General features: G+C 43.0%; 3 protein-coding genes across 6 annotated transcripts; all 3 read left to right on the top strand.

Moving 5' to 3' along the window:
• The first annotated feature begins 27,064 nt into the window (after nt 1-27,064).
• PRPS1 (phosphoribosyl pyrophosphate synthetase 1) lies at nt 27,065-76,733 on the top strand. Its single transcript, XM_056539802.1, has 7 exons — nt 27,065-27,306; nt 50,723-50,906; nt 51,221-51,319; nt 62,955-63,079; nt 67,024-67,197; nt 69,247-69,406; nt 75,147-76,733. The coding sequence occupies exons 1-7, from the start codon at nt 27,185-27,187 to the stop codon at nt 75,237-75,239; spliced, it is 957 nt and encodes a 318-aa protein (XP_056395777.1). The 5' UTR covers nt 27,065-27,184; the 3' UTR covers nt 75,240-76,733.
• Nucleotides 76,734-87,168: 10,435 nt separating this feature from the next.
• On the top strand, nt 87,169-110,338 carry SLC25A53 (solute carrier family 25 member 53). 4 transcript variants are annotated; one of them, XM_056538291.1, is made up of 3 exons: nt 87,169-87,308; nt 87,519-87,585; nt 108,770-110,338. In XM_056538291.1, the coding sequence occupies exon 3, from the start codon at nt 108,878-108,880 to the stop codon at nt 109,727-109,729; it is 852 nt and encodes a 283-aa protein (XP_056394266.1). In that variant the 5' UTR covers nt 87,169-87,308; nt 87,519-87,585; nt 108,770-108,877; the 3' UTR covers nt 109,730-110,338. The 4 variants fall into 4 exon arrangements, with proteins under 4 accessions (XP_056394266.1, XP_056394267.1, XP_056394264.1 ...); XM_056538289.1 differs by having other exon boundaries at nt 87,182-87,321; XM_056538292.1 differs by lacking the exon at nt 87,519-87,585 and having other exon boundaries at nt 87,173-87,308.
• Nucleotides 110,339-112,333: 1,995 nt separating this feature from the next.
• Nucleotides 112,334-136,454, top strand: RAB9B (RAB9B, member RAS oncogene family). Its single transcript, XM_056538293.1, has 3 exons — nt 112,334-112,920; nt 131,463-131,711; nt 134,719-136,454. The coding sequence occupies exon 3, from the start codon at nt 134,795-134,797 to the stop codon at nt 135,398-135,400; it is 606 nt and encodes a 201-aa protein (XP_056394268.1). The 5' UTR covers nt 112,334-112,920; nt 131,463-131,711; nt 134,719-134,794; the 3' UTR covers nt 135,401-136,454.
• The last annotated feature ends 7,725 nt before the right edge of the window (nt 136,455-144,179 follow it).

The raw sequence follows: 144,179 nt of genomic DNA, 5'->3' as shown, positions 1-144,179 counted from the left end.
AGAGGGCTCAGAAGGGAAGGAGCGACAAGGGGATTTTGGAGAGAACATTTTTCTGAAATGGTTTTTGGGAGGCATGTCACCTTTAGGAAGCCCCTAGGGTGCCAAAACAGCAAAAAAAAAAAAAAAATAAAAACACATGGCATACCATTTTGGAAACTAGACCCCTCGGGGAATGTAACAAGGAATTAAGTGAGCCTTAATACCCCACAGGTGTTTCATGACTTTTGCATATGTAAAAAAAAAAATTTTTTTTACATAAAATGCTTGTTTTCCCAAAAATGTTCACACTTTTAGAAAGGGTAATAGCAGAAAATACCCCCCAAAATTTGTAGCCCAATTTCTCCTGATTCAGAAAACACCCCATATGGTGGTGAAAAGTGCTCTACTGGCGCACTAAAGGTCTCACAAGAGGAGTAGAGGCTTTTTGGAAGCAAATTTTGCTCTGGGGGCATGCCGCATTTAGGAAGCCCCTATGGTGCCTGGACAGCAAAAAAAAAAAAAAAACACGTGGCATTCTATTTTGGAAACTAGACCCCTTGGGGAACGTAACAAGGGATAAAGTGAACCTTAATACCTCACAGGTGTTTCACGACTTTTGCATAAGTAAAAAAAAAAAAAAAACATTTTACCTAAAATGCTTGTTTTTCCAAAAATGTTACATTTTTACAAAGGGTTAAAGCAGAAAATACCCCCCCAGAATTTGAAGTCCAATTTCTCCCGATTCAGAAAACACCCAATATGGGGGTGAAAAGTGCTCTGCTGGCACACTACAGGTCTCAGAAAGGAGTAGTCACATTTGGCTTTTTGGAAGCAAATTTTGCTCTGGGGGCATGCCGCATTTATGAAGCCCCTATGGTGCCAGGACAGCAAAAAAAAAAAAAAACACATGGCATTATATTTTGGAAACTAGACCCCTTGGGGAACGTAACAATGGGTAAAGTGAACCTTAATACCCCACAGGGGTTTCACGACTTTTGCATATGTAAAAAAAAATAATAATAATTTTACCGAAAATGCTTGGTTTCCCCAAAATTTTACATTTTTACAAAGGGTTAAAGCAGAAAATTCCCCCCAAAATTTGAAGCCCAATTTCTCCCGATTCAGAAAGCACCCCATATGGAGGTGAAAAGTGCTCCGCTGGCGCACTACAGGTCTCAGTAGAGGAGTAGTCACATTTGGCTTTTTGGAAGCAAATTTTGCTCTGGGGGCATGCCGCATTTAGGAAGCCCCATGGTGCCAGGACAGCAAAAAAAAAACACATGGCATTATATTTTGGAAACTAGACCCCTTGGGGAACGTAACAACGGGTAAAGTGAACCTTAATACCCCACAGGGGTTTCACGAATTTTGCATATGTAAAAAAAATAAAAATAAATTACCTAAAATGCTGGTTTTCCCAAAAATTTTACATTTTTACAAAGGGTTAAAGCAGAAAATCCCCCCTAAAATTTGAAGCCCAATTTCTCCCGATTCAGAACCACCCCATGTTGGGGTGAAAAGTGCTCTGCTGGCGCACTACAGGTCTCAGAAGAGGAGTAGTCACATTAGGCTTTTTGGAAGCAGATTTTGCTCTGGGGGCATGCCACATTTAGGAAGCCCCTATGGTGCCAGGAGAGCAAAAAAAAAAACACATGGCATTATATTTTGGAAACTAGACCCCTTGGGGGAACGTAACAAGGGGTAAAGTGAACCTTAATACCCCACAGGGGTTTCACGACTTTTGCATATGTAAAAAAAAATAATAATAATTTTACCGAAAATGCTTGTTTTCCCAAAAATGTTACATTTTTACAAAGGGTTAAAGCAGAAAATACCCCACAAAATTTGAAGCCCAATTTCTCCCGATTCAAAAAGCACCCCATATGGGGGTGAAAAGTGCTCTTCTGGCGCACTACACGTCTCAGAAGAGAAGGAGTCACAAATTTTGCTCTGGGGGCATGCCGCATTTAGGAAGCCCCTATGGTGCCAGGACAGTAAAAAAATAAAAAAAAACACATGGCATTACATTTTGGAAACTAGACCCCTCAGGGAATGTAACAGTGTTACAGTGAGTACTTACACCTCACAAGATTTTTGAACAGTGGGCCGTTAAAGTGAAAAATGTTTCATTTTCACATGGGGTAATAGGGCAAAAGGCCCCCAAAAGTTGCAGAACAATTTTGTCAGAGAAAAAAAATACCCCATATGTGGATGTAAATTGCTCTGTGGACACACTGCAATGCTCAGAATAGAAGGAGAGAAAATTTTGTTGTAATTGAAGTCGGGGGTCATGTGCATTTATAAAGCCCCCATTGTGCAATAACAGCAAAGAAAAATGAACGTAAAAAGGGGTACAGTGGGAAATAACACCTCACAGGTTTTTTGAAAAGTGGGCCATGAATTGAAAAATTTGATTTTTTTTTTACAGTAAAATGCTGGGGTTACCCAATTTTTAACATTTTCACAAGGGGTAATATGAGAAATTGGGTTACAAATTTTGGAGGGCTTTCCCCCTTACTATAAAAATACATCCACATATGGGGTAACATGCTGGGCGGACATACAACAAAGCTCAGAAGTCATAGAGGTCACTTTGTATTTGTGGCCTTTGGCATATCAGTAGCTGACGTTACATACATTCTGAGGAAAATACAAAAATGAAACACCCACATGTGACACCATTACAGAAAGTACCGACCCTGAGGAATGGGTATAGGGGTAAAGAGGACATTTTGAACGCAAAGGTGTTTCCTAAATTTATTTTCCAGGAATGGATGAAGGGTAGCTTTTGAAAATTGTAATTTTCAACCTATGCTCTGCTTAATTTTTCTGGGAACAACTAACATGTGACTCCGAATTGTCAGCTTGAAATACAACAGAGCTCAGCAAGAACTCTTCGCATTTTAGGCGGATGTTTGTTACGGACCTAACAGTTACATACATTCAGAGGAAAATACAAGAAAGGAACACCCGCATGTGAAGCTATTACAAACAGTATACCCCCTAGGGAAGGTGTATAGGGTGAAGTGGAGATTTGGAACAGACGGGTGTTCCCTTAATTTATTTTCCAGGAATGGATGAAGTGTACTAAGAGGGAAAGAAATTGCAATTTTACTGATATGCCAATTATATTCCCAGAATGATGACCCAGAGTACAGCCAAAAGTAAAAATGATGCCCGCCCCAAACCCTATTCTGTTATCTCAAATGCGCAACCCGCTCAGGTGGGGAGAGAGCGTTGCGCATTTGAGGCAACTGCAAACCTCCAATGCTGTTGACTCTGTGTCCCATGACCTATTTTTTGGGGGACAAATATATTATGATGGGCATTGGGAAAGAGGTTTTGGGTTTGATTTTTTGCGGGTAGGGTATTTTGGTATAAAATTTGGAAGACAATGTACCCTGGACTGGTACATTGGAGCCGAATTCTGCGGAATGAAATTTAGGGCAAAGGATAGAAAATGTAGTACTCCATGGAAGTGTGATACTCCCTGAAGCAGCCTATGCAGAGGCCCGGATGATCGGGGCAAGTGTCACACTGAATGGTGGTGTCCCTCCGTCTCCCCTTCCTGTGACACACTCTGCATCTTTTCTGGGTTCGTCCCGACCTTCCAGTGTTGGAGATCACACCTGGAAAGTGTTGGCCGGGGACGATCCGGGGACCTAAAGTTCCAGAGGTGCTCTGACCCGCTCTTTGGCGGTCACCAAAGATGAGGGCCTTTAGAACTACCTCTTGGAACTGCAGGTATGTCCCTGTGTTGCCAGCGTACTTGTACAGTATAAAAGAGTTGTACATGGCAACCTGTACCATGTAGACCGCAACCTTTTTATACCATATGCGTGTTTTCCGCATGGCGTTATATGGTTCGAGGACTTGATCAGAAAGATCAACTCCCCCCATATACCGATTATAGTCCAAAATACAATCGGACTTGAGGACCGGTCCCGCGGTACCTCGCACAGGGACAGGGGTGCTGCCGTTCCCATGAATAGTGGTGAGCATAAGGACATCCCTCTTGTCCTTATACCGGACCAACAACAGGTTCTCATGGGAAAAGGCACAGGATTCGACCCGGGGGCAGGGACGGTTTTAGACTAAGTGTGGCCATGGGCAAAAATGAAAAAATGGGGCCCCTAGATTGCGTGACCAAAGATCACTATGTTGCGCCCCCTGAATTGTGCTGCATCTTGGCTAATGCAAGTTAATGAGACTGCGCTGCAAACCACTAATGCCTGTGACTACAACATGAGAAACAATATAATTCTATCCAGGAGGAATTTGTGGGTGCGGTAATTTGGGTATCGCAATGTGACCCCATTTAGTGCAGATCAGCCCCCCCCCCCCCCTTTGCAAGACGGAAGTGCACAGACACCTGTGGAGCAACAGCAACTTGTAAGGAAACACGTAGAGAAATCCAGCACAAAACGGCATCATAAAATGTATGGTCACAGGAAACCACAGGGTCACAGAAAGCCATACATTTTATGATGCTCTTTTAAGGGTTTAATAAACCACCAAAAGAGCAAGAACTGATTTGTGCTGGATTTCTCTCTGTGTGAGCACATTTACTTACATTAGCTGACATTCAGTACCATTCAAGGAGAACAACATGGCGATCTTTGACTGTGCGACCCATTTTCGCCATGTAGCCCTAACCTTATTTTGTAACCTTGTTCTTTATACAGTAATAGTCACTGCACACAGATAAACAGTGATCTCAATGCTACCTATCAGTAATAGCACCCACATATACTATTAGGCCAAGTTCACAGACAGAATGTCCACATAGAGAATCTCCGTGCAGATATTCCGCAAACTGCAGGACACCGACATAATATGCCGCCACTAGGACTGCACAGGAATGCAGCGTCTCATAGACAGCCATGCATTCTGTGCGGACACAGAATATGGAATTTCCGTGCCAGAAACATCTGTGGATCTGCCGGTGACCCGACCCATTTTGTGCCTCCAGCTGTTGCCACCCCCCTTCCCCTGCCTCACCCACCCCATGCCTTCTGAAAATGTTCGGAATGCTGGGGCAGTGGACTACCCTTTTAAGTATGCAGCATAGTTTCCACCCCATATTAAGTTGGCAGCACAGTTCCCCCCCACATTAGGTTGGCAATATAGTTCCCCCCCCCCCCTCATTAGTTTGGCAGTATAGTTCCCCCCCCCACATTAGGCTGGCAGTACAGTTCCCCCACATTAGGTTGGCAGTACAGTTCCTCCCACATTAGGTTGGCAGTATAGTCCCCCCAATATTAAGTTGCCAGCACAGTTCCCCCCCACATTAGGTTGGCAGTATGGTCCCCCCCCCACATTAGTTTGGCAGTATAGTTCCCCCACATTAGGTTGGCAGTATAGTTCCCCCACATTAGGCTGGCAGTTTGTTCCCCCACATTAGGCTGGCAGTATGTTCCCCCACATTAGGCTGGCAGTATATTCCCCCCACAGACATACAGCCTACAACCATATACAGTGTATGGCTGGAGGCTGTATGTCTATGTATTGCTCCGTGTCTCCGTTCATATGGGCGCACGCACGGGATGTCAGTGATGTCCTGGCGTGCGCTATCTCCCGGCAGCCCCTGCGTTTTTAAAGAATGCAAGTTAATGGGAGCAACCCTGTGTCCTGAAAAGATCTTTCGGGACATAGGGATGTCCTTAATAGTGATGGGGGAAATTAATCTGGGGGGGGGGCAATTGCGGCCCCATTGCGGCCCCTCCCCCCCCCCCCCCCCCTCCGGCATCTGCCACTAATACTTACACTACCAATACCATCTTTAATTTTGATTGGACCCTGGGCAAGCAATTCTTTTTGCCCCCCCCCCATTTTTGCAACCCCAAGCAAACAGTGACACACTGTAACAAGCCCCCTTCACATGTAATTAGCATACTAATGGGGTGACACACTGTAACAAACCTCCTCCTCAAGTCATCTCCTTACTACTGGGGTGACACACTGTAACAAGCCTCCTCCTCACGTAATCTCCATACTAATAGGGTGACACACTGTAACAAGCCCCCTTCACATGTAATTAGCATACTACTGGGGTGACACACTGTAACAAGCCCCCTTCACATGTAATTAGCATACTAATGGGGTGACACACTGTAAAAAACCTCCTCCTCGTGTAATCTCCTTACTACTGGAGTGACACACTGTAACAAACCCCCTCCACATGTTATCTCCTTACTACTGGGGTGACACACTGTAACAAACCTCCTCCTCATGTAATCACCTTACTACTGGGGTGACACAGTAACAAGCCTCTTCCTCATGTAATGACCTTACTACTGGGGTGACACACTGTAACAAACCTTCTCCTCATGTAATCTCCTTACTACTGGGGTGACACACTGTAACAAACCTACTCCTTATGTAATCTCCTTACTACTGGGGTGACACACTGTAACAAACCTCCTCCTCATGTAATCGCCTTACTACTAGGGTGACACACTGTAACAAACCTCCTCCACATGTAATCTCCTTACTACTGGGGTGACACTGCAACAAACCTCCTTCTCATGTAATCTCCTTACTACTGGGGTGACACACTGTAACAAACCTCCTCCTCATGTAATTACCTTACTACTAGGGTGACACACTGTAACAAACCTCCTCCTCATGTAATCTCCAAACTACTGGGGTGACACACTGTAACAAACCTCCCTCTCATGTAATCTCCTTACTACTGGGGTGACACACTGTCACAAACCTCCCCTCATGTAATCTCCTTACTACTGGGGTGACACACTGTAACAAACCTCCTCCTCATGTAATCTCCTTGCTACTGTGGTGACACAATGTAACAAACCTCATACATACATACATACATCATAGATACACATCTAACACACATACACACATCATACATACACATAAATCTATCATGCACACATAATACATTTACACACATCATACAATACAAAATCATACACATACATATATACAATACACATCCCCAACCCAAAGCCTCTCCTTACCCACAGGAAGGAGATGATTGCTGGAGATCGGGTTGGCTGAGGCTGCGTTGCTTCTGTGCCAGGGCCACGTCAGTAGGAGCTTCCATCAGCCCCTGGCCTCCTCAGCCCTGCAGGGCCACACATAGTAGAAGGAAAAATTAAAGTTCTGGCAGCGATCGCCAGGGGCCCCGAGCAGTGGAGCGCAAGCAGGATGTGAGGGGATTCACCAGTGGAGCGCTGCCTGATGCGCTCCTTCGAGCGTGGGGGGAGGAGTGTTAGTGCCTTAGGCCCTGAATACTGCATTTTGCACAAATTTGCGGTAAAATCGCGGCAAAAAAACGCAGCGATTTTGTGCAAAATGGAGTATTGTTAGTAATGCCCTAAAGCTTTTCAGGGGCCCCCTTTTGTATGGGGGCCCTAGGCAACTGCCTAGGATGCCCCGCCCTAACGCCGGCCCTGCCCGGGGGATAGGAGCGTGTAGGGGATGGGGCGGAAGGCCTCTGATTCTTCCGGACTGTCCCACAAGCGACCGTGGATCTGGCGGCGAGGGATGTGAAGAGAGGGATACTAGTATAAAAGTTATCCACGTAAAGGTGGTAACCTTTATCTAGCAATGGGTGCAAAAGGCCCCAAACGATTTTCCCGCTAACACCCAGAGTGGGGGGACATTCTGGGGGTTCAAAACGTGAATCTCGTCCCTCCTACAATATAAACTTGCAAGTGTACCCGGAGGTACTCTCGCAAAGTTTATACATCTTCACGCCATACCTTGCTAGCTTGGTAGGGATGTATTGCCGGAAGCTGAGTCTCCCCTTGAAGCTGATGAGAGACTCATCAATAGAGACCTCCCTTCCAGGGACATAGGCCTCCCAAAATCTGGCCCCGAAGTGATTGATGACCGGCCTGATTTTATACAGGCGGTCATATGCGTGATCAGTTCGGGGGGGACATGCCGCATTATCAGCATAATGCAAACATCTCCTAATGGCCTCGAACTAGGAACGTGTCATGGCCATATTGTAGAGCGGGGGTCTGGTAAAAGACATCCCCCCACACATCCCCACAATATTGCCTGACACTGGGTTTTTTAACTATACCCATATGCAGCGCGAGGCCCCAAAATGTCCTCATTTCGGCTGCATCGACTGGAGTCCAGCTGCCGGGTCTAGCTAAAAGTGAGCCCGGGTTAGCGGCGACGAACTGTTGGGCATACAGATTCGTCTGTGCAACCATCAAATTAACAAAGTCGTCACTGAAAAAATGACCGAAAAGGCCTTTTCAGTGAACCCGGCGATGTTAATTTTGATTCCTGAGTCGCCAACAAACTCAGTCCAGACAAGTTCTCTGGTACGAGGTACCAGTGACCTTGGCAGGGGGGCTTCACTAGTATGAGCGCCAGGGGGACACATACTAGCATGGGGCACAGGGTCAAGGGCAGAGGAGGTTTGCGGCACCGCACGGCGGCGAGTTCGCCGCCTTGGTGGCTCATCATCTGAACTAGATCATGAGGAGGACGATGAAATAAGGAAGGTGGGGACTTCATCGTCCTCTAAGATGCTTTCAGAGTCGGGGGCAATTATGTCATATGCCTCCTCCACCGAAAACACTCTGCAGGCCATTTCCCTACTCTAATGGGGATACGGGTGTGTGTGTGTGTGTGGGGGGGGGGGAAACTTTATTGGTGTATGTGCTGTGTGTGGTGTGGTGCGAGACTACCTCCCTAAGCCGCCCTAACCCTCCCTAACCTAACCTCACCTAACTAAACTAACCCGCCCTAACAGAAAAAAATATAAAATAAAAAGGGGTCTTTTAAAAAAAAAAGGGGGACTTCTAGCGCAAAAAAAAACCCTGCGCAAAAAAAAGCGTTTATCTAATCAGAGGTGTGCGCACTGATTAGCGCTTGTGGCGGCAGGGGGCGCAGAAGTCAGTGGGGGGTCCGGCCACTCAGCCCAGAACAGTGGCTGGTGGCTTGTACATAGACCCCCCCCCAGAAAAAAAAAAATAAATAAATTTAATAAATGCTTTACCCCGAAAAAAATGCACCCGCCTGAACCAAAAAAAAAAACGCTGGCAGCGGTGGGATAGGCTGCACACATAGGTACGGTCCGTCCACACAGTACACGTCTGCTACTGGTGGCACGGACCGCCTATGGGTGCAAAAAAAAAAAAAACGCGTTAACCGAAAAAGTGCCTTTACCACAAAAAAAAAAACGCTGATCAGTGATAAATCACTGACAGCAGTGAGGCACGTCGCACACACACAGGTAAGGTCCGACCACACAGTACTGGTGGCACGGACCGCCTATGGGTGCAAAAAAGCGCTAGAAGACGGAGAAAAAAGCGCCGGCACCACAAAAAAAAAACACTGATCAGTACTATGGGACCGCTCTTTTATGACTAAGAGGATCCACACACACGCTTAGGAAAAAAAAAAAAGATCTGCGCCAAAAAAAGAAGGCTAGCGGCAGACCGCAGCGACCCAGCAGGGCCGGGGTCACGCAGCTAAAGGTATGAGGTATGCCAAAGAAAAAAAAACTTTTTTTTTTTTAACCCTAACCTGTCCCTACCTTATCTAAAGCTAACCCTGTGGGATTTCTGTGCCAAGGGGCCACATAAATGGGGCAAGGGGCACTGAGGGGCTGGTGGGCAGCACGGGCCTCCGTCCTGCTCGCCAGATCTCTGTGGAATGGTGGGCAGAATGGAGCAACATGCTCCTAGCCCCCCACCATCCCCTCCCATTACACTGTGATTGGTGTGGCCACTTTGGCCACCCATTCACAACTGTACTGAGGGGGGTGGCCACAATGCCAGCCCCCAGTACAGCACGGATGATGATTGGTGGTATATATTACACCACCAGTCACCATCTATATCCGGGTCACCGGGTCACACTTGACCCTGATGACCCGGAACCGCTGCAGAACGCCAGTAAGTAGTTACCGGTGCCCTGCAACGATCGCCGGTATAGGAGGTCCTCTGGACGAGGGGCAGGGAACGGAATTGCAGCGTATCGCTCGTCTGAATTGACGAGCGGTGCCCTTCGATCGCTGACATGGGGGGTCATCATGACCCCCCTGGGCGATATGTCGCGATGCCTGCTGAACGATTTCAGCAGGCATCGGGCACCGGCTCCACTCCAGATGGCTGCGGGGGGTCGGGAAAGCCCATGACGTTCTCATACGTCATGTGTTCTTAAGGACTCGGAAATGGAGACGTATGAGAACGTCATGTGTCCTTAAGGGGTTAAATATTGGCACCACATTTGCCATGCGCCAGTCCTGGGGAACAGTCCCCGTTACCATAGAGTCCCTGAATATTAAAAATAGAGGTCTGTCAATTACAAAACTTAATTCCTTTAGAACACGGGGGTGAATGCCATCTGGACCTGGTCATTTGTCTATTTAGATTTTTTGTAGGCGGCACTGTACTTCTTCCTGGGTTAGACAGGTTACCTGTACTGGGGAGTTTACCTTATCAAACTGTATTTCACCTGGCATTTCATTTTCCTCAGTGAATACAGTGGAGAAGAATTAGTTTAGTATATTTACTTTTTCCTGATCCCAGTCTGTAATTTCTTCCTCATTATTTTTTAAAGGGCCTACACTTTCTTTTTTTTTTTTACCTTTTTTGTTATTTATGTAGTTAAAGAACATTTTGGGGTTAGTTTTGCTCTCTTTGGCAATGAGTCTTTCTGTCTCTATTTTTGTGGCTTTTAATCAGTATTTTACATATTTTACATTTTCTCTATAGCTTTTTAATGCTTCTTCACTGCCATCCTGTTTTAGTAGTTTAAATGCTTTATTTTTGTCATTTATTGCCCCCTTAACATTTTTATTCATCCATATTGGTTTTCTTTTATTTCTGACCCTTTTATTCCCATAGGGTATTATACATCTTACAGTGAGAATTTAAGATATTCTTAAAAGTCTCCCATTTAATGTCAGTATTCATATTATTGAGGACCAATTTATATTGTTAAGGACTTCTCTGAGTTGATCAAACTTTGCTTTCCTAAAATTAATTGTTTTTGTGGCCCCTCGCAAGATTCTCTTATTGAAGAACAAGTTATAATGTATTATATTATGATCACTATTTCCTATGTGTCCTTCTACTTGCAGATCAGTTACACTATCAGGTCTGTTGGTTAATATTAAGTCTAGTAGGGCGCCCCCTCTGGTTAGCTATAGTCAGAAACCTGTTTCCTTTATGAGATTCACAGGTCTCAGACTCCCAGTTTATATCAGGATAGTTAAAGTCCCTCATTATTATCACATTTTGATTTGCTGCCTTGTTTATTTGCTTCAGTAATTGATCTTCTGCCTCTTCCATTATGTTTGGTGGCTTATAACAAACCCATACCAGAATTTATTTTTTATTTTTATCTCCATATATTTCTACCCATAATGACTCCACATTATCGCTCCCCTCCCATATATCCTCCGGCAGTGCGGCCTTCAGACTCGATTTTATTAAAGACAAACTCCTCCCCCTTTCCGTTTTATCCAATCCTTCCTGAATATACTATAACCTATACAACTATGTATGTTGACCGCCCAGTCACAGCTATTATCCAACCAAATCTCTGTTATACCCACTATGTCCTAATTTTCTTCAGACATCAACCACTCCAGTTCCTCTGCTTTATTGGACAGACTTCTGGCATTAGTCAACATGCAATTCAATGGTATATGATTTTTCTTGCTATGAAGCCTATCCCTATTAACTATTCTAACCCCTCCCTCTGCTTCACCCCCAGGTATATTACTAAGTCCCCCCTCTCTATCTACACTATCTTCCCCCTCTACATTGTAGGTTCCCTCCCCCCCAGTCCCTAGTTTAAACACTCCTCCACCCTTCTAGCCATCTTCTCCCCAAGCACAGCTGCTCCCTTCCCATTGAGGTGCAGCCCGTCCCTATGTTAGAGCGGTATCCGACAGCGAAGTCGGCCCAGTTCTCCATGAACCCAAACCCCCTTCTTCCTACACCAGCTTCTGAGCTACTTGTTTACCTCCCTGATGTCCCGCTGCCTATCTGTTGTGGCTCGTGGTATAGGTAATATTTCAGAAAATATTACCTTGGAGGTCCTTGCCTTATGCTTGCAGCCTAAGTACCTGAAAGGACACTCCACCTACCTCTTACTTTGTCATTGGTGCCAATATGTACCATGACTGCTGGGTCCTCTCCAGCCCCACCCAGCAACCTGTCAACCCGATCCGCGATGTGCCGAACTCGAGCGCCAGAAAGACAACACACTGTTCGGCGATCCTGGTCTTTGTGACCGATCACCCTGTCTGCCCCCTAATAATGGAGTCCTTCACTACCAGTACCTGTCTGGCCTGCCCTGCACTCCTCCCTCCCTCCTTACTGGAGCAGACACCCCCCTGGCGGTCAGAGGCAGAGTCCTGCTGCAGTACTGCTAGCTCTGAAATGGCATGCCCCTCATCTGCCAACCGGGCAAACTTGTTGGGGTGTGCCAGTTCAGGACTAGCCTCCCTGACACTTTTCCCTCTACTCCGTTTTCTAACTGTAACCCAGCTAGCTGCCTGACTGTCCTGCACCTCCGTCCCACTATCTTCCCCCACCTCTACCCCAGAGAGTACTTGCTCAGTGAGCAGGAGACTCCTCTCCAAGTTGTCAATGCTTCTCAGTGTTGCCAGTCGCTCTTCTAGATCCAGGATCTGGGCTTCCAAATGAGCAACTCGCACACATCTCGCACAACAATATGCACCCTCAAACTGCTTTTCAAGGATTGCATACATTACGCAAGATGTACACTGGACTGCATTTTCCAACATGGAGGCCATACTACAGGGTGTGCCATTTATATGGATACACCTTAATAAAATGGGAATGGTTGGTGATATTAACTTCCTGTTTGTGGCACATTAGTATATGTGAGGGAGGAAACTTTTCAAGATCGGTGGTGACCATGGCGGCCATTTTGAAGTCGGCCATTTTGAATCCAACTTTTGTTTTTTCAATAGGAAGAGGGTCATGTGACACATCAAACTTATTGGGAATTTCACAAGAAAAACAGTGATGTGCTTGGTTTTAACGTAACTTTATTCTTTAATGAGTTATTTACAAGTTTCTCTTTGTTTACAGCCATTGACATGTCGTCGAGGTTAACACGTGAGGAGCGGATAGAAATTGTGTTGATGTCTGGTGAACGCAGTAATCTGGTCATTACAGCAGATTTCAATGCAAGACACCTTACAAGACCACCCATCTCCCATGCTACAGTTAGCAAACTGCTTTCTAAGTTTTGTGAAACTGGTTCAGTGTTGGATTTGCCAAAATGTGGACGCATGAAATCTGTCACTAATGAAGAAAGATCAGTGGCTGTCCTAGCTTGATTCAACAAAAGCCCACAGCGTAGCACTCGCCACATGTCACTGGAGAGTGGCATTAGTTGAACATCCCTTTGGCGGATATTAGTTACTCACAAATGGCACCCTTACAAACTCCAGCTACTACAGCATCTCAATGAGGATGTCCCAGATTGGCACACTGAATTTGCAGTATGGGCAAAACAAAAATTGGAACAGGACCCTCAGTTTACACAGAAGATTTTGTTCAGTGATGAGGCATACTTTTATGTGAATGGTGAAGTTAACAAACAATACCACCGCTATTGGTCTGACACTAACCTACATTGGATAGATCCCTCCAAGACTGTTGGAACACAAAAATTGATGGTATGGTGTGGTATATGGGGTACAAAGATAGTGGGGCCATTGTTCATCAATGGAAACCTCAAGGCCACTGGATATGCAAAATTGCTACATGATGATGTGATTCCCTCTTTATTTACTGAAGCTGGCATGTTTTTCCAGCAAGATGGTGCACCACCACATTATGGGTGTCAGGTCCGAGCATTCCTAGATGAACAGTTTCCTGGAAAGTGGATTGGTCGTCGTGGGCCAGTTGAATGGCCCCTAAGGTCTCCTGATCTGACCCCCTTAGACTTTTATCTTTGGGGTCATCTGAAGGCAATTGTCTGTGTAGATACGAGATGTGCAGCACCTGAAACTACGGATACTGGAAGCCTGTGCTAGCATTTCTCCTGCAGTGTTGCTATCAGTGTGTGAAGAGTGGGAGAAGAGGGTTGCATTGACAATCCAACACAATGGGCAGCACATTGAACACATTTTATAAGTGGTCAGAAACTTGTAAATAACTCATGAAAGAATAAAATTACTTTAAAACCATGCGCATCATTATTTTTCTTGTGAAATTCCCAATGAGTTTGATGTCACATGACCCTCTTCCTATTGAAAAAACAAAAGTTGGATTCAAAATGGCCGACTTCAAAATGGCCACCATGGTCACCACCCATCTTGAAAAGTTTCCCCCCTCATATGTACTAATGTGCCACAAACAAGAAGTTAATATCACAAACCATTCCCATTTTATTAAGGTGTATCCATATAAATGGCCCACCGTGTACATCCACCTGAAGAAAGAACAAGCTTATTCATTTGGCAGAATACTGAGTAGAATGCATTGTCGACAGGTCTCACAGGTCCAGAATAAGGTTTTATATACTATATACATACATAAATATATGTTTATACTATTTGGGGAGGTGGTTGAGAAGCTGAAAACAGCAAAATGGGCTGCTCAGGCTGTGTGAGAACACCAAAAACCTATACTTATCTTCATCTCTTCCACACAGCCTAGTTATTATGGCGCCTGTTCTACAGTGAACTTTGCTTCCAGTACCTGCAGTCACATTACCACTCAGCAAGGTTCTCTGGAGACCAGTTGTCATGATAACAGGGCTGTGGGTGAGCGATGGTGGTAAGTATAGGCTTTTTTTTGTTCTCACACAGCCTGGGCACATTTATGTAAAAAAGTTTTTGCTTAATAACCCATTTTAACAGGAATCGTGCAAACAGAGTAGCACTGCGAGCTACGCAGTTTCTGTAACTCCCGAGTTATGGAAACAGTGTAGCACTGGGTGCCACATTGATTACACGACTCAATTAACCGCTATGGGAGTTACGTAAAGTGTGTTAACCCTATATGAAAAACACAACTATATCTGCAATGACAAAATCAGCACAACTGAACAGAGCCAGGGTCCCCTTGGTTTTAAGACAGCTGCAAATCTTATTTTATGATAGTTTTTTATGGCATGTCCTGTTAGTAAGCCATAAATGTTCCAGAAAGGAATACCCATGTATTTAAGTCAGAAGCAGCAAATTATCCATATACCTAATAAAACACATTACTTTCTTCAGTGTAGGTTAACATCATGTTTACCCACGTTAGCCAAAAAAAGGTTTTTTTGGGGTTTCATTGGCTAAACATAGTCAACTAGTGATGTTTGGCCCATTTTCTGAAAGTATATGTTTATTTTGCACAGACAGCCATGCTCTTCAGTCCTGCATAATAAGAAAATGAGCCATATGTGACTAGTTGACTGCATTCATATGTTACATAGGTCTGGTAACCATATGTAACAGTATACAATAGCATCCCTTTTTAACAGGTTGCCAACGTATATGTCGAATGTACAGTCCAAACATGATGTGGACCTAGGTTTACAGCAGAGTTTGCATCCCCCTTCCCGACAAATAGCACTTCACTGCCCTCTAGTCCCCAACACCAGTACCCTAAACCAGCACCTCCATTCTCCACAAGAAATTCATAACCCCTTAGATTAGGTTCTTATTGCGTTTAGCAATGACCCGGCAGTCTCTGGTTAACAGTGCTGGCATAGCCTTGGCACATGCATGCAACTAATCAATAAAGCCCTAGTCTCTGGTTAACATAAGCGCTGGCATGGTCCTGGCACATGCATACAACTAATCCATAAAGCCCTATTCACCCGATGGAGGCCAAAAGTGTGTCATTTTGGCCTATGTTTGGTATATATGTTAAAGGGGTTATCCAGTGAAAACTTTATCCCTTCAGGACATTGGTATCAGGGCGTCACATCTGTGGCACTGACACTTCACTTCTCAGAGCTGACGTAGCTCACAGTGCCACTTCACCATTCACTGACTGTGGCACTGTGGCACCGCTGCAGGCAGTGATTGGTAGAGTGGCCTGGTGAGCTACATCAGCTGCAGCTCCGCAAAGTGAAGCGCCATTGGCCACAGATGGGACACCCTGACACTGGAGCAGGGAGTGAAAGAGATATTTATGAGCTTTTTTTTAATTTTATTACAATGCCTGGGCACATAGTTTTAAAAACGTTTTCACTGCATAACCCCTTCAAAGTTTGTAGGATGCAGGACAGGACTTGCTATTGGGCACATCGGGCATTTTTCCTGGTGGGCCAGGCCAGCCAGTATGGGACTGGTTTAACTATAAGCGCATCTTACAGACATGCCTATCGTTAATTGGGGCACTCGGCTGATTGACAGAGCAAAGAGCCATTGGCTCCTCACCCTGTCAATCTCTCTTGTAGCCGTCTGCGATATGTAGGCAGCCAACAAGAGGCCCGGGTGTCCTTCCTCTGTGCTCCGGCGCATTAGTGACGTCATTGCGCACTGGAGCACTAACCGGAAAGAAGACAGAAGAGTGGGAGCCAGGTGCGTATTTTTTTTGTAATTTATTTTTATTTTGGCTACCTTAAGGGGGCTACCATCACTACCTAAAGGCGGTTACTAGTTCTACCTGAAGGGGGGTACTTTTTCTATGTAAGGGGGGGCACTATTTCTACCTAAAGGTGGCAACTGTTTCCATCTAAATTGGGTTACTATTTCTACCTAAAGGGGGCTCCTATTGCTACCTTAAGGGGGTATTGCTACCTAAAGGAGGCTACTACTACCTAAAGGGGGTTCCTATTGCAAGGGGGGCTACTAATACCTAAAGGGGGCTCCTTTTACTACCTAAAGGGGGTTACTATCACTACCTAAAGGGAGCTCCAATTACTACCTAAAGGGGGTATTGCTACCTTAAGGGGGTTACTATTACCACCTCAAAGGAGTATTGCTACCTTAAAGGGTCCTCCGCCCTTAGACAGCTTATCCCTTATCAAAAGGATAGGGGTTAAGATGTCTGATCCTGGGGGTCCCACGGCTGGGGACCCCACAATTTGTCCTGCAGCACCCCCTTGTCATTAGCTGCACAGAGCGAAGATTGCTCCGCGTCTGATGACATCACAGCTCCGCCCCCTTGTGATGTCACGCCCTGCTTCCTCAATGCAAGTCTATGCACAAAGTTGTCCGGCACCAGGTATGTTTAAGATCACTTCTTTATTCATGCCATAGCAAGGTAGCACATATACAGGGTAGAATAAACTGACGCGTTTCGCTCTCTCTTGAGCTTAAACTCATTAACCAAACATGCAATTAAAATAGTCACTGACTGGTCACATGATAAAATACCTACATAGGTAGTGGTTACATAAAAAACCCGACATGGAATAACATCTGTTGGTATTACAGCATGGATTAGGAATCATGAAATACTCAATTATAATATGGAAGTTCGGGTATGTTATGTATATATCTGGCAATGGCATAAAAAGATAAATGAATAGGAGCAACTCACCCAAGACCCGAGAGGCAGTAGCAAAATCTTTACTTTATTGCATATCGTGCAGACATAGATGCAAGCCACGGGGGGCAGATGTCACGGTGGGGGAGTAGCAGACAACAGCGGGCCACGGTCCGTATCGTGCTATCAAAGCACTTCGTCAGGCCCCTACCGCGTCTGACGTCAGATCCTGTCTTATCTGTTTTTTTGTTACCATAGTGATACAAACTGTTACAAAAAACGTGTAACCCAGTGAATTAAAAACAAATAAAGTACAGAAAATCTTAAACTTAATTGCGAGCAACAAATCATTATGTAAAAGAGGAATTATGATTATAGTAGAACACTGAGTTCATTGTTATCATTCAGACCTATTGCACCGGTGGCCTCCAGCCGGAGAATCCACCGTGCTTCTTTAGCCAATAGGGTTTGGTCTCTATTTTTACCTCTAAAATTGGTTTCTACCCTCTCAATACCGGAAAATCTGAACATGTTCGGATCAGAATTGTGACATTCGGCCATGTGTGAAATGAATCTAGGAACTCCTTTGCCTGTTCGTAGGGATCTGGTGTGTTCTCGGATTCTATGGAATAATGGCCGTATCGTTTTGCCTATATAATATAGGCCGCATGCACATACCAGGCAATATACTACATATTTGGACCTGCAGGTAAAAGGCTGTTTTATGTGTATTGTGTGTGCACCTAAATGTAGAACTTTTCCTTTGAGGCATGTATTACAAAAAGAGCAGCTACCACAGCGAAACATACCTATAAGTCTAGTGTCGGTAATGCTCCTATTCATTTATCTTTTTATGCCATTGCCATTTGGACTATACTGCACAGTGTGAGCACCACCTGCAGCAGGCACATTACTTCCTACGCCTTTTCCACAATATACAGGAACATATACATACGTTTCCAGCCTATACTACTAGTGCCAGGCTTCTTTGCTTCTACTACATTGACTTATGTATATATCTCTTTGTATGTTTTGAGTAGAATTATGGTGATCCTACTATGTGCAGCTACCTGATAGTGTGAAGATGTCTATAATAATAGCATTGATTCATATAAGACAAGTGTACATGTATAGTTGGACTGTCTACATAGTTATAGCTACAGTGCGTGTAAATCATCTCTTAATAAGTATGATCTGGGATATGGCTGAATTGGCATTTTTGCCGTGGCAGAAATTTATCTATTATCTACAATATTACTATATGGCAATTTATGAGATATGTGGAGTCACATTCATAATTGCACAGTTTACAACAGATGTATCATGCGCGTAGCTTTATAATATACAACACATAATACCTATACTAATATTGCTAATATTGTTAATACTATATCCATCTATTACATATAATAGCCATATGTCTTGCATGCATATTGTTTGCACCCTATTCACACTATACAGGTATAGTAATAAACGTGATTTTAAGTTTACATCCTGTGGCTATACATGGGAATCTGGTAGGGATCTACCGATATTGTTTTTTTAGGGCCGATACCGATAATCAGTGGAGGTTAGGGCCGATAGCCGATAACTTATACCGATATTCCGGTATAAGTTATCGGCTATTTATCCCCCCTCGACACCGCTGCAGGTCATTGATTTAAAGCGGGCGCTTTAAATCAATGTACTGCAGTGGCTTTTGCGGTGCCATAGGCCGCCGCCGCCGCCACCACCGCCCGCTTCTCTCCACTACCTGTCAGGGTGGTCCGGGCCATCCATCCTTCCTTCCTGTAGTGTCTGGCGGCATTCCGGGTGGAGGGTGAACCGGTCCGGGCTGTCCTTCTTCTCCGGGGGTCATCTTCTCCACTCCGAGCAGGCTCCGGCCTAGTACGCTGCATAGATGCCGCTGCGCAGTGACGCCCGTGCACAGCGACGCACCTGACGTCACGGTGTAGCGGCGTCTATGCAGCGTACTAGGCCGGAGCCTGCCCGGAGTGGAGAAGAGGACCCCCAGAGAAGGACAGCCCGTACCGGTGTACCCTCCACCCGGAATGGCGCCGGACACTACAGGAAGGAAGGAAGGATGGATGGCCCGGACCACCCCCATTACGGGTAAGTTTATTTATTTATTTTTTTTATTGACTCAGAGGGGCCCGACCGGTATAGCGGTATAGGCAAAAATCCATACCGGTATACTGCCCAGCACTACGGTGGGGGGTGCGACGCGATGGGTCAGGGGGCCGGTCGCGGTGTGGCGGGTCGAGGGGGGGGGCGGTCGCGGTGCGGGGGGCGGGGCATTATCGGCTTATCGGCAAGGTAATTGCCGATACTGATAATGCCCAAAATAATGATTATCGGCCGATAATATCGGCCATACCGATAATCGGTCGATCCCTAGAATCTGGTTCTCCTTTTTTATGTACAAGTAGTAATTAAATCCAATCTCTTGTTCATTCCTCGTGGGTATCTGGTATCGAGGAGGAATATCCAATACGTCTCTCTGTTGAGAAGACGTCTTTTTACATCACCTCCTCTGATGCCTGTATTAACTTTCTCTATATCAGATACCCGCAGGAAATCCAGATTACCTGCATGCACGTCACAAAAATGTCGTGACAACATGGATATACCTACTCCTTCACTACGGCTGTCTGAGATATGTCTCCTAATCCGTGTTTTTAGGGAGTTTGAGGTACACCCCACATATTGTATGTTGCACATAGTGCATGTAGCTACATAGACCACCATAGTAGTATTACAATTTAAATACTCACAAGTTGGTATGACTTTTTTGTTACACTGGATACTATCTCTTTGGTATGATGCATTTATTTGCATGTAATGCACCGGCTATGTCCACAGCCCCAGTTTCCTGTAATGTTTAGCCAATTCTGATGTTCTTTTTTCCCTGTTCCTCTTTCCTTGGAATTGAATAAGCTTGGAGATAAAGAGGAGCCCAATGATGGTGCTTTCTTAGAGACTGATACAATACAGAAATGTAGGTGCACTACTGTGGTAGATGTATACAATGACATTGGCTATCCCTCAACACTGATGTTAAAATTGAGACATTCGCCAGTGTATCCTTATATGAAGGACACACCAGAGCCCGCACACAAACGCCCAGGTTTCTCAAATGGCGCGGGACCTAAAGCTAACCTACCTGTGCGTAATAAGCAAAAACCAGGGGCCAGTGGGCAATTACAGTAGCACTAGGCCGACATGCAGCCTGCTCCCAGTTCCCTCCGGTGTGACTGAGCACACATACAATGGGAGGAGGGAGAGACAGGCTACAAGCCCCACCCAAGTTGGCTGATATAGGTGCATGGCCTCACAGGTACAACCTTAATGCTGCCTGGAAAATGTTCAAGGCGCATTAACATATGGAGTTTACACACCTCCAAGTATACATTTTTAAACAACAACAAAAAACGTGGTCTCAAATGGCCGGAGGAGCTCAACCCCAAATGCAGTTGTGCGTTTATACTGGGGGAGCAGACTGCCATTATGCCCCCCTGACTACCTCCCTCAAAATTGGATCCCCTTCCAAAATGGGTGTATATTTCTTAATTATGTTCTTAATTTGGCCGAATTGAAAATCTTAGTTTTATTCCTTTTCCCAGTGTAGTTAATGAGCTGATCTCTGTTAACGCCCTTCACTCTTTCTTGGGCTCTATTTAGACAGTTCTCCGTGTAACATCTCGGATGTTTTTCAGATCCCCTCTCTCTTTTTCTAGCTGTACAGGATCAGAGCAATTCCTTTTGCAATTCCAAAGGGGATGTTTTGGACCACATGTTTAGGATGGCAGGAGGATGCCATGAGGACTGAATTTGTTGCTGTCTCCTTTCTATAATTTATTTAATACCTTGCTGGACGTAAATAAACTAGCAAGAGGATTGAGACTGCAAAGACATTTCTTTTCAACAGAAGAAGGGAACCATACAGAGAGTCCAGCTTTACCATCCTCATCTATAGAAAATTCTGATTTGAGTATGGACTTCAGAGATCAAATGAATATGATACATCTACGTAGTTTGCAATGCGAGAATTATGATGTTAATGACACACTGGATGTTGCGTTTCGCTCCGCCAACCCTGGGTTCTATCCTGTGGCCTCCCGACCTGAGGCCCTGGATAGATTCCAGGAGTTGGTGGAGAGAGACTTAGTGCACTTGCATGAGAAAATAGTGTCAAAGCAAGTACCTGATAATCTTAATAAAGGGGAAAGAATTGCACTGAAACAACTGAGTGAGAATAACTATATTGTCACACGTAATGCAGATAAAGGGGGTAACGTAATAGTTGATTCAGATTTATACAAACAGTTGAATCTAGAAATTCTTTCAGACAGTGACACCTATAGGAAATTGACGAGTGATCCAACTAAAACAATACAGACAAAATTAAAAAGAGTTTTGGAAGAGGGTGTTGTTATGGGGGTTCTCAATTAAAAACTAGCAGAATATCTATATGTTGAGGCCCCAGTAATTCCGGTGTTTCACTCACTCCCCAAGGTGCATAAAGGGGTATTTCCACCTCCCCGTAGACCGATCGTGGCTGCTATAGGATCGGTCACCGAGCGCCTTGGGGAGTGGGTGGACCATTATTTACAGCCCCTCACAAAAGTCACTCCCACATACCTACAAGACACGAAGCATGTCATTAATATCCTTAATCAGAAAAAACGGAGTGATAACATGTCTTGGGCTACCTGCGACGTAGTGGGATTATATCCTTCCATCCCATGGGACGCAGGTCTTACAGCCCTTTCATTTCATATGGATCGATACAGCAGTTACTCCCCGGGCCTGAAGGAATTTATCGGTAACGCCACAGAATTATTGTTAAATCACAGTTATTTTATGTTCGATGGCGATTTTTTCCTTCAGATGCGAGGAGCATCCATGGGTGCGAAATATTCACCTTCCTTAGCAAACATTTTTATGTTTTATTGGGAACACTTATTTTTGTTCTCACCCAGTAATCCATTTTTTGAGAATATCTGCTGGATAGGGCGTTATATAGATGATTTGTTGATTATTTGGGGAGGTTCGGAACAACAATTTCTTCAGTCTGTTTCTTACATAAATAATAATCATCTAAACCTTAAATTTACAGCCCATTTTAGTCACACCTCTATTAATTTTTTGGATATTACCCTATCCAGCAGAGGGTCAGAGATTGTTGTTTTCCCCTATAGAAAGGAGACATCAACAAATTCGGTCCTCATGGCATCCTCCTGCCATCCTAAACATGTGGTCCAAAACATCCCCTTTGGGGAGATGTGTAGGACCAAAAGGAATTGCTCTGATCCTGTACAGCTAGAAAAAGAGATAGGGGATCTGAAAAACAGATTTCTGAGGAGAGGTTACACGGAGGACTGTCTAAATAGAGCCCAAGAAAGAGTGAAGGGCGTTAACAGAGATCAGCTCATTAACTACACGGGGAAAAGGAATAAAACTAAGATTTTCAAACATGAACAGAAAAGAACAGTCTTTGTTACCACGTATAGTGCCCAATTCGGCCAAATTAAGAACATAATTAAGAAATATACACCCATTTTGGAAGGGGATCCACTTTTGAGGGAGGTAGTCAAGGGGGGGCATAATGGCAGTCTCAAAGAAAGCACCATCATTGGGCTCCTCTTTATCTCCAAGCTTATTCAATTCCAAGGAAAGAGGAACAGGGAAAAAGAACGAACATCAGAATTGGCTAAACGTTACAGGAAACTGGGGCTGTGGACATAGCCGGTGCATTACATGCAAATATATGCATCATACCAAAGAGAAACTATCCAGTGTAACAAAAAAGTCATACCAACTTCATGAGTATTTAAATTGTAATACTACTATGGTGGTCTATGTAGCTACATGCACTATGTGCAACATACAATATGTGGGGTGTACCTCAAACTCCCTAAAAACACGGATTAGGAGACATATCTCAGACAGCCGTAGTGAAGGAGTAGGTATATCCATGTTGTCACGACATTTTCGTGACGTGCATGCAGGTAATCTGGATTTCCTGCGGGTATCTGATATAGAGAAAGTTAATACAGGCATCAGAGGAGGTGATGTAAAAAGACGTCTTCTCAACAGAGAGACGTACTGGATATTCCTCCTCGATACCAGATACCCACGAGGAATGAACAAGAGATTGGATTTAATGACTACTTGTACATAAAAAAGGAGAATCAGATTCCCATATATAGCCACAGGATGTAAACTTAAAATCATGAAATACTCAATTATAATATGGAAGTTCGGGTATGTTATGTATATATCTCTTTGTATGTTTTGAGTAGAATTATGGTGATCCTACTATGTGCAGCTACCTGATAGTGTGAAGATGTCTATAATAATAGCATTGATTCATATAAGACAAGTGTACATGTATAGTTGGACTGTCTACATAGTTATAGCTACAGTGCGTGTATATCATCTCTTAATAAGTATGATTTGGGATATGGCCGAATTGGCATTTTTGCTGCGGCAGAAATGTATCTATTATCTACAATATTACTATATGGCAATTTATGAGATATGTGGAGTCACATTTATAATTGCACAGTTTACAACAGATGTATCATGCGCGTAGCTTTATAATATACAACACATAATACCTATACTAATATTGCTAATATTGTTAATACTATATCCATCTATTACATATAATATCCATATGTCTTACATGCATATTGTTTGCACCCTATTCACACTATATAGGTAACGCACCAAAAAATAAATAAGAAATAAACGTGATTTGGTGAGTCCTAATCCATGCTGTAATACCAACAGATGTTATTCCATGTCGGGTTTTTTATGTAACCACTACCTATGTAGGTATTTTATCATGTGACCAGTCAGTGACTATTTTAATTGCATGTTTGGTTAATGAATTTAGTCTACGTTTAAGCTCAAGAGAGAGCGAAACGCGTCAGATTATTCTACCCTGTGTATGTGCTACCTTGCTATGGCATGAATAAAGAAGTGATCTTAAACATACCTGGTGCCGGACAACTTTGTGCTTCTGCTGTGTTGTTGGAGTCGAGGCGGGACCGGTGGGTCCGTAGGGCGCAGGTGTGTGGGCGGTCAGCCTTGGGTGGTGACCGGACACTACAGTTCTTGATCAATGCAAGTCTATGGTGGACATCACACCTCCTCCCATAGGCGTGATGTGACATCACAAGGGGGCAGAGCCGTGAAGTCACAATACTCTGGACCCTGTATCATGAGTCATCAGACACAGAGCGATCTTTGCTCCGTGCAGCTAATGACAAGTGGGTGCTGCAGGACAAATTGAAGGGGTCCCCAGCAGTGGAACCCCCGTGACCAGACATCTTATCCCCTATCCTTTGGCTAGGGGATAAGCTGTCTAGGGCCGGAGTACCCCTTTAAGGTAGCAATACTCCTTTTAAGTAGTAATAGTAACCCCCTTAATGTAGCAATACCCTGTTTAGGTAGTACTAGGAGCTCCCTTTAGGTAGTACTAGTAACCCCCTTTAGATAGTAGTAGCCCCCTTGCAATAGGAGCCCCCTTTAGGTAGCAATACCCCCTTAAGGTAGAAATAGTAACCCAATTTAGGTAGAAACAGTAGCCACCTTTAGGTAGAAATAGTGCCCCACCCCTTACATAGAAAAAGTACCCCCCTTTAGATAGAACTAGTAGCCGCCTTTAGGTAGTGATGGTAGCCCCCTTAAGGTAGCCAAGATAAAAAATTAACAAACATACACCTGGCTCCTGCTCTTCTGTCTTCTTTCCGGTCGGTGTGCAATGACGTCACTCATGCATCGGAGGGCAAAGGAAGGATGCCCGGCCTCTTGTTTGCGCCTGCGTAACGCGGGCGGCTACAAGACAGATTAACAGGGTGAGGAGCCAATGGCTCTTTGCTCTGTCAATCAGCCGAGTGCCCCCAATTAACGATATGTAGGTAGAGAAAAATGACCCTTGAGATGGCGCTGTTGTGTCCAGTAAGAAATGTAGGCCAAACCAGAGATATATCAAACACTTGAATAATTTATTGAAAGAGTAAAACAATAAAAGACATGGATGACTTGTTTCGAGGGGGAACCCCTTCTTCCTCAGATCAGGTTCCCCCTCGAAACACTTCATCCATGTCTTTTATTGTTTTATTCTTTCAATAAACCATTCCAGTGTTTGATATATTTCTGGTTTGGCCTCCATTTCTTACTGGACACAGCAGCGCCATCTTAAGGGTCGTTTTTCTCTACCTACATTTGCTTGAATCAGGTTTGGATTGCTCGTTCTCCTGGGACCCAGGGCATAGTAGCTGTTCCTCCATATACTGTTTACCAACAGTTGGGGGCTATATGCGAATTTCCTATTCGCTCAAGGTGAGCGGCCGTTACCTAAGGGCCATCCAAGCCCGAAAAGCCGTTCTTCATATTCCCTAAAGGGTTTAAGTGCTAATTCATGAGGCACCTCCATTGGTCTCTTTTTTCCTTTTTATTCACAGGTCCAATTAACGATAGGCGTGTCTGTAAGACGCACTTATAGTTAAACAAGTCCTGGACTGGCTGGCCCAGCCCACCGGGCAAATTCCCGGTGTGCCTGATGGCCAGTCCTGTCATCAGGGGACTACTATTTCTACCTATAGGTGGCTCCCATTGCTACCTAAAGGGGGTATTGCTACTTTTATTACCTAAAAATGCCTCCTATTGCTACCTTAAGGGGGCTGCTAAGACCTAATGGGGGCTCCTTTTAATACCTTAAAGGGGTTACTATTACTATCTAAAGGGAGCTCCTATTACTATGTAAAGGGTGCTCATATTACTACCTAAACGGGGTATTGCTACCTTAAATTGCTACCTAAAGAGGGTTTCTTTTACAACCTTAAGGGGGTTACTATTACTACCTAAAAGGAGCTCCTATTACTACCTAAAGGGGGCTCCTACCTACTTAAAAGTGGCTACTATTGCTACCTATAGGGGGCTTAGGGGGCTACTATTGCTACCTAAAGGGGGCTACTTTTTCTACTTAAAGGGGGGTACTATTTCTACCTAAAGGGGCTTCTATTACTACCTAAAGGGGGGGGGGTAGGTATTATGAATATCTAAAGGGAGGTACAATTTCTACCTAAAGGGGCCTACTATTAATACATCAAGGGGGCTACTACTACCTAAATGGGGTCTGCTGCTACTTCTACATAAAGGGGGCTGCTATTACTACCTCAAAAGGGGCTATTAGCCATATCTTTCATAGCTATATGTAAGTTGGGGACACCCCCGTACCTTTGTTTAACAGACAATGCTAACGCAGGGTAAACCTAGCCTAAACCGTATTCTCAGCACCATCACAGCTGCAAATAAGGCAACCACTTTGTGAGATGCGATCGTCTTTATCTACACTACCATAGACTTTGGACTGTATCCTTCTGACGTCAGGAAGTCCATATGGAGAGACGGAATTTATCTGCATTGACCATAACGGCATTGAAAATCGGAGCACCTGATCTGTATACACGTGATACAAGTGTACCTAATAGGGGGAAATGAATTTCCTAATTTGTCGCGACCTGACCAACACCCTAAAATTTTAGGTCATTTTGCCAATACTTAATATGGCAGACGCAGCATCACTGAGAAAGTATCCAATCAGGCTTCGCGCCGCAAGCCGGAGGTGTGTCCGGACGGTCTCTGATTGGCGGGACGTAGTAGTGGGCGGTGCAAAGAGTTTCGTCTCCGTTAAGCAACAGGACATCGGAAAGAATCCCCCTTGGCCTGCAGTTCCCTCTGCTGAGGTGACGTCTCTTCCCGGGGGCACCATGCCGAACATCAAGATCTTTAGCGGGAGCTCTCACCAGGACTTGTCTCAGAAAATCGCTGACCGGCTAGGGCTAGAACTGGGGCGTGTGGTCACCAAAAAGTTCAGCAATCAGGAGACGTGGTAAGGAGGCCGAGATTACAGAGATGTGCGGACTGACGGCTCAACCGGGATCCGCAGTGCAGTGTCCGAGCCCCCGGCTGGTAATAAGGAGTGCGATGTCGGCAGCTGCTCTTTACTCATACATGGGAGAGCGCCGTGATAAGGGAAAAGCCGGGGGCAAGAATTACTGGGAATTGTAGTTTAATTGACCTCCGTTTACGCGTAGTAAAGGGGGAGGATGACTACTAGTCCCGGCATGCATCTGTTCAGGCAGGGGAGCCAAAGATGGAAACACGTGGGTTCTAAACAGCCCTATATGATGTGATGACGGGAATAGCAGGGAGCAGCGTCGCCGCTTCGGTGGTACACGAGCCATATGCCCTCAGTTTATAGACTCACGTGTATATCTAGCGATAAATGGATACGTTGTGTGTGTATATATAATCACCACCTGTGACGGGAGGCTCGTAGGGATGCAGTACAGTTGGAGTCCCACAGGGGGCACACACATTTCTATGCTTACAGATATTGGCTCACCATGTAGTGTCGTCTTTAGGGATGCGCTTATGAGGGGGCCACATGGTTCTAATATAGAGAAGGCCTTAGAAATACATGTAAAAGTTGGGTAGCATTTTGAAGTGATGGTTAGTGTTGTATTCGGCATGTTGTAAAGAATAATTGCCAAAGTTGTTCACCCCTTAAGGACTCAGGGTTTTTGCACTTTCGTTTTTTCCTCCTTACCTTTCAAAAATCATAACCCTTTCAATTTTCCACCTAAAAATCCATATTATGGCTTATTTTTTGCGTCGCCAATTCTACTTTGCAGTGACATTAGTAATTTTACCCAAAAATGCACGGCGAAACGGAGAAAAAAATAATTGTGCGACAAAATCGGAAAAAACGCCATTTTGTAAGTTTTGGGCGCTTCTGTTTCTATGCAGTGCATATTTCGGTAAATATTACCTTATCATTATTCTGTAGGTCCATACAGTTAAAATGATACCCTACTTATATAGGTTTGATTTTGTCGCACATTTAAAAATGTCATCTTCTGACCCCTATAACTTTTTTTATTTTTCCATGTACAGGGTGGTATGAGGACTCATTTTTTGCGCCGTGATCTGACGTTTTTATCGATATGATTTTTGTTTTGATTGGACTTTTTGATCACTTTTTATTCATTTTTTAATGGTATAAAAAGTGACCAAAATACGCTTTTTTGGACTTTTTTTGCGCGTACGCCATTGACGTGCGGTTTAATTAATGATTTATTTTTATAGTTCGGACATTTACGCTCGCGGCGATACCACATATGTTTGTTTATTTTTTTTATGGGAAAAGGGGGTGATTCAAACTTTTATTAGGGAAGGGGTTAAATGACCTTTATTAACACTTTTTTAAATTTTTTATTTTTTTTTGCAGGGTTATAGGTCCCATAGGGACCTATAACACTGCACACACTGATCTTTTACACAGATCACAGGCGTGTATTAACACGCCTGTGATCAGTGTAATCGGCGCTTGACTGCTCCTGCCTGGATCTCAGGCACTGAGCAGTCATTCGCAGATCGGACACCGAGGAGGCAGGTAAGGGCCCTCCCGGTGTCCGGTCAGCTGTTCGGGACGCCGCGATTTCACCGCGGCGGTCCCGAACAGCCCGACTGAGCAGCCGGGTCACTTTCACTTTGACCGCCGCTTCTAAAGGGTTAATACCGCACATCGCCGTGATCGGCGATGTGTGGTATTAGCCGCGGGTCCCGGCCGTTGATGAGCGCCGGGACCGACGCGATATGATGTGGGATCGCGACGCGATCCCGCTTCATATCACGGGAGCCGGCGCAGGACGTAAATATACGTCCTGCGTCGTTAAGGGGTTAAAGGGGTACTCCAGTGGAACATTTTATTTTTAATCAGCTGGTGCCAGAAAGTTAAATAGACTTATAAATTAGAAAAGAAGCCAGCAAGTAGAAGTAAAACGTCCGTCTTTATTCAGGGTCCTTCTTTAAAAGCCTTCACAGTGGCAGACAAACAGTGAACATATCAAAAATATTAAATATTGCACAAAAAGAGGGGGGTCCCAAGCATGGCTGACGCATTTCCGATCTATTGATCCTTACTCATAACCTATAAATCCTCAAATGAGGCACCCTTATATACTCTAGGGCATATTCCCCATTCCCACAGGAAGGGGAGGGACAGGTCCACATCACATGTGCACGTGATTACCAAAACAAAAACATGGGGCCAATCACAGATAAATTATTCGGAGACATATCAGTAATGTAATATTAAATCCATTTTACTATTTAAACCATGGGGTTGAATGCAATTCAAAAGATAAATCCACATGATTTCCCTATTGTGAAGGGATCGAATATGGTCACCTCCCTTTTATTTAACTTCACCTTCCCAGTGCCTGAGAACCTGAGGAAAGTAGTGTCTAAATTATGACATATTAGAAAATGTTTAGATACGTTAGAAATATTCGAGCTTAAAGGGCCAGCAGCATGTCTAATGTGCTCTTGCATGCGTTTTTTAAGGGACCTTTTGGTGGAGCCCACGTACATTAAATGACATTCTGTGCACATGATTTAATATACCACAAGTGCCATCCACTGTGCCTTCTATTTTCTAACATTTTTCGGCAAAGGGACATACCACACACCGCGATGTTCCGCACTTGTGGAAGCCCTTAGTGTTAAGCCACTGAGTGGTGACACAAGGAGACTAGATAAAGTAGGTGCCCGCCTCGCTGCAAATCTCACACCTGACTTTATAATCTCCCCTACCGTAGGATCTGTTGATAGCAAAGGTAAGTGTTAGATTACAATGCGTTTGATGTCATTAAATTCTGGACTGTACGTGGTGACAAATGTAGGACAATCTTGTGATTCAGTTGGTTGCTTACTTGATAAAAGGGATTTTCGATCCATAGGATCCACTCTTAGCCGAGCTTTTTCAGGAGCCATCCAGGGTAACCTCGAGTCGCCAGGCGTGTGCATGCTGCATCAGCTTCCCTGCAGTACACCTCAGCAGAAGAACTGTTCCGCTTAATTCGTATGAGTTCACCTACTGGTATGGCTCTTACTGTTTCTCTGGAATGGCATGAATTCGCCCTTAGGATGGTATTGCCTGATATGTATTTTTTTTTTTTTCTATAAGGATCAACCTCAATTTTGTTCGTATCAGGGTTGCCACGCAATATGACATCCAAAAAGGGGGTTTCACTTTTAGACCATGTGTGAGTAAACTTAAGATTGAACCGATTCATATTGAGGTATGTCATAAATGCTTCAATGGTCAGATGGTCGGACGACCAAATGATAACCACATCGTCCACATACCTCCCATACCATGCAAGGCATGTGGAAAATGTATTTGTGTCAGAAAAAATAAACTGCTCCTCCCACCAAAAAACAAAAAGGTTAGCCAGAGCTGGTGATGATTTTGCTCCCATTGAAGCACCCGTGCACTGCAAATAAAAATTGTTACCAAACAGAAAGTAATTGTGTTTTAACAAAATCTACTACCTCAATAATATAGTGTCTCAAATCCACAGAATATTTAGAAAATCTCATCAGTATGTCCGAGATAGCTGATAATGCCAGGTTATGCGGAATGCTGGAATGGAGCGATTCAATGTCGCAAGTAAGCAACGACAGAGAATCGCTCCATGTGAATTCGTCCATGATTTTTAGCAAATGCTTAGTGTCCTTGATATAACTTGGGCACTGCATAACCAGAGGTTACAGAACTGAGTCCAACCACTCGCATAGGTGCTCGTTAAGGGATCCGATCCCCGCCACGATCGGATGCATCGGCGGTGGGAATCGGTCCTTTTGCAGCTTGGGTAGCGAGTGGAAGATGGGAATAATTGGAGCAGGCACGAAAATATAATCCACTTCTTTTTGGGTCAAAATAGATCTGGCTTTCCCCTCTTCCAACAGAACCAGAAGCTCTTTTAAAAAAAAAAAAAGAGATTCAGTGGGGTCCCCACGAAGTTTGAGGTAAGTTTTATCATCAGATAGTAGGCTTTCATTTAAGTTAATGTACAGTCCAGTGTCCATACATACTACCGAGCCGCCTTTATCGGCCGATCGGATAGTCAAGTTTTTGTTTTTGTTTGGCAGCAGCCTCCTTTTTATTCAAATTAGGACGAGTTGGATTGGACATTGCTTTGGATTGTAAATAACCAAATCTTTCATGATAAGGTCCTGGAACCGATCAAAAATAGGTGGTCTGGTCTGTATGGGATAAAAATTATGGTTTTTAATGGAGAAAGTATATGCAGTATTCAATTCATCACAGCTTGATATCCCACTATTTTCAAGGAGACAGATCTCTGAAAGCAATTTGTTCTGCGAATGTATGCATTAGTGGTAAATCAGAGTTTATGGGAAGTTGAGGTGGATCCGATGGTTCATCAATATTTTCCACAAAAAAGTGTTTCTTGACTGTTAAAGTTCTCACAAATTTATTTATATCCAAAATTGTCCGATAAACATCAAAATTATGTGTAGGAGAGAAACCCAGTCCTTTCCACAGGACCGAGATTTCTTCATCTGTAATGATTTGTGCAGAAATATTAATGACTTGAAAATCCCCTTTTTTTTATTAGTTTGTCCTTGTTGCGCTCCGAAGCTCTTCTTCCTATGTTTTCTGCCACCGTGCCTTCATCGTTTTTTGATTGTCTTCTCGCATTGCGATTTTTGTGAGTGTTCACATATTGCGGTTCTGAATCCCCGCTAGTGTCCGTGGTATTTAAACAATCTGACTTTTCAGTAAACTCCTGGTCAGAAGAACTAAAGGTAACATGTTTTGATCCATTTTGGTGTTTACGATTTTTGTTGTATTTGTTATGTTTTTTTTAAGAATGGATCTCGGGGTTTTAAATACATTTTCCTAGGGTCCCCAGTTGTATTGGTTGTTAGTTTCAAAATCATGCGTATCTCGTTGGAATTTCACTTTTTTTGTTTGTTTTATTATGTCCTCCAATTTTTTTATTTTAGTTTTTTATCAAAATCTCCAAATTGTACAGTATTTGCATAAGGTTGCAGTTTCTCCTGGGTCGATTTTATATTCGTTTTAACTTGTGTGAGTTCCATTTCCTCAAATTCCACAATCAGATCAATGAGTTTAAGTGAGCTGTCTGTTGGTATCAGGTTCCATCTAGACTGAAATTCCTCAGTAAAAACGGATGTGGGAATCTTTTTTTTAAACGCAAACCGCGTGGTACCCCATGCAGCTAAGGATTTGTTCAATGGACATACTGTTAAAATGGACATTAATATAAATTGATGCACAACTTAGAGAAGTTACAGATAAAGGAGACGAAACTTTGGTGGGATAGTACCGCCTTAAAAACATACCTGGAAAAGGAACTTGTACCACGGGGTTTGCGTTTAAAAAAAGATTCCCACATCCGTTTTTACTGAGGAATTTCAGTCTAGATGGAACCTGATACCAACAGACAGCTCACTTAAACTCATTGATCTGATTGTGGAATTTGAGGAAATGGAACTCACACAAGTTAAAACGAATATAAAATCGACCCAGGAGAAACTGCGCCTTATACCAATACTATACAATTTGGAGATTTTGATAAAAAAAAAAACTAAAATAAAAAAATTGGAGGACATAATAAAACAAAAAAAGTGAAATTCCAACGAGATACGCATGATTTTGAAACTAACAACCAATACAACTTGGGACATTGGGAAAATGTATTTAAAACCCCGAGATCCATTCTGAAAAAAAATAACAAATACAACATAAATCGTAAACACCAAAATGGATCACAACATGTTACCTTTAGTTCTTCTGACCAGGAGTTTACTGAAAAGTCAGATTGTTTAAATACCACGGACACTAGCGGGGATTCAGAACCGCAATATGTGAACATTCACAAAAATCGCAATGCGAGAAGACAATCAAAAAACGAGGAAGGCGCGGTGGCAGAAAACATAGGAAGAAGAGCTTCGGAGCGCAACAAGGACGAACGGAAAAAGTAATAAAAGAGGATTTTCAAGTCATTAATATTTCTGCAGAAATCATTTCAGATGAAGAAATCTCGGTCCTGTGGAAAGGACTGGGTTTCTCTCCCACACATCATTTTGATGTTTATCGGACAATTTTGGATATAAATAAATTTGTGAGAACTTTAACAGTCAAGAAACACTTTTTTGTGGAAAATATTGATGAACCATCGGATCCACCTCAACTTCCCATAAACTCTGATTTACCACTAATGCATACATTCGCAGAACAAATTGCTTTCAGAGATCTGTCTCCTTGAAAATAGTGGGATATCAAGCTGTGATGAAGTGAATACTGCATATACTTTCTCCACTAAAAACCATAATTTTTATCCCATACAGACCAGACCACCTATTTTTGATCGGTTCCAGGACCTTATCATGAAAGATTTGGTTAATTTACAATCAAAAGTAATGTCCAATCCAACTCGTCCTAATTTGAATAACAAGGAGACTGCTGCCATAAAGAAATTAAAGAAAAACAAAAACTTGACTATCCGATCGGCCGATAAAGGCGGCTCGGTAGTATGTATGGACACTGGACTGTACATTAACTTAAATGAAAGCTTACCTCAAACTTCATGGGGACCCCACTGAATCTTTTAAAAAAAAGAGCTTCTGGTTCTGTTGGAAGAGGGGAAAGCCAGATCTATTTTGACCAAAAAGTGGATTATATTTTCGTGCCTGCTCCAATTATTCCCATCTTCCACTCACTACCTAAGCTGCATAAGGACCGATTCCCGCCGCCGATGCGTCCGATCATGGCGGGGATCGGATCCCTTAACGAGCACCTATGCAAGTGGTTGGACTCAGTTCTGCAACCTCTGGTTATGCAGTGCCCAAGTTATATCAAGGACACTAATCATTTGCTAAAAATCATGGATGAATTCACATGGAGCGATTCTCTGTCGTGGCTTACTTGAGACATTGAATCGCTCTATTCCAGCATTCCGCATAACCTGGCATTATCAGCTATCTCGGACATACTGATGAGATTTTCTAAATACAGTGGTCCCTCAACATACGATGGTAATTCATTCCAAATGAGCCATCGTTTGTCGAATCCATCGTATGTTGAGGGATTCGTGCAATGTAAAGTATAGGAAGCTGTACTCACCTGTCCACGCCGCTCCCGATGGTGACCCCGGGCCTCTGCTGGGCTCTCCTGCTCTTCTCCGGTCCTCCGCTGTCTTCTCCGTTCCTCTGCTGTCTTCCGTAAGGCCTTACTGGGCCTGCGTAGCGATGTCATTACGCCGCTGCGTACGCCATTCCTATTGGAGGACATGCGCAGCAGCGTATTGACTTCATCGGAGAGGGCCAAGAAGACACCGGAAGACCAGCGCTGGACCCAGAGGGCACCCCGGAGCATCGTGGAGGGGTAAGTAATACTTACCGCACCACACGGGGAACATTAAGCTGCTATCCGGCAGCAGCTTAAGCATTTTGCACTGCCGGATAGCACTTAATGCGATGGCCTCGTCATAAAGCATCGTATGTTGATGCTGACATCGACATGCGATGGCCTCTGAGAGGCCATCGTATGTCGATTTGATCATATGTCAGGGCCATCGTAGGTCGGGGGGTCACTGTATTCTGTGGATTTGAGACCCTAAATTATTGAGGTGGTAGATTTTGTGTTAAAATACACTTACTTTCTGTTTGGTAACCGTTTTTATTTGCAGTGCACGGGTGATTCAATGGGAGCAAAATCATCACCAGCTCTGGCTAACCTTTTTGTTTTTTGGTGGGAGGAGCAGTTTATTTTTTCTGACACAAATCCATTTTCCACATGCCTTGCATGGTATGGGAGGTGTGTGGACGATGTGGTCATCATTTGGTCGTCCGACCATCTGACCATTGACTCATTTATGACATACATCAATATGAATCGGTTCAATCTTAAGTTTACTCACACATGGTCTAAAAGTGAAACCCCCTTTTTGGATGTCTTATTACGTGGCAACCCTGATACAAATAAAATTGAGGTTGATCCTTATAGAAAAAAAGATATCAGGCAATACCATCCTAAGGGCGAATTCATGCCATTCCAGACAAACAGTAAGAGCCATACCAGTAGGTGAACTCATACGAATTAAGCGGAACTGTTCTTCCGCTGAGGTGTACTGCAGGGAAGCTGATGCAGCATGCACACGCCTGGCGACTCGAGGTTACTCTGGATGGCTCCTGAAAAAAACTCGGGTAAGACTGGATCCTATGGATTGAAAATCCCTTTTATCAAGTAAGCAACCAACTGAATCACAAGATTGTCCTACATTTGTCACCACGTACAGTCCAGAATTTAATGACCTCAAACGCATTGTAATCAAACACTTACCTTTGCTATCAACAGATCCTACGGTAGGGGAGATTATAAAGTCAGGTGTGAGATTTGCAGCGAGGCGGGCACCTACTTTATCTAGTCTCCTTGTTCCAAGTATGGTGGACACAACTTGTCACCACTCAGTGGCTTAACACTAAGGGCTCCCACAAGTGCGGAAAATTGCGGTGTGTGGTATGTCCCTTTGCCGAAAAATGTTAGAAAATAGAAGGCACAGTGGATGGCAAACTGTGATAGCACTTGTGGTTTATTTATTTATTTTATTTTTTTCAAATTACAAAAATACATTTCAAAAATCACTTCACAATACAAACAATCCCACCCGCACCCCTGCCCCCCAACCCACTACCAGCTAGGATACCTCATCCCATTTCTTCCACTCATTTTCAACTTTTTGACCTATCTTTCTTCCCTGATAGTAAATAGCTTCAAATCTTCTCATTTGTTGAACTTCCCTCTGCCACTCAACCCAGCATGGGCCCTGGGGAGCAAACCATCTCCTAAGAATAATTATTCTAGCTTATCCGAAAGCCTTAATTAGAACACTGTACTTGCACTGCACCCTAAGTCCTATCCCTAAAATGGCAGTTTTAATATCAAAGCTTACCTTAATACCCAATTTAGTTTCTACCATCTTGTATACCCCTATACAAAATGAAAGCAGTTTTGGGCAGCTCCACACCATGTGTGAAAAATCCGCTCCTTCCATATTACATTTCGGACATTTAGAGTCAAGTCTTTTTCCTATCTTATGCAAGAACCCCAGTGTATATGGGATCCTGTGTATCAGCTTTATCAAAGAAGTTTTATGGTTCATATTGAGAGATGATTAGGAGATATTTATAAACACTTCCCTCCATTCTTCCCCATCAATTCTGACCCACCTCTTGCTTCCATTTATCCCTGCTCTTTGGAGGACATTTTTCATCGGAAAATCTAACCAGGCCCTTATATAAGTTACCGAATACCTTTGTCGAGGAGGACCGAAGCCCAAACATAAAGTCCATTAACTCATGTCTATTTATTGCCCATCTAGGGTTGTTCTTCTCCTTCTCAAAAGCGCTTTAATTTGTAAATATGAAAAATAATCGCTCTGACTAATACTAAATTCCCTATTAAATGTTTTCCACTCTTTTACCGTGCTTTCTATCACAAAATCTTTAACTCTAATAACCCCATTTCTTTCCCAGTTAACATATTCCTTTAGTTTCATCATTTCTGGAAAATATCAATTACCCCACATTAATGTGTTGTGCATACTACCCTTAATCGCTAATAAAAGTCTCCATGCTTTATTAAACATATTACAAGTGGGGATTTTTCCCCTCTCCGTATGCATACATCTTCCCCCTTCGATTAACTCCAAAGTGCTACCCCCCCCCCTAATACCTAGTTTAGAAAAGAAAACTTTTAAAACATCATCCTTAATCATGTATTCAATTTGTGCTGCTATATAATACAGTTGCATATTTGGTATACCCAAACCACCACTACTCAAAGGAGGACTCAAAAATGTGTGTTTCATCCATGTTTGTTTCCCGTCCCATAAAAAATCATTGATCTCACTCTGTATTTTATTAAAGTGGTGTTCCCCTAACCATACTGGTGCCGCTCTAATCACATGCAAACCATAGGGAAAATAATCGTTTTTATCAGAGTAATTCTTTCAGCCATGTTCATGCGCAGTTTTTGCCATATTTGGATTTTATTTCTTACTTTCTGTCTCAATGGAATAATATTCAGCTGGGCAAACTCTTCTATATTTCTCGAAATCTTAATTCCTAAATATTCCAGGGCCTCATTTTCCTGCAAGACAAGTATCACACCCTGGCAGCCCTGGCTACCACCTGACAACATTAATAATCCTGATTTATTCCAGTTAATCTGAAAGCCAGAATGTTTACCAAAATCCTTTATCAAGTCGATAATACTAACAAGCTTTCTTCCAGGGTCTGTGACAAACAATACAGCATCGTCTGCATAAAGCAGTATTTTCTTCTCCTCTCCCTCGACACCAAACCCATCAAACAAGCTGGAAGATCTAATCAACTGCGCGAGTGGTTCAATGAAGAGGGAGAAGAGGAGCGGTGATAGAGGGCATCCCTGCCTAGTTCCTCTCTGCAGCATCACTACCTCCCGGGAAATATTATTATTAGCTTTGGGGGATCTATATAGGGCCCTAAGCCCCTGTAAAAAGCCTTCTCCAAGATTCATATGTTCTATTATTTTAAAGAGGAAGCTCCACTCCACTCTGTCAAACGCTTTTTGAGCGTCAAGAGACAGGATGGAGTGGGGGACCCACTCACCCCTTACCTGCATATTAAGAAAAACTCTTATAATATTATTATAGATATTTCTTCCCTGCATAAATCCTTTCTGTTCCTTCCCTATTAGCTTATCCATCACTCGTTGCAAGCGCCTGGCCCAAATTTTAGCTAGTATTTTCTGGTCTGTGTTTAGGAGTGAAATTTGCCTAAAATCATCCATTACGCCACTTTCCCTACCTTTCTTAGGAATCAGTACAATAATTGCTTCAGCCATAGTTGGGGATAACTCCCCCCTACTCAAGGATTCATTATAGACCTCTAAAAGGTATGGCAATTACACCCCCCCAAAACATTTGTACACTTCAAAGACCAGACCATCCGAGCTCGGGGCGGAGTTATGTGCGAAGGATTTTAGGGCAGATTCCATTTCTCCTATACTAATACCTTCCCCCATCTTCACCTTTTCTTCCTCATTAATACTAGAGAGCCCTATCTTCTTCAAATAAGTGTCAATTTCATCATCTGACACAGAACTTTCCCTGGAGTATAAATCCTGGTAAAATTGAGTTGCCACACTTGTTATATCCTCCTGTTTAGTACATTCCCTACCCTCTTTATTTTTTATCCCAATAATTGTTTTTTCCCTTTCTGGTTAATAATTCCCATAAGTGTTTTATTTGGTTTACCTGTTTCAACATATTGTCTCTGTTTCCTAAAAAAAAAAAAATAGCATGTTGAGCCTTCTCTAGGGCAATTTTACTGTACATGTCTTGCACCTTTTCAACATGGTCTCAGTTCTCCTTATTAGGATTAATGCCATATAAGCTTTCGGCTGCAGCTATTTTCCCCAGTATAGCATTTTCCATCGCCTTACATTTCCTTTTAAACCTAGCGATATTCCTAATGAGAAGCCCCCTCAAGAAAGCTTTTAATGTATCCCATACTATCAGAGTATCAGCTGTGCTTTTGTTTATTTCCCAAAATTCTCTAATCTCGGAGCTTACCCCCTTTGTTACGTCCTCAATTTTTAACCATTGGGGATTTATATACATACTCCTAGAGGCTTCTTGTGTCTTCATCTCCTTTTTAATATAACAAACTAACATTGCAACATTAATCCCAGCTGGTAGTGCCCCAACCCTCCCCAACCCTCTTCCCCAGCTCTCCCCCCCCCCCAATCCCCCCCCTCTGATGACTCGTGTAAACCCCCGAATCTCTAAACTGCACTATGCCCTGTCCCTCCGGACCCCCCTCCACCACCTTCTACATGTTTTCTGCTTCCCCTACCACTCCTACAACCCCCTCTCCTCCAACCATTTACTGATCTCATCGTCACTAGTGAAGAATTACACCCTTTCTTCAAATGTTATCCTCAGCCTGGCAGGGAACAAAAGCGAGAATTTAATGCCGGACGCATGCAGTCTCTTTTTAACAGGGTTAAAGGCCATTTTTCTACGCTGGGTATCCCTTGAGAAATCCGGGTACATAAACACCCTAGAATTGCTGACTGGGATTGCTCCCTTTTCTCTTGACAATTTCAGAACGCAGTCTCTATCCTGAGAGCATAATATTTTGACCAAGAGCGTTCTTGGCGCAAGACCCGGAACAGGCTTTTTCATGGGGATCCTGTGGGCCCTCTCGACATGAAACAAATTTGTGAGTAGGGATTCCCCAGCAACCTCCTTCAACCATTTTTCAATGCAGGATGATGGGTTTTCCCCTTCACCCTCCTGGATCCCCACAATTCGTACATTGTTACATCTTGATCTGTCCTCTAAGTCTGCCAGCTTTTCTCTAAAATATTTATTATCCTCTTTCAAAGCTTCCCGCTCCTTTCGCATCTTGCCCAGCTCTTTTTCCACGCGTGGAACCGCTTTTTCTATCTGCTTAACTCGATCTTTAATTTTGTTGGTGTCTTCTCTTATAAAGGAGACCTCCGCACTTAAAGCGCCCATTTGTGATGTTAAGTCCTCCAGCGACTTATTACATTTTTCATCCCCGTTCATAATTGATTTCAGAACCTGTGAGTCTAGATTCCCCACTTCAACCTCTGACAAGTCATCTCCTGATTGTAATAGTAAATCTTGATCCACTCAGTAGTATGATGGTCTTGTTCTTGTCCCACTTGTTTTTGGTTCCTAGTTTTAATATTATCGAGTGGGGACTTCAGAAATGTATCCATTCTTGTATTGTGTGGGGCATCACTAAGACCCCCCCCCCCCCCCCGAAAGATTTTCTGGCATTGACTTTAGGTGGCATGGCAACACCTGGAGCCGAGAGTAGTTCTGCAGTATATTCAGTTCCCAGACCAGAGATGCGTATAATCCACCACCTCTCGCTTTGTCTTTCGCTGGCTCAGTCTGTCTCCACACACTCCTCCAGCCCTTGGTGCAGGCTCCTGTGCCTCTCGTCCTGCCTCGGCGTCTTCCAGGAACCCAGAGTCACATATGCTGGATCACATGGCCCCATCCAGCCACTCTCCATGAAGCTGTCAGGCCCCTCTCCAGGAGCCTGGGCTGGCTCAGCTGCCCCTGAGCTTAGCATTGCCCGAACAAGTCCAGATCCCGTCCTCCGATGAGGGAGCTCGATCCGCGGCACATCTTCATTGAGGTGAGGGGGGAGCCAGGGCAGGGTAGCAGGAGTTTTTCCTTGCAGCGTTCGGCGGGTGAGGGGCCGGTCCGGAGGCCCGGAGCTGATGGCGTTACGTCATGCCGTCACGTGACCCACTTGTGGTATATTAAATCATGTGCACAGAATGTCATTTAATGTACGTGGGCTCCACCAAAAGGTCCCTTAAAAAATGCATGCAAGAGCACATTAGACATGCTGCTGGCCCTTTTAAGCTCGACTATTTCTAACGTATCTAAACATTTTCTAATATGTCATAATTCAGACACTACTTTCCTCAGGTTCTCAGGCATTGAGAAGGTGAAGTTAAATAAAAGGGGAGGTGACCATATTCGATCCCTTCACAATAGGGAAATCATGTGGGTTTATCTTTTGAATTGCATTCAACCCCATGGTTTAACCCCTTAACGACGCAGGACGTATATTTACGTCCTGCTCCGGCTCCCGCGATATGAAGCGGGATCGCGCCGCGATTCCGCATCATATCGCGTCGGTCCCGGCGCTAATCAACGGCCGGGACCCGCGGCTAATACCACACATTGCCGATCGCGGCGATGTGCGGTATTAACCCTTTAGAAGCGGCGGTCAAAGCTGACCGCCTCTTCTAAAGTGAAACTGAAAGTATCCCGGCTGCTCAGTCGGGCTGTTCGGGACCGCCGCGGTGAAATCGCGGCGTCCCGAACAGCTGATCGGACACCGGGAGGGCTCTTACCTGCCTCCTCGGTGTCCGATCGACGAATGACTGCTCCGTGCCTGAGATCCAGGCAGGAGCAGTCAAGCGCCTATAACGCTGATCACAGGCGTGTTAATACACGCCTGTGATCAGGATGAGAGATCAGTGTGTGCAGTGTTATAGGTCCCTATGGGACCTATAACACTGCAAAAAAAAAAGTGTTAATAAAGGTCATTTAACCCCTTCCCTAATAAAAGTTTGAATCACCCCCCTTTTCCCATAAAAAAAAATAAAAGTGTAAAAAAATAAATAAATAAACATATGTGGTATCGCCGCGTGCGTAAATGTCCGAACTATAAAAATATATAATTAATTAAGCCGTACGGTCAATGGCGTACGCGCAAAAAAATTCCAAAGTCCAAAAAAGCGTATTTTGGTAACTTTTTATGACATTAAAAAATGAATAAAAAGTGATCAAAAAGTCCGATCAAAACAAAAATCATACCGATAAAAACTTCAGATCACGTCGCAAAAAATGAGTCCTCATACCGCCCCGTACGTGGAAAAATAAAAAAGTTATAGGGGTCAGAAGATGACATTTTTAAACGTATAAATTTTCCTGCATGTAGTTATGATTTTTTCCAGAAGTGCAACAAAATCAAACCTATATAAGTAGGGTATCATTTTAACCGTATGGACCTACAGAATAATGATAAGGTGTAATTTTAACCGAAATATGCACTGCGTAGAAACGGAAGCCCCCAAAAGTTACAAAATGGCGTTTTTTTTCCGATTTTGTTGCACAATGATTTTTTTTCCCGTTTCGCCGTGCATTTTTGGGTAAAATGACTAATGTCACTGCAAAGTAGAATTGGCGACGCAAAAAATAAGCCATAATATGGATTTTTAGGTGGAAAATTGAAAGGGTTATGATTTTTAAAAGGTAAGGAGGAAAAAACGAAAGTGCAAAAACGGGTTAAATAGTAAGGGGTCCTTAAGGGGTTAAATAGTAAAATGGATTTAATATTACATTACTGATATGTCTCCGAATAATTTATCTGTGATTGGCCCCATGTTTTTGTTTTGGTTTTAATCACGTGCACATGTCCCTCCCCTTCCTGTGGGAATGGGGAATATGCCCTGGAGTATATAAGGGTGCCTCATTTGACGATTTATAGGCTATGAGTAAGGATCAATAGATCGGAAACGCGTCAGCCATGCTTGGGACCCCCCCTCTTTTTGTGCAATATTTAATATTTTTGATATGTTCACTGTTTGTCTTCCACCGTGAAGGCTTTTAAAGAAGAACCCTGAATAAAGACGGACGTTTTACTTCTACTTGCTGGCTTTTTTGCTTTTTTTCTACTTGTCTGGAGGTAGCCGCGCAAGTCCCAGGTGAGCTGAGATCCCTTATTTTTTTTCTAGATTTGTAAATTACTTCTATTAAAAAAAAAACTTTCAGTACTTGGCTGCTGAATACTACAGAGGAAATTTTCTTTTGGAACACAGAGCTCTCTGCTGTCATCATGACCACAGTGCTCTCTGCTGACATCTCTATCCATTTTAAGAATTGTCCAGAGTAGGAGAAAATCCCCATAGAAAACATATGCTGCTCTGGACAGTTCCTAAAATGGACAGAGATGTCAGCAGAGAGCACTTTGGTCTTGATGTCAAGTACTGGAAGGATTAAGAATTTTTAAAAGAAGTAATTTACAAATCTGATTAACTTTCTGGCACCAGTTGATTAAAAAAAAAAGCTTTAAAGAGTAGCGATCACTAAATTAAATTTCCCTATTCCCCCTCCCCATCTGTCCCTGACACTAACTACATCTATCCCTGTTCATTTATGTTCCCCGAAATCCCCATAAAATTACCTTTTTTTTTTTTTTTCAACAGCTGCAGGAGCTCAGAGTTTAGCTCTCTGGTGAGGGCAGGAAGTGGGCGGCCCCTGCAGGCGCGACATCATCTGAAGCCTGTCCAGGGCTCGCTTCCGCCAGTCTCCTCTCTCTCCTGCAGCTCGTGCGCTGCAATGAGTGAGGAGAGGGAGCTGCAGGGGGGCGGGGATATTTAAATTTAATTTTGTATAGGTAACAGGCAGAGAGTGAGCACAGCGCTTGTGCGCGTGCGGCAGGCACAATTTAAATATCCCCGCCCCCCTGCATCTCCCCCTCCTCATTCATGTGAACGCACATTCCCAACCACGCTGTGCCACGCTGCCCGGCCAGCGTTGGTCCGAAAGTGATCAAAGTCGGGGAGGAGAAGTAATCCTAAGCCATATAGGGTGACATCTAGTGGCCAGTTTTACAAATGTAAAAAAAAAAAAAAAAAAAACACGTAAAACAAGATTATTTTTTTAAATAAAATATATTACAAACATTTTTCTTTTTACATAATGTATTCAATAGTATTAAATAATTTATTATATATATATATATATATTTATTATATATAAAATTTAAATTTTTTTTTTTTTTTTTTTGAGTACCCATTTAAGCACTGCCAGTGAGACTTATCATTCTCCTGGGGCCTGCAGAAGGAGGAGTAATATGACTTTGGTGCAGGTCCATGCAGGGGCAGGGTGATGTCACTGAGTGTTGCTGTATAGGGAGGGACAAGAGCATCACAGAGTGGTAGTGCCACAGAGACTCGGGGCGATCTCATCAATCTATGTATGCCAGGGTGTACAAAAGTTGCACATTTTTGCATTTTGGCTAGGGACAGGTAACAGCACCCCAATTGCTCAGGATTTCTGGCTATAGTATCCCAATATTGTCCCTATACCCTCATGGGGCACTGCAGCCAATCACTGGCCTCTGTTGTCATGTGCACTTCTGCAGGGCTCTTTGGAGCGAGAGCAGCGGTGTCTGCGCTTGATCAACTTCTTGGGCCCCTTTTAAAGGGGTATTCCAGTGGAAATTTTATTTTTTAATCAGCTAGTGCCAGAAAGTTAAAGGGTAGCTCCCACCATCCATTTTTTTTCTTTCTGTCCCTGCCTATTGCCCATCTATCCCTGCCTTTTAAATTTTTTTTTTTTTTTTTTTTTTACTATATTAAAATTCCTTTTTGTCTGCCTGGTAGTGTGCTCACTACCAGGCAGACTTCCCCAGCAGGCACCACGTCACTGATGCCTGCTAAGTCCGGCACTTCCGCCTTTAGCTCACTATACAGGGTGCCTCCAGCTGTTTCACCACTACAACTCCCAGCTTGCCCTGACATCTACTGGCTGTCAGGGCATTCTGGGAGTTGTAGTGGTGAAACAGCTGGAGGCACCCTGTGGTGTAAACAATAACTTTGTTTAACCAGCGCAGCAGTGGTACTTCGGGAGCAGCAGCGGCGGTGCTCCCCTGAACCCCGCTTCCCCCACCCCATTCCTCTAGTGGTACAGACTTACCAGAGGATCAATGAGATGCCCCCGGACAGGGTAACGGGGGCGGGCGGGCACCGCGCGCGCGCGCGAGGCCAGTGGAGCTGGCCAATGCGTGCAGCCCCAGCTATCAGCGTGTTCGCTCTCGCCTGTTTGATTGACAGGCAGGAGCGAGCACCACAGTGACTGGATTTCGACTCATTGCCAGGCTTAAATGAGTCGAAATCCAGTAGAGACGACACTGCAGAATGCATTCGGCCACTAGGAGGGCGACCCCCTAGTGGCCGAATTTAAAAGTGATTTTAAACTTGTTGGAGGGACACCAATAAAAATTGGTTGACTCTCCACAACACCTAGGGCCAAGTAGGTATACACAATGAACGCCTGGTTCCGCTTATTCAAGATCCCTGAAGATAGGGAGGGCACAGCTCCAATTCCCCGGAAGGTGGTGTCCACCCAGGCTCGGTACATAAAATAAAGAAAAAGAGGGTGCTTGCGCTCAGGAACCGAGACTCAGTTTATAGTAGGGAAGTAAATAAACCTGAATCAACTCACTCCTCCATGGGGGGGACCAAGAGATGGTATAATTGTACCCCCCCCCCCCCCCCCCTCCACGTCCTCTTGATATAGATTCCAAAATGGAATTCACGAAATCCAGATGATGTGAGTGCTTCGTATAGGACCACTGGAGGCGTGCGTGACTATTAATAATTTATTCTAATATGGTGCTAAAATCATGGCAATGCTTTTCTGGGAGATATAGTTACACTCCCCTTCATCAGGCCATACAATAGGAAAGGTACATCACAAGTTTATATACAAAATAATACTACTTGCGTGGTCTTCCCATTTTTTACCCCTAATTTACACTTATTCTGTTGATGGGGAATAGATGGTGCCACTATATTCTTCAAACTACGGGTCCTTCTAAAAATGCATCTGGATTGCTTCCCTATAGAGCTTCCTATCACAGGGTCGCTAGTTAGTATATTCCAATGTTTACATTGAACATGCGAGTGTAAAAAAGATTTTTTATTTTCTCCTTCACTTTGCTGCTATTCCTGTGAAACACCTAAAGGGTTAAAACACTTACTGAATGTCATTTTGAATACTTTGGGGGTGCAGTTTTTATAATGGGGTCATTTGTGGGGTATTTCTAATATGAAGACCCTTCAAATCCACTTCAAAACTGGTCACTGAAAAATAGTGAGTTTGAAAATTTTGTGAAAAATGTAAAAATTGCTGCTGTACTTTGAAGCCCTCTGGTGTCTTCCAAAAGTAAAAACTCAAATTTTATGATGCAAACATAAAGTAGACATATTTTTTTTGGGGAATATCCATTTTCCTTAAAAGCAGAGTGCTTCAAAGTTGGAAAAATGCAAAATTTTCATTTTTTTTTCATCAAATTTGGGGATTTTTCACCAAGAGAGGATGCAAGTTACCACAAAAATTTACCACTATGTTAAAGTAGAATATGTCACGAAAAAACTATCTCGGAATCAGAATGAAAAGTAAAAGCATTCCAGAGTTATTAATGTTTAACCCCTTCCCGCAGAATGTCATAAATAAACGCCGGGTTGTGCAGTGCGTTCGCGCATCCCGGCGTTTATAAATGACATTCAGTTAACCCGGCGATGCGCAGCATCGCACGGGTTAACTGGCAGAAGTCCCGCTGTTTCCAGCAGGGGACAACTTCTGCTTCACCCCCAGGACCATCAATTGATGGTCCTGGTCAGCGATCACTGTGATTGGTCCCTGTGGACCAATCACAGTGATCTGGGGTGAAAGTTCAGATCCCCCGCACTGCCCGCCCCTGGAAGTCGGGCAGAACGGGGGACGAAGGCTGCGGGGGCTCGCGGGGACCTGCGGCACACGGGGGGGAACAGGAGGGGACCGGCGGACTTACCTGATCCAGCGGCGGGACCGAGGAGCAGCGCGGGACCGGCCACGTGGACGAGCAGCGACGGGTAAGTATGTAGTCCTCAGAGGCAGCAGTGAAGATCTTCACTGCTGCTTCTAGGAGTCTGAAAACTACAACTCCCAGCATGCCTAGACAGCCTTTGGCTGTCTGGGCATGCTGGGAGTTGTAGTTTTGCAACAGCTGGAGACACACTGGTTGGGAAACATTGTTTCTAACTCAGTGTTTCCTAACCTGTGTGCCTCCAGCTGTTGAAAAACTATAACTCCCAGCATGCACTAAAAGACCATGCATGCTGGGAGTTGTAGTTTTGCAACATCTGGAGGGCCCCAGTTTGGAGACCATTGTATAATGGTCTCCAATCTGTGCTCTTCCAGCTGTTGCAAAACTACAACTCCCAGTATGCACTGACTGTCCAGGCATGCTGGGAGTTTTAGTTCAGCAACATCTGGCCCTTCAGATGTTGCCGAACTACAACTCCCAGCATGCCCTTCAGCTGTCTGGGCATGCTGGGAGTTGTAGTTTTGCAACAACTGGAGACACACTGGTTGGGAAACATTGTCTGTTTCTAACTCAGTGTTCCCTAACCTGTGTGCCTCCAGCTGTTGCAAAACTATGACTCCCAGCATGCACTAACAGACCATGCATGCTGGGAGTTGTGGTTTTGCAACAGCTGATGCACCCCCCCCTGTGAATGTACAGGGTACATTCACATGGGCGAGGCTTTTACAGTGGGTTTCTCGCATCTTGAGATGCAGCAAATTTTGCGCTGGGAAACTCGCTGTAATCCCCCGCCCATGTGACTGTACCCTAAAAACACTACACTACACTAACACAAAATAAAATAAAAAGTTAAAAACACTACATATACACATACCCTTACACAGCCCCCCTCCCCCAATAAGAACGTCCGGTACACCACTGTTTCCAAAGCAGAGCCTCCAGCTGTTGAAAAACAACAACTCCCAGTATTGTCGGACAGCCGTTGACTGTCCAGGCATGCTGGGAGTTTTGCAACAGCTGGAGGCACCCTGTTTGTGAATCACTGGCGTAGAATACCCCTATGTCCACCCCTATGCAAATCCCTAATTTAGGCCTCAAATGCACATGGCGCTCTCACTTTGGAGCCCTGTCGTATTTCAAGGCAACAGTTTAGGGCGACATATGGGGTATCGCCGTACTCGGGAGAAATTGCGTTACAAGGTTTGGGGGGCTTTTTCTTCTTTAACCCTTCATGAAAAGGAAATGTTGGGGTCTACACCAGAATGTTAGTGTAAACATTTTTTATTTTTTACACTAACATGCTGATGTTGCCCTATACTTTACATTTTCACAAGAGGTAAAAGGGAAAAAAGCCCCCCCAAAATTTGTAACGTAATTTCTCCCGACTACAGAGATACCCCATATGTGAGCGCAAAGTGTTCTGGGGGCGCACAACAAGGCCCAGAAGGGAGAGCGCACCATGTACATTTGAGGTGATTTGCACAGGGGTGGCTGATTGTTACAGCGGTTTTGACAAACGCAAAAAAAAAAAAACCCCACATGTGACCCCATTTCGGAAACGACACCCCTCACGGAATGTAATGAGGGGTGCAGTGTGAATTTACCCCCCACAGGTGTCTGACGGATCTTTGGAACAGTGGTCCATGAAAATGAAAACTTGTACAGCCCACTGTTCCAAAGATCTGTCAGACACCAGTGGGGGGCAAATGCTCACTGTACCCCTTGTTACGTTCCTCAAGGGGTCTAGTTTCCAAAATGGTATGCCATGTGGGTTTTTTTTTGCTGTTCTGGCACCTTAGGGTCTTCCTAAATGCGACATGCCCCCCGAGCAAAATTTGCTCTCAAAAAGCCAAATATGACTCCTTCTCTTCTGAGCATTGTAGTTCGCCCATAGTGCACTTCAGGTCAACTTATGGGGTACCTCTATACTCAGAAGAGATGGGGTTACAAATTTTGGGGGGTATTTTCTGCTATTAACCCTTGCAAAAAGGTGAAATTAGGGGAGAAACACACATTTTAGTGGAAATTTTTTTTTTTTTTTTTACATATGCAAAAGTCATGAAACACCTGTGGGGTAATAAGGCTCACTTTATTCCTTATTACATTCCTCAAGGGGTCTAGTTTCCAAAATGGTATGCCATGTGGGTATTTTTTGCTGTTCTGGCACCATAGGGGCTTCCTAAATGCGACATGCCCCCCGAGCAAAATTTGCTCTCAAAAAGCCAAATATGACTCCTTCTCTTCTGAGCATTGTAGTTCACCCATAGTGCACTTCAGGTCAACTTATGGGGTACCTCCATACTCAGAAGAGAAGGGGTTACAAATATTGGGGGGTATTTCCTGCTATTGACCCTTGGAAAAATGTGAAATTTGGGGGGAAACACACATTTTAGTGAAAAAATAAAAATTTTTTTTTACATATGCAAAAGTCGTGAATCACCTGTGGGGTATTAAGGCTCACTTTATTCCTTGTTACGTACCTCAAGGGGTCTAGTTTCCAAAATGGTATGCCATGTGAGGGTTTTTTGCTGTTCTGGCACCATAAGGGCTTCCTAAATGCAACATGCCCCCAAAAACCATTTCAGAAAAACGTACTCTCCAAAATCCCCTTATCGCTCTTTCCCTTCTGAGCCCTCTACTGCGCCCGCCCAACACTTTACATAGACATATGAGGTATGTGCTTACTCGAGAGAAATTAGGCTACAAATATAAGTATACATTTTCTCCTTTTACCCCTTTTAAAAATTTAAAAATTGGGTCTACAAGAACATGCGAGTGTAAAAAATGAAGATTGTGAATTTTCTCCTTCACTTTGCTTCTATTCCTGTGAAACACCTAAAGGGTTAAAATGATGACTGAATGTCATTTTGAATACTTTGGGGGGTGCAGTTTTTATAATGGGGTCTTTTGTGGGGTATTTCTAATAAGAAGACCCTTCAAACCCACTTCAAACCTGAACTGGTCCCTGAAAAATAGTGAGTTTGAAAATTTTGTGAAAAATTGGAAAATTGCTGCTGAACTTTGAAGCCCTCTGGTGTCTTCCAAAAGTAAAAACTCGTCAATTTTATGATGCAGACATAAAGTAGACATATTGTATATGTGAATAAAAAAATTTTTTATTTGTAATATACATTTTCCTTACAAACAGAGAGCTTCAAAGTTAGAAAAATGCAAAATTTTCAAATTTTTCATCAAATTTTAGGATTTTTCACAAGGAAAGGATGCAAGTTACCACAAAAATTTACCACCATGTTAAAGTAGAATATGTCACGAAAAAACAATCTCAGAATCAGAATGATAACTAAAAGCATTCCAGAGTTATTAATGTTTAAAGTGACAGTGGTCAGATGTGCAAAAAACGCTCTGGTCCTTAAGGCCAAAATGGGCTTGGTCCTGAAGGGGTTAAAGTGACAGTGGTCAGAATTTCAAAAAATGCTCTGGTCCTTAAGGGGTTAAGAGGCTCAACAAATGGCCTGTATTTTTAAGATAAGTCGGGAGTCCAATAACATATTTTTGAAGCTGATGGTCTAAATATTCGGATAGGTTACCTGTGATAGAATTCATACTGGCTATGATGAGTATTATTTTGTATATAAACTTGTGATGTACCTTTCCTATTGTATGGCCTGATGAAGAGGAGTGTAACTATATCTCCCAGAAACGCGTTGCCATGATTTTAGCACCATATTAGAATAAATTATTAATAGTCACACACGCCTCCAGTGGTCCTTTACGAAGCACTCGCATCATCTGGATTTCATGAATGCCATTTTGGAGCCTATATCAAGTGGACGTGGAGGGGGGTGCCATTATACAATCTCTTGGTCTCCCCCCACAGAGGAGTGAGTTGATTCAGGTTTATTTACTTCCCTACTATAAACTGAGTCTCGGTTCCTGAGTGCAAGCACCCTCTTTTTCTTTGTTTGGTTTTTACATCCCTTTTTACGAGAAAATGAGTTATGGGTGGTCAAAATAGGTGGGTGAACATGACTGTTAACTTGAGAATGCGCTGATCCGTTGCTCTGGCCTCTTCTAGTCTGGCCTGGCCAAAGCAGAATGATGCAGGCAGCACTAATAGTGCCATCTGCATCATGAAGGAAACAGCGGGCACCTTCATTTAAGGCGGCAGCATGTTCTTATTAGGGAAGGCTGAGAAATAGATGTGGTAGAGTAGCTAGAAATTCTTGTACTAATACTTTGATTTATTGTAGTGTTGAGATTGGAGAGAGTGTTCGAGGTGAAGATGTTTATATAGTCCAGAGTGGCTGCGGAGAGATAAATGACAACTTAATGGAACTTCTGATCATGATAAACGCATGCAAGATAGCATCTGCCTGCCGTGTCACTGCTGTTATACCTTGCTTTCCATATGCACGTCAGGATAAGAAAGATAAGGTAAGGACGTGTGCCTGTGTATTTTTTTTTTTTTTTTGTGACAAAATCACACCAGGGGTTATCCAGTAGAAAAACAGAGCAAATTTCTTCCAAAAACAGCTCCATTCACTTCAGTGGAACTGAGATGCAAAACCGTGCACAGCCTGCAGACAATTTAGATGCAGTTTTTAGAAGAAATCAGCCGTTTTTCTGATTTTGAAGAAACCTTTAATCTTGCTTTACTTTAATTGCACATCTGTCTGTTGCAGAATTCTTACCCTTATTTGAGATTAACCTTAGGATTGTGCCATCTTGTGCTTTATTTTTATTTATAGTCAAGAGCTCCAATCTCTGCTAAGCTTGTTGCCAACATGCTGTCTGTGGCTGGGGCTGACCACATAATTACTATGGACCTACATGCCTCCCAGATCCAGGTATTTTACTACTTTTTGCTTTCAAACCCCATATTTTTTTGCAGTCATTGATTTGCATGAGTATAAAATGTGCCTACTGTCTAGATTTTTTTTATATTTATTTTTTTAACACCTTAAAGGGGTACTTTGCCCCTAGACATCTTATCCCCTATCCAAGGGATAGGGGGATAAGATGTCTGATCACGGGGGTCCCCCGCGGCGGACCCCCACATCCGGTGCACGGAGAACTTCCCTCCGTGCCGGATGACTGGTTATGTGGGGCGGAGGCTCGTGACGTCATGGCCATGACGTCCATCACACCCACTCCCATAGACTTGCATTGAGGGGACGAGCGGGGCTTGGCTGTGACATCACGGGCCTCCGGCGCTGAACCCGACGCTCTAAACGAACGGGGCAGCAAAATCTGCAACTTTTTACACTAACATGTTGTAGCCCTTTTTTTATTTTATTTTTTTTACAGACAGAGCCACCCAAAATGTTCAACCCAATTTATCTCAAGTATGAAATATGTGGATGTAAAGTTCTCTGCAGGCGCACCACAGGGCTCAGAAGAGGAGGAGCATCATTGGGCTTTTGAAGAGAGAATTTGGTTGAAATGGAAGTCAGGGGGCCATGTGGGTTTACAAAGCCCCCATTGTACCAGAACAGCGGAACCCACCACATGTGACCCCATTTAGGAAACTACACCCCTCATGGAATGTTATAGGGAGTGAAGTGGGCATTTATACCTCACTGGCGTTTGACAGATCTTTGGAACAGTGGGCTGTGCAAATAAAAAAATAAAATATTTCATTTTCACGAACAACTGTTCGAAAAATCTGTCAGACACCTGTGCAGGCAAAATGCTCACTGCACCCCTTATTACATTCTGTTAGGGTTGTAGTTTTCCAAAATTGGGTCACATGTGGGGGGTCCACTGTTCTGCTCCACGGGAGGTTTCTGTCCTCCCTGAGCTCTCCTTTGGACACTCCTGTGTTATGGTTTGACAGGATTACCGCCCCAGTCTTAGTAAAACTCACATGGCCTTCAATTCTAGCCAAATTCTCTCTCCAGAAACATTTTTTGCTCCTTCTCTTCTGAGCATTGTTAACCAACAGAGCACATATGGGGTATTTCCATACTCAGAAGAAATGTTGTTACAAATTTTGAGGGTCTTTTTCTCCTATTACCCCTTGTGAAAATGTAAAACTTGGGGTAACACAAGAATTAAATTTCATTTTTCATTTTCACGTCCAAATTTTACAAAATCGTCAAACACCTGTGGGGTATTAAGGCTTTCTGCACCCCTTACCTTCCTTGAGGGGTTTAGTTTCCAAAATGGTCACATGGGGTGTTTGTTTAAATTTTTTTTTTTAGCGTTTATGTCAAAATCTCTGTTACTATTAGTAACCCCTGTGCAAATCACCAATTTAGGCCTCAAATGTACATGATGCGCTCTCACTCCTTAGCCCTGGTGTGTGGCGGTAGATCACTTTACGCCCACATATGGGGTATTTCCATACTCAGGAGAAATTGTTACAAATTTTGAGGGTCTTATTCTCCTTTCACCTGTTGTAAAAAAAATATATATTTTTTCACATTAAAATGCAGGTGTAGCTCCCAACTTTTCCTTTTCATAGGGGGGAAAAGAAGAAAAAGAACCCCAAAATTTGTAAAACAATTTCTTCAGAGTACGAAAATACCCCACATTTGGCTCTTAACTGTTGTCTTGAAAATAGGACAAGGTATCGGGGTTTGTGAGCCCCATGAGCATTTGAGGCCTAGATTAGGGGTTTGCGTAGAAGCTGACCCGGATTCAGACATTTCAATTGCTTCCACCACCAAAAATATCCTATGGCAGTGTGTCCCAAACAGAATGCCTCCAGCTGTTGCAAAACTCCCAACATGCCTGGACAGTCAATGGCTGTCCAGCAATGCTGGGAGTTTTTGTTTTGCAATAGCTGGAAGCTCCGTTTTGAAAACAGTGCCGTATCAGACGTTTTTCATTTTTATTGGGGGGGGGGGGAGGGAGAGACAGTGTAAGGGGTTGGTGTATATTATTTGGGGTTTTACCTTTTTATTTTATATAGTGTAGTGTTTTTATGGTACATGCACATGGGCAGGGGTTTACAGTGAGTTCCGCAGTTTGAGTTTGAGCTGCAGCCCAAACTTGCAGTGGGAATTTTACTGTAAACCCCTGCCCATGAGAATGTACACTGTACATTCACATGGGGCGGGCGCAAACCTCCAGCTGTTGCAAAGTTACAACTCTCAGAATGCACTGACAGATCATGTAGGCTGGGAGTTATAGTTATGCAACAGCTGGAGGCACACTGGTTAGGAAACACTGAGTTAGTTAAAGGGGTACTCCGGTGGAAATCAATTTTTTTATTTTTTACTATTTTTTTATTTTTAAATCAACTGGTGCCAAGAAGTTGAGCAGATTTGTAATTTACTTCTATTAAAAAATCTTAATCCTTCCAGTACTTTTTGGATTTCTTTTCTGTCTTAAACAGAAATTAAATCCGAAAAGAAAAGAATTTCATGCGTAGTATACAGCAGCTAATAAGTACTGGAAGGATTAAGATTTTTTGACTAAGCGCAGTAGCGTGAAACGTACGTTGGGGTAAATGCAGGTGGCATATGGCTCTACATTGGGTTTTCATTTTTTTTTCTTTTTCTTTTTCCTTTGTGTATTTCATGCCTTGTTCTATTCTGGTTAAGGGCTAAATATACCCTCAGCTACTTACCTTATGTCATTGTATGTATACACTCGCATCAATCTTACCTATTATTCCAATGTTTTAGCCTGTACCTCCTGCATTTCTTCAGTCCTGTGCATAGTGCTCCTACATTGATTTTATAATGTCTTATATATATTCTCCATAAAGTTTTGTACACTTTTTTTTATATTCCTTTTGTATTGCTGTATTTCAATTTTTTTGGTGTGAATTTTTCTAACTTTGAAGCTCTCTGCTTGTAAGGAAAAATAGACATTCCAAATAAATTATATATTGATTCACATATACAATATGTCTACTTTATGTTTGCATCATAAAGTTGACATGTTTTTACTTTTGGAAGGCATCAGAGGGCTTCAAAGTATAGCAGCAATTTTTCACAACATTTTCAAAATCGGAATTTTTCAGGGATGACTTCAGTTTTGAAGTGGATTTGAAGGGCCTTCATATTAGAAATACCCCATAAATTACCCCATTATAAAAACTGCACCCCTCAAAGTATTCAAAATGACATTCAGAAAGTTTGTTAACCCTTTAGGTGTTTCACAGGAATAGCAGCAAAGTGAAGAAAATTCAAAATCTTAAATTTTTACACTTGCTTGTTCTTGTAATCCAGTTTTTTAATTTTTACAAGGGGTAATAGGAGAAAAAGCCCCCCAAAATTTTGTAAACCAATTTCTCTCGAGTAAGGAAATACCTCATGTGTATGTGAAGTGTTCGGCAGGCGCAGTAGAGGGCTCAGAAGGGAAGGAGCGACAATGGGATTTTTTCAGAAATGGTTTTTGAGGGGCATGTCCTATTTAGAAAGCCCCTATGGTGCCAGAACAGCAAAAAAAAAAAAAAACTGACATTGCATACTATTTTGGAAAATGCACCCCTCAAGGCACCTAACTAGGGGTGTTTGACGACTTTTCGTTAAAGTCGGATGTGTAAATGAGAAAAAAAAAATTCACTAAAGTGCAGTTTTTTCCAAAATTTACAATTTTTATAAAGGGTAATGGGAGAAAATGCCCCCCCCAAATTTGTAACCCCATCTCTTCTGAGTATGGACATATCCCATGTTAGGACGTAAAATGCTCTGCTGGTGCACTACTATGCTCAGAAGAGAAGGAGTCACATTTGGCTTTTGGAATGCAGATTTTGCTGAAATGGTTTTTGGGTTGCATGTCGCATTTAGGAAGCCCCTATGGTGCCAGAACAGCGCTAAAAAAAAAAAAACACATGGCCTACTATTTTGGAAACTACAAGGGGTACAGGGATCCTTAACACCTCATAGGTGTTGGACGACTTTTTGTTAAAGTCGGATGTGTAAATGAAGAAATTTTTTTTTCAATAAAATGCAGTTTTTCCCCCCAAATTTTACATTTTTACAAGGGGTAATAGGAGAAAATGTCCCCTAAAATTTGTAACCCCATTTCTTCAGAGTATGGCAATACCCCATGTGTGGACGTCTAGTGCTCTGCTGGTGCACTAAAATGCTCAGAAGAGGAGGAGCGCCATTGAGCTATAAGAAAGCGAATTTGTTTGGAATGGAAGTCAGGGGCCAGGTGCGTTTACAAAGCCCTCCCCCCCCCCCTGTGGTGCCAGAACAGTGGACCCCCGCACAAGTGACCCCATTTTGGAAACTACACACCTCACAGAATTTAATAAGTGGTGCAGTGAGCATTTACACCCCACTGGCGTTTGACAGATCTTTGGAACAGTGGGCTGTGCAAATGAAAAATTACATTTTTCATTTTCACAGACCACTTTTCAAAAAAATTCACACCTGTGGGGTGTAAATGCTCACTGTACCCCTCATTACATTACGTGAGGGGTGTAGTTTTCAAAATGGGGTCACATGTGGGGGGTCCATTGTTCTGGCAGTATGGGGTCTTTGTAAACACACGTGGCCTTCCATTCCAGACAAATTTTCTCTCCAAAAGTCCAATGGCACTCCTTCTCTTCTAAGCATTGTAGTGCGCCAGCAGAGCACTTAACATCCACATATGGGGTATGTTTTTACTCAGAAGAAATGGGGTTACAAATTTTGGGGGGCTTTTTTTTCCTATTTTCCCTTGTGAAAATGAAAAATTTAGGGTCACACCAGCATTTTAGTGAGAAAAAAAGTTTTCTTATTTTCCCACCAAACTTTAACGAAAAGTCGTCAATAACCTGTGGGGTGTTAAGGCTCACTATACCCCTTGTTACGTTCTGTGAGGGGTGTAGTTTCCAAAACGTGGATATTTTTTTGCGTTTACGTCAGAACCGCTGTAAAATCAGCCACCCCTGTGCAAATGACCTATTTAGGCCTCAAATTTACATAGTGCGCTCTCACTCCTGAGCCTTGTTGTGTGCCTGCAAATCATTTTACGCCTACATATGGGGTATTTCAGTACAGTCCTTTTTTTTTTTTTTTTCTTTTTTTTTCTTTTACCTCTTGTGAAAATAGAAAGTATGGGGCAACGCCAGCATGTTTAATGTAAAATTTGTAATTTTTTTTTTTTTTTACACGAACAGGCTGATGTAGACCCCAACTTTTCCTTTTCATAAGGCGTAAAAGGAGAAAAAGCCCCCCAAAATTTCTAATGCAATTTCTCCAGAGTACGAAAATACCCCATATGTGGCCCTAAACTGTTTCCTTGAAATACAACAGGGCTCTGAAGTGAGAGAGCACCAAGAGCATTTGAGGACTAAATTAGGGATTGCATAGTGGTGGACATAGGGGTATTCTACGCCAGTGATTCCCAAGCAGGATGCCTCCAGCTGTTGCTAAAAACTCCCAGCATGCTTGAACAGTCAGTGGCTGTCCGTAAATGCTGGGAGTTGTTGTTTTGCAACAGCTGGAGGCTCCATTTTGGAAACACTGCCGTACAATACATTTTTCATTTTTATTGGGGTGACAGTGTCAGGGGGTGTATATGTAGTGTTGTACCCTTTATTTTGTGGTAGTGTAGTGTTTTTAGGATACATTCCCACTGGTGGCGGTTTACAGTTAGTTTCCCGCTAGGAGTTTGCGTTGCGGCAGAAAATTTGCCGCAGCTCAAACTTGAAGCAGGAAGATCACTGTAAACCTGCTTGTGTGAATGTACCCTGTACCCAGCTGTTTCAAAACTACAACTCCCAGGCTGTAATGACAGACCGTGCATGCTGGGAGTTGTAATTTTGCAACAGCTTGCGGCACACTGGTTGAAAAACCTTCAGTTGGGTTCTGTTACCTAACTCAGTATTTTCCAACCAGTGTGCCTCCAGCTGTTTCAAAAATACCACTCCCACAGCATGTACTGATCGCCGAAGGGCATGCTGGGAGATGTAGTTATGCAACAGCTTGAGGTACGCAACTACAACTCCTAGCATGCCGAGACTGCTGTTTGGGCATGCTGGGATTTGTAGTTTTGCAACAGGTGGAGGGCTGCAGTTTGGAGATCACTGTGCAGTTATCTCCAAACTGTGGCCCTCCCAGATGTTGCAAAACTACAAATCCCAGCATGCCCAGACAGCAAACTGCGATGTCACAGGATGCCTGCTGAATGATTTCCTTAAGTGGTTAAAGAAAAACTGACAGACTATTTACTGGCACTAAATCCAATTTACTGCATCATAGTGCAGGTGAACCACTTTGAAAAAGAGGGGTTACTTACATTTATCGCTGCAGTAGTTGTTTTTTCTTTCTTTTTATTCCTATTGTGCTGCTGTGCAAAATGGAGGCAGGAAGCCAGCTTGCCCAGCTCCCCTGCCTCCTGGGTATTCCCCCACACTGTCCGTCCCCATCATAAATATGCTAATGTCTTCACTCGGATGTGAGCGCTCTGCCCTCTATATAGTGTATACGTTTGTATTTTCTGTGCGGTGTGCACAATGGTATTGTCTGTACGGTATAAATGATTGTATTGTCTGAACGGTGGGCACTGTCATGTTGTCCGTACAGTATGCAAGATTTCATTTTCCGTGCGGTATGCATGATTGCTCATCACTCATCAGGCACACGCATCAGGCACACGCATCAGGCACACGCATCAGGCACACGCATCAGGCACACGCATCAGGCACACGCATCAGGCACACGCATCAGGCACACGCATCAGGCACACGCATCAGGCACACGCATCAGGCACACGCATCAGGCACACGCATCAGGCACACGCATCAGGCACACGCATCAGGCACACGCATCAGGCACACGCATCAGGCACACGCATCAGGCACACGCATCAGGCACACGCATCAGGCACACGCATCAGGCACACGCATCAGGCACACGCATCAGGCACACGCATCAGGCACACGCATCAGGCACACGCATCAGGCACACGCATCAGGCACACGCATCAGGCACACGCATCAGGCACACGCATCAGGCACACGCATCAGGCACACGCATCAGGCACACGCATCAGGCACACGCATCAGGCACACGCATCAGGCACACGCATCAGGCACACGCATCAGGCACACGCATCAGGCACACGCATCAGGCACACGCATCAGGCACACGCATCAGGCACACGCATCAGGCACACGCATCAGGCACACGCATCAGGCACACGGTACAGGCACACGCATCAGGCACACGCATCAGGCACACGCATCAGGCACACAGGTACAGGCATCAGGCACAGGCATCAGGCACAGGCATCAGGCACACAGGTACAGGCATCAGGCACACAGGTACAGGCATCAGGCACACAGGTACAGGCATCAGGCACACAGGTACAGGCATCAGGCACACAGGTACAGGCATCAGGCACACAGGTACAGGCATCAGGCACACAGGTACAGGCATCAGGCACCAGGCACACGCATCAGGCACACTCATCAGGCACACAGGTACAGGCATCAGGCACACTCATCAGGCACACAGGTACAGGCATCAGGCACACTCATCAGGCACACAGGTACAGGCATCAGGCACACTCATCAGGCACACAGGTACAGGCATCAGGCACACTCATCAGGCACACAGGTACAGGCATCAGGCACACTCATCAGGCACACAGGTACAGGCATCAGGCACACTCATCAGGCACACAGGTACAGGCATCAGGCACACTCATCAGGCACACAGGTACAGGCATCAGGCACACTCATCAGGCACACAGGTACAGGCATCAGGCACACTCATCAGGCACACAGGTACAGGCATCAGGCACACTCATCAGGCACACAGGTACAGGCATCAGGCACACTCATCAGGCACACAGGTACAGGCATCAGGCACACTCATCAGGCATCAGGCACACTCATCAGGCACACTCATCAGGCATCAGGCACACTCATCAGGCACACTCATCAGGCATCAGGCACACTCATCAGGCACACAGGTACAGGCATCAGGCACACTCATCAGGCACACAGGTACAGGCATCAGGCACACTCATCAGGCACACAGGTACAGGCATCAGGCACACTCATCAGGCACACAGGTACAGGCATCAGGCACACTCATCAGGCACACAGGTACAGGCATCAGGCACACTCATCAGGCACACAGGTACAGGCATCAGGCACACTCATCAGGCACACAGGTACAGGCATCAGGCACACTCATCAGGCACACAGGTACAGGCATCAGGCACACTCATCAGGCACACAGGTACAGGCATCAGGCACACTCATCATATATATTATATTTATATTATATGATGTGTGTATGATTGTGTGTGTGTGTGATGTCTGTGTATATATGTGTGTGTGTATGAGGTCTGTGTGTGTAGATATAGATATATATATCTATATCTACACACACAGACCTCATACACACACATATATATATACACACACATTCATATATATACACAGACATCATACACACACATACAGACATCATATACACACACTATATATATATATATATATATATATATATATATATATATATATATATATATATATATATATATATACACACACACACAATCATACACACAAATCATATATACACACACACATCATATATATAATATATATACACACATCATACACACACAACATACACACTCATATATATATATATATATATATATATATATATATATATATATACACACATTTTATATATACACACACACACTCAGATATATATATATCTATGTGTGTATGATGGGGAGGCAGCGGCAGGTGTATGTATGATGTATATGTATGATGTATATGTATGGTTTGAGTGTATGTGTAATGTGTGTATGATGTCTGTGTATGTAATGTATGATGTGTATGTAATGTATGATGGGGGCAGCGGCGGGTGTATGTATGTCTGTATGTAATGTATAATGTAGCGGGCAGCGGAGGGTGTATGTATGATGTGTCTATGTATGATGTATATATGTAATGTATAATATAGGGGGCAGTGGCCGGTGTATGTATATGTGTATGATGTCTGTCTGTGTGTGATGTGTGTATGTAATGTATGTATGTATGTAATGTATAATATAGGGGGCAGTGGCCGGTATTTGTGTATGTATGTGTGTATGATGTCTCTGTGTATGGTGTGTGTGTATGTAATGTATGATGGGGGGGCAGCGGCGGGTGTATGTATGATGTGTGCATATGTATGTAATGTATGATCTAGGGGGCAGTGGCCGGTGTATGTATATGTATGATGTATGTATATACTGTATAATATAGGGGGCAGTGGCCCGGTGTATGTATGATATGTGTATGCATGTATGTTTTGTACAGGGGCGGACTGACAAGTGCTGCCGCCAGTTGTGCTATCTAATTTTTTTTATTTCTTTTTAGTGGCTTCTGGCCACCCGCACTAAATTGCACCCCCAGAATCCCGCCCCTTCATACTCGCCCGACGACCAAGAGCCCCATGGATGCACGCAAACACGCCCGAACCAAAACTACAACTCCCAGCATGTTACACAATAACCTAATCTGTAGAGCTATAAAGTGTAACATGCTGGGAGTTGTTGTTGTTTTGGTTCGGGTCAGCTGCAGAGCCATAGGCTGTATCAGGGCATGCTGGGTGTTGTAGTTACTAACTGCAATTCCCAGTATTCCTTGACACAGCCTATGGCTCTGCAGCTGACTAAAACCAAAACTACAACTCCCAGCAACTTACACAATAACCTTAACTGTACTACTATACAGTACAACATGCTGCAACACCCACACAACCATAGGCTGTATCAGGGCATGCTGGGTGTTGTAGTTATCTAGTAACTAAATGCAACTTCCAGCATTTTCTGACACAAAATGCACCACAAAAACTGGAGAAGCAGAACCCCCCCCCCCCCCCGTAACACAGCACTGTTCAGGGTTTTCCAATCAAGAGTCCATATAGAAGTCCCTATGAAGACTCAAAAATAGTGATTAAAATATTTTAAGTGCGTACATATGTGAATAAGCCCCTTTCCTAATAAAAGTTCAGATAATAAATGGTTCCGATAAAAACTACAGATCACGGCACATTGCATTACCCTCATACATCCCTGTATATGGAAAAATTGGCATTATAGGGGTCAGATGGGGGGGGGGGGGGGGCTTGCCTCAGGTGTAAAAGGAGCTACAGCTCTCCAACCGCTAATAGCCTGGCATGCTGCGATCGCTGTGGCCGCCTATTAAAGTTGACAGCAGTGTCTGAAGGGATCTTATATCCATCCCTGGTGGTCTAGTGGGGTGGATCAGACTATTTTGGCTGAAATTATTTCATCTACCAGGAGAAGTGGATTTTTTTGAGGGACAAGTAGATTGTGTTCTGCTTTAGTCCCTTGGACAAGTATTTTTTTTTTTTTTCCACACCCCTGGTGACAGTGCTTCACTCCACATGAAACCCTAAAGTTTGTTGTGACAATAGTATAGTGCTTGTTTTTTACTTGTACGCCAGTGTACCCTTGTTTAAAGCATTACTGTCATTAGTAAGAAAATAATTTTAAAAAGTCCTTAAGTTAGTGTAGTAATGTGCCCTAAGACCTGTATGCATAATAATATACATGGTTTTTATATGTTAAATACCTTTTTGATCTATGTATTACTGTGATCAGTCTTTTTGGACTTATCTTGAGGGTGTTTCTTCAGGATAATAATGGACTCCTCCCTCTCCCCTGCCATGAGGTCTGCCCAAACATTTTTACATTTTCAAAGCTTTGTGCCTAAAGTACATTCTCTATATAACTCTAATGCAGCCATGTGGTACCTATATGAAGCAAGTACACAAGAAATACCTCCATTTTGTGCCAAAAAAATAACTTTTTACATTTGCACAGCTTTGTGCCCAAAGTGCATGCTTTATATAACCCTAAAGCAGCCATGTTAAACCTTTATGGTGCAAATACAGAAGAAATAAATTCATAATGACCAAAGAGAATTAATTTTGCTTAAAAATAATCATTGAGCACCTTGTATTTCTTGTCAGTGTGCATGGAAATGTTTTTTTTCTTCTGAAAAGACTCACACTGGTGAAAGCTGGCTGATACACTGCACTGAGGCACAGCAGGGAGCAGAGCAGGTGGAGAACCACACCCCTCATTCCCCCCTCCAGAAAAGTGTTCCTGGAACAAAAGAACTTTGCTACCAGGGTTCTTTTGCAAAATTAAAGAGACAGTGACCCCTAGTGGCGTGTGTTTTTTTTTTTTTTTTTTTTTATTATTTTGTTTTTTTTTCTTGCCATATTTTTGTTACATTTTTAGCAATTAAATTCTTTATTGAAGTATATTAAGAAAATGCTTGGGTTTTAAGTATTTAAGCAGATTGAAAGTGGTGAAGCTTGTAGCTCACATTGCGTACCTGCCCTCCACGGTGTTACTACATAATGATCAGACTATACTACTGTATACTCGAAGCTTAACAATGAAATCTAGTGATGACCCAACTAAAATCAGAACACTCATTATATCATTGGCCAGTTAATTCCATGGCCAACCAAGTAACTTACATGTAGTGTAAACTCTGGACCTACTTGGAGGAAGTGTTAACTGAATACTTATCTATTACAGGGTTTTTTTGATATTCCTGTGGATAATTTATATGCTGAACCTGCTGTCTTGAAATGGATTCGTGAAAACATTGCAGAATGGAAAACATGCACAATAGTGTCACCAGATGCTGGGGGTGCCAAAAGGTAAGATATTGGATTTTACCTATTGTAAAATAAGTGTTATAATTTAAAATATTATCTTAATATAAAGGCTGTATCTTTATGTAGCTTTATTAAATTTCCATATTAAAATGGCATCCGGCAACAGTAAGATCTTCCGGTGACAGCTGTTTCGCAGGTGTACTGCTTGATCACATGCAGAATGATAAAGTACACGCTGTGAAAAACAGCTGTCACAGACTTTGTAAGCTCTCCTGTGTCTGATACAGTTTTATTATGGATATTTAATAAAGCTATGTAAAGATATTAACCACTTAGGGACCAAGGGTGTACAGGTACGCCCTGGCTCCCTGGTAATTAAGGTAAATCATTCAGAAGCAACTGACCAATAGCAGATCGGGGCGGGGGGGGGGGGGTTAAAGTTCGGTTTCCCCCACTCTGCCCACCCACTGTAGTCTGGGCAGAACGGGGTAACCAGCAGTGACTGATGCCGGAGGTCTCTTGTCAGCGGTGGGCGGCGATAATGTGCAGCCCCTTGGTGCGGCGATTCTACGGAAGCCGGTGAATTGTTCCCTACCAGCATCTGGAGGGCTACAGTTTGGAGACCCCTATATAGTAGTCTCCAATCTGTAGCCCTCTAGATCGTGCATGCTGGGAGTTGCGGTTTTGCAAGAACAGCAAACGGCTGTCTTGCCATGCTAGGAGTTGTAGTTGCATGCCTCCAGCTGTTGCATAACTACATCTCCCAGCATGCCCTTCGGCAATCAGTACATGCTGGGAGTTGTAGTTTTGCAACAGCTGGAGGCACACTGGTTGGAAAATACTGAGTTAGGTAACAGAACCTAACTGAAGGTTTTCCAACCAGTCTGCCTCCAGCTGTTGCAAAAGTGCAACTCCCAGCATGCAGGGTACATTCACACGTGCGGGTTTACTGCGAATTTTCTTGCTTCAAGTTTGAGCTGCGGCAAATTTTCCGCCAAAGCGCATGCTCCTAGCGGGAAACTCACAGTAAACCCCTGCCAGTGCAAATGTACCCTAAAAACACTAACACATAATATAGGATAAAACACTACACTAACTCAAAATAAAGGGTAAAACACTACATATACACCCTCCTACAATGTCGTCGTCGTCCACCCCCCCCCCCCCCCCCACACACACACCATATATTGCAATAGCTTCCAGCTATTTCAAAACAACAACTCCCAGCATTTACGGACAGCTGCTGACTGTCCAGGCATGCTGGGAGTTAAGCAACAGCTGGACAAACACCAAAACCCCACACCTGGCTAGTTACCAGGTGGGGGTGCAAGACCCCTTTATTTATGCACCTTCCCTAATAAAACTTAACTTTTATTGTGGTTATATCATAAACCTTATGGGGAACCATAAACAAGTTTAAAAACTCAGCAATATCATCCTATTGAGAATGTGCACCAACTCCCATTTGAGAGTATATAATCACCCTGTGCCTGCAGTGCTACAGGGATTAAGGTGAATCTATTGCTGTTATTAAAAATTAAATGCACAGCCTCCCCTACATGTTTCGTGACACCAGTCATGTCATCAGGGGTAAATGAGGCTTATGTAATTTTTCATTTGCACAGCCCACTGTTCCAAAGATCTGTCAAACGCCAGTGGGGTGTAAATGCTCACTGCACCCCTTATTAAATTCTGTGAGGGGTGTAGTTTCCAAAATGGGCTCACATGTGGGGGGTGTCCACTATTCTGGGACAACTATTCTGGCTTTGTAAACGCACATTGCCCCCGACTTCCATTCCAAACAAATTCTGTCTCCAAAAGCTCAATGGCGCTCCGCCTCTTCTGAGCATTGTAGTGCACCAGCAGAGCACTTGACGTCCACACATGGGGTATTTCCATACTCAGAAGAAATGGGGTTACAAATTTTGGGGGACATTTTTCCTATTGCCCCTTGTAAAAATGTAAAATTTGTGGAAAAAAACAGCATTTTAGTGATTTTATATTTTTTTTCCCCCATTTACACATATGATTTTAATAAGTCATCAAACACCTTTGGGGTGTTAAGGCTCACTGTATCCATTGTTACGTTCCTTGAGGGATGTAGTTTCCAAAATAGTATGCCATGTGTTTTTTATTTATTTATTTTTATTTGCTGTTCTGGCACCATAGGGGCTTCCTAAATGCGACATGCTCCCCAAAAACCATTTCAGCAACATTCACTCTCCAAAGTCCCACTGTCTCTCCTTCCCTTCTGAGCCCTCTAGTGCACCCACAGTGTACTTTACAGCCACATATGAGGTATTTCCTTACTCGTGAGAAGTTGGGTAACAAATTTTGGGGGGCTTTTTCTCCTATTTCCCATTGTAAAAATTCTAAAACTGGGTTTACAAGAACATGCGAGTGAAATTAAGATTGTGAATTTTCTCCTTCAGTTTGCTGCTATTCCTGTGAAACACCTAAAAGGTTAACAAACATTCTGAATAGAATTTTAAATACTTTTGAGGGGTGCAGTTTCTATAATGGGGTAATTTATGGGGTATTTCTAATATGAAGGCCCTTCAAATCCACTTCAAAACTGAACTGGTCCCTGAAAAATTCAGATTTAGAAAATGTCATGAAAAATTTGAAAATTGCTACTGAATTTTGAAGCCCTCTGATGTCTTCCAAAAGTAAAAACATGTCAACTTTATGATGCCAACATAAAGTAGACATATTGTATATGTGAATCAATATATAAATTATTTGGTATTTCTATTTTCCTTACAAGCAGAAAGCTTCAAATTTAGAAAAATGCAAAATTTTCAAATATTTCATGAAATTTTTGCATTTTTCATAAGAAATTATGCTAAATTATGTTAAAGTAAAATATGTCACAAAAAAACTATCTGAATCAAATTTATAAGTACCGTATTTATCGGGGTATACCACGCACCGGCCTATAACACGCACCCTCATTTTACCAAGGATATTTGGGTAAAAAAAAAGTTTTTTTACCCAAATATCCATGGTAAAATGAAGGTGCGTGTGTATACCCCGATACACCCCCAGGAAAGGCAGGGGGAGAGAGGCCGTCACTGCCCGCTTCTCTCCCCCTGCCTTTCCTGGGGTCTAGAGCCCTGTTGCCGGCCCTTCTCTCCCCCTGGCTATCGGCGCCGCTGCCCGTTCTGTCCCCCTGACTATCGGTGCCGGCGCCCCATTGCCGGCGCCGACAGCCAGGGGGAGAGAAGGGGCAGCGGCACCCATTGCCAGCGCCGCTGCCTCCCCCCATCCCCGGTTGCATAATTACCTGTTGCTGGGGTCGGGTCCACGCTGCTTCAGGCCTCCGGCGTGCGTCCCCTGCGTCGTTGCTATGCGCTGCGCGGCGCATGACGTCAGTGTGCAGTGCATAGCAACAACGCAGGGGACGCACGCCGGAGGCCTGAAGCAGCGCGGACCCGACCCCGGCAACAGGTTATTATGCAATCGGGGATGGGGGGAGGCAACGCGGCAGCGGCGCCGGAAATGGGTGCCCTTGCCCCTTCTCTCCCCCTGGCTGTCGGCGCTGCTTCTCTCCCCCTGGCTGTCGGCGCTGCTTCTCTCCCCCTGGCTGTCGGCGTCGCTTCTCTCACCCTGGCTATCGGTGCCGGCACCGATAGTCAGGGGGACAGAACGGGCAGCGGCGCCGATAGCCAGGGGGGAGAGAAGGGCCGGCAGCAGGGCTCTAGACCCCAGGAAAGGCAGGGGGAGAGAAGCGGGCAGCGACGGCGTAGAACACGCACATAGACTTTAGGCTAAAAAATTTTAGCCTAAAAAGTGTGTGTTATACGCCGATAAATACGGTAAAAGCATCAGAGTTATTAATGCTTAGTGACTGTGGTCAGATCTGCAAAAAATGCTCTGGTCCTTAAAGTGAAAATGGGCTTGGTCCTTATGGGGTTAAGCAACCATTGAGATTTTTCTTTTTCTTTTTTTAAATTGTTGACTTCTCTTCTTGCTTTCTTTTCTAGAGTAACATCAATTGCTGATCGACTAAATGTCGACTTTGCTTTAATACACAAGGAAAGGAAAAAGGCTAACGAGGTGGATCGTATGGTTCTTGTAGGAGATGTAAAAGATAAAGTGGCAATTCTTGTTGATGATATGGCAGATACCTGTGGAACAATATGTCATGCGGCAGATAAGTAAGTGCCTTGATTACACACTTTTTTATTTATTTTTTCGGTTGATATGCCCTCCCATTACCGAGATATGGGGGTTTATACTTTGTCTGACAATTCAGAGAATCATATGGGCGTTAAAATAATAAAAAAAAAATGGAAGTGGGTATCAGTGAAGGGTGGGATTTTACAGTCAGGGAGTGTAGATGTTTTATGTTGAGGGGCATGTATGCCTAATGCACACCTCCCGACTGTATAATCATGCCTATTGCCTGCTATTAATTAATCTTATTAACATTTTAAAGGGTTTTCTCATATGACAGTTATCCTCTATCCACAGGATAGTGGCTAACTAGCCAATTGTGGGCTCATTCGAATGGAGCGGCAGGTCATGCATGCGTGCCGCCACTCCACTAATTGTACAGTGATTGGTTATTTTCAGCAGTTCTCATAGAGAATTAATGGAATAGCGTCCCCAGCAGTAGGACCCCCTGCAATCAGCTTGTTCTCTATCCTGTGGATAGGGGATAACTTTGTAATTGGAAAACCCCTTCTACAATGCTGCAGAGAGCTAAAAAGTAACTTTAATCACTGGCCACATGAGTCATAGTCATTGAGAGCCTGAGAGCAGGGCGAATTGCTTGCGCTCAGGCTGTCAATCAAGTCTGACTGACAGGAGGAGACTTTGACTGAAATCCAATGTGTCCCCCTTCCCTATGACTGCATACTGTCACAGCCAACAGCAATTGAAGTTACTTTTCAACACTCTGTGGCATTACAGAATGCTGAGAAGAACGGCGTTGGAATGCTCTTCTGACCTGCTGAGTTTGGGTCCGGAATGCGAGACCTGCTTCCACTTTTCAATAATATCACTCACTATTAATCATAGAAGAAATGTAACAAACGGACTTGCTGCATTGGTGGCATCCTAGTACAGTACCTCATGGAACTAATGCATATGTGAATGTTAAAGTTTTATTTTAGCATGTATAGTGCGTATAACTTTCTGCTTGGGTCACACACTTTTTGTTTCAAATATCTGTATTTTTATATAAATCTTCAAGAATTCAAAAAACTTAGGTTACAAAAGGGTTAACAGAAATCTGTTGGATATTTTCACATACTGTAAATAAATCGCAGAAAAAGACTAAAACCAATATTCATTGCTCCTAATAAGAGGTCATACTTCCAACCAGAAGACAATAACTATGAACAACAGAAATAACAAAATATTACAAAAGTATAAACCAATGATTCCAGTACCACCTATCAAACAAATCACAGTGAGTGTGCAATGATATCACTGTCAAAGTATAAGATCTGATACCTAATCCATACACCCTGTGGCTCAGGGAGTAACTCAGGACAGGGACGGTGTGGTGTGGGAGCAGGGACCTATAGCACCCAATAGGCACTATTTCTCTATGCTCAAAAGCCTAGGTGGAATTGTTGTCCTAAAAAACTGTCCTGCTCTGGAAACTACCCTAACACCTACACGTCCCTATGACAACTGGCTATCTAGCTAATGAAAGGGCGGTCTAGCTTAGTGGCTGACTAACTATCACCCACCTAATAATGTACAAAGGGTCCAGAACAATATTATGAATAAATGCTGAGCCATGATGCCCAAATGAGACAGTATATATTACTCCTGATATTGACTTGATTCAAGCAGGAGGCTAACTGGTACTGGAAGAATTGGCTTATACTTTTGTAATATTTTCTTATTTCTGTTCATTGTTCTTGTCTTGGAGGTTGGAAGTATGACCTTTCTTTTTAACAGTAATGAATAAATATAGGCTTCAGTCTTTTTTTCTGTGATTTTGTAATGGCAGGCTCTCTTTACTTCAGTGATACCACATACTGTAACTAATTTGCATATTTGAAAAAGCACTGGTTGGCCCACAATCATAAGTACACCAAACTAAGTTTGTCTGTGATGGTGCTTTTAACCACCATCTGGCGCTGTGTAATCCCTCCCCCCCCCCCCCCCCCCCCCCCCCCAGTGCTATGATGCTTAACCCAAAGCAGTGTATGGTAGTGTAATAACTTGGTGATCTTTTATTTTTCTAGACTTTTATCTGCAGGAGCCACCAAAGTGTATGCAATCTTGACACATGGTATATTTTCTGGCCCTGCCATTTCTCGGATTAATAACGCATGTTTTGAAGCTGTGGTGGTGACTAATACTATACCTCAAGAGGAGAAAATAAAACATTGTTCTAAAATTCAGGTATTCTTTTCTGAATGTAATAGAAAACCATCCTATTCATTAGAGATACCAGTATCTATCTGGGCCAATACCGGATATTTGTAAGAGTACTTGTGTAAATGCCGGATACCTGCTGCCAGGGAGGCGGAAGAAGTGGTGCATTGAACAGCGGTGTTGCAGTGTTTTGATGAAAATGCTACTCAGAAAATGGCCAAAAAAAGCACATGGCAGGTATAGGGCTACAATTTAACCCAAAGGGTTAACAAAAACCTGGTATTCCATGTGCTAGAATAAAAAGTAACTTTTATTATAGAAAAAAATGAAATAACGAAACTTGTGAGACACACAATTAAAGGACAACTGTAGTGGTCAAAAATCCCTGCCCAAATGTTCCCCAAACAAAAGTTATACAATTCAGTCAATTAGTTCTATTTACCTATATGCAGCCGTTTCTGAGATATTAGAGTTGCCAGCATAGCCCAGTAGTCCTGCGTCCGTCCCCTATTCATTACATTGCAGCCGCCATTGCAGTGTTTGTGCTCCCCCTAGCCTCTGTCAGGTCCTCCCTGCTTATGCATATGCATGAGCGGGTGCTTTCTGAGGCAGCCATAGGCTCATCCTCAGAAACGCCCCTATCTGTAAGATTCAAGCAGGGGGAGAATGAGGACGTCCACAGCTCCTCCCCCCTCCCCTGCTCTGTCTACATAGGACCTCACTTATCACCGGGAGGTTCCAAGTTTTCATGGGGGAAACACAGAGCAAACCACAGAGCAGGGAGGGGAGGACGTGTGTGTGAAGGAGACATATTACACTGCACGGGCTGGTGGTGTATACAGGGAATAAATATCATACTGGAGATGATTCTGTGTGTGAGGGGGGGGGGGGGACTACTGAATGACACATGCTGGGAGTTGTAGTCCCTGTTATGTGTGTGTGTGTATGCCAGTGTTTCCCAACCAGGGAATGCTGGGAGTAGTAGTTTTGCAACATCTGGAGGCACCCTGGTTGGGAAACACTGGTGTATGAACTACAACTCCCAGGAGATTACAGAGATACAATAGAGGTGTTGGTGAACTACAACCCCCAGGAGACTACAGAGATACAATACAGGTGTTGGGGAACTACAACTCCCAGCCAGGAGACTACAGAGATACAATATAGGTGTTGTGAACTACAACTCCCAGGAGACTACAGAGATACAATATAGGTGTTGGTGAACTACAACCCCCAGGAGACTACAGAGATACAATAGAGGTGTTGGTGAACTACAACTCCCAGGAGACTACAGAGATACAATATAGGTGTTGGTGAACTACAACTCCCAGGAGACTACAGAGATACAATATAGGTGTTGATGAACTACAACCCCCAGGAGACTACAGAGATACAATATAGGTGTTGGTGAACTACAACACCCAGGAGACTACAGAGATACAATAGAGGTGTTGGTGAACTACAACTCCCAGGAGACTCCTGATACAATAGAGGTGTTGGTGAACTACAACTCCCAGGAGACTACAGAGGTACAATAGAGGTGTTGGTGAACTACAACTCCCAGGAGACTCCTGATACAATAGAGGTGTTGGTGAACTACAACTCCCAGGAGACTACAGAGATACAATAGAGGTGTTGGTGAACTACAACTCCCAGGAGTCTCCTGATACAGTAGAGGTGTTGGTGAACTACAACTCCTTTATACACTCAAACAGCAGAAAGCTGTCACGGCATGCTTGGATGTATAGTCTTACAACAGCTGGAGTCACCTCTGCAACTCCAAGCATGCACATACAGCAGAAAGCTGACAGGGCATGCTGGGATTTGTAGTCTTGCAACAGCTGGAGGCACCACTGGAATTCCCAGCATACAAAATAACTGGGCATGCTTGGAGTTGTAGTTGTAAAAAAGATGGAGGGACCCCTATCAGGACAGTTTTATAGACAAACAATTATGGTTTTTTACCATTTTTACTTTCACTCTCCACTCTCCAGTGTCCACACTACAGTGAGCACGGAGGCAGCTGCTTCATCACTGGACAGGAGCCAGCATGGGGAGGGGGAGATGAGCAGAAGGGGAGGGTGTATGCATAGGGAAGGGAGATGTGGGCGTTACAATTTAATAATTTGCTCGGGGGGATAGAACAGGGGGAGGGCAGCAGCTTACAGGAAGTAAGCACAAGGCATGATGGGAGATGTAGTTTTATTTTCACTTCTCCTCCGTAATTCGTGTGCTGATAACGGGAGAAAGACTGGGCCAATTTTGATGGGGGAGACATCGTTGGAAAGGTCTTTCAAAGACCTATTAAATGAGGTAAAAAAAAGTTTTTTTGCCCAGCACTGCAGATGTCCTTTAAAATCACAACTCCATGTACATATCTGATCAATTGTTATGTTAGTCAGATACACTATATAGTGATTTCTTAACTCCGACCTGTTAGAAAAAGTTTTTGTCTTTATCTGTGATGAACCGTCCCCAATAAGCCTATAACACTCATTCAGTGATGGTATTAATTTGAATCCCTCCCAGGGTTTAACCCTTTCTCTTGGGAGTATGGATAATAAATGACGGTCATATATGAATCCTGAACAGGGAAATGACGGTCATTAAAGATAATATCTCTTGGAGCTCTCCCAGGGTATAACCCTCTCTCATGGGAGTTTGGTCTTATCCAATAGATATTCCTTAATAATAATCCATCAACAGAATGTTTATGTATAGACAAAGTCGCACCACTGTGCACCGTGGGTACGGGTCCAGAATAGATCTGGAGTCACTATGAGTGAGGCTATATTAGGATATTACATGGAGATGCTGATTAAAACCATAAACTGTCACACCCCAACATGTTTCGCCACTCTTGTGGCTTTGTCAAGGAGAATGACTGACAGCATTGAGTGTCTGCTCCACTAAGGTACTATTTATATGATGTCCATGATCCTCCCCTTCTCCCATCATCCAATAATTGCTCCTCTCATATAGCCACCTATCAGCATCACATTCTTTCAGCCATGTGCCAATAGGTAACCTTCTGCTCATACCTACACCAATCACCATCCTCTTTCCTCTGTCACATGCTGATTTATATTACTCGCCTACGCATCCTGTTTGTCCAATTGGTGTTATAGCACTGATTATGTAACAGGATGCGCCTATACTATGCACATGGCAGTAGGATCTGACAGGATGCACTTATATTATACACATGTTGGTACTTGTCAGTACAGGACTGAAGAGGAAACCTGCAGTCATGTGGATAAACACTGTGAACATGTGACTAAGTTAGTCACATGATCGGGGCACTGGAGGTATGCTCACTAAATGAGAGACAGCCTGTGATAGGTGAGTAATATAAATCAGCATGTGACATCAGAGGAAAGAGGATGGTGATTGGTGTAGGTATGAGCAGAAGGATACCTATTGGCACAGGGCTGAAAGAATGTGATGCTGATAGGTGGCTATATGAGAGGAGCAATTATTGGATGATGGGAGAAGGGGAGGATCATGGACATCATATAAATAGTACCTTAGTGGAGCAGACACTCAATGCTGTCAGTCATTCTACTTGACAAAGCCACAAGAGTGGCGAAACATGTTGGGGTGTGACAGTTTATGGTTTTAATCAGCATCTCCATGTAATATCCTAATATAGCCTCACTCATAGGGACTCCAGATCTATTCTGGACCCGTACCCACGGTGCACAGTGGTGTGACTTGGTCTATATATAAACATTCTGTTGATGGATTATTATTAAGGAATATCTATTGGATAAGACCAAACTCCCATGAGAGAGGGTTATACCCTGGGAGAGCTCCAAGAGATATTATCTTTAATGACCGTCATTTCCCTGTTCAGGATTCATATATGACCGTCATTTATTATCCATACTCCCAAGAAAAAGGGTTAAACCCTGGGAGGGATTCAAATTAATACCATCACTGAATGAGTGTTATAGGCTTATTGGGGACGGTTCATCCCAGATAAAGACATATAAACTTTTTCTAATAGGTCGGAGTTAAGAAATCACTATATAGTGTATCTGACTAACATATCACAATTGATCGGATATGTACATGGAGTTGTGATTTTAATTGTGTGTCTCACAAGTTTCATTATTTCATTTTTTTTCTATAATAAGTTAAGTTTTATTCTAGCACATGGAATACCAGGTTTTTGTTAACCCTTTGGGTTAAATTGTTGTTGGGTCCAGTGTTTTGATGTCTTCAGGGCAGCTTAATGTCGGAAACTTTACTGGAGCCCAGATGGGCCCTTGTCTCAGTGAGAGAGCCTCAACAGGGGTAGAGGATGAGGGGGGAGGATGTCTGTAATAGGAATGAGGGCAGGGGGAAGTACTCTGAAAAGTAGAGGGAGGATGAGCAGCCATCATGACCGGGGCATCGGGAGACTGGTAGGGCTGGGTGACAGTGCAGGAGTCGCAATACTTCCCCACAGTACTTGTTTGTACTGCTTGTCACCCAATTTTTCCCAGTCTCCTAAAGGGAATATCTGTCTGGTGAAGCAGCCATATTGGAGAGGAGACAAGCAGTGAAGTAACAGATGCCTCACTAGTATTCTGCCATTCATGGCCTTTTAAATTGGTGAAGTACTGTAAGCCCTGTACTAAGACTCATGAATGGCAGAATACAAGTGAAACATCTGCCTTACTATGCGCATCGTGTGGGATATATAAAAATACACCTCTACTTACCTCCAGTTAGGAACCACCAAACTCCCCGCAGATAAAACCCTTTTATTATTTTATTTGCCTTTGTGACCTGAGGTTGGAGCAGGTTTTTAGAAGTATAAAACTTTCCTATGAGGTTTCTTTTGCCACCTATGAGAAAATAAGTCTGCCTTGTGGCTGAAAGTCAGATCGTTTGGGATCAATCAATTATGATCCATGACTGATCAGTTTTGGTTTGTTACGCATAGGTTATGATGTAGTCAGACGTTTCTCTGATCAGTTTCACACTACTTACATTAAAAAAAAGTCCTTTCCCATCCCTTTTTCAACCCTCTTTTTAGCCCCTTCTCATCCCTTTTTAGCCAAGTCTACAGGAAGATTTGTGGGACAGCTTTAGTGAAGACCTTGCCACAAATATATATATTTTTTTTTTTTTTGCAAAATGACATGTTTTTTTTTTTTTTTTTTTTCCCCTGTTGGTCAATGCATTTAAAATGATTTCACACTTTTTCTATTGTTGTACTGCTTTAAAAAAAAAAAAAAAAATCTGTCCAATTTTTTTTTTGGTCTGAAGAGCCAAACAATGCTTTAAATATCTTATTATGAATGAAGGGTTAATGGCTGGCATGTAGAGGACCTAAACGTACATTCTGTACTGTGAAGTACCAGGGAATCAGGACGTATATTTACATCCATTGTTCTAAAGGGGTGAAAGGTTCATCTGATGTATAAGTTACTAACCTATCAAAAAGGTGTGCTGCACTTTGGAGTCCACAGAATAACAGTATACTCTGCTTGGGAAAAAGACCCAATGTAGTCACTAGTTGCCTACATGCAATCCATTAAACTGGATAAGCTTATCAGGAGAAGTATGCAGCTTTTGAAAATTGGCACAAGTTGTTGGCATGTTGTATACCTCCGCTTGAAATGGTGTAAATTACCTTTAGCTGAGAAAGGTATCCGGCATTAGTTACTGCTGCAAAATATAGCAAAGATCTTCCTTAATTTACTTTTGTATTTGTAGTAGTATGAAATTTCTGTATATCTGACTAATCTCCTTATTACCCACTTTTTTTTAACAGGTCATCGACATCTCTATGATCTTGGCTGAAGCCATTCGACGAACACACAATGGGGAGTCTGTCTCTTACCTGTTCAGCCATGTTCCTTTATAGTATCTTTACCAGCTAATTATGCTTTCCCTTGTATTTGTCCCTGAATGTACACCTAACAGGGCACAATATAGTCTAATTCTTTTATTTTCCATTCCTAATTTGCAAGGAAACCCATTCTTGTAGAAAAAAATGGAAACTGCATTCATTCTGCTGGAGAGGCCCATATCTACTGTAGCTGCAATGGAAGGCATGAAGAGTCCGTCCATTATTTTATTTGTGTTGTGTATTTTAATGGACTTGGTTAGAAATTACCACTTTGTGAATGAAGATGGAAAGATGAAAACTTGGCTGTCTTAATCGTGTTTTTGTGTGTTTTTTTGTTTTTTTAAATAAAGCAGGCTATTTCTCAATAGTTCCACTTGTAAAAGATCACATCCGTGATCTAACATTTACTGGCATTTGTTTGCTTTTGTGTTTTGTGGTTTTTAGTGACTGACAAAATGCTTCTTGAGACAAGCCACTGTCCTTTGTAACCAGTAAAAGGGCTTCACATATTTAAGGGGGATCTAAAGGAAGATATGTAAATGTTTGCTATGTCTTATAAGAGATGAAGGTTCACCAAATGCCACTGTTACATTATTTAGATTTTATTTTTTTTTTAACTGAAAAGGATTTTGTCAGATTATACATTTCTTATGCAAAATAAACAAAGTGAAATATTAAAAAAACCTTTAGTCCATTTATGCACCATTTGACCAACCTTCTGTCTTTTTTTTTTTTATAATTATTGCCTACCTAAAACGATATTTGGGGGGATTTTTCAAAACCTGTGGAGCAGTTGCCCATAGCAACCTATCAGATTTCTTCAGAAAAATGAAAGTATGCTTGGTTGCTATGGGCAACTGCACCAATTTTCCTGTTCACAGGTTTTGATAGATCCCCATCCCCCCTTATGCTTGTCTAAACAAATGGTAGTTCAATAGCTATTGAAAAAGGGGTCTCCCCGAAACGCGTCTAGCCCTGTACCTACTTCACACAGACCACCTCTGGAACTATTACCCACTCCCAACATTGGCAACAGCTGGAACCCCCCCATTGCCGGGACCACTGTTCAGGATGTGCGCACGCTGCTGCGCATACAAGCATCACCTGCATCCACTCACCAACCTGCCTGTTTGCCGTGATTCCATCCGTAAGACTGAGCAATAATCTGTGCCCCACCGGAGGAGGTTTGGGACACACCGCGCAGACACATCTATTGTGCCGGCTGCCGAGCCAGCCTGCGACGAGGAGCCCAGCAAACCAGGGGCTACCATCTCGACCCAACAATCATTACTTGCTACAGTATCTCTGGATCTATACTTGTTACAATATTTGCTGGATTACAACACATTGCTACTGTTATTCAAATTGCTACTGTTATTCTAAGACTGCCAATAATACAAATCAGATAACAGAAACGGCTGGATTTGACCAAATATAATCCAAGTTATACAGAGGTGGCTGCTATAAACTATTATTTAATTTAATTTTATCTTACATCATTGTTTTTATATTATTATTTTTTTAATACTGGTCTCTAGCAAGGGCCCTGCTGAGACCATTTATGTAACTAATTAATCAATAAACATTTTTGGGTTATCGATAAAACGAGTCTGCACATTCTATTCCATTACACATATATCCCATTCTAACCACTATATACTTTTATTAAAAACCAAGTGATCCATTCCACATATAGTAAGTATATACCGTGAGGTCTGCAACCCTTTTTTTCTTTTATTGTGTTCAAATACAAAAAACCTGAGTCCTTAAGGGGTTAAAAGCGATAAAAAAAACATCAAAACAAGAATGGTACCAATATAAACTACAGATTACAATGCAAAAAATGAGCCTGTATACGGAAAAATAGTTATAGGAGTCAGAAGAGGACAATTTGTAAAAACACCCTTCAATTTTCCCCCACAAACAAAATATATACATACATATATATATATTTGGCACCAAGTTTGCAAGCGAAGTACTTCATATTTTCATATCTTCATTTATTGCATTACAGCTGTATAGCTTTTCATGTTCTATCTATATACTCATGTTTCATCTATATCTTTGTGCTAGCAGTGTGCTGCTGTATTCTCCTGTTGCTGTATATTTAGCCCAGCAGCTTGCACCTGCAAGCCAGGTTTTTACAATAGTTTGGATCAAACCAATTTATCCTTTGGTTATATATATATCTATATATATATCTATATATATATATCTATATATATATATCTATATATATATATATCTCTATATCTTAGGGATCGACCGATTATCGGTATGGCCGATATTATCGGCCGATAATCACTATTTTGGGCATTATCGATATCGGCACCAACCGCACCGCGTCGCACCCCCCACCGTGATGCTGGGCGGTATACCGGTATGGATTTTTACCCATACCGCTATACCGGTCGGGCCCCTCCCCCACCGTCCGGAGGGCTCTAACCTGTAGCCCTCCAGATGCTGCAAAACTACAACTCCCAGCATGCCCAGACAGCTGTTTGGGCATGCTGGAATGTGTAGTTTTGCAACAGCTGGAGGGCTACAGTTAGAGACCACAGACTACAACTCCTAGTATGCCCACATAGCTGTTTGCTTTCTGGGCATGCTGGGATTTGTAGTTTAGCAACATCTGGAGGGTCACAGTTTGGAGATCACTGTACAGTGGTTTCTAAATTGTAGCTCTCCAGATATTGCAAAACTGCAAATCCCAGCATGCCCAAACAGCAAACAGCTGTCTCGGCATGCTGGGAGTTGTAGTTGCGTACCTCCAGATGTTGCATAACTACATCTCCAAGCATGCCCTTCGGTGATCAGTACATGCTGGGAGTTGTAGTTTTGCAACAGCTGGAGGCACACTGGTTGGAAAATACTGAGTTAGGTAACAGAACCTAACTGAAGGATTTCCAACCAGTGTGCCTCCAGCTGTTGTAAAAGTACAACTCCCAGCATGCATGGTCTGTCGGTACATGCTGGGAGTTGTAGTTTTGAAACAGCTGGAGGTTTAACCCCCCCCCCATGTGAATGTACAGCGTATATCACACTTGCAGGTTTACAGTAAGTTTCCTGCTTTAAGTCTGGGCTGCAGTTAATTTTTCGCCACAGCGCAAACTCCTAACGGGAAACTCGCCCTAACCCGCCAGTGCGAATGTACCCTAAAAAACACTACACTAACACAAAATAAAGAGTAAAACACTACATAAACACCCCCTTACACTGCCCCCCCCCCCCAAATAAAAATGAAAAACGTATTGTATGGCAGTGTTTCCAAAATGGAGCCTCCAGCTGTTGCAAAACAACAACTCCCAGCATTTCTGGACAGCCACTGACTGTCCAGGCATGCTGGGAGTTTAGCAACAGCACCCTGTTTGGGAATCACTGGCATAGAATACTCCTAGGTCATAGTTAGTACGGTCGAAAAAAGACATATGTCCATCAAGTTCAACCAGGGAATTAAGGAGTAGGGGTGTGGCGCGATATTGGGGAAGGGATGGGATTTTATAGTTCTTCATAAGCATTAATGTTATTTTGTTCCAGGAATGTATCTAATCCTGTTTTAAAGCGTTTAATTGTTCCTGCTGTAAACAGTTCCTGAGGTAGACCGTTCCATAAATTCACAGTCCTCACGGTAAAGAAGGCGTGTCACCCCTTGAGGCTAAACTTTTTCTTCTCCAGACGGAGGGAGTGCCCCCTCGTCCTTTGGGGGGGTTTAACCTGGAACAGTTTTTCTCCATATTTTTTGTATGGGCCATTAATATACTTATATACGTTTATCATATCCCCCCTTAAACGTCTCTTCTCAAGACTAAACAATTGTAACTCCTTTAATCGCTCCTCATAGCTAAGATGATCCATGCCCCATATTAGTTTAGTCGCGCGTCTCTGCACCCTTTCCAACTCAGGTGCCCAAAACTGAACCGCATATTCCAGGTGAGGCCGTACCAATGCTTTATAAAGGGGGAGTATTATGTCCCTGTCCCTTAAGTCCATGCCTCTTTTGATACATGACCATATCCTGCCGGCTTTGGAAGCAGCAGCCTGACATTGCATGCTATTCTGTAGTCTGTGATCTACAAGTACACCCAGATCCTTCTCTACCAGTGACTCTGACAGTTTAATCCCCCCTAAGACATACGATGCATGCAGGTTATTAGTACCCAGATGCATAACTTTACATTTATCCACATTGAACCTCATTTGCCAAGTGGATGCCCAGACACTTAGTCTATCCAAGTCATCTTGTAACTTATACACATCCTCTATAGACTGTACCTTGCTACAAAGCTTGATGTCATCTGCAAAGATAGAAACAGAGCTGTTAATACCATCCTCTATATCATTGATAAATAAATTAAACAGCGGGCCCAGTACTGAACCTTGGGGTACACCACTAATAACCGGGGACCAATCAGAGTACGAATCATTGACCACCACTCTCTGGGTACGATCCATGAGCCAGTGTTCAATCCAGTTACAAACTAAAATTTCCAAACCCAAAGACCTTAACTTACCTGTCAGACGTCTATGTCAGGTCCACCCCTATGCAATCCCTAATTTAGTCCTCATGCGCATGGCGCTCTCTCACTTCGGAGCGATGTCGTATTTCAAGGAAACTGTTTAGGGCCACATATGGGGTATTTCCGTGCTCGGGAGAAATTGCACTACAAATTTTGGGGGCTATTTATCCTTTTACCCCTTATGAAAAGGAAAAGTTGGGGGCTACACCAGCCTGTTAGTGTTAAAAAATGTTTACACTAACATGTTGGTGTTGCCCCATACTTTTTATTTACCCATGCGGTAAAAGGAAAAAAAGACCCCCAAAATTTGTGACACAATTTCTCCTGAGTACGGAAATACCCCATATGTGGGCATAAAATGCTCTGCGGATGCACAACAAGGCTCAGGAGTGAGAGTGCACTAAGTACATTTGAGACCTAAATTGGTGATTTGCACAGGGGTGGCTTATTTTACAGCGGTTCTGACATAAACGCAAAAAAAAGAAATACCCACATCTGACCCCATTTTGGAAACTACACCCCTCACGGAACGTGACAAAGGGTATAGTGAGCCTTAACACCCACAGGTGTTTCACGAAGTTGGATGGAAAAATGAAAAAAAAAATTGTTCACTAAAAGTGCTGGTGTTACCCTTTTTCATTTTCACAAGGGAAAATAGGAAAAAAGCCCCCAACAATTGTAACCCCATTTCTTCTGAGTAAGGCCATACCCGATATGTGGATGTAAAGTGCTCTGCGGGCGAACTTCAGTGCTCAGAAGAGAAGGAGCGCTATTGGGATTTTGAGGAGAAAATTTGTTCGGAATTGAAGGCCACGTGTGTTTACAAAGCCCCCATAGTGCCAGAACAATGGACCCCCCCCACATGTGACCCCATTGTGGAAACTACACCCCTCATGTAATGTAATAAGGGGTACAGTGAACATTTACGCCACACAGGTGTCTGACAGATTTTTGTAACAGTGGTTGGTGAAAATGAAAAATTTAAGTTTTCATTTGCACAGCCCACTGTGCCAAAGATCTGTCAAACGCCAGTGGAGTGTAAATATTCATTGCACCCCTTATTAAATTCTGTGAGGGGTGTAGTTTCCAAAATGGGGTCACATGTGGGGGGGTCCACTGTTCTGGCACCACGGGGGGCTTTGTAAACGCACATGGCCCCTGACTACCATTCCAAACGAATTCTCTTTCCAAAAGCTCAATGGCGCTCCTTCTCGTCCACACATGGGGTATTTCCATACTCAGATGAAATAGGGTTACAAATTTTGGGGGTCATTTTCTCCTATTACCCCTTGTAAAAATGTAAAATTTTGGGGGAAAAATGAATTTTTGTAAAAAAAAAAATGTTGTTTTCATTCACACATCCAAATTTAACAAAAAGTCGTCAAACACCTGTGGGTAGTTAAGGCTCACTGTACCCCCCTTGTTACGTTCCTTAAAGGGTGTAGTTTCCAAAATAGTATGCCATGTGGGTATTTTTTGCTGTTCTGGCACCACAGTGGCTTCAAAAAGCCAAATGTGACTCCTTTTCTGAGCATTGTAGTTCGCCCGCAGAGCATTTTACATCCTAACATGGGGTATTTCCATACTCAGAAGAGATGGTGTTACAAATTTTGGGGGGCATTTCTCCCATTACCCTTTGTAAAAATTGTATATTTGGGGAAAAACTGCACTTTATTTAAAATTCTTTTTTTTTTAAGGGGTGTAGTTTCCAAAATGGTATGTCATGAGGGGTTTTCTGCTGTTTTCGCACCATAGGGGCTTTCTAAATGTGACATGCCCCCCAAAAACCATTTCAGCAAAATTCACTCTCCAAAATCTCATTGTTGCTCCTTCCCTTCTGAGCCCTCTACTGCGCCCGACGAACACTTGACATACACATATGAGGTATTTCCTTACTCGAGAGAAATCGGGTTACAAATTTTGGGGGCTTTTTCTCCTATTACCACTTGTAAAAATTCAAACACTGGGTCTACAAGAACATGCGAGTGTAAAAAATGAAGATTCTGAATTTTATCCTTCACTTTGCTGCTATTCCTGTGAAACACCTAAAGGGTTAACACACTTACTGAATGTCATTTTGGATACTTTGAGGGGTGCAGTTTTTATAATTGGGTCATTTGTGGGGTATTTCTAATATGAAGGCCCTTCAAATCCACTTCAAAACTGAACTGGTCCCTGAAAAATTCCGATTTTGAAAATTTTGTGAAAAATTGGGAAATTGCTGCTGAAATTTGAAGCCCTCTGATGTCTTCCAAAAGTAAAAACATGTAGACATATTGTATATGTGAATCAATTTATAATTTATTTAGAATGTCCATTTTCCTTATAAGCAGAGAGCTTCAAAGTAAAAAAAAAAATGCAAAAATTTCAATTTTTTCATCAAATTTTGGAAGTTTTCACCAAGAAATGATGCAGTATCGACAAAATTTTACCACTAACATAAAGTAGAATATGTCACGAAAAAACATTCTCGGAATCAATGAAAAGTAAAAACATCCCAGAGTTATTAATGCTTAAAGTGAAAGTGGTCAGATGGTCAAATGTTCAAAAAATGGCCGGGTCCTTAAGGTATACATGGGCTGGGTCTTAACCCCTTAACGACGAAGGACGTAAATGTACGTCCTGGTGATACAGTACTTAACGCACCAGGACATACATTTACGTCCTAAGCATAACCACGGGCATCGGAGCGATGCCCGGATCATGCGCGGCAGGTCCCAACTGTTGATCGCAGCCAGGGACCCGCCGGTAATGTCCGCCATTTACCCCTCAGATGCCGTGATCAATATCACGGCATCTGCAGCATCGCCACTTAATTGGATGATCAGATCACCCGCAGCGCTGCCGCGGCGATTCAATCATCCAGCACAGCAGCCGGAGGTCCCCTCACCTGCCTCCGCTGTCTTCCGGCAGTCTTCTGCTCTGATCTGCCTTCCCGCAGACCAGAGCAGAAGATGACCGATAACCCTGATCGGTGCTTTGTCCTATACATAGCATTGAACAGTATTAGCAATGGAATTATTGCTTTAAATAGTCCCCTATGGGGACTATTAAAGTGTAAAAATAAAAGTAAAAAAAGTTTTAAAAAAATGTGAAAACCACCTCCCTCAATAAAAACGTAAATTGCCCCATTTTCCCTATTTCACCCCCCAAAAAGTGTTAAAAAATATTTTATATACATATTTGGTATCGCCGCGTGCGTAAATATCTGAACTATTAAAATAAAATGTTAATGATACCGTACGGTGAACGGCGTGAACGTAAAAAAAAAAGTCCAAAATAGCTGCTTTTTCATAACATTTTATTCCCAAAAAAATTTATAAAAAGTGTATTAAGTTTTATATAAACAATTTTGGTATCAATAAAAAGTACAGATCACGGCGCAAACAATGAGCCCTCATACCGCTGCTTATACGTAAAAATGGAAAAGTTATAGGTCTTCAAAATATGGGGATCTTAAACGTACTAATTTGGTTAAAAAGTTTGTGATTTTTTTTAAGCGCAACAGTAATAGAAAAGTACGTTATCACAGGTATCATTTTAATCGTATTGACCCAAAGAATAAAGAACACATGTCACTTTTACCATAAATTGTACGGCGTGAAAACGAAACCTTCCAAATTAGCAAAATTGCGGTTTTCTTTTTAATTTCCCCACACAAATAGTATTTTTTTGGTTGCTCCATACATTTTATGGTAAAGTGAGTGATGGCATTACAACAGACAACTGGTTGTGCAAAAAACAAGCCCTCATACTAGTCTGTGGATGAAAATATAAAAGAGTTATGATTTTTTGAAGGTGAGGAGGAAAAAATGAAAACGTAAAAATAAAATTTTCTGCGTCCTTAAGGCCAAAATTGGCTGCGTCCTTAAGGGGTTAAAGGGGGTATTCTAGGGATTTTTTTTTATTTGACTATGTTGCAGGGGCTGTAAAGTTAGTGTAGTTCATAATATAGTGTCTGTGCCTGTGTGTGACGGTTTTCTCACAATTCTTCTGTGATTTTCACGACATGACTGTTGTCACTAGTCAGCTGATGACAGGGAGCCTGTCTGCTTCAGTGGGTGGAGGGATCGCTTGGTGGAAGGGGGATCAATCTGCAACTAATGCAACAGCTGTAGGCACCACAGGGCTTTTGATGGATGCAGCTCATTTATGTTTCAATGGGTGGGATGGCTGATGTGTGGGAGGGAGGAAAATGGAATTGTGGGATTTGTAGTCAAAAAAAGAAAAGCTAGCCACAGTGTTATGGTAATCTCATGAGAGAGCCATTTAGCCCCAAGACAAGCGCAGATCCCCTTGATAGAGCCTTGGCGACGTGAGGTATTGTATGTGGGGTATATGCTGTGGCCGGTCTTTATATTGCTATCTGTGACCTTCCTTCCTTCCAGCCTTCACCCTTGCATTGTATAACCATCATTGTATTAGTTGTTCTTGCGCCTTCTTCATTCCTCTGGACATAGTGTTCATCTGTGATCCTGCTTTATGTTTCCACCTATTATCATGTAGGTTGATAACTCATATTAGGCGCCTTGTGATATCCTCATCTCTCTTTTCTGTATGTGTAACTGTCTTCTCACTGACGTTTTAATCTGTTCAACTGTTTTAAGTATTTTTGTAATAAAGATTAATACTTTTTATGACCATTTTTTTTTTTTTGGCCTCTAATTTCGGTGTATATGTATTAGAGGCCTATGGTCAATTATGGAGATAGTGCCCTAACTTTTTTATGTGTTGAGAGCTGCAATGGTGCAGAATGTAAATCTGAATTTTTCTAGAGCTACGCCATTTCAGTGCCTAATACCATATATTGTGCCCAACATGTGTCACTGGAAATTTATACCCCATAAATTGTTTTCTGCTAACTCGGCTTAGAAGGAAAAGCGCTCAGTGCAATAATTTGATGCCTACTTCATAGCTCAATAAGGAAAACAAGTTTAAAGAAAAAAAAAATAACACCAAAGTAACTAATCTGGCAATGCTGACCAGAACAAACATTGTGCAGGAAAAGGGCAGATTTTTCATATGACAGCTTTCAGAACAGACACAAGGTGTCACACAAATAAATGCAACAAGACAATATAAGACTACCAGGTAAAAAGAAAAAAAAGGACAAGGAATTGCTTCAATCCTCTTATGATGTAAAAGTGTTCCTCTATAAGGTGTACAGTGGGGCAAAAAAAGTATTGTCGCCCACCAATTGTGCAAGTTCTCCCACTTAAAAAGATGAGAGAGGCCTGTAATTTTCATAATAGGTATACCTCAACTATGAGAGACATAATAGACATAATGAGAAAAAAAAAATCCATAAAATCACGTCTGATTTTTAAAGAATTTATTTGCAAGTTATGATGGAAAATAAGTATTTGGTCAATAACAAAAGCTCATTTCAATACTTTGTCCTATACCCTTTGTTGGCAATGACAGAGGTCAAACTTTTTGTGTAAGTTTTTTTCTGTAGGTTTTCACACACTGTTGCTTCTTTTTTTGGCACATTCTTCCATGCAGATCTCCTCTAGAGCAGTGATGTTTTGGGGCTGTCGCTGTTCAACATGGACTTTCAACTCCCTCCAAAGGTTTTCTATGGGGTTGAGATCTGGAGACTGGCTAGGCCACTCCAGGACCTTGAAATTCTTCTTATGAAGCCACTCATTCGTTGCCTGGGCGATGTGTTTGGGATCATTGTCATGCTGAAAGACCCAGCCATTTTTCATCTTCAATGCCCTTGCTGATAGGAGGTTTTCACTCAAAATCTTACGATACATGGCCCCATTCATTCTTTCCTTTACATGGATCAGTGGTTCTGGTCCCTTTGCTGAAAAACATCCCCAAAGCATGATTTTTCCACCCCCATGCTTCACAGTAGGTATGGTGTTCTTTGGATGCAACTCGGCATTCTTTCTCTTCCAAACACGATGAGTTGAGTTTTTACAAAAAAATTTCTACTTTATCTTCATCTGACCATATGACATTCTCCCAATCCTCTTCTGGATCATCCAAATGCTCTCTAGAAAACTTCAGATGGGCCCAGACATGTACTGTCTTAAGCAGGGGGACACGTCTGGCACTGCATGATTTGAGTTCTTGGTGGCGTAGTATGTTACGGATGATAGCCTTTGTAACTTTGGTCCCAGCTCTCTACACTATCCTCTATCCTGTGGATAGAGGATGAGTACATTTTTGCCAGAGATCTCCTTTAAGTTTTAATAGGGCAAAAATAATTTAGGGAGTACATATAATGTTAGGTAGTGTTTAAAGGAGAACTGTGGTGAAAAGTTTCTGTGCCCGGGCTGCAAAAACTAAAAAAACTAACTGTAACTCACCTTCCGACGTTCCCCCTGTTAAGCAGATATCAGTGTCCTGGTCCTCTGGTGCTGGTCTTCCTGCGGACGGTGACTCATACTGCGCTCAGTGTATCGCCGACCGGAGTAATGTCCCGCCTCAGCTGGTGATAGGCTGAGCGCATGTAAGGAGCCTGGGCTCTGCCTTCTCCCTGCTGCCCAAGCTCCTTATATGACACAACCTATCCCTGGCTGAGGCAGGACATCGCTGCAGCCGGCAATACGCTGAGTCACCGTCCCCAGGAAGTAGGAAGAAGACCGGCCCCGGAGGACCGGAACGCCGATATCGGAACCACAGGGAATGTCTAAAGGTGAGCTTCTTTAAGGGCTGATTTATATTTGGGACAATATATTACATTATATAAATTCAGTGATAAATTATTGGTTGGTATCAGGATGCGACCCTAATGGCATAAAAATTCTCTACTAAAAGGTCCCAATTAAAGACCCCACTCCCTCTCTTCGGCCTTTCTGACATACAGTCCCATATAAATAATATCACTTCCTCCTTACAGCCCCCTCCAATATACAGTCCCATGATTAAATATTACTCTCCCTCCATCATACGGTCCCCTATGAAAACTTTTTATGTAATAACATCACTGTCTTCAGCCTCTTCCAAGGTACAGTCCCATGTAAATAACAAGATTTCCCTCCCATCAACCTCCTCCAACATACAGTCATATGTAATTACATCACTGACTTCAGCCTCTTCCAAGGTACAGTCCCATGTAAATAACAAGATTTCCCTCCCATCAACCTCCTCCAACATACAGTCATATGTAATTACATCACTGACTTCAGCCCCTTCAACATACAGTCAGTTTCACGTAGATAAAATCCCTCTACTCAGCCCCTCCAACATACAGCCCCGCCCCTGTGACGTCATGTCTCTCAGGAGCTGTTCCATTCTAAGCACGAACCTGGGGTTATCAGTAGTAAAATCATTGCGCCAGCATCCTCACAGTAGCAGCGTCCCCCTAGCTTGTGAGCCCGTCCTGCTCTATGCACCTGCAACACCATCTCTACACAACAAAGGAATCAGAGGAAGTGATGCTGTGCGTCTTAGCCAATCAGGACGCGGCAAGGGTGTGTCCTGCTTCCAATGAGCTGTAGCTGTGGTCCAGCTGCCCCGGGGGGATGCTTGGGCTGTACATGTGACTTGTCTCTATGCTGGTTATGCATCATGTAGCTTCTGTGTATGGGAGGGGCAGTCACTTTTCTCCCAGGTATGTGAACCAGGTATGTACATGTCTGAAGGGATTCTGTAGACCAGTGGTCTCCAAACTGTTGGCTGCCAGGACGTGCTGGAAGTTGTAGTTTTTCAACATCTGGAGGTCCACAGTTTGGAGACCACTGTAGAATTTTACTAGGTTTTTGTATGCTATGGATACTTTGCAATTTGCGTTTTATTCCATGTTGTATTCATATCTCTCCAGCGCCCTATTTATTCACTGAGTGTCATGAAGTCTCTTAAAGAAAAGGACCTATGAAAATGAGGAGAATGTGAGTGGCCAAGTTACCAACAATAAACAGACCTCTAGGGCTAAGACATGGACAGTTCCTGTACTCTGCAATGCTAGTCTCTAGTTTGTCTCTTTGATGCATTGTTTGTGATCGCTAGAATGATGATGTCTGCTTTGTTATTCTATGTCAATTGGATAAATAAGGAAAGACCTTATGGGTGGGGGCAACAGGGAAGGGAGGCAGATAGAACAGGCTGTAATGGTAGTGGTTTAGAGTTACCATATATATTTATGGTATTATTACTTAACCTGAAATGCCCCATATATTCTATACAAAGCAGCAGTGTTTCTTGTTTGATCAGTACTACAATTCTGCCAATCCATTGCTTTTCCTCAGCTTTTCATCATAGTCCTTCCACCCTGCCTACTCCCTGTCACTGCACTCTTGTCAGTTCCCCACCCAGAGCTACTGCAGAACATCTCATATCACAGCAGACTTTGCACAATCACTGAGGTTGCAGCACCTGCTAGTCACTGCCTGGCTGTTCCTCTGCCTGTGGCATTGTTTACCACAAGCAACACATAGACAAATAGAGGCACTAACGGTATCATAAACCATAGGCCAATATTACGCATACACCAAAAGAAGGGGCCAAATTAATGGTCATACAAAATATATATATTTATTACAAAATTGATTAAAACAATCCAACAGATTTTAAAAAAAATGACAATATCACTTAAAGGGGCGGTTACACACACAGAAAGATAGAGGTGAGTTTATCGTATAAAGCGCCTGATGGAAATAATCACCCTACATAATAATCGGTAGAACAGTGGAGCAGGATCACTAATACATGCTATATCCAGAGAAATCAACAAGGCGCAAAAAAGACTGACATAGTAATAATAATAGTTATAATCTGCAGGGAAAAAGGCTTGAAGAGGAAAAGGTCATATTAGAGACTGGCCAGACCATATACCCCCATACAATACCTCACCTCACCCCAAACGCGTTTTCGCTAAGGCTTTATCAAGGGGCGCTTTATCACGCCCCTTGATAAAGCCTTAGCGAAAACGCGTTCGGATATAGCATGTATTAGTGATCCTGCTCCACTGTTCTACCTATTGTTATGTAGGGTGATTATTTCCATCAGGCACTTTATACGATATACTCACCTCTATCTTTCTGTGTGTGTAATTGCCCCTTTAAGTGATTGTCATTTTTTTTAATCTGTAGGATTGTTTTAATCAATTTTGTAATAAAGATATATATTTTGTATGACCATTATTTTGGCCCCTTCTTTTGGTGTATATTATTTACCACAAGGCAGCATACTGCAAAGGCACCTAATTCTTCCTACATGTCCCATAAAATAAATATATATATATATATATATATATATATATATGATGTAGGTTGTAGAGGCTGGTCAGAGGTGATGTCATCACTAAGGGGACAAGGCTAGAGGTCAGCCAAGCCTCCTGAGCCAGCAGCTGATGGTGCATTGTCTTGGGAAAGAGGGAGGAGGAGGATTCGTGAAGACCATACTGAAAATGAAAGAACTACACAGCTTGCTGTCAGCAGTGAATCAAACTAAAGCATGCTGAAGCCAGTACAGTTTGTGACAACACTATAATAGGCTGTATTCACATCACAATTCGGGGATATGGCAGCCAATTCGGCAAGAGAATTTGGAAACCAGTTGCTGCTGTATCTCCACCAGGCCTGTGCTGGACACCATTCATTTTAATTAACCAAAGTCAGCTGGTGACTCCGGTTCGGCTCATTTTTTGGACCGTATCAGTTTTTATTGCCGGACTGAAACTGCAGCAGACCACAGTTTTCAGTCTGGCAACAAAAACTGATACGGTACAAAATAAGTAGCACGGGTGCGGCCGGGATATGAGAACAGCTGGTTTTCAAATTCTCCTGCTCCTTGGATCATGATGTGAATATAGCCTTAGGGTACATTCACACAGGCGGATCCACAGCTACATGCTGGCTTTAGATGTGCCTTTTCGGAGCAGCAATTTGCCGCTACAAGCAGACACTCTGAAGCAATGTGCCACGCATGCACGGTGTAAGTCGCCACGCATGCACGGTGTACTCTCACACATCGTGGCCGCTCCCCCAGCTCCATGAGCTAGGCCGAGAGTGTCCGTAATGTCAGAGTACACTGCGCATGCGTGCTGCAACATGCACATCTCTTCAGTGTGTCTGCTCGTAGCGGCGTATTGTCGCTCCGAGCCTACACATCTAAAGGCAGCATGTGGCGGTCCTTTAGCAGCGGATCCACAGCATAAAATATGCTGTGGATCCGCCCGTGTGAACATATCCTTAGTATGTATTTATCTTTCTGATACTGGAACTTTCCTTTAAATAGCCTCTTATCATCTGATCAACACAACATGCAGAATACTTTGAATTAATTTGTGATAAAACAATAATGAGATCAAAAAGATTAGTTTATCTCTACCAGCTTTGCACATCTAGGGGGGAAGATTTATCAAGCTGTTCCCATCATTTTTTGGGCTGTAAAAAGGTGCAATTTTTTGCGCAGTGTGATGTTGCGCATAATTTTTTGCACCCTTTCGAAATAGGCAATTTAAAAAAAATGCAGTTGCCCATGAAGTGGATGGTATTTAATAACTGCGCCTTTGAAAAGGCGCAAATATTTTGCGCAACTGTTAAAAATACTGCAAATGTAGATCATGACCAACTTGTCTTACAAAATGTCAGATCACAGTGAAATTACTTTCAAGCATGGGGGATCAGTTATTTAGTAAGGAGTCATCTGTTCTAATAGAGCAGGGGTCTCAAACTCAAATTATCTGGGGCCCACTGGAGTTAGCGGCTGGGTGAGGCTGGGCCGCATGCGCCCAACACATATAATGCACCCATCATGCGCCCCTCACATATAATGCCCCCATCATGCGCCCCTCACATATAGTGCCCCATCATGCGCCCCTCACATATAATGCCCCCATCATGCGCCCCTCACATATAATGCCCCCATCATACTCCCCTCATCATCCACCAGCAACACCCCCCACCAGCAGTAGCACCTCCATCGTCCACCAGTAACATCCCCCTCCCCATTCCCCCCCCCCCCCGTGGTAATAGCATGAGCTGACGGATGGTGGGGGTTCTACTGCTGGGGTGGGGTGTTGGATGATTGGAATGCAGTAGCACCCTCATCATCCACCAGCAGCACCCCCATCATCCACCAGCAACACCCCCCCATTCTCCCTACCCCACTGTGATAATAGCATCAGCTGACAGATTATGGGGGTACCACTGCTTGGAAGGGGGGTTTGGGGGGTGTTGGTGGACAGGCAACCGTAGCACCCTAATCATTCATCAGCAACCCCCCCCCCAAAAGTCTAGAACCCCCCCAGCACCCCTTTTTCTCGCTGGCAGTGATGTAGCTTACCAGGGTCAGTCGGGTGCACCCCACTCTGTTCCTGACTTTCTGGCTGGCTAGGTAGTTTGCAGGCCACGTGCTGCGAACTTGCTACAGCGTTACTGAGGTGCACCAGATCAGTGCGGATGGCGCGTCACGTCGGCGCCGTCCAACGCTGCTGACATCCCGTCATGCTAACCCGTGCTGTGCCAAATCGTAACTGAAAGATGAGTACGGGGGCTGGGTGGAGAGAAGGACGGGAAGTGGGGGTTGGTGGTTGCTAGCGGGGCTATTGCTGATAGAATCTCGCCGAGGATAAGGGGTGGGGGGGGGCAGCGGGCCACAAAGTTTAGTTCCGCGGGACTTTGAGACCCCTGTAATAGAGTAAGCAAAATCTAATCTGAGCCAAATCTGTGAGCCAAATCACCTTAAATTGTCGCTCACCTAATAAACTGGAGAGTGCAAAGTGAGAGCCCCAAGCTTTGAGACCAGGGAGCGATGACAATCATAGTCACAATTGCCTAGGTGTTGAAAATACTCCTGGGGGAGACAGCTTGGTAACAGGTAAGCTGTGTTTAGTCTGAAGGTTGGTGCGTGTGTGTTAAAGGGGTTGTGCGCTGCCCTGCAGTTCGGAGCTCCGCTCACAGCGTCCGGAATTTCATTAATCCGAAAGCTGTGTGCGGACTTCCGTGTTCGCAGCCGCCGGGCGTGACGTCTTGCCCACCCCCTCGTGACATCACGCCCGCCCCCTCTACCAAAGTCTACCCCCTTCCCATAGACTTAGAGGTAGCGGGCACAACGTCACGAAGGGGCCGGGCGTGACGTCACGCCCGATTGCTGCAAACACGGAAACCCGCACACAGCGTTCGGAGTAATGAACTTCGGGACGCTGTAAGCGGAGCTCCAAACTGCAGGGCAGCGCACAACCCCTTTAACTGACAGACTTGACAGCTCTCTGTTATTCCAACTTGGGGCATGCAAATTCTGTTGCGCTCGCCAGGTTGTTATGCTATTGATCAATTTTAAGCACCAAAAGCGACCAAAATGCCTAAGTAATCTCTATGGCTTTGTGGGGGGAAAAAAACACCAGTAGTGGTGTCTCCAGCTGTTGCCAGACTATTTAGAACTCTCTGTATGACAGTGTTGTCATTAAAAAAGGGCCATCGGTACCCTAGTAATGTCTGGCATTCTTTGTAGATTTTATTTTAGCTTTGTTCAAAAGGAAAAACACGGCCACCAATAGTCTCCTGAGGTGGGAGAGTTGCCACCCGGGACCCCTCAAAAGGGGTATCCCGCGGGGGCAATATCTCCGCCTCAGGAGGAACTGTTCTGACCCTAGAGACTTTGTCAGAGCAGCGAGAGACTTACAGTCTAGATTTTTGGAGAGAGGTTACCCCCGACAGGTTTTGAACTCAGCTTACAAACAAGCATTGGCCACACCAAGAGAAAACCTGTTAACACCTAAACCACGGGACATGACACAGAGTAGTACACGCATAATAGCTACGTACGACCATGGAGCACAGGCAGTACGTGAGGTTCTAAATAAACATTGGGATATCTTGAGCATGGACCAAGACATCAGGGAGATTATAGCGGATTATCCCCAGGTTACATATAGAAGAGGTCGGAACCTGGGAGACTTAGTCAGCCCCAGCCATTACTCACTAGATAGACAGGCAACCACATGGCTGGACAGCAACCCAGGTCCGATAGGCTTTTTTAAGTGTGGTCACTTTAAGGCCTGTACCAGTGTACTCAAAACAAAAAGCTTTACAAATGATATCACTGGCGAGGTAATAAAAATACGGGACTTTATTAACTGCAGCTCTAGATGTATAATATATTTGATACAATGTGAGTGCTCAATACGCTATGTGGGCAAAACGTCCAGGGAATTTAAACGCCGTGTGCTAGAACACTTAGGTGATGTGAGGAACAGGAGAGAGACATCAGTGGCCATGCATGTCAATCAGATGCATGGTGGTAAACCTAGAGCATTAACATTCATAGGGATCGAAAGAGTTAGAACATCGCAACGGGGTGGTGATATAGACAGGATATTGCTTCAAAAAGAATGCCGTTGGATCCACAAACTAAATACACATACCCCACATGGTCTTAATGACCAGTTAAACTTTGCGTGCTTTCTGTAAATAATTATGATGGGGGCCCCCACTGTTAACATACGGTGAGAAGATAGGTAGACAGAGGAGACCTTAGTAGGTCTACGAGTTAGCCTCACCGTTAGATAGGGTCTTTAGGGACCCAGGAGGTTGGAGAGCGGGGTCGCCCTTTTTAGGGCGGGTGCGCCACCTAGGATTAGGGACCCTAGGTAAGATAGGAACAGTCAGGCTCCCTAGGCCCATATCATTATCCCTCCTACCACAATTCCATATCAGAATCCCCTGTGGGGACCCCCACTCAAACAATTAAATCTATGGTATATTAAGGCCAATAATTAACCAACTTTAAAATATAACCATATAAGCACGCAGTAGTTGTGGTCTAGTTGTACTTGTTTTGTTGGTACATATATACATAATTCTGTTAATTATCCAATTCCTCCTCCTGTGGTGTCTTACAACTTTATGTGTATGTAACACATCTGGATATATGAGAAATATCTGGCTTATGGGTTTCTTAAATAACCTTTCCTATTCAATTTCTTTAATATTGGCTGTATGAATTCTTGAGGGCTAACAACAAATATGGGTCTGTCTTTGTAGCCAGTGTCCGGTCATCTGTGGGGATCTCCCATCCAGGGACCCTGTGCCTACTTAAGGTATAATTTGGTGCCCTACCTGCAGATGATCATGTCCTGGTATGAAGGCAGACCTATTATGGCCCAAGCGGTCACCACAAGAGCCTTGGTTCAATCTTTGGATAATGTTCCTCCATGCTTTACAAAGTTCTTACCCAGTGAAGTTATTCAGCACAAGTCACGAAATAATTAATATATCCGTTCGGCATTCAGTGCTGTCAGCGTATCAGTACCGCTCCCCCTGCTACATCACAGGGGGCGCGGCCGGCTGACGTATGCACCAGCCGACAGGATATGACGCCAGACGCCGGCTTTGCCGGTGTCAGCGCGCGGTAGCTGTACTATGCACTAACAGCTCCCCGCCACTGCGGGTGTCGCGCTGCACCGAATAAGCCGCGAACAACAGGGATAATCGTAAGTAGCCGCTTGCGGCCCCATGTTTGCTTTTCAGGTCTGATATGCCAAAGGGCAATAGAGTGACATTTATATTGTATACTGTTCTCTCTAGGTGCCGGGATCTGGTTCTAGGCCGTGAGTAGCTATCATGCATTGCATGTGTACACATGAATTATGCAATATGGATATATGTCTGAGACTGTATTTTCCTTTTCCCCTTTTTTTACAGGAGACCGGACATACAGTGTTACCCTGTGGTGCTAACTAGCACCAGTAAAGTGCTTAATGATTATAATTCATGGCGGGATCATCTATGGCATAATAAATATTGATTTGACCTGAGCTAAACCTCAATTATAATATTCGTAGCCAAGATTGCGTAAGCCTCCCCTGATGATGCCTTTAACTTAGGTTGAAACGCGTTGGGAGCAATCCACATCCTATGCTGCGTAATTTATACGTTTAGCATAGGAGGGCTATATCAATTTAATTCTCTTTTATCTTCACTAGCACAATTACTTTTGGTGATTTTATTGATATCATTAAAGGTTATATTTTATACACGCAGTTCCCCACCATATTGGTTATGATAATATGTTTTGTTATAGCTTTGTTCAAAAATAAGACAGGCAAAAACACTTTTCAACATTAACCCCTTAAGGACCATGACAATTTTCACTGTAGGACCAGAGCGTTTTTTGCACATCTGACCACTGTCACTTTAAGCATTAATAACTCTGGGATGCTTTTACCTTTCATTCTGATTCCGAGATTGTTTTTTCGGGACATATTCTACTTTATGTTAGTGGTAAATTTTCGTCGATACTTGCATAATTTCTTGGTGAAAAATTCCAAAATTTGATGAAAAATTTTTAAATTTTGCATTTTTCTAACTTTGAAGCTCTCTGCTTGTAAGGAAAATAGACATTCCAAATAAATTATATTTTGATTCACAAATACAATATACGGTATCTACTTTAGTTTTGCATCATAAAGTTGCCATGTTTTTACTTTTGAAGACAAAAAAACACAAGGATGCGCTCCGTGGTGTGATATCATAGGGTGCAGGGTGCAAACGTACAATGTGAATTGTGCTTACCAGAGGTGGTTGTACTCAATCCAAGTACAACAATGGATAATCATGAGGAAAGGTAGCGATACCAGGGGTCTCTGCAGCCACTCCAAGCTTCTTGTAAATAGCACCAAATAAAAACTCCTCCAAATAAAAGCAAGGTAAAATCCGGCGCTGAGACCAGGATAAAAGTTCAGGGTGTTTAATTACCCACAATGCAACGTGTTTCGCGGAAGATCCGCTTCTTCAGGCATCTGAAGAAGCGGATCTTCCGCGAAACGCATTGCATTGTGGGTAATTAAACAACCTGAACTTTCATCCTGGTCTCAGCGCCTGATTTTACCTTGCTTTTATTTGGAGGAGTTTTTATTTGGTGCTATTTACAAGATGTAAGTAGGTACGCAACTACAACTCCCAGCATGCTGAGACATCTGTGTTTGGGCATGTTGGGATTTGCAGTTTTGCAACATCTGAGGGCTACAGTTTAGAGACCACTGCCGCCGATCACCGCCACCGATCGCCGCCGATGGGTAAGTAGACTTCGTCGTGGGTTTCCCCGTTCTGCCCAGCCTCCTGTGGGTGGGCAGAACGGGGAAACCGAAAGTTAAGCCCCCGCCCCCAATCTGCTATTGGTCGTCACTTCTTGATGACCAATAGCAGGGATAGGAGGGGTAGCACCCCTGCCACCTCACTCCTATCCCTTCAGGGGGATTGTGGGTGTCTTGGACAACCCCGATCCCCCTTATTTTCCAGGTCACCGGAGACCCATATGACCCGAAATTACCGCAATTTTCACCGGCGATTTGCGATGATCGCCGACATGGGCATATGCACGGGGTGCCTGCTGATAGATATCAGCAGTCACCCCGGTCCGGTCCCTGCCTGGCGCGGCAGAGACTAAAATTCCTACGTATGCGTACATCCTTGGTCCTTAACTACCAGGTAGCTAGAACGTACGCGTACGTCCTTGGTCCTTAAGGGATTAAACACTTACAGAGGTCTCCGGAACACAGGCAACTCAGTACACTTCAAATTTGGCGGCTCACAGCCGTTTGTGAGGTGAATTAAAATTTGCTCAATATTTAGAGATGGAAATGCTTGCTCATTTTTCTTAGCAAAACAGCTGAAGCCCAGTCAGATTGGATAGAGAACAGCAATTTTCTAGTTGTGCCATGGATCCTCAGATGCATTCAGGTGTGGGCTTTGGGCCATTATAGGACATCAGTATGAATCTAAACCATTCCATTGTTGATCTGGTTGTATATTCAGGCTATATTCACACAGCAGAATTTCTGCACAGAATTCCATATAAAAATTCTTTATTAAAATCTGCAGATATTAATTGCTTATTCACTTCAATGGAAAACCTGCACCGGAAATTCTGCAGCAGAAAGTCTGCTGTGTGAATGGGACAGCAGAATCCCATTGAAGTGTATTGGCTATAAATTCAGGCAGAATTTTCATGCGTAAGTCCATGCAGAAATTCTGACGTCTGAACATAGCCTCAGGGTAATTGTCCTGCTAAAAGATGAACCTCCTTCCCAGTCTCAAGTCTTTTGGAGACAGCATCAGAATTTCTTCAAGGATTGCAATGTTTTTGTTTCCATTCATCTCTCCATTAATCATTCCCTTTGCATAATGCTACCACCACAATGTTTCTCTGTGGGGATGGTGTGCTCGGGGTCAGTGGATTATTTACCAATAGGCCAACAAGGCACTGGTGTAGCCAAACGGCTCTCCTATAGAGCTATATGGAGAGAGCGTGGTGGCCCCCTGCTTTGGGCAGGGGTCATGACTCGCCATTACAGGGGGAGCCGGGCCCCGTACAGGAAATAGCAGGGGGCCCCAGTGCTCAGATCCCACACGATCTAGAACCTATCCCCTATCCTGTAGATGGGATACATTTTCGGGCATGAACTATCTCCTTTTAGAGGTGATGGTTGAATTGGATTCGACTGGATTTTCTTCCACTATGTGACTGTAGGATGGGCCAAGCTATTCCCTGGGGCTGCTGTAGGCGAGCTGAACCATGCAAGGAGTAGATGCCTGGAGAGCACCTGCTGTCAGGGATTGCCCAGCGATTGACAGTGGCCAGGACTGGCAGACGGAGCAGAGGTGAGCGGACCTTCCCGAACCAGCGCATGGAGCAGAGGCGAGCAGGTACTCTCCAGATTATGGGGTGGAGCAGAGGTGAGCGAACACTCCTGCTCACCAGGCTCCCTTCTTTTATAACTTCTGTGGACTTCTCCACAATGCAGCAGCTTCCCCTTCTCTTCTGTGTGCACTTTTCCTGCATCCCTTTCCTACATGACTCCAGCCCCGACAGTGATCTGTATACTTTACTTCCCCGCTGAAGCCTTTCCCTTAGCCTGTCCTCTATATCATTTTAAAGGGCATCTGTCATGTCTTTTATACATGTTAATCTGTCAACAAACTGACAGTTGTTAACATGTTGATGTCAGCCATATCTTTCTATGTAGTTTTTTTTTCTTTATATCCTTACATTTTTTATACTGTATGCTTCGGGGCCTCAATGCCTCTCTCTGTTGGCATTACACCCGCTTGTCCAGATAATTGACATGCAGTGGCCCTTTGTAGTTGTAGCTGTGTATTATGGCACATGTGTAGTGAGTTATAGTGCTTTTGAATCACTTGCAGACTCGCCATGCCTGTGCTGTAATACACATTGATGGATATAAAGCAAATATATAAAGCATCTTTATAGAAAGGTATCCCTGAAATCAGCATGTTAACAACTCCTCCACTAACTTGTTTAAAAAACATGGCAGATGCACTTTAATGTGCCTAGAAGAAAAGGTGAAGCCTAAAGAGGAAGGAGGGACTTTTTAGTTTAGGGGGGGGGTGCTTAAAGAAGAAGTCCCATGCCCGATCAGTACAGAAAAACGAATCCCCTATCCACAGGATAAGGAGTAAGTTTTATATTGCGGGGGGTCCGAGCACTGTGGCCACCCGCAATCGTCTATACAGAGCCCCGGCTTCCCACAAAATGGCGCGTCACAACCCCCACACCCCCTCCATGTTGTTACGCCGAGTGCTCCGGTCCCTGTTCCATGTTGTTCCGGAGCGCTCGCGGTGTTCTTCTGCTTGCAGCGCCCCGGTCACACCCGCTGACCGGGAGCGCTGCTCTAGTATCCCCGGCGTGGATGCGATCCGCCGCTGGCGGGACGCGCCCGCCCACGGGTCGCATCCCAATCCTCTCACCTGCCCCGTCCTCCTCCTGTGCCGTCCCAGCGCGCGGCCCCGCTCTCTAGGGCGCGCGCCGGCTCTCTGAAATTTAAAGGGCCAGTGCACCACTAATTGGTGCCTGCCCCAATCAAGTGTAATCACTCCCATTCCTATAAAAAAAAACACTTCCCCTTCCTGTTTTTGCCGGATCTTGTTGCCTTTGTGCCAGTGAAAGCGTTTTTTGTGTGCCCTTTGCCTGTGTATCCAGACCCTTGCTGTTGCCCCTGACTACGAACCGTTGCCACCTGCCCTGACCTTCTGCAATGTCTGACCTTGCCTTTGCCTTGTCCTTGTGTCCCGCACCACTCTCAGCCGCCAGAGGGGTTGAGTCGCTACCGGGTGGAACGACCTGGGGGTTACCTGCCGCAGCAAGTCCATCCGGCTTTGCGGAGGGCTCTGGTGAAAACCAGTAACCCCTTAGATTCCGTTCCCCTGGTACGGCCCACGCCATCGCCTCTCTGGCACAGAGGATCCACTACCAGTGTCCTTCCCGCACACCAGTCCGGATCCTGACACATGTATCTCTATGGGAGAGCCATTCGGCTATCTTCAGCTCTCCCATAGAGATATATGGAGGGGGCATGGCACGTCACTCTGTGGCAGAGCCGGGGCTCTGTACAGAAGCTTGCTGGGGACCACATCGCTCGGACCAGCGACTAGGGGATACGTTTTTCAGTACTGATCAAGCATGGGACTTGTCCTTTTACCCCTTAAGGACGGACTCATTTTTTACCTTAATGATTAGGCTCTTTTTTTTATTTATTTATTTAAAATGTCTCTCTTTAAATGGTAATAACTTTAGAACGCTTTTTCTGAGCGGAGCGATTGAGATTTTTTTGGTGACATATTGTACTTTATATAAGTGGTGCATTTTTGCTGACACATGCAGAATTTGTTGTGAAAAACTGGAAAATTTCTGGGGTTCTATTATTATAAATTTTTTATGGTGTTCACTGTGCAGTAAAAGTGATGTTATATTTATTCTGTGGGTCGATATGATTATGGAGATATCCATTTTATATAGCTTTTTCCTTTTCTGATCAAAATAATTTTTTTCCCTTTTTTGTGTTATCCTTTTCGGACAGCCGTAACTTTTTAATTTTTCGTCTGACACCATTGAGGGCTTATTTTTTGCGGTACAAGCTGTACTTTTAATTGGTAACGTGTAACCCGATGACCTGGAATTGGAAGGTGACCGGTGGTGCACTATACACCGCCAATCACCTCCTGTAGCTGGGGGGAGGTGGCGATCCCGTCACCTCCCCAGGAGTGCTGCTGTTGATCGTCTGACCAATAACAGCTGGCAGAGGAGGGGATAAGGTCCCCTTCTCTTAGCTCAGTCAGTGGGCAGAGCTGAGAGAAGAAGCCCCCCTCTGTGAAGATGTGTGCCCCTCAGGGCTGAAGTAGTGTAGGGTGAGCTTCACTATAGGGACACGTAGGAGGTGTAAAAAAACATAAACCCCCCCCCCCCCCCACGACCTCATAATAGGTCCTCAAGGGTCCGCTGCAGATTTTGCAGCGCGACCCAGGCCCTGTTAGGGTTTTAGGGCGCTGCATTTGGCCCTCTTTTTTTTTTTATAATCACACACCGTTATATATAGTTCACACCAAACACATGGTAACGGCAGCTCACCTGTCCCTGTGCGAGGTACCACAACAACGGTCCTGAAACCTGATTGCATTCTGGACTACAATCAGTATATGGGGGGAGTTGATCTCTCTGATCGAGTCCTCAAGCCATACATGGCCATGCGGAAAACATGGGTATAGTACAAAAAAGTTGCGGTCTACTTGGTACAGGTTGCCATGTACAACTCTTTTGTACTGTCCCAGTACGCTGACAACACAACAACTTAGTATGCCAAGTGTTTTAGTTTTTTTTGCTGTTCTGGCACCATAGGGCTTCCTAAATGTGACATACCCCCCAAAAACCATTTAAGCAAAATTTGCTTTCCAAAGGCCAAATGTGACTCCTTCTCTTCTGAGCATTGTAGTGCGCCCACAGTGCACTTGACGTCCAGACATGGGGTACTTCCATACTCAGAAGAGATGTGGTTACAAATTTTGGGGGACATTTTCTCCTATTACCCCTTGTAAAAATGTCAAATTTGGGGGAAAACCAGCATTTTAGTGAAAAAATAAGAAATGTATTTACACATCCGACTTTAACGAAAAGTCGTGAAACACCTGTGGGGTGTTAAGGCTCACTGTACCCCTTGTTACCTTCCTTGAAGGGTGTAATTTCCAAAATAGTATGCCATGCTGTCTTTTTTTACTGTTCTGGCACCATAGGGGATTCCTAAATGCGACATGCCCCCCAAAGACCATTTCAGAAAAACTCTCCAAAATCCCATTGTCACTCCTTCCCTTCTGAGCCCTCTACTGCACCCGCCGAACACTTTACTTACACATATGATGTATTTCCTTACTGGGTTACAAATTTTGTGGGGCTTTTTCTCTTTTTACCCCTTGTAAAATTTCAAAAACTGGGTCTACAAGAACATGCACATGTAAAAAATGAAGATTTTGAATTTTCTCCTTCACTTTGCTGCTATTCTTGTGAAACACCTAAAGGGTTAACACACGTTCTGAATGTAATTTTGAATACCATATTTTCCAGCGTATAAGACGACTTTTTAACCCGGTATAATTTTCTTAAAAGTCGGGAGTCGGCTTCCCGGCCGAGATTAATTTCCCCCGTCACAAAAGGGACATCCCTGTGTCCCGAAAGATCTTTTCAGGACACACGGATGTCCCAGTTACCTTTCTGCAGCCCCAAGTTAACTTTAAAAATGCAGGGGCCGCTGGGAGGTAGCGCACACAGGGACGTCACTGATGTCTGTGCATGCACCCATAGAAAGAGCAGAGCGGACCAGCGACGACGCGCACGCATGGTAAGTTACCAGCGGCACGTCATCTTTGGTGCTCCGACCACTGCTCCTCTGGTCCCGGGACCTACTGATATGGCCAAGACCATAGGCCGTAGATCATGACCCCTGAACGGAGGAGTGGTCGTCGGAGCACTGAAATGGGGCAGTACACAGACATACAGCCTCTAGCCATACACTGTATATGGCTGAAGGCTGTATGTCTGTGGGGTCCACTGCCTACCAAATGTGGGGAACTATACTGCCAACCTAATGTGGGGGTCAACTGCCTACCTAATGTGGGGGAACTACAACCTAATGTGTGGATATACGGCCAGCCTAATGTGGGGGGAACTACAGGGTGGGCCATTTATATGGATACACCTTAATAAAATGGGAATGGTTGGTGATATTAACTTCCTGTTTGTGACACATTAGTATATGTGAAGGGGGAAACTTTTCAAGATGGGTGGGGACCATGGCGGCCATTTTGAAGTCGGCTGTTTTGAATCCAACTTTTGTTTTTTCAATGGGAAGAGGGTCATGTGACACATCAAACTTATTGGGAATTTTACCAGAAAAACAATGATGTGCTTAGTTTTAACGTAACTTTATTCTTTCATGAGTTATTTACAAGTTTCTGACCACTTATAAAATGTGTTCAATGTGCTTCCCATTGTGTTGGATTGTCAATGCAACCCTCTTCTCCCACTCTTCCCACACTGATAGCAACACCGCAGGAGAAATGCTAGCACAGGCTTCCAGTATCCATAGTTTCAGGTGCTGCAGAATGGGCATAACAAAAATTGAAACAGGACCCTCAGTTTACGCTGAAGATTTTGTTCAGTGATGAGGCAAACTTTTATGTGAATGGTGAAGTTAACAAACAAAACCACCGCTATTGGTCTGACACTAACCCACATTGGATAGATCCCTCCAAGACTGTTGGAACACAAAAATTGATGGTATGGTTTGGAATATGGGGTGCAAAGATAGTGGGACCATTCTTCATCAATGGAAACCTTAAGGCCACTGGATATGCAAAATTGCTACATGATGATGTGTTTCCCTCTTTATGCACTGAAGCTGGCACGTTCCCTGAGTTTTTCCAGCAAGATGGTGCACCACCACATTATGGGTGTCTAGCATTCCTAGATGAACAGTTTTTCCAGCAAGATGGTGCACCACCACATTATTCCTAGATGAACAGTTTCCTGGAAATTGGATTGGTCGTCGTGGGCCAGTTGAATGGCCCCGAAGGTCTTCCCATCTGACCCCCTTAGACTTTTATCTTTGGGGTCATCTGAAGGCAATTGTCTATGCTGTGAAGATACGAGATGTGCAGCACCTGAAACTACGGATACTGGAAGCCTGTGCTAGCATTTGACCTACGGTGTTGCTATCAATGTGTGAAGAGTGGGAGAAGAGGGTTGCATTGACAATCCAACACAATGGGCAGCACATTGAACACATTTTACAAGTGGTCAGAAACTTGTAAATAACTCATGAAAGAATAGAGTTACGTTAAAACCAAGCACATCATTGTTTTTCTTGTGAAATTCCCAATTTCCAGTTTGATGTGTCACATGACCCTCTTCCTATTGAAAAGACAAAAGTTGGATTCAAAATGGCTGACTTCAAAATGGCCGCCATGGTCACCACCCATCCTGAAAAGTTTTCTCCCTCACATATACTAATGTGCCACAAACAGGAAGTTAATATCACTAACCATTCCCATTTTATTAAGGTGTATCCATATAAATGGCCCACCCTGTATACTGCCAACCTAATGTTGGGGAGCCGCAACCTAATGTGGGGGAACTATACTGCCAGCCTAATGTGGGGGGAACTATATTGCCAACCTAATGTGGGGAACTATACTGCCAACCTAATGTGGGGGAACTATGCTGACAACCTAATGTAGGGGGAACTATGCTGACAACCTAATGTAGGGGGAACTATGCTGACTAGAGATGAGCGAACTTTTCAAAAATTCGATTCGGCTGATTCGCCGAATTTTCCCAAAAAGTTTGTTTCGATCCGAATTTGTTCGCGGCGAATCGATATAAAAAAAAAGGCTATTTCTAGCCTACATACAGCCTCTATAGGGGTATAGAACACTTTGCTGTGTCCTAAAACGCATATGGAGTGTGCTGGGGTAGTGAAATAATACTGTTATTCAGAATAGCATGCAGATTACCGGCATCGCTCTTAAAATCACTGCCGCACAGCAGCACAATGACAGAGCCTGGTGGTGGCTTCAGTCTCAGGAGACCATATAGTGACTGAATGACATAGCGTGGACATGTTGGCAGCAATAGGAGACCATTTAGTGGCTGAATGGCACAGCGTGGAGTTGGCTGATGCACTAGTACACTACACACCAGGGCTTCACATGGCAGAATTTCCGCACATCTGCACCAATTCTACATCCGCGTTCATACCCCTTAAGGACCAGGTCATTTTACACCTTAGGAACAGAACGTTTTTTGCACATCTGACCACTGTCACTTTAAGCATTAATAACTCTAAGATTCTTTTACCGAATATTCTGATTCTGAGATTGTTTTTTCGTGACATATTCTACTTTATTTTGGTGGTAAATTTTTGGCATTACTTGCATCCTTTTTTGTGAAAAATTCCCAAATTTCATGAAAATTTTGAAAATTTTGCATTTTTCTAACTTTGAAGCTCTCTGCTTGTAAGGAAAATGGATATTCCAAATAAATTTTATTTTTATTCACAAATACAATAGGTCCATTTTATGTTGGCATCATAAAATGGACATATTTTTACTTTTTGAAATAATTAGAGGGCTTCAAAGTAGAGCAGCAATTTTCAAAAATTGCTAAATCTGAAGGGACATATGTTACAGAACTACAACTCCCAGCATGCCTGAGCAGTCTAGGCATGCTGAGAGTTGTAGTTTGGCAACATCTGGAGGGCTACAGTTGGCTGTCTGGGCATGCTGGAAGTTGCAGTTCGGCCTTCCTAGTGGTTGCCACAGTAAAAATCACTTTACTTTCACTTCTCCCCCCTCACCGTCGATTCCCTACCTGAGCCGGGATCTCCGGTGAATATCTGCGATGATTGCCGGGCCCCACGAGTCTTCTCCTCCAGGTACCGGCCTCCATGTTCTCCCCCCGTTCTGCCTGACATCCAGGGGTGGGCAGAATGGGGGGTTTCCATGGCAACCCACCGTCCTGCTCTGCCATTGGTCAGAATCAGTTCTGACCAATGGGAGGAGATCGCAGCATTGCGACCTCACTCCTACCCTGCAGGATGCTGGGGCCTGTCACTCACAGGTCCGAGCATCTCTATTTTCCGGTTGATCGGGTCACCAGAGACTGAATTGACATGCGATTTTCTGCGATCGCCGACATGCGGGGGTCCCGGGACCCCCTCGGCATTTGCACGGCATGCCTGCTGAAAGATTTCAGCAGACATGCCGTTCCGATCTCTGCCCGGCGCATGGCAGAGACCGGAAATACAACAGGACGTTCTCTAACGTCCTTGGGCATTAAAGCCCAGGTAGCGGGGACGTTAGAGAACTTCCTATGTCCTAAAGAGGTTAAAGGGGTTATCCAGGGAAAAACTTTCTGGATCAACTGGCTCCAGAAAGTTAAACAGATTTGTAAATGACTTCTATTAAAAAAGCTAAATCCTTTCAGTACTTATGAGCTTCTGAAGTTAAGGTTGTTCTTTTCTGTCTAAGTGCTCTCTGATGACATGTGTCTCGGGAACCGCCAAGTTTAGAAGAGGTTTGCTATGGGGATTTGCTTCTAAACTGGGCAGTTCCCGAGACAGGTGTCATCAGAGAGCACTTAGGCAGAAAAGAACACATGTTTTGCTATACACGTTTATTCCCTTTGTGTGTATTGGAACTAAACCAAAAAAGGGAGGAAAAAAAGCTACTTGGACATAATGTCACACCAAACTCCAAAAATGGGCTGGACAAAATAATTGGCACCCTTAACTTAATATTTGGTTGCACACCCTTTGGAAAAAATAACTGAAATAATTAACTTCCTATAGTCATCAATAAGCTTCTTACACCTCTCAGCCGGAATGTTGGACCACTCTTCCTTTGCAAACAGCTCCAGATCTCCCTTTTTGGAAGGGCACCTTTTCCCAACAGCTATTTTAAGATCTCTCCACAGGTGTTCAATGGGATTTAGATCTGAACTCTCCACCGCTTTGTTGCCATACATTTCTGGGTGCTTTTTGACGTATGTTTGGGGTCATTGTCCTGCTGGAAGACCCACGATCCCGGACGCAAACCCAGCTTTCTGACACTGGGCTGTACAGTGCGATACAAAATCCATTGTTAATCCTCAGATTTCATGATGCCTTGCACACATTCAAGGCACCCAGTGCAAGAGGCAGCAAAACAACCCCAAAACATCATTGAATCTACACCATATTTCAATGTAGGTACTGTGTTCTTTTCTTTGTTGGCCTCATTCCATTTTCGGTAAACAGTAGAATGATGTGCTTTACCAAAAAGCTCTATCTTGGTCTCATCTGTCCACAAGACGTTTTCCCAGAAGAATTTTGGCTTACTTAGGTTCATTTTGGCAAAATGTAGTCTTGCTTTTTTATGTCTGTGTCAGCATTGGGGTCCTCCTGGGTCTCCTGCAATAGCGTCTCATTTCATTTAAAGGTCGACGGATAGTTCTCACTGATACTGATGCTCCCTGAGCCTGCAGGACAGCTTGAATATCTTTGGAACTTGTTTGGGGCTGCTTATCCACCATCCTGATTATCCTGCATTAACACGTTTCATCAATTTTTCTCTTCCGTCCACGCACAGGGAGATTAGCTACAGTGCCATGGGTTGCAAACCTCTTGATAAATGCTGCGCACTGTGGACAAAGGCAAATCTAGATCTCTGGAGATGGACTTGTGACCTTGAGATTGTTGATATTTTTCCACAATTGGTGCAAAAAATAAGCTCCCATACAGCCCAATATACAAAAAAAAAATCATATCGGGTCAGAAGAGGAAATTTTAAGCATACTGTTTTATTAAAAAGTACAATAATAGAAACATTGCATAAAATGGGTATTATTTTAATTGTATTGACCCTGAAAATCAAGAGAACATGTCATTTTTACCATAAAGTAAGAAAAATGCACAGCAAAATACTTCACTTGGGACCCTACTATCCTGAGGGTGTATTCACATGTACAGTATTCTGCGCATATATGATGTACAGGATTTCCAGCTGTAGATTTTATGTTGCACATTTTAATGTAAACTAATTGACTGAACACACCATCAAATCTGCAGCTTCAGATCCTGTGCATTAAATATACTGAACATGTGAATACACCCTAAGGGTCGGGTTGTTGCATATTTTGCTGCATATTTTCTACAGCTAATTTTTCTATCCATTGACTTCAATGGATAGAAAATATGCAGCAGCAAATACACAGCAAAATACAGTAATTGTGACCCTATCCTTAGGGTACATTCACACGAACAGGATCTGCTGCATATTTGATGCTTCATATTTGATGCTGCAGATTTTAATGTAAACTAAATAATTGAACACAGAATTAAATCTGCTGCAGATCTTGTACGCTTGAATACACCCTTAGGCTATGTTCACACAGGGGAATGTCCGCACGGAAAATCTCTGTGCAGACTTTCCCCTGAAGAGCTGGCACAACATGCTTGCACTAGGACCACTCGGAAATGCACCGTCTCATAGATGGCAATGCAATTCCGTGTGGAGTCAGCAAAAGGAATAGACGTGTCTATTCTTTCTGCGGACACCAAAATTTTAATTTCTGTGCCAGATATTTTTTGGCGCAAAAATTCTGCTATGTGAACAGCACAGCAGAACCCAGTGAAATCACTCTCACTCTGTGGTACTCTTTTGCTGCGGAATCTCCATGCGGAATTCCAATGCAGAATTCTGCATATAAATTCCATCATGTGAGCAAAGCCTTAGAGCCCCCTGTCTCTTTGAGCACCATAATGCAATTTATTTACAAATACAATTAAGAGCTAGCCAACAAAAGTATAGAGGGGTTGAATAGTAAAGATAGGTAGGTCAGCTCACCGCTAGTATCCCTTCCACCGCACGGCAGGTGTATGGCAGCACCAAAATCCAGGAAAATACAAATGAAGCCAGTGATAGATGCAAAGAAGTCCTGTTTAATGAATTAAAATCCATAGACACAGAGTGAACAAGGTAACGCGTTTCAGGCGATGCCGCCCTTAATCATACACCTTACACAATAAAATTCTTCCGTTTAAATAGGGAAGGCAACTCAGAGGAGATGAAATACACATGTTCAGATTCGCTTAACCCTTTACATGTAAAAGTCCAATAAGGACACACAGATCAAGATAAAGAGAAGAGCCATTTGTATACTGCTGAAATTGTATAAATATACTGAATAATACAGACAAAATTATATAAGCAGCAGACCAAATATAATGACATGAGTTGAAAAAAATAAATAAATAAAAAAGGAGAGATATTTTATATCATTTACCATATAACGAGGGAACATAGTGGACTGCATAGAGCACCAGGAATAAGACTAGATAATATAATTAATAATAATATAATAACGTATCCTGTCTTCTGTTCAGTCGAGTAGGCATCCAAAAGATCTCACGTTCAAGACTATATCACACTAAACAATATATAAACTGTAATACTTCCCATGTAATATATCTGATTTCATGCATTCAATGTAAATTACAATACGTGGGGTGTACTACCACCCCACTTAAAGTAAGAATCTGCAAGCACTTGTCAGACATTCCATTTTTCAATAATCGCAATACTTCGGCAGTATCCACACACTGCGTACAAGTACATGCCGGCTGTATATCATCCCTCATGGTACAAGGGATAGAAAGAGTTGCTTTTCCACAGAGAGGTGGAGATTTCCGCCAAAAAGTTCTTGCACGTGAGATCTTTTGGATCATTACATTAGAAACTAGAGTGCCTACTGGACTGAACAGAAGACAGGATACGTTATTATATTATTAATTATATTATCTATTCTTATTCCTGGTGCTCTCTGCAGTCCACTATGTTCACTCGTTATATGGTAAATTATATAAAATATCTCTCCTTTTTTTTTCAACTCATGTCATTATATTTGGTCTGCTGCTTATTTGATTTTGTCTGTATTATTCAGTATATTTATACGATTTCAGCAGTATACAAATGTCTCTTCTCTTTATCTTGATCCATGTGTCCTTATTGGACTTTTACATGTAAAGGGCTCTGAGCAGGTGTATTTCATCTCCTCCGAGTTGCTTTCCCTATTTAAACTGAAGAGGGGTTAATGTATTTTACCTGATAATAAGATCTTATTGCATATACTTCAAGCAGTGTACCAAATCTTTTGCCTTTTTTTATGCATTTTGTTGTACTACTTTAGTATATGGTTATAGTGTCTAGTGACTTCTTCTTTAAATATTTTTACCTGTGCTTTTTGCAGTATTCCAGAGGAAAGAATTCACATGTATTGCATAAAGAATGGACTAAATAGATCTTAAACCCTGAAGTTCTCCTTGGAAAATATTTGAACTTTCTAAAACAAAACGAGATGGAAAGCAGAGGTTCTCCAAGATGGAGCAGCTGGAGTAGTAGCTCCTTTGTGGGAGCAGCCTCAAGCTTTCTATCCACAATTCTAGCCTTTCCCATCTATAAGACGATTTTTCGACAGCAGCTTCACACATTGACCATCCGAGCTGCTACTGGTCAGTTGAGCAAAGAAGGTGTTAAACATCTGTATCGTGGCCTTGCACCACCTCTCATGGCAAAAACTGTTCAAGGGACTTTGCTTTTTGGAACCCAAGGAAGCCTTCAACATTTTTTCTCTATGGGAGGTATGTCAGGAGCAAAAGCTTGTGCATTATCTGGGTGTTTATCTGGGGCAATAGAAGCCATTCTGTTAGTCCCATTTGAAAGAATTCAGAACATTCTGCAGGATGGTCGTAATAATGCAAATTTACCTAACACACGTTCAATCATGCAAGAGTTCAAGCCTTACAATACAAATCAATGGCTATCATGTGGAATATACAGGGGATTCACTGTAATACTTGTCAGGAACATGGTGGGAAGTGCCATCTTTCTTTCCTGCAAAGAGCCGATACGAGACTTATTAACTTATCCAGGCCTCCCTGTGTGGGTTCCTTCTCTAGGCTCTGGAGCAGTCAACGGTGCCTTTACTTCCCTGGCACTTTATCCATTGAGTGTTATAATAGCAAATATGCAGGCAGAAGTGGGAAACAAATTACCTCATGTAAGAAAGGTAGCATTAAGAGTATGGGACAAATGTGGAGGAAGAGTCTCATTGTTGTACCGCGGAGCATCTCTCATTATCCTACGCTCTTGCATTACTTGGGGGTTTACAAATTCCATTCATGATACTTTGAGTAAACAACTTCTATAAAGTAGAGGATGCTGGCATACAAATATTACCTAATAATGAGCAAAAAAAAAAAAACACATTTGCCAGGATGGTCCAATGTACAGGGTGGGCCATTTAAATGGATACACCTTAATAAAATCGGAATGGTTGGTGATATTAACTTCCTGTTTGTGGCACATTAGTATATGTGAGGGAGGAAACTTTTCAAGATGGGTAGTGACCATGGCAGCCATTTTGAAGTCGGTCATTTTGAATCCAACTTTAGTTTTTTCAATAGGAAGAGGGTCATGTGACACATCAAACTTATTGCGAATTTCAAAAGAGAAACAATGATGTGCTTGGTTTTAACATAACTTTATTCTTTCATGAGTTATTTACAAGTTTCTGACCACTTATAAAATGTGTTCAATGTGCTGCCCATCGTGTTGGATTGTCAATGCAACCCTCTTCTCCCACTCTTCACACACTGATAGCAACACCGCAGGAGAAATGCTAGCACAGGCTTCCAGTATCCGTAGTTTCAGGTGCTGCACATCTCGTATCTTCACAGCATAGGCAATTGCCTTCAGATGACCCCAAAGATAAAAGTCTAAGGGGGTCAGATCGGGAGACCTTGGGGGCCATTCAACTTACCCACGACGACCAATCGACTTTCCAGGAAACTGTTCATCTAGGAATGCTCGGACCTGACACCCATAATGTGGTGGTGCACCATCCTGCTGGAAAAGCTCAAGGAACGTGCCAGCTTCCTAGAAAGTGGATTGGTTGTCGTGGGCCAGTTGAATGGCCAGTTGAATGTGCCACAAACAGGAATTTAATATCACCAACCATTCCCATTTTATTAAGGTGTATCCATATAAATGGCCCACCCTGTATTTTTATTTATTTAGACAGCTGCATACAAAACAACAAAATCCTTGGCGATCCGATCCAAACGACTAACATGATTAAATCATAGTGATCCTAATTATAGTCTATAATTAAGATCATTATGATTGAAACATATAAGTAGTTTGAATCGGATCTCCTAGGATTTTGTTGTTTTGTCTGTTGCTGTGTAAATAATGAAACCATGTTGGACCTCACTGGTTAAAGTGTTTTTTTTTTTTCTCTTATGGTGTTAACTGGTGCTCCAGAGTGGATAGGAACAAGATTTCACAGATGTGGGGAGCTAAAGTGAACTTTAATTATCTTATTAGCTAATTGTGCTTTTAATAATTTTCTATTCATACATTGTGTCCTCTGCTATATTTCTGTCTAAAAAATGTATATCAGAAAAATAATTATCATGTATTAAATGTATTACTGAAAACACAACACCTTTTTTTGTCTGTAATTAAACAGCAATACTGTGTTACATAATACCTGATCATGTACATTTTACCTGTGTATGCCAGAAACAATTCGCATATTTCTGTTCCAAGTAAATTTTGCAAATAAATGAATAAAAAATATAATTATGTTCGCTAAAGCTTCAATTTATTGATATTTCTGGCATGCTTAACCCCTTAAGGACGCAGCCCTTTTTCACCTTAAGGACTGAGCACTTTTTCGCTATTCTGACCACCGTTGCTTTACGAATTAATAACTCGAAAATGCTTTTACCGAATATTCTGATTCTGAGATAGTTTTTTAATGACATATTCTACTTTATTTTGTTGGTAAATTTTCGGCATTACTTGCATCCTTTTTTGTGAAAAATTCCAAAATTTCATGAAAATTTAGAAAATTTTGCATTTTTCTAACTTTGAAGCTCTCTACTTGTAAAGAAAATGGTTATTCCCAATACATTTTATTTTTATTCACAAATACAATATGTCCACTTAATGTTGGCATCATAAAATGGACATATTTTTGCTTTTTGAAAAAATAAGAGGGCTTCAAAGTAGAGCAGCAATTTTCAAACATTTCATGAAAATTGCTAAATCTGAAAGGACAGATGTTACAGAACTACAACTCCCAGCATGCCTGGGCAGTATAGGCATGCTGAGAGTTGTAGTTTGGCAACATCTGGAGGGCTACCTTTTGGGTACCACTGTAACAGTGGTCTCCAAACTGTGACCCTCCAGATGTTGCAAAACTACAACTCCCAGCATGCCCAGACAGACTTTGGCTGTCTGGGTATGCTGGGTGTTGCAGTTTGGCTTTCCTAGTGGTTGCCACAGTAAAGATCACTTTACTTTCACTTTCATTTGAATGATTTCAGCAGGCATCCCGGTCCGGTCCCCAACCGGCTAGAGGCGGGGACCGGAATTCCCACGGGCGTATGCATACGCCCCACGTCCTTAAGGACTCGGGATGCAGGGCATATGCATACGCCCGGCATCCTGAAGAGGTTAAAGAGCAAAGAAGACCAGCTTTCACACAAAAACACATTTAGCACAAAAGAGCGTCTGGAACTTCACTCGGATGCACGGTTTCCTTTAACATACATGCATCAGTGGAGACAGGCACTATATGGGGGAGATTTATCAAAACTTGTCCATAGGAAAAGTTGCCCAGTTGCCCATAGCAACCAATCAGATCACTACTTTCATTTTGCACAGGCACTTCTAAAAATGAAAGAAGTGATCTGATTGGTTGCTATGGGCAACTCAGTAACTTTTCTTCTGCACAGGTTTTGATAAATCTCCCCCTGTAACTCTGGCTGCAGTGGTGCAGAGCAATAAATAGTTCACCAGTAGCATTGTCTATTTTGAAGAAAATCACAGAAAGCCGCACTCACCACTTGATGCCAGTCTTACTTTATTGAAACATAGGTCTAAGATGCAGGGACGCCTCCATGGGACGGTATCTGTTTTGTGTGGCAGGCACACTTCGCCTAGCCAACTGCTTCCAGAGGTTCATTGTGTAAGTGCCAGAGCCACATTTCTGACAAAAGGCACAATGCCTGAAGATGGGCAATTAAAGCGGTACTCAGGTGGAAAACATTTTTTTTTATCAACTGGTGCCAGAAAGTTAAACAGATCTGTAAATTAGGAAAAAATGGAATGGAATGCGTAGCTCAGACAACTGTGATAAATGAACGAGGTTAACTGGATACCTCTCACCCAAAAAGAGGAACCAGGGATACAATCAACAAGGAAAAACAGTTTTCCAGTCCTCAATACGTTCACACTCAATTAGAGTTATATGGTATCTGTCTGGTATCAACAAGGAAAGAAAATGAATAGATATTTTGGATGGAAATTTATTAATATAAAGCTCAATTGGTAAGTGTACAAATGTTGATAAAAATAGAATAAAAAATAAAAATTAATACTATGCCTTACATATGGCCCTATATGGGCACTATTAAAAAATTAAAAACAGATGCCACAGAATACAAAAAGTACAAGATTAATACATATGACCATTGTTTGACATATAGCCCTCCTTATTAAATGCTGAAATATATAGTGAGGTAAATACCGAGTCAATGTATAATGAACAGTGAACAATAAAGAATTATATATCTAAGTATATAGATCAGTTTTGTCACCTGCAATGAAGAAACAACCTAGAATATGAAATTGCCTAAAGAAATATAAAATAGACCTACAGTGTAAACACCTGTAATGAAAATACAAAAAAGCAATAAACAGCAATGGTCCAATAATTCAAAAATGTAGATTTCAATTGAAATATCCTATAGCAACCATGTATTGATGTCTTATAGAGGGCAAGATCGCGATCTTAGTATAGTTCTATGTACAATTGTGGCCATATTCATGTACTTTTTGTGCTGTGTTTATAAATAGTTTTTATATCCAAAATTAAGAGGTGCCGGATGTATCCACTGTAATGTTTGCGTTAATTGTAAACAATGTCAATGATGATATACAATGTTGTATCAATGTCCTGTATGGTACACACTCTATATGATATCAGAATGCAGTGTTATAGCTGCGATGAAGCTGTCGGCACGTTCGTGCCACTCACCACTCCTGGGGTCCAGCTGACTTCACCCGCTCTAGCTGGGGCGGTGGTGTTCAGCCGCGTCTTTCCAGCGGGCTCCCGTGATGGCGATGTTCGGCCGGTCAGCGTGGTCCTCGGTGGCGTCTGACGTCAGCAGTCAGCTGATGGCAGGTAAGCTGACTCTTTGATAATGTGTCCGCTCACTCCGGTTTATGGATAAGAGAGTCCTTAAGTTCTATAGCGTGTGTCCACAAACTTGTAGACCTGGATAGAAATCCTGCTTATTTTCCTCTTTCTGATGGTATTAAATACACAGCCTCATAGTGTATTAAGGAAAACGCATTATTATAAGATGCTCAGTGTGAACTGAGTTCAGTGGGATCCCGTCAATAAAATATCATCAAAAATTTCATCAAACACGTTTCGGGGTATAATAGATTAGCACCCCTTCTTCAGTGGTGTATATCACAATAGTGAGGTGACTGGCCTTATATATAGTCATCTCCATTGGAAGTTAATTGGACAATTCAGAGACTCCAAAATCCAGAAATGGATTACTCAAATATATTTCCACCATAAGATCCGAAATTGATTAATATATACTCTGACTGTGTTCAGACATGGTTTTGTACAAATCATGTTTTCAAAATATCTATGGTCTAACAATTATTTATTATGATATATGTTACTAAATAGGAGATATATGGATAGCATAGGATTATTTTAGCAATAGATATAAATAACAATAGTGGGAAATAGAAATAAAAAATAAAATGAGAATAGATATAGATTTAAATATAGATAATGATGATATTAACACAAATAAAAATGTAAATAGATATATAGAAATAGTAATAGACATAATGATAACGACTAAATAAAATAAAAATAAGAATGAATGTATAGAAAATGGACAAATATAAAAACAATAATAATATTGTAGCAGGAATTCGCACTAAATCTAATCTAATATTGAACTGCAACTATATCTAAAGGAGAAGTAGAACCAGGGTGATAATTCTGCAGACGTAGGGCATCAGGTGGTGACGCGCTGTAAGAATAAGCGCATCTCGACCGGGTCCATACTGTCTACAGAAACCCAAATAATTCTAAACTAGAGTTTAAGCCCTTAGGCTCTAGGCTGTCAAATTCATAAATCTTTTGGCTCTCGGCCTTGGACATCCTTATTAGAAAACTTCCCCCTCGCCAGTCATGACTGTCTGTTTGGATACCTACAAATGATAGGCTGGCGGGATCCCTATTGTGGAATTGGGCAAAATGTTGTGAAAGGGGATGTTTCGGGCAACCCTTTTTGATGTTAGAGACGTGCTCGGCAATTCTGGTTTTGAGGGGTCTTTTGGTCCTGCCGATGTATTGTTTTTGGCAACCACACTGCAATACATAAATTACTCCTTTCGTGTTACATGTTATCAAATTGGGGATTTTCCATATAAATGTATTAACTGTGGAACAAATCTCATGTACTTTTTTTTTGGCCTCCCAGGAGATGGCAAATGGGGCAGGAACCGCATCGGAAGAAGCCTTTTGTAGTCAGCCATGTGGATGATTTAGTTTTGCTGATCGTCTTTTTAACGGATGGTGCTACGGTGATCCCCAGATTTGGGGCCCTAGTGTACACTATCTGGGGTCTCAGTGGAAGTAACCTACCCAAAATTTTATCTCCTTGTGCTAAGTGCCAATATTTAGTAATTATGTGTTCTACTTTTTTATAGTCCCTATTGAATGGTAGAACGATTTTAGGCTGCATCTCTTCCATGTCCGAGCTACGTCTCGCTCCCTCAAAAAAGGTCGCCCTATCCATCTTCTGTACCTCTTCCAAAGACTTGTGTAAAATATGTGAAGGATATTTTTTGTCCACAAATTGTGATGTCTACTGTTGAGATTCTTTCTAAAAATCTGAGTCCAGAGAACAATTTCGTTTGAGTCTTCTATATTGTCCTTTAGGGACATTAGTAAGCCATCTTGACAGATGGCAGCTATCATATTGAATGAAGCTATTCTTAGCTGTGGGTTTCGTGTATGCCTTACAGATTAATTTTGTATCTAAAGCAATTATTTCAATATCTAAAAATTCTATTTTTTCCGTGCTAGTGGTGGAAGTGAATTTGAGATTATGTTGGTTCTCATTAATGCCGAGAAGGAAATCGTTCAGCCCACACTGGGTACCCCTCCAAATCAAAATAATGTCGTCAATATAGCGTTTATAGAGCACCAGGTTCGCACCGAGCTAGGGGGTGATGAAGTCATCCTCCCACGCCGCCATAAACAAGTTGGCGTAGCTCGGCGCGAACCTGGTGCCCATCGCTGTTCCTGTTAATTATAAAAATTCCGGTCAAAATAAATATAATTGTGCGTCAATATGAACTCGATGGCGGATGTGATATACTGTATTTGTTGGGATTTAATGTTACCTTTCTTTAAAAACTTTGTAACTGCTGGTATTCCCAATTGATGATCTATAATGGTATATAAAGAGCTATCGTCTAATGTTGCCATGATGTGCTCAAGTGTCCAAGAAAACTGTTCTAATAAGTGAATGATCTGTGTGGTGTCTTTCAAGTAATAAGCTGTTTGTTGAACGAATGGTTGGAGAAAACGGTCAACGTACTGTGATAGATTAGAGGTTAATGAGCCAATGCCGGAGACAATTGGTCTACCGGGCGGGTGACAAAGATCCTTATGAGTTTTCGGTAGACAATAAAAACCTGCAGTCTTTCGGGGGTACCCAGTATGACCTTTGACTAACTCTCGGTAATGACTTCATCTTCTAGTGCATTTTTGCATAAATCATTTAGTTGTTTACTATATTTTGCAGTTGGATCTAACTCAAATTTTTTATAAGTTGTCTGATCTTGTAATTGTCTAAGACATTCTTTATTATAGTCACTTGTGTTTAATATAACGACCGCTCCGCCTTTATCGGCGGGGCGTATCGTTACATCCGCGAGCGACTGTAGTTCTTGGATTGCTCTTTTTTCCTTAATACTTGTATTATAGGTTCTAGGTTTCATAAATTTCAAAGATCTCAATTCTCTTTTCGCTGATTTCTTGATTTCTTGGTCTGATCTGGACCCATCTCGGATTTTGGATAAAACCATGATTTAGGTTTACAATTAGTATGTAAAAATTTGGGAGTAGATCTGGCCTGTTCCAAGGGATGTTTTATGAAGTATTTTTTTAGACATAAATTGCTACATATTTTTCAACCCCGATATAGACATCAAATTTGTTAAGAGAATGATCGGGTGCAAACTTTAGACCTTTATTTAGGATAGCTTCCTGTTCTCTTGTTAATGTATGGTTACTTAGATTAATAATTGTATTTTCTGTAACTTCTAATTTAGTTTCCCCATCTTTTGAGGGGGTTGTATTCTGTTGTCTGCTTCCTCTTGTTCTCCAGCGTATCCTCTTTTTTTGGGGGTGGCTAATTGTGATATTGTTGATTGTGCTGATTCCATCTGTGGTCTCAATTGTGTCCCAGACGATTGTGAACTGTGATTGTGGGTTGGATGTGTTCTGTATTGAATATTCCCTCCATCTCGGGCTGGTGTAGTGTGTGCTGAGGTAGGGTGTTGTTGATGTTGATAAAGTGGTGGTGGTCTGGGATGAAATGTGTTCCGGTGATAAGTCCTTGGAGGATAGTGATGCATTGGTTTCCGGTAGTGTGGAGAATATTGCTGTATCTGATACTGATTGTGTCTGTGATTGTGATGTGGTTGGTGAACTGGAGAATGTCTGTAATGTGGATATGGTTGTCTGTGTGTTTTTAAATTACTTCTATTTAAAAATCTTAATCCAGTACTTATCAGCTGCTGAATGCTCCTCTTTCCATGTCAAGAACTGTCCAGAGTAGGAGCAAATCCCCATAGCAAACCTCTCCTGCTCTGGACAGTTCCTGACATAGATAGAGGTGTCAGCAGAGAGCACTGTGGTCAGAAAGAAAAGAAATCAAATAAAAAAAAATCAAAAATGAAAAGAACTTTCAGAACAGCTGATAGGTACTGGAAGGATTAAGATTTTTAAATAGAAGTCATTTAAAAATCTGTTTAACTTTCTGGCACCAGTTGATTTAAAAAAAAATGCTTTCCACCAGAGTATACTTTAACCCCTTCATGACCCAGCCCATTTTCACCTTCAGGACCTGGGCCTTTTTTGAAAATCTGACCACTGTCACTTTAACCCCTTAACGACGCAGGACGTATATTTACGTCCTGCGCCGGCTCCCGCGATATGAAGCGGGATCGCGCCGCGATCCCGCATCATATCACGTCGGTCCCGGCGCTAATCAACGGCCGGGACCCGCGGCTAATACCACACATCGCCGATCGCGGCGATGTGCGGTATTAACCCTTTAGAAGCGGCGGTCAAAGCTGACCGCCGCTTCTAAAGTGAAACTGAAAGTATCCCGGCTGCTCAGTCGGGCTGTTCGGGACTGCCGCGGTGAAATCGCGGCGTCCCGAACAGCTGATCGGACACCGGGAGGGCTCTTACCTGCCTCCTCGGTGTCCGATCGACGAATGACTGCTCCGTGCCTGAGATCCAGGCAGGAGCAGTCAAGCGCCGATAAAGCTGATCACAGGCGTGTTAATACACGCCTGTGATCAGGATGAGCGATCAGTGTGTGCAGTGTTATAGGTCCCTATGGGACCTATAACACTGCAAAAAAAAAGTAAAAAAAAAGTGTTAATAAAGGTCATTTAACCCCTTCCCTAATAAAAGTTTGAATCACCCCCCTTTTCCCATAAAAAAAATAAAACAGTGTAAAAAAATAAATAAATAAACATATGTGTTATCGCTGCGTGCGTAAATGTCCGAACTATAAAAATATATCATTAATTAAGCCGTACGGTCAATGGCGTACGCGCAAAAAAATTCCAAAGTCCAAAAAAGCGTATTTTGGTCACTTTTTATAACATAAAAAAATGAATAAAAAGTGATCAAAAAGTCAGATCAAAACAAAAATCATACAGATAAAAACTTCAGATCACGGCGCAAAAAATGAGTCCTCATACCGCCCCGTACGTGGAAAAATAAAAAAGTTATAGGGGTCAGAAGATGACATTTTTAAACGTATAAATTTTCCTGCATGTAGTTATGATTTTTTCCAGAAGTGCGACAAAATCAAACCTATATAAGTAGGGTATCATTTTAACCGTAATGGACCTACAGAATAATGATAAGGTGTAATTTTTACCGAAATATGCACTGCGTAGAAACGGAAGCCCCCAAAAGTTACAAAATGGCGTTTTTTTTTCGATTTTGTCGCACAATGATTTTTTTTTCCGTTTCGCCGTGCATTTTTGGGTAAAATGACTAATGTCACTGCAAAGTAGAATTGGCGACGCAAAAAATAAGCCATAATATGGATTTTTAGGTGGAAAATTGAAAGGGTTATGATTTTTAAAAGGTAAGGAGGAAAAAACCAAAGTGCAAAAACGGAAAAACCCTGAGTCCTTAAGGGGTTAAACATTAATAACTCTGGAATGCTTTTACTTATCATTCTGATTCCGATATAGTTTTTTCGTGACATATTCTACTTTATGTTATTGGTAAAATGTCAATGATATTTGCATCCTTTCTTGGTAAAAAATCTAAAAATGTCATGAAAATTTAGAAAATTTTGAATTTTTCAAACTTTGAAAGTCTCTGCTTGAGATTGAAAATGGATATTCCACATAAATTACATATTGATTCACATATACAATATGTCTACTTTATGTTTGCATAAAAAAAATTGACAAGTTTTTACTTTTGGAAGACACCAGAGGGCTTCAAAGTTCCGCAGCAATTTTTCAATTTTTCGCAAGATTTTCAAAATCGTACTTTTTCAGGGACCAGTTCAGGTTGGAAGTGGATTTTAAGGGTCTTCATATTAGAAATACCCCATAACTGACCCCATTATAAAAACTGCACACCCCAAAATATTCAAAATGACATTCAGTACGTGTTTTAACCCTTTAGGTGTTTCACAGGAATAGCAGCAAAGTGAAGGAGAAAATTCTAAATCTTCATTTTTTACACTCGCATGTTCTTGTAGACCCAATTTTTGAATTTTTACAAGGGGTAAAAGGAGAGAAATCACCCTAAAATTTGTAACCCAATTTCTCTCGAGTAAGGAAATACCTCATATGCATATGTCAAGTGTTCGGCGGGCTCAGAAGGGAAGGAGCGACAATGGGATTTTGGAGCGTGAGTTTTTCTGAAAGGGTTCCCATGTCCCATTTAGGAAGCCCCTATGGTGCCAGAACAGTGGACCTCCCCCACATGTGACCCCATTTTGGAAACTACACCCCTCATGAAATTTAATAAGGGGTGCAGTGAGCATTTACACCCCACTGGCGTTTGACATATATTTGAAACAGTGGACTGTGCAAATGAAAAATTTTATTTTTCATTTTCACAGACCACTGTTCCAAAAATCTGTCATACACCAGTGGGGTGTAAATTCTCACTGCACCCCTTATTAAATTCCATGAGGGGTGTAGTTTCCAAAATGGGGTCACATATGGATATTTATTGTTTTGCGTTTGTCAGAACTGCTGTAACAATCAGCCACCCCTGTGCAAATCACCTCAAATGTACATGGTGCACTCTCCCTTCTGGGCTTTGTTGTGCGCCCCCAGAACACTTTGCACCCACATATGGGGTATCTCCGTAGTCGGGAGAAATTGCATTACAAATTTTGAGGGTCTTTTTTCCCTTTTACCTCTTGTGAAAATGAAAAGTATAGGGCAACACCAACATGACAGTGTAAAAAATTTATTTTTTTACACTAACATGCTGGTGCAGACCCCAACTTCACCTTTTCATAAGGGGTTAAAGAAGAAAAAGCCCCCCAAAATTTGTAAGGCAATTTCTCCCAAGTACGGAGATACCCCATATGTGTCCCAAAACTGTTGCCCTGAAATACGACAGGGCTCCAAAGTGAGAGAGCACTATGCGCATTTGAGGCCTAAATTAGGGATTGCATAGGAGTGGTAATAGGGGTATTCTATGCCAATGATTCTCAAACAGGGTGCCTCCAGCTGTTGCAAAACTCCCAGCATGCCTGGACAGTCAATGGCTGTCCGGCAATACTGGGAGTTGTTATTTTGCAACAGCTGGAGGCTCCGTTTTGGAAACAGTAGCGTACCAGACGTTTTTCATTTTATTTGGGGGAGGGGGGCTGTGTAGAGGTATGTGTATATGTAGTGTTTTTAACTTTTTATTTTACGTTAGAGTTAGTGTAGTGTAGTGTTTTTACGATGGGAGTTTGAGCTGCAGCGCAAAATTTGCGTCATCTCAAACTTGCAGCACTCACTGTAAACCTCCGCCCATGTGAGTGTACCCTGTACATTCACATTGGGGGGAGGGGGCAAACATCCAGCTGTTGCAAACTCCGAGCATGCCCTTTGGCTGTCCGTGCATGCTGGGAGTTGTAGTTTTGCAACAGCTGGAGGCACACTGGTTTGGAAACACTAAGTTAAGTAATAAACTTTCAAGTGTTTTGCAACCAAACTTAGTGTTTCCAAACCAGTGTGCCTCCAGCTGTTGCAAAACTACAACTCCCAGCATGCATGGTCTGTCAGTGCATGCTGGGAGTTATAGTTTTGCAACAATTGCAACAGCTGGAGGCACTGAGGTAGGAAACGGACAATGTTTCCCAACTAGTGTGCCTCCAGTTGTTGCAAAACTACAACTCCCAGCATGCCCAGACTGCCCAGGCATGCTGGAAGTTGTAGTTCGGCAATATCTGAAGGATCAGATGTTGCCAAACTACAACTTCCAGCATTCTTGGGCAGTCTGGTATGCTAGGAGTTGTAGTTTTGCAACATCTGGAGGTCCACAGTTTGGAGACCACTGTATAATGGTCTCCAATCTGTGCTCTTCCAGATGTTACAGAACTACAACTCCCAGCATGCCTGGACAGACTGAGCATGCTGAGATTTGTAGTTTTGCAACATCTGGAAGAGCACAGATTGGAGACCATTATACAGTGGTCTCCAAACTGTGGACCTCCAGATGTTGCAAAACTGCAACTCCCAGCATGCACAGAAAGCCAAAGGCTGTCTGGGCATGCTGGGAGTTGCAATTTTGAAACTCCCAGAGGCAGCGGTGAGATCGCTTTACGGCGATCTCACTGCGGCCAATGAAGATGCCCTGCTGCCGGAAACTCACCGCCGCGACGCACCACCTTTGGGACCGCCTGGAGGACGCCGCATGGCCGGGTAAGTGACGCCAGGGGACGGGTAAGGGACACTTAGCAGAGCGGTGTGTGTCCCGATCCCTGTGATCCGGACTCACACACCGCGCTGCTAAGTATTCTCATAGCGAAACGCTGCTATCAGCTAGTCAGATTTGACTAGCTGATAGCAGCGATCGCTGGGGGGGGGGGGGGGGATGGGCGGGTGGTATGAAACCCCCCCCCGTGGTCGCATGGTAAGATGGCTGGCTATCAGTGATAGCCACCATCTTACAGGGCGCTGCCGGATGCCGCGAGTAGCGGAAAAAATGTTCATGACGTACCTGTATGTCATGGGTCGGGAACACCTTGCCACTCATGACGTACAGGTATGTCATAGGTCGGGAAGGGGTTAAAGGGGTACTGCCGTGGAAAACAGTTTTTTTTAAATCAACTGGTGCCAGAAAGTTAAACAGATTTGTAAATCACTTCTTTTAAAAAATCTTAATCCTTCCAGTACTTTTTAGGGGCTGTAAGAGAAATCCAAAAAAGAAATGCATTTCCTGTGATGTCCTGACCACAGTGCTCTCTGCTGACCTCTGCTGTCCATTTTAGGAACTGGAGAAAATCCTCATAGCAAACATATGCTTCTCTGGACAGTTCCTAAAATGGACAGCAGAGGTCAGCAGAGAGCACTTTGGTCAGGACATCATAGGAAATGCATTTCTTTTTGGATTTCTCTTTAGGATACAGCCCCTAAAAAGTACTGGCAGGAATAAGATTTTTTAATAGAAGTAATTTACAAATCTGTTTAACTTTCTGGCACCAGTTGATAAAAAAAAAAAAAGTTTTCCATGGTAGTACCCCTTTAACCTGTTCAGGACCCATAACGTAACGTTACGTCATGAGTCCGCTCCCGATCTATAACGCGGGGCCACGGCCCGGACCCATGGCTAATAGCGCACGGCATTGATCACGGGGCCGCGCGCTATTAAACCTTTAGACGCGGCGTTCAAAGTTGAACGCCGCATCTAAAGTGAAAGCATGCCGGTTAGCTCAGAGAGCTGTTCGGGATAGCTGCGGTGAAATCGCGGCATCCCGAACAGCTTACAAGACAGCCGGAGGATCCCTACCTGCCTCCTCACTGTCCAATCGCCGAATGACTGCTCAGTGCCTGAGATCCAGGCATGAGCAGTCAAGCGGCAGAATCATCGATCACTGGTTTCCTATGAGAAACCAGTGATCAATGTAAAAGATCAGTGTGTGCAGTGTTATAGTCCCCTATGGGAGCTATAACACTGCAAATAAAAGGTGAAAAAAAAAGTGAATAAAGATCATTTAACCCCTCCCCTATTAAAAGTTTGAATCACCCCCCTTTTCCCATAAAAAAAACCCACAGTGTAAATAAAAATAAACATATATGGTATCGCTGCTTGCGTAAATGTCGGAATTATAAAAATATAGCGTTAATTAAACCGCACGGTCAATGGCGTACGCGCAAAAAAATTCCAAAGTCCAAAATAGTGCATTTTTGGTCACTTTTTATATCATAAAAAAATGAATAAAAAGCGATCAATAAGTCCAATCAATACAAAAATGGTACTGCTAAAAACTTCAGATCACGGCGCAAAAAATGAGCACTCATACTGCCCCATATGCGGAAAAATTAAAAGTTATAGGGGTCAGAAGATGACAATTTTAAACGTATTAATTTTCCTGCATGTAGTTATGATTTTTTACAGAAGTACGACACAATCAAACCTATATAAGTAGGGTATCATTTTAATCGTATGGACCTACAGAATAAAGATAAGGTGTCATTTTTACCGAAAAATTTCCTACGTAGAAACGGAAGACAATTTTGTCTCACAATGATTTTTTCACACTTGTCGGTCACCATGGTTCCCATTTCCAGATTTCATGGAGTAAGCCATACTCGGATTTCTTTACAAATGAACTTTAGCAGTTCCTCCCCTGTGTGACTCCATTCGCCAAGGCAAACCATGTGAAGAACAGCTTGACACCGCCGTGCCCTACACACATGGTATGATGAAGGGCCACCGTGATTTGGACGTTCAGTGGAGGCCGAGGACACGGTGGAGGATGAGGAGGCGGCTTCGCACACTGTAACAGGACCAACTGCCTGAGAGCAAGAGCATGGAGGAGGAAGCGGTGTGACCTGTCCAAGTTGCTGTTGTGGCTGTGCAGGAACCACATTTACCCAGTGGGCCGTAAAAGACAAGTATTGTCCCTGCCCGTAGTTACAGCTCCACACGTCGGCGCTGCTGTGCACTTTTGAACACACACCGACAGGCTCAAGGACTGGCCCACCTTCTCTTGTACAAACTTATGCAGAGCTGGTACTGCCTTCTTCACAAAGAAATGACGGCTTGGGACTCTCCACCTCGGCTCAGCACAAGCCATCAATTCTCTGAAAAGTGCAGAGTCCCCCACTTGAAAAGGGAGGGACTGCAACACCAGCAACTTGGACAGGAGCACATTCAACTTCTGCACCGTTGGATGACTGAGCGCATACTGTTGTCTCTTGGACATTGCTTCGCCGATGGATTGTTGGCGGAATGGCTGACTAAAAGCGGGAGAAGCAGGAGCGACAGAAGGAGTGTTTGACACACAGCTCCCTTCGGCTGAGGTGGTGGAGCCTTGGCTGGATGAAGGAGGGAGTGGATGGCCACTGGGTGATGCAGCAGGCTAGACCACTACATCGGAGCCACGGTTCTCCCAGGCCGCTTTATGGTGGCGAAGCATTTGTTGATGCAGGGCCGTGGTGCCGACATTGGGACCCTCGCCACGCTTCACCTTCTGCAGACAGATCTTACGTGAACCTCCTCCGGATGCCTTATGAAAAACTTCCACACCGCCGAGTAGCTGATTTTCCCACCCGCAGTCCGCACTAATTGACTGCTACTGGCGCCGTCTCCAGGAACCCCTGTTCCACTACCTCCCGGAAAGGTAGGCTGCCGTGAAGCAGGTGGTCTCCCCCGGGCACGTTTGGCTCCTGAATTTCCACTACTGCCACCACGCTGACTGCCAACCATGCTACCGCCTTGCTGCCTCAAGGGCAACCTGCAACTCTCTTCTCCTGATGATGATGAAGCCCCTTCTGCACCCGGCTCCCAATTGCGATCGGCTTCATCATCATCAACAGTTGTGTGCCCGTCACTGATATCCTCCTCAGGTTCCCCAACAGTGTCTGCTTTAGGACCCTGAAAACTTGCAACACCGCCTCCCACGTCACTCTCCGCATCACTACTTGGCCGCCCAGCGGAGCAAGCGGTGCATGTCTCCTCCCCTTCTTGGCTGTCCAGTAGCTGCTGACTGTCCTCTATTAGATTGTCCTCAGTAAATAGTGGAGCTGAACCCACAGCATAAGATACTTCTTTAGGAGAGGGAACAGCAAAGGCAATGGGAGGACAGGGACTGCTCCCGGGCCATGCCAACTGAGGGTTGTGTCTGAGGAACCCACCGACTGTTGACTGGGGGTGTCAGATGTCACTTGTGATGATGTGGATGAGCGTGTTAACCAATCGACGACGGCAGATGGGTTGCTGGTCGAGACACGACCGCTGGCTGATAAGGGAGCTCAGCCCTCTCGCTGCGACTCCTGCGGCCACTCGCCCCAAGTCTGCTGCCAACTCTGCCTAAAGTATTTAGGCCTCTGCCACTCCTCTGTGCACATCCTGGCACTTCTCTGCCTGACATACTTAGTGCTTTGATGAGGGTATTACAATACGCTACACTACTCTTTCAACAGTATTTGTCTAGAACAGCAGCAGGTGAATACTTACGGCTGTCCTTTCACAGTATGTAGGCCCTTGACATATTAACAGGTACTAGATGGTACAATACTTGGATGTACCTATGCGGTATGCACTGATGAGGGCAGTAATATGTGTAACTATACGCAGAAAAAACTCTGTAAAACACCAGCAGGTGAATACTATTGTTTGGACTTTGACGGTATGGAGCACCTTGACAGCTTAACAGGTACTAAATGGTACAATACTTGGATGTACCTATGTGGTATGCACTGATGAGGGCAGTAATATGCCTAACTATACGCAGAAAAAACTCTGTATTTTTGTAAAACACCAGCCGTTGGATACTATTGTTTGGACTTTGACGGTTTGGAGCACCTTGACAGATTAACAGGTAGTAAATGGTACAATACTTGGATGTACCCATGCGGTATTCACTGATGAGGGCAGTTATATGCGTAACTATGCGCAGAAAAAACTATTTAAAAAAAAAAAACAGCCGGTGAATACTATTGTTTGGACTTGCACAGTATGTAGCCCCTTGACAGATTAACAGGTACAAAATGGTACAAACGCACTACAGTCCACAGAACAATCATGTATTTCTGATCAGCAGCAGGACCCAACAGTGCAGCACCACAAAAAAAAAATCCAGGGATTAAACCCTAAATTGCACTCTGTCACACAATTCTGAGCAGCAGAAGATTTGTGGAGCAAAAAAAATAAACTCAATTGGGCTGAAAAATGAGGAGATAAGATGCTTCAGAAAGTTCAGGCAGCTTGGAGATCTGTGTGAGACAGCTGACAGCGATCTGCCCCTCTCTGCTGCAATGCTCAATAACGTGAATAGGAGGTGTCAGGCCCAAGGCCTGATTATTAAAATCCTATATGTGTATTATAATTGTAACTGTGTGATGTCTTATCCAAGACATGGGTGAGAGGTCATTCAGACTGTGTTTTGTGTATTGCATTTTATTTGGGGGTTTGGATGTTTGTTTACATCTCCTTTGAAGTCAAAGGCTCTTTTGAAGTCATGCACTCTGGTCCCATCATATAATCAAACAGATAAGGGGTCAGGAAGAGAGATGCCCCACCTGGTGGGATCAGAGAGGAGGGGGGAATGGAGTTTCCCTCCAAAGAAAGCAGATATGATATTTAAACAATGCTAGACTAAAAAGTTGGTTGTTAAAAGCTGGGCCACAAGCTGACAAGACCATCCTAAGAACAGCTCTCTCATGGACTGCTATATCATCATGCTGTAAGAACTTCATCTTTTGTTTTCTGAACTTGCCTTGCTAAACTCTTTTATACAGTTTTGTAACTGTATGTCATTGTTTCTGTATTTTTATATAGTCAGCACTGTGATACCTTTGATCAGATTAAATGTTTAATTAGTCAGCTCTGGTCTTTGATCTCTAAATATAGGAGCTCACCTTTCTGAAGGAGGCTCTGGTAAAACACGTTTATCTAAGGGTTAATTTGGTGACTTGCTGGGACTTGTAGTGGATACCCAGAGGTCTGGCAACTTTAACCCTTGCACCATCACACTCTCTCTAGTGTCTTAGCTGGACCGATAGGGTGTGATCGTGACAGGAGGTTTAGCTATCAATGATCCTTCTCAGTGTGAACAGCAAAGCACTCTGCACTCCTGTCTTTCCCTAATGCTGATGTGACTAGCAGTTGCAGTGTAACGCTGTGGTATGAGCTATTCACACACGCGCAGTCCCGTCCTCTCTATCTGAGTGCATAGATGAAATGGAGAGGCAAGATGGCCGCCGATTATATAGGGGCTGTGACATCACAGGGGTCAGTGAACACTGATAGGCTGCATCTCATACGTGATTCAGGGTCAGCCCGCTTACTTTCGTTCCCGCCGCTGTTTCCCGCCCTCCCATAATCCCCTGCCCCATGTACTCACATGTGGATACGCCATCTTAGGTCTCCAATAGCCTGGAACGCTGTAAAATGGAGTTTAATGAAGCGACTTGCGCGATTGAATCGCAGCGATATTGGCGGAAATATTCACATTTGTTGCAAATCGAATTTTTCATGAAATTCGTAACTAATTCGGGTTCGTCAACTTCGATTCGCTCATCTCTAATTATAGTCATTGGAAAAGTGCGGAGCCTTAAATGTTTTTTTTTTTACGGGCAATAGCTACAGCCATCGGCACTGACACTGACACACACTCCTTGTACTTCTGTGCAGCTAAACGTGGAAGTACGGACACCTGCAAGCTGGAAAATGGTGCTCTTTCTATGAATCACAAGTACACAGTTCATGAGAGGAAGGTAGAAAAGCAGAAGGCCCTAATGGTTCCAATATGGTGCAGGTTTCTTTATTCAAGGTACTCAAAAGCGTACATCATGGCACCTATCCAATCCTGGTCCGGCGTCCAACACTTTTATGCACCTTGAATAAAGAAATCTGCACCGTATTGGAACCGTGAGAGCCTTCTGCTTTTCTATCTTCCTCTTCTAAAACATTTTTTCCCCTTCCATGTTCTCCAGAGATGAGTCGTAGCTGGAAGAAATCATCATGGCGGTCTGAGCTGGAGAAGAAAAAGGAAAGTGACCGACTCCAATCAGAGAAGATGTCACCTGATATAACTGTATGTAATCTCTCATATGGTCTGTAGTGGTAATGATGGGGGTTGCTGTCAGTCACCTGATATAACTGTATGTAATCTCTCATATGGTCTGTAGTGGTAATGATGGGGGTTGCTGTCAGTCACCTGATATAACTGTATGTAGTCTCTTATATGGTCTGTAGTGGTAATGATGCGGGCTGTTGTCAGTCTGTCAGTATCGGAGGTCCTCCTAAACTTAGTTGACAGACTGACAACATTATTCCTGTTAGTGGTGTGTTCACATGTACAAATTACAGCTTCAAATCCTGCACAGAATACTGTACGTGAGAACAGACCCTAAAGAGGTACTCCCATTCTGCAGCTGTAGGTGTGGTTATGGCATGGCTGGGGGCGTGGTTAGGGGTGTGGCTGTGAGCGTGGTTAGGGGCAGGGCTTGTCCCTTTTGGCTCTTAGCAAAAGTTGGGACTCAGAGGTATGCAATAGCAATGCACTGCCCGTCCACAGATACCAGGAATAATGCACTGCCCATCCACAGATACCAGGAATAATGCATTGCCGAACCACAGATACCAGGAATAATGCTCTGCCTGACCACAGATACCAGGAATAATGCACTGTCCGATCACATATACCAGGAACAATGCACTGTCCGATCACATATACCAGGAATAATGCACTGACCGACCACATATACCAGGAATAATGCACTGTCCGATCACATATACCAGGAATAATGCACTGACCGATCACATATACCAGGAATAATGCACTGCCTGACCACAGATACCAGGAATAATGCACTGACCGGTCACATATACCAGGAATAATGCACTGTCCGATCACATATACCAGGAATAATGCACTGCCCATCCACAGATACCAGGAATAATGCACTGCCCGACCACAGATACCCGGAATAATGCACTGTCCGATCACATATACCGGGAATAATGCACTGACCGATCACATATACCAGGAATAATGCACTGCCCGACCACAGATACCAGGAATAATGCACTGTCGAATCACATATACCAGGAATAATGCACTGTCCGACCACAGATACCAGGAATAATGCTCTGCCCGACCACAGATACCAGGAATAATGCACTGTCCGATCACATATACCAGGAATAATGCACTGACCGATCACATATACAAGGAATAATGCACTGCCCGACCACAGATACCAGGAATAATGCACTGTCGAATCACATATACCAGGAATAATGCACTGACCGATCACATATACCAGGAACAATGCACTGTCCGATCACATATACCAGGAATAATGCACTGACCGATCACACATACCAGGAATAATGCACTGTCCGATCACATATACCAGGAATAATGCACTGACCGATCACATATCCCAGGAATAATGCACTGACCGATCACATATACCAGGAATAATGCACTATCCGATCACATATACCAGGAATAATGCACTGTCTGATCACATATACCAGGAATAATGCACTGTCCGATCACATATACCAAGAATAATGCACTGTCCGATCACATATACCAGGAATAATGCACTGACCGATCACATATACCAGGAATAATGCACTGTCCGATCACATATACCAGGAATAATGCACTGCCCAACCACAGATACCAGGAATAATGCACTGTCGAATCACATATACCAGGAATAATGCACTGACCGATCACATATACCAGGAATAATGCACTGTCCGATCACATATACCAGAAATAATGCACTGACCGATCACATATACCAGGAATAATGCACTGTCCGATCACATATACCAGGAATAATGCACTGACCGATCACATATACCAGGAATAATGCACTGTCCGATCACATATACCAGGAATAATGCACTGACCGATCACATATACCAGGAATAATGCACTGTCCGATCACATATACCAGGAATAATGCACTGTCCGATCACATATACCAGGAATAATGCACTGACCGATCACATATACCAGGAATAATGCACTGCCCGACCACAGAAACCACAAAAATACACTGCTGCATGGATAGTGTGGTAGAATATATATATATATATATATCTCTCTCTCTCTCTCTATATATATATATATATATATATATATATATATATATATATCACACTGCCGTGTCAGTACATACAACGGTTAAGAAAATATTGATTGCTATAAGAAGTATATTGAGGTATCATGTCCGCCCATATATTTAATGTAACAGTTAAAGGGGTTATCCACCATAAGGGGATTTTAGTACGCACCTGACAGGCAGTAATGGACATGCTTAGGAAGGATCTGCGCTTGTCTTGGGGCTAAATGGCTATGTTGTGAGATTACCATAACACTGTCGGTCAAAAAGGTACTCTCCTTCACATACTATGGAACTGCCCAATCATCCAAATGTTCTGGTTAGAATGCAAAAATCTCTTGACATCTATATTTAACTGTTCCATTCCGTGGAATCCCCAACTAGCCCTTCTTTATATAGGTTTACAAACTATACCCCCTCCACTAAGAGAATTATTTTGTATTATCATGATAATTGCTAAAAACACGTTATTGAGTAACTGGAAGACTCCATTGGTCCCCTGTTTTGATATAATCCTGAATAAAATAAATACTACATATTCATTCGAAAAGGTTATAGCTAGGGGTTCTGGAAAGTTGGACACATTTAACATCAGATGGTCTTCATGGTCTCTGTCCTCTCATTGTAGAGATATTTAGATTAAAAGTGATTTTTCCACTGACATGATATTTACAAAACGACATTAGGTTACATGGGGCACATTGACATCCATTATTAGAGTTAAACCTTTTCATCATCTTGTTCTATAAGTAATGTCTTGGCATTTGCACTTTTATACAACGTTTCATTATATATCAGATATATAAGGATAAAAGAAAAAAAATGTATATATGTGTGTATATGTATGTATATGTATATGCATATATAACATTATTGGTACGAACGCATTCTACCACGTAAGTTATCTCGGAGATGTTATATTTCCTTTATTTTTATTTATTTTACTTCAGTCTTTTATTTCTGTTTTCCTTTTGGTTTGGTTAAACAACTGCCTATCTTATATATCAGATGGAATCGACAATCAAGTCTTCCTATATGCAGTAAACAAATGTTCGCTGTTTTTGTTGTTGTAAAATAATAAGTTTACAGCTGCGCCTGTCCTTTATACATGTTTGTTTTTCTATTTTGGTAAAATTCTATAAAAAAAACTATTGAAAGAGAGAAACATAAATGAGCTGCATCCATTCAAATCAGTGTGGTTTTCAATACAGCTTTGTTTTTAATTACGTTTGCAGTGACAACTTCATGTGGCTGTACCTCTGGAAGGTTTGCCCTGACTCAAGATGGCTACCCTTACATGAAGGATGTCTTCTGCACATGTGCACTAGCTATGGACCAGCTCAGCTCCCTTACTGCATTATATCATGTGATAGAGGTTGCAGTCAACCAGGAAGAACTTCCTGACATGCTCCTGTGATTTGTTTACAAGCCAAGACAAGCGTGACAGAGGAGTTACCTTGGACTATATATAGCAGTACTGGGGGGTGAGTGACAGCCCACTATTTTAGGATTTATACTATTATATATGGAAACTAGGGTTATGGGACTTGATACTGTAACACAGACATGATTCATTGATATGAAGACTATATGTATATGCCACTGTAACACTGGATTTACACTTGTGATCACTGTGAAACCTATGTATGGATTATGCTAATTAATGCCCTTACTATGCACAGATTATGTAAAAATAATTCATGATGTCACAAATACATTGTCTGTTTTATATAAGGAAGTGATGTAACACTTGATTTTCCTGAAAAAGTCCTGTTTTTGGATTAAAATGTCACATTGTACACTGGGTAAAAATACAGCATTTTTTTGATCATCTTTACTTATCTGGCTATTGTTTATTCATAGTAGAAGATGCTGTTTATATCTTATTGATCCTTCACCTTACCAAACACTAGCACAGCCCCATGACTCTTCCCATACAGATACCAGCAGTAATACACCGCCTGACTACAGGTACCAGCAGTAATACACCGCCTGACTACAGGTACCAGCAGTAATACACCGCCTGACTACAGGTACCAGCAGTAATACACCGCCTGACTACAGGTACCAGCAGTAATACACCGCCTGACTACAGGTACCAGCAGTAATACACCGCCTGACTACAGGTACCAACTGTAATACACCGCCTGACTACAGGTACCAGCTGTAATACACCGCCTGACTACAGGTACCAGCAGTAATACACCGCCTGACTACAGGTACCAGCAGTAATACACCGCCTGACTACAGGTACCAGCAGTAATACACCGCCTGACTACAGGTACCAGCAGTAATACACCGCCTGACTACAGGTACCAGTGTCAAAGATGGCTTGAGGTGAGTGATTCCTGCTGTATACTGCTGAGTGTCGACATAAGCAAATTCACACCAGACAATGTTGGTATAAATCCCCTTCTCAGCACCGACTCCCAAAGAGTTCTGCCCCAAGAAGTTCTGTTCATTACACGGATGCACATTGTTTTTACATTTGACAAAAAAAGGGAGGTTTAATTATGATGTCAAAATCATCATGTTACATTTTGATTGGTTGTTTGAGTATTACATCTGTATATATTAGGATATCTAGCATCCATTTAATTCTTGGCAGAAGTTCTTCTACCGGGAAATTCCAGAGTTCTCTGTCCGTCAGATATTTTGTCTTTTGACTTCTTATCTTGGTCCTCCTGGTGTCATCTCAAGGTCTCCATCTTAGCAAATTGCAAGCTGATTTATGGGTTAAGGGTAGTTAACAAATATCTTTCTCCAGCATCAGCAATGGCATATCAGTATTAATATATTGATCAGTCATCAGAAACATAAGGGTAATCACAAGCAGTAACACATCGCCTGACTACAGGTACCAGCAGTCATGCACCGCCTGACTACAGGTACAGGTATTTTTTTTATTATAGTTCCAGGGCGCTTTACCTTTTTAATAAGGTGTTAAAATACATGACAAAATGCAGGTTCAGTGAGCATGACACATAGTAAATCATTGACTGATATAGAGGGGAAAAGAGCCCAGCCTGTATGGTTTTACAAGAGGAGGGGATGGAAACAGTAGGTAAGGGAGCCAGCTGGTTATGAATGATAAGTTAGGGACATAGCCATTCACAGGGCAGTGGCGGCAGAGTTATTGTAGGTCGTAGGCTTGCTTGTAGACATAGGTCTTCAGGTTGTTTTTGTAGGTCTTGGTGGTAAGTTGGCAAGTTCCAGTGTATGGGGGAAGCACGGGAGAAGTCTTAGAGACTGTTGTGTGAGGTGCATCTGGGGTGGAGAGCTTTGGCGGAGGTCTTGGGAGGATTGGAGCTTATTTGAGGGTTGTACCAGGAGATTAGATCAGAGATGTATGAAGGGGAAAGGTTGTGGATGGACTTGTATGTCATAGTGAACATTTTGAACTTAATTTGTTGGGCAACTGTTAAGAAGTGAAGGGTTTGACACAGGGGAGAAACAGTGGAGAAGCAAGGTGTGATGTGGATTAGTCAGGTAGCAGAGTTGAGGATAGATTGGTGGGGAGCAAGAGTATTTGATGGAAGGACTTACAGGAAGATGTTGCGGTAGTCTAAGCAGGAAACAATGTCATGTACTAATAGTTTAGTTGAGGCAAAGTAAAGGAGTGAGTGGATTTGAGGTAGTACGGTACTGGATGTGTTGTTTGAAAGGCAATACAGAGGCGAAGGTGACCCCCAAGGAAGCAGACTTGCTCCACTTGAGAGAGAGTGGAGCCATTGACTATGATTGATCGAGTTGGGGGGGGGTTTAATAGAGATGGGAGAGAGAGGAATGATAAATTCTGAGAGGGGTAAAAAGGATGATAGACAATCTGAAATTTTGAATAGGAGCGAGGTGACCTCTGGAACAGAGAGGTAGATTGGAGTGTCATCTGCATAAGAGTGGAACTTGTAGGCATGTAATTCTATTATCTGTCCTAGGCCAAGAGTATAGATAGAGAAGAGTAGGGGCCCAAGGACAGAGCTTTGTGGGACTCCAACAGTGAGAGGGCTACGGAAGGAAGTGACATGTAAGTGGGAGACACTTAGGGGGAGACTTATCAAAACCTGTGAAAAGGAAAAGTTGCCCCTAACAACCAATCAGATTGCTTCTTTCATTTTGCAGAGGCATTGTTAAAAATGAAAGGAGTGAGCTGATTGGTTGCTATGGGCAACTTTTCCTCTGGACAGGTTTTGATAAATCTCTACCCTGAATGTGCAGTTGGTAAGGTATGAGGATATCTAGAAGAGGGTTAAATGTGTGAAAATTAGGGAAAACATAGTTTGTAGCAGAAACGAGTGGTCGACTATGTATTTATGTAGCACCAACCAATGTGCTGATTTGATTCTATATACATACAGTATATATACAGTATATTATTCATTCTCAGTGAATTCAGAGTATGCTCATCTCAATTTGTGTGTGTATGTTTTATATAAGTAGTTTACCATGACTGTTTGCAACTCTTTCACTGTAGTTTTTTTCTCTTTATTTTAGGATGACACAGTGTTTTCTGTAAGGATGACCGAATCCATCAGTGAGTTATAGGACATCTTTAAATTCAACTTCCACAATGAGTGGAAAGTCTTTGCTGCTCAAAGTCATACTATTGGGGGATGGTGGAGTTGGAAAAAGCTCCCTTATGAATCGATATGTAACAAACAAGTTTGACTCTCAGGCATTTCACACCATTGGTGTTGAGTTTCTTAACCGGGACCTTGAAGTTGATGGGAGGTTGGTGACCCTGCAGATATGGGACACAGCTGGTCAAGAACGCTTTAAGAGTCTTCGCACTCCCTTTTACAGGGGAGCTGACTGCTGCCTACTTACGTTCAGTGTGGATGACAGACAGAGTTTCCATAATCTGAGTAGCTGGAGAAAGGAGTTCATATTTTATGCTGATGTTAAAGAACCTGAATGTTTTCCTTTTGTAGTTTTAGGCAACAAACTTGACAAGAATGAAAGAGAAGTTAGCACAGCCGAAGCACAAGCCTGGTGCAGTGAGAACGGGGGCTACCCCTACCTAGAAACAAGTGCCAAGGATGACACCAATGTTACTGGTGCATTTGAAGAAGCGGTAAGACAGGTTTTGGCCATGGAAGAACACATGGACCATACAGTTTTTGGTAATACTATAGATCTTCATAGCAGTGACCACGCAAAGTCACTATGCTGCTGAAAGAAAAACATTGCAGTTACAGAGTTAGAAGGGAGTCAGAAGAATACAAACACTGACAGTGGGAAGAATACAGTTGCAAAACAATATAGCAAGGGTTCTTTAAAAGCCATGGTATTCTAAGGTTTGGCACAGCAAGATTGGTAAGGTTTCCAGTGGTAGTATGCATCTTATTCTGAAGGCATTGTGAATTACAATGCCTCATGCTGAAAATTGCATAGCTGGCCAAAAGGACTATTACTTAGTGATATTTCTGTCATTTCTTGTAACCAATGGCATTTAGGTAACTATATCATTATTTATGGCATATCTTATACGGTAGGGTGCTTTTTTGAGAATAAGAAAACCCTTTGAAGCTTCCCATATTAAAGGGAATCTGTTGGCTGCAATTCAACAATTGCCTTGTTTCAAATCTTGCACCTGCACACAATTTGTATATACACCACAGGAACAAAATTAAAAAGAGGGCTCTGCGTCAAGCTTACTGTCAGTCAAGCAGGGATGGAAGGGGAAGAAAGGAGGCTTTCTGCTCTTGGCACTTCAGGGGCTTGGTAACGCCTCTTTGACTCTTTGTACTATAGAATAAAAGCATTTTTCTAAGTTATTGAAGCACAGACGCATATGAAGAGTACAGTGTGTCTCCCGTCCTAATCGTTATGTAACAGTGCCAGCAGTGTCTTCGCTCCAAGCTTTAAAAGCTGTTTATTCTTGGAACTCTTTTAACATCTCATATAAATATTTCTTGTTGGCTACTTGAGAGACTCTCGGATCAGGTACACAAGTTCAATTACAAAGAGTTATGTATTGTGTAAATGTCCTTGCTATCCACTTGTACATTTATGGTATTTTAAGTGCATGGCTACATCCTGTTTTCCCGGGAAGTCACTGTCTGTATTTGCAGTATTAAAATATCCAGTGTAAAACTTTTATTTGGGGACAGTAAAGTTGTCCTTTAAAAAAAAAAAAAAAAAAAAAAATATCTCTGTAGGACTAGATAATCTCAAATTATTTTGGGGTGAGAATAAAGAACATGTACAGCTCTGTGCATAGAAAGCAATTTATTTGCAATATTGGATTTTCTTTACAGGTAAAACAAAGCTTTGATAAATTGTTCCTGTTTGCAGCCGTGCAAGAAAAATGTAATAATGAAGTGTGAAGTAAAGTGTAATAATAGTAAAAAAAAAAAAAAAACTTGGTCATCTACCACCGATGTAGATTTTCTAAACTGTAATCTATTGAGCACTGGCTAAAACGTGAGTAGAGCCTAAGGGATCCACTGGTTTCACTCTTAAAGGGGTATTCCAGTAAAAAACTTATTATTATAATTTTTTTCATATCAACTGGCTCCAGAAAGTTAAACAGATATGTAAAATACTTCTATTAAAAAAACTCTTAATCCTTCCAGTACTTATCAGCTGCTGAGGTTGAGTTGTTCTTTTCTGTCTGACAACAATGCTCTCTGTTGACACCCCTGTCTGTCTCAGTAACTGTCCAGAGTAGGAGCAAATTCCCATAGCAAATCTCTCCTTCTCTAGACAGTTCAGCAGCTGATAAGTATTGTAAGGATTAATATTTTTTTAATGGAAGTAATTTACAAATCTGTTTCACTTTCTGGAGCTAGTTGATATGAATTATTATTATTTTTTTTTTTTACTGGAATACCCCTTTAACCTTGTCGTAGAGGAATTGGAACTTACTATAGAAGGTTACGGACCTCATGATAGTCACAAAGTGGCGGCAATAACATCAGACAGGAACAGAGACAAGGTTTGTTATTAGAGCAGTCAGGATGTGACAGGCAGAAGATGAGACCGGGACCTAGTCAGAAATGATGGGTCAGAACCAGGAGTGGAAAGGTCAGGGCCAGAGTCAATAAAAGTTAAACCTGGACCAAATGCCAGGCCAGAGACAGACAATAAGCGTGCGAGGCATAACCGAATTGATTTCCCATAAAATAGGCTGCAATGCCTGGTGTTATCTTTGGGCATCTCTTCACTTAGTATCCTGACAAATCTGAGAAGCTATAGCAGGGAAGCTATGGCCTGATCCTGCAGAATGATAGGAAATGACATATGGTTGCACTTCTGGGGTGACGGCATTAAATGAGGTAAAAAACAGGAACCCCTCTTAGCCCACTCCCTCCCTTAAAAGATTTTGTGAGGTTTGACTGAGTACTTTAAAGTGTAAATTCTTGGACCGCAAAGTAACTCAGCCTCTCTTCTCAAAGACAAATTCATTTGGCATTTGAGAACAGAAGCTAAAGTTCTCTTGATCCTTGTGAAATTCCTGGTGATGACCACACTGGGCAGAAGGAATATTTAATAACTTTTGGAAATTCAAAGAGAATGCAGGAATTTAGGACAGAATGTAACTGGGTTAGGCCTCGTCCACACTGCAGACATTCTGCCGGTGGAATTATGCTTGCAGCAAAGTCCCATTGTTGTCAATGGGATTCTACTGCTCTGTTCAGACTGCTAAATTGCCACAGTGGAATTCCACCGGTAGAAAGTAAGTCTGCCCAAAGAATGTACTTGTTTTATTATTTTGGCGAAATTCAGCCGGGATTGCATTACCGTTAATGATGATGGTGTCTGCTGCGAGCGTCTTAGAGTCTAACACTTAGAATAACCCAAATAAACATTTAAACTGATATTTATCATAGACAACCAGACTCCATCTACTAGAACAATTTTCTGATCTTGGTGTTTGACAACACTCCTTTTGCCCTTAGCTGCAGCTATGGGGTAATGTATTTGCAGCTAGTGCATTAGATACCTTGAGATCTGCTGCAAGACTGGTTGCTTGAGTCAAAAAGTTGCTGTGTGAGTGGACAGTATACAATGACATGTTTGTTGGGTCCTAGAAAAAAGCCCTATACGTGTCTATTCACACGTACAGTATCCTGCGCATATTTCATGTGCAGGATCTTTTAGGATCAATGTAAGCTAAAAGACTGAACACAGCATCAAATCTGCAGCTTCAATTAACAGGATACTGTACATATGAATAGACCTGAAGGGGTTTTTGCAAGAAGCAAAGTTGGTAAAATGAAATGTGTAGCACTTGCCTTACATATACTGTATGTAAAGGAGTACAGATGTGCTCTTTTTAAGTAATGTAGCTTACATTGCTGTACAGTTCTTCTCCCTTATGGATCTGGTAATTTCCTGGTTTCTTCTCTGAACTGTAACCCATGCACCAGAGCAAACACTTTCCCACAATCCCCCTTGTTACATGAAGACTAACTTTCAGGAGACTGCAGTTGAATTCAGTATGTCTGACTATATTAGTGGTTTGTAACCAAAGTCAGATTATCATCGAAGCAATGCAGGCACATGGGGGATTAGTAAATCTGTGTCTTTCATACAGTAAATTTTTATTAATATGTTTTATTTCCCATAATGAATCAATTTAGACATATTTTTCTTAATGTGACACCCTTTTTGAAGACTGTCACTGGTTGAGTGTAAGAAAGGTTTAGTGGCTGGTGAGTTTTGAGAGACAGTTGAAAAGTACCCAGTGGCTGTCTATTGTCTACTCCAACAAGTAAGCAAGAGTACTGTTGTTTTTTCTGCAGCTTGTCAGAGGCTTACATGTGTGTTAAACAAAGATTAAGTACTACTAAGAGGCATTTGGACTATCCCCAGAGGGCTTGAATATACTGTAGTGTTGCTTCATTATTTTGCTAACCACCCATCCCTTATTACACAAGATGTGTGACCTACAAACAACAATTGAGCAGGGCAAAACAAAATGATCAGCTTGTCATGTCACTTTTACCATAAAGTGTACAGCGTGAAAACAAAATTTTCAAAATTGTGATTTTCCTTTTAATTTCCTTACACAAATTTTTTTTTTCAGTTTACCATACATTTAAGGGTAAAATGAGGGATGTAATTACAAAGTACAACTGGTCACACAAAAAACAAGCCTTCATATGGATCTGTGAATGGAAAAATAAGAGTTATGGATTTTAGAAGTCAAGGAGAAAGGAAAAAAATTGGCGTGTCCTTAATGGAGATATGCAACACTGATACTTTACCTATCTGATAGATCTTGTAAAGACCTATCCATCAAGACGTGTTTGGTCAAAATTGGTTCAGCAGTTCTCCTGATATGGCCTCCCATAGATCCCTCTGTTTGCAGCATGGAGGGAGAAGCAGAGTGATAAAGACTACATTTCCCACGATCCTCCTCTCCTACTTCCAGTAAGCTGCTGCAACCCCCCTGCTCTCCACACTGAGGAAATTATTTTAAAAAAGTTACGCCCCACTCCCTCTCATATGCATATCCCCTCCCATCCTAATGAGGTCCCTCCCCTGATCCAATAGAAATGCAAGCTACGTGCTATGTGCTGTGCTGATTCATTACAGCAGTGTTTTCAAACTGTGTGTGTCCAGCCGTGGCAAAGCTACAAATTCCAGCATGCCTGGACAGCCAAATGCTCCATTACATGGTATACTACCATAAAGAATGCTGGACATTGGCTGTCCAGGCATGCTGGGAGTTGTAGTTTTGCCACGGCTGGAGATACACTGTTTGGAAACCACTGCTGTAATATGTTCAGAAGTCCGCAGCTTCATCATAGCGGTAGCAGCGTCATTTATTGTAGTAAACATGTAATAGTGTTTTCCAAACAGTGTCTCCAGCAGTAGAGAAACTACAACTCTCAGCATGCCTGGACAGTCTTTGTCCCCCCCCCCCCCCCATCTTTACATGCCAGCTCTTCTCTATCACATCATAGTTAGTCCCTTTTCACAAGGCCGTAAGCAAGACTGGAGCACACGGGTTTACATGTCCCGCGGATCCCATTGACTATAAAGGGGGTCCGTCGAGCGCCATTATTTTTGGCGGCGAATAGCGGGAGAAAAAGACGGCTATTGCAGTAATTTTTCTCCTGCTATTCTCCTAAAGGGCATCGCACTGCTGTATTATAACAGCAGTGTGAAAGAAGCCTTAGACTCTCATAGACAATGGAGCAAAGCTACACCTGCAAACTGTAACTTTCACACTGCCGTTATGACACAGCAGTGTGTTGCCCGTTAGGAGAATAGCAGAGAAAAATTACTGCAATAACAGTCTCTTTCTCCCGCTATTCGCCGCCAATAAGAATGGCGCACAGCAGACCCCATTAAAATCAATGGGATCTGTCGGTACCAGTTGTTGCCCGAATGAAATTTTTTTATAAATGGCCATTAGCGACTGAGCACAAGGGCAGTGTGAAAAGGGCCTAACTATGATGTGATGGAGAAGAGCTGCCGTGTAAAGCAGTCGGGGAGGCAGAACAATAGTTTGAGCTTTTGATGGGACAGCAAGTGGATTTCAGACTATACCAGTGTTTCCCATCAGGATTTCAGACTATACCAGTGTTTCCCAACAGCCAAAGACTGTCCAGGCATGCTGAGAGTTGTAGTTTCGCCACTGCTGGAGACACAGTTTAAAAAACACTATGATGGAGGGTTATCATTGTTGTCTTTGGAAAGTGAGTTTTTATATTTTATTATTATTTTTTTTTTAACTTTGCTTTGGCTTTGCGTGATAGATTTATCATATACCAGGGGGTTGATAAATTTGTAGTACATATGCAAAAAAATAATAAATTACTTCAGAACGGCACTTTGTAACACCACCTCCTCTTGTCACAGTGGAGAAAAAAAAAAAAACGTGCAAGGTATATATAGATATATAGATATGTGTGTGTGTGTGTTTGCTTGTTTTTTTTTCACCTTTTTAGTTAAATTTATTTCACAAGTATTCATTTTTTACTTTCCAGGCTGTCTGGGAATGATGGGAGTTGTAGATTTGCAACACTTGGAGGCTCCCTGTTTGGGAAGACACTGCTTTATGAGTGTCCTCTCCAGGGGGGAGCGCCCAAATTGTAATAACACATTTTTCATCTTTTTCTTTTCTTCTCTTTTCAGATATGTGAATGCGTTTTTATTTATTTATTTTATTTTTTTTATAAAATAGTTAAGGAGGGCTTGTGGGGGGGAGTGTTTTTGGAATAAATTTTTTTTATGTGTTGTGTTTTCTTTATTTATTTTACTGGCTTAGTAGTGGAAGCTGGAATCCATTTCTAAGCTGGAGCTTAGTTTTAGCCCCAAAACCAGCTAGCGCTAACCCCCAATTATTACCCCGGTACCCACCACCCCAGGGTTGCCAGGAAGAGCTAGAACCAACAGGCCGGAAGCGTCAATAATGGCACTCCAGGGCCTAGGTGGTAACAGGCTGGCATTATTTAGGCTGGGGAGGGGCCATTAGCAATGGTACTCGCCCACCATGGTAATGTCAGGCTGTTATTTACAATAAAAAAACAGCCTGACATTACCAGGGTGGGCGAGGACCATTGTTACTGGCCCTCCCCCGCCTAAATAAAGCCAGCCTGTTACCGCCTAGGCCCAGGAGTACCATATTTGAAGCTCTGGGCCTGTTGGTACCGGCTCATCCCGGCACCCCTGTGGCGGTGGGTACCAGGGTAATAATTGGGAGGTTAGCGCTCACTGGTTTTGGGGCTAACACTAAGCCGAAACTTTGTAATGGATTCCGTCTATAGGACAGCTTCCACTACTAAACCTCTAAAATAAAAAAAACAACACGTTTAAAAAAAAAAAATGTATTCCAAAAACGCTCCCCAACAAGCCCTCATTAAAAAACGCTGGTCGTTGACATATTCCACTGAATTTAAAGTAGTCCTCCGCATACACATATCTAAAATGAGAAAAAAAGAAAAAAAAGGTTAGTACATTTTGGGCGCTCTCCCCTGGGGAGAAAGCCCATAAAAACAGTGATTCCAAACAGGGAGCCTCCAAATGTTCCTAAACAACAACCCCCATCATTCCTAGATAGCCTTTAGCTGCCTGGAAATGATGGGAGTTGTAGATTAGCAACAGCTGAAGGCTTGCTGTTCTTCAACAACAAACCCATCATTCCCAGATATCGTTTGCCTGTCTGGAAATGATGGGAGTTGTAGTTTAGCAACAGCTAGTGGTTGCCTCTCTTTGCTGGTACTACTACTCCCATAATGGGAGTAGTAGTACCAGCAGCACTTGTATTACTACTTTCCTGATGGGAGTAGTAGTACCAGCACATAAGGACGGCCACCAACTGTTGCTAAACTACATCTCCAATCATTTCCAGACAGGCAAATGATATCTGGGAATGATGGGAGTTGTCATTCTGCACTGGTACTACAACACCCATCATAAGAGTTGTAGTACAAGTGCTGCAACAGACTCCCCACAGCGGAGAGATGTGCAGGAGCCATTCCTGCTGTCCCTTAGCACTGTGGCGTTACTACAACCACCATAATGGACCAGACTTTGGTTCATAATGTTTGTAGTAGTATCACCGCAGCACTGAGGGAGAGTTGTAGTACCAGCACAGAGGGACAGATCGCAGCAGATCTCAATCCTTAGATCCATTGTGATTTTCACTTACCAGGCAGAGAAGCGGGCGGTGTGAGGTGGAAATTTGCGACCCTTGCAGACTTGCGAAGGCAGAGCAGAGGACGCAGGTCTGCACTGGAGAAATAAGCCACGCTCCCCCTCATCTCCCCCTCCCAGAGGACGCAGGTCTGCATGGGAGAAAGAAGGCAGAGCAGGGGAGTGAGGACGTACATGGCTTCTCATCTCCCCTTCTCCTGCTCAGCCTTGGGAGAATGCAAGTTTCCACAGGGAAAAGAAGCCAGAGCAGGGGAGAGAGGATGTACACGGCTCCTCATCTAAGGGGGGGGGGGGGTTACATCACATAAGGGGGGGGGGGGTTACATCACAGCATGCAAACTGGGGATGATTTCTATGTGTGAAGGGGGACATACTGCACTCATCTCCCCTTCCCCTGTTCTGCCTTCGGAGGATGCAGGTCTGCACTGGAGAAGGAAGACAGAGCAGGGGGAGGATGACAAAGTGCACGGGCTGGGGATTTATATACTGCAGGGGCTGGGGAATAAATCTCGGACTGGGGATGATTTCTATGTGTGAAAAGGGGGGGGGATGGGGGCAGGACTCCTGAATTACACATGCTGGGAGTTGCAGTCCCTGTTATGTGTGTGTATGCTAGTGTTTCCCAACCAGGGCTGAGTTTTATTAGTGTGCTGTGTAAAACGCAGGTTTCCTCGGGCTGCAAGGGGAAGGACAAACTGCACCGGGCTGGTTTCTGCTTTTTCATGGGGTGTTCATTAGCCCCATAAAGAGGACATAGAAATGCATGGGGTTTAAACAGTACATGAACATCACTGTATGAACCCTGTGCATTTCTATGTCAGTGTTCATACAGGGACGTAGAAATGCACCGGGTTCATACAGGGACGTAGAAATGCATGGGGTTCATACAGGGATGTAGAAATGCATGGGGTTCATACAGGGAAGCAGAGATGCACGGGGTTCATACAGGGAAGCAGAGATGCACGGGGTTCATAAAGGAAACAGAGATGCACGGGCAGAGGCGGCTTTAGGCGAAAATAAATCTGAAGCCCCCCAAGCGCGATAAAAAGAAGAAGAAAAAAAGTAGGCAGGCGATATTAAAACTAACTGTATAAATTGCATATTTTAAGGCAAACGTTAATATATATCATAACCTCGCTATTCACAGCTCTTGAAATCTTATTTTTCTAATTACATTATTCTACAAAATATCTATACACAAACACTGGGTATAGATTAAAAAAAAAAGGGTCTGACTACTCAGTTATTCTTGTTGGGGTCTCCTAAAACTGAAATAAAGTTGTCAACAGGGTATTCAAAGAACACTATGGATTTAGGAACACAAATGTGTATTCCTGACC

Source organism: Hyla sarda, chromosome 9, assembly GCF_029499605.1.
Source record: "Hyla sarda isolate aHylSar1 chromosome 9, aHylSar1.hap1, whole genome shotgun sequence".
In the NCBI taxonomy this organism is placed as follows: Eukaryota; Metazoa; Chordata; class Amphibia; order Anura; family Hylidae; genus Hyla; species Hyla sarda.
This window is presented reverse-complemented; position numbering and strand designations above follow the sequence as displayed.

Bases quoted from the DNA above. Each gene is read 5' to 3' on its own strand.
- PRPS1 (XM_056539802.1), top strand. From the start codon at position 27,185: ATGCCGAACATCAAGATCTTTAGCGGGAGCTCTCACCAGGACTTGTCT. The intron at 63,080-67,023 runs GTAAGATATTGG...TTTCTTTTCTAG, and splicing joins GATGCTGGGGGTGCCAAAAG to AGTAACATCAATTGCTGATC. The intron at 69,407-75,146 runs GTATTCTTTTCT...TTTTTTTAACAG, and splicing joins AACATTGTTCTAAAATTCAG to GTCATCGACATCTCTATGAT.
- SLC25A53 (XM_056538291.1), top strand. From the start codon at position 108,878: ATGGAAAGCAGAGGTTCTCCAAGATGGAGCAGCTGGAGTAGTAGCTCC.
- RAB9B (XM_056538293.1), top strand. From the start codon at position 134,795: ATGAGTGGAAAGTCTTTGCTGCTCAAAGTCATACTATTGGGGGATGGT.